This window comes from Melospiza melodia, unplaced genomic scaffold (assembly GCF_035770615.1).
Source record: "Melospiza melodia melodia isolate bMelMel2 unplaced genomic scaffold, bMelMel2.pri scaffold_261, whole genome shotgun sequence".
Lineage (NCBI taxonomy): Eukaryota > Metazoa > Chordata > Aves > Passeriformes > Passerellidae > Melospiza > Melospiza melodia.
In genome coordinates, this window is record NW_026948583.1 from 1 (window position 1) to 108,003 (window position 108,003).

The window sequence follows — 108,003 nt, forward strand, 5'->3', positions numbered from 1 at the left end:
TCCTTTGCAGGTACCCCGGTGGTGCTGAGGCGCTTTGAGCTCCGGGCGGGCTCGGGGAGATTTTGGGGTGATTTTGGGGTGATTTTGGGGTGGTTTTTGGGTGATTTTGGGGTGATTTTTGGGGGGTTTTACCCCGTTTTTTCCACCCCTTTGCAGGTACCCGGTGGTGCTGCGGCGCTTCGAGCTCCGGGCGGGCTTGGGGTGATTTTGGGGTAATTTTGGTGGTGATTTTTGGGGGGTTTTACCCCGTTTTTCCCATCCCTTTGCAGGTACCCGGTGGTGCTGCGGCGCTTCGAGCTCCGGGCGGGCTCGGGGTGATTTTCGGGTGATTTTGGGGTGATTTTCGGGTGGTTTTACCCCCTTTTTCTGTGTCCCTTTGCAGGTACCCGGTGGTGCTGCGGCGCTTCGAGCTCCGGGCGGGCTCGGGATGATTTTGGGGTGATTTTTGGGTGATTTTTGGGTGATTTGGGGTGATTTTTGGGGGGTTTTACCCCGTTTTTTCCATCCCTTTGCAGGTACCCGGTGGTGCTGCGGCGCTTTGAGCTCCGGGTGGGCTCGGGGTGATTTTGGGTGATTTTGGTGTGATTTTTGGTGGTTTTACCCGTTGTTTCCATCCCCCTGCAGGTACCCGGTGGTGCTGCGGCGCTTCGAGCTCCGGGTGGGCTCGGGGTGATTTTGGGGTGATTTTGGGGTGATTTTTGAGGGGTTTTACCCCGTTTTTCCCATCCCTTTGCAGGTACCCGGTGGTGCTGCGGCGCTTCGAGCTCCGGGCGGGCTCGGGGTGATTTTGGGGTGATTTTTGGGGTGATTTTGGGTGGTTTTACCCCGTTTTTCCCATTTCTCCCCAGGTACCCGGTGGTGCTGCGGCGCTTCGAGCTCCGGGCGGGCTCGGGGGGCGCGGGCCGGCACCGGGGCGGGGATGGGGTGGTCCGGGAGCTGCAGTTCCGGGCGCCCACCCAGCTCTCGGTGCTGAGCGAGCGCCGGGCCACCAGGCCCTATGGGATGGCAGGTGAGGGACCCCAAAAAAATACCCAAATTCACCCCAAAAATCCCCCCAAAATCCCCCGAAACACACCCCCAAAATCCCCTAAAATACCCCCAAATCCCCTGAGCCACCAGGCCCTACGGGATGGCAGGTGAGGGACCCCAAAAAATACCCAGATTCACCCCAAAAATCCCCCAAAATCTCCCAATTTCCCATAACTCAGGCTCGATGGCATGGCAGGCAAGAGACCCCAAAAAATACCCAAATTCACCCCAAAAATCCCCCCAAAATCTCCCAATTTCCATAACCCAGGCGCTACGGGATGGCGGGTGAGAGACCCCAAAAAATACCCCAAACCCCTTGCAAAATTGCCCCAAAATCCCCTAAAGCACCCCCGAATCCCCCCATAACCCAGACCTTGTGGAATGGCGGGTGAGGGACCCCAAAATCCCCCCGAAATCCTCCCCAACATCCCCCCCAAAATCCCACCCAAAATCCTCCCCAAAATCCCCCCAAAATCCCCCCAAAATCCCACCCAAAATCCTCCCCAAAATCCCCCCCAAAATCCCCCCAAATCCTCCCCAAAATCCCCCCCAAAATCCTCCAAACCCCACCCAAAATCCCCCACCCCTAACAGGCCCTACGGCGTGCCAGGTCAGGGGACCCCCGGGACACACCCCCAAATCCCCCAAATCCCCCCCAAAATCCCTGGGACCCCCCCCCCAAATCCTCCATAACCCCCCCAAAATCCCCCGGGACCCCCTCAATTACTCACACACCCCCCCAAGAACCCCAGAACCCCCCCCAGATCCCCCCCTCGGGGTCCCCCCAGACCCCCCCGGGACCCCCAAAATAACGCCCCCTGACCCCCAAATTCTCCCAGGGGGGCTCCCGGGGGCGCCGGGGCTGAACCTGCTGCTGCGGAGGGACGGGAGAGTGATCAACCTGGGCGGCAAGAGCTCGGTCTGCGTGGAGCCAGGGGTGAGCCAAAAACCCCTGAAACAACCCAAAAATATCCCAAAACTGCCCCAAAATCATCCCTAAAACCTGCCAAAAAACTGCCCCAAAATCACCCCAAAAACTGCCCCAAAATCCCCTCAAACCCCATCAACCTGGGCGGCAAGAGCTCGGTCTGCGTGGAGCCAGGGGTGAGCCAAAAACCCCTGAAACAACCCCAAAAATATCCCCAAAACCTGCCCAAAAACTGCCCCAAAATCACCCCAAAAACTGCCCCAAAATCAGCCCAAACCCCATCGACCTGGGCGGCAAGAGCTCGGTCTGCGTGGAGCCAGGGGTGAGCCAAAAACCCCTAAAATAACCCCAAAATCATCCCTAAAACCTGCCAAAAAACTGCTCCAAAATCACCCCAAAAAACTGCTCCAAAACTGCCCCAAAACTGCCCCAAAATCACCCCAAAAACTGCCCCAAAAACTGCCTCAAAATCACCCCAAAAATATCCCCAAAACTGCTCCAAAACTGCCCCAAAATCCCCTCAAACCCATCAACCTTGGGGGCAAGAGCTCGGTGTGCGTGGAGCCAGGGGTGAGCCAAAACTGCCCAAAATCACCCCAAAACCCGCCCCAAAACTGCTCCAAAATCACCCCAAAAACTGCCCCAAAACTGCCCCAAAAACTGCCCCAAAATCACCCCAAAAACTGCCCCAAAACTGCCCCAAAACTGCCCCAAAATCCCCTCAAACCCCATCAACCTGGGCGGCAAGAGCTCGGTCTGCGTGGAGCCGGGGGTGAGCCAAAACTGCCCTAAAATCACCCCAAATTCCCCCAAAATCACCCCAAAATCCCCAAACCCCAAATCCCAATCGCTGACCCCAAACCCCAAACCCCAAACCCCCCAACCCCAAACGCCCCCAAACCCCCCAAACCCAAACCCCAAATCCCCAAACCCCAAATCCCCCAGACCCCAAAGCCCCCAAACCCCCCAAATCCCCCAAACCCCCCAAATCCCCCCAGCCCCAAATACCCCAAATCGCAATTGCTGACCCCAAATCTGGACCCCAAACCCCAAACCCCAAACCCCAAATCCTGACCCCAAACCCGAAATCCCAAACGCCCCCAAACCCCACACCCTGACCCCAAACCCCACACCCTGACCCCCAAACTCTGACCCCAAATCCCCCAAAATCCCCCAAACCCCAAATCCCAATCGCTGACCCCAAAGCCCGAATCCCCCAAACCCCAAAGCCCCCGACCCCAAACCCCGAAACCCCCAAATTTCCCCCAAACCCACAAATCCCAATCGCTGACCCCAAACCCCAAACCCCAAACCCTGACCCCAAATACCCCAAACCCCAAATACCCCAAACCCCAAATACCCCACACCCCAAACCCCAAATACCCCACACCCCAAACCCCAAACCCCACACCCTGACCCCAAACTCTGACCCCAAACCCCAAATACCCCACACCCCAAACCCCACACCCTGACCCCAAACTCTGACCCCAAATCCCCCCAAAATCCCCCGAACCCCAAATCCCAATCGCTGACCCCAAAGCCCGAATCCCCCAAACCCAAAGCCCCTGACCCCACACCCCAAACCCCCCAAAAATCCCCCAAACCCACAAATCCCAAACCCCAAACCCCAAACCCCACACCCTGACCCCAAAACCCAAACCCCCCAAACCCCACACCCTGGCCCCAAAACTCAAACCCCAAACCCCAAACCCTGACCCCAAACCCCAAACCCCACACCCCAAACCCCAAATACCCCAAACCCCAAACCCCAAATACCCAAACCCCAAATACCCCACACCCTGACCCCAAACCCCAAACCCTGACCCCAAACCCCAAACCCCACACCCCAAACCCCAAATACCCCAAACCCCAAACCCCAAACCCCAAACCTTGACCCCAAACCCCACACCCTGACCCCAAACCCCAAACCCTCAATCCCTGACCCAAACCTCAATCCCTGACCCCCAACCCGCTCTCTCCCCACAGGACGTGTTCCGGCTGCTGACCCCGGGCGGGGGCGGGTTCGGCCCCCCCGAGGACGGGGCTGGGGGCGCCCCCCGGGACCCCCCGGACCCCCAGGACCTCTGGGCCCCCCGGGACCCCCAAAACAACGCCCCAAACGCCCCAAACGCCCCAAACGCCCCAACCCCACAGGCCCCACGGACCTTCCTGGAGCGCGGCAGCGTCTTCGAGTTCCGGCAGGCGCAGGAGGCCGTGTGAGACCCCAAAACGGCTATGGGGCACCCCAAAACGGTTATGGGGCACCCCAAACCTGCTATGGGGCACCCCAAACCTGCTGTGGGGCACCCCAAACCTGCTATGGGGCACCCCAAAATGGTTATGGGGCACCCCAAACCTGCTATGGGGCACCCCAAACCTGCTATGGGGCATCCCAAACCTGCTATGGGGCACCCCAAAACGGTTTATGGGGCACCCCAAACCTGCTATGCGGCACCCCAAACCTGCTATGGGCACCCCAAACCTGCTATGGGGCAGGCCAAAATGGTTATGGGGCACCCCAGACCTGCTATGGGGCACCCCAAAATGGTTATGGGGCACCCCAAACCTGCTATGGGCCACCCCAAACCTGCTATGGGGCAGGCCAAAATGGTTATGGGGCGCCCCAAACCTGCTATGGGGCACCCCAAACCTGCTATGGGCCACCCCAAACCTGCTATGGGGCACCCCAAAACAGTTATGGGGCACCCCAAACCTGCTATGGGGCAGGCCAAACCTGCTGTGGGGCACCCCAAAATGGCTATGGGGCACCCCAAAATGGTTATGGGGCACCCCAAACCTGCTGTGGGGCACCCCAAAACAGTTATTGGGCACCCCAAACCTGCTATGGGGCACCCCAAAACAGTCATGGGGCACCCCAAAACAGTTATGGGGCGCCCCAAACCTGCTGTGTGACCCCAAAACGGCTGTGGGGCGCCCCATAACCTCCTGTGGGGCACCCCATAACCTGCTATGGGGCACCCCATAACCTGCTTTGTGACCCCAAAACGGCTGTGGGGTGCCCCATAACCTCCTGTGGGGCACCCCATAACCTGCTGTGGGGCAGCCCCAAATCCGCTGTGGGGCGGCCCAAAACAGCTGTGGGGCAGCCCCAAATCCGCTGTGGGGCAGCCCCAGATCCCTCTGTGTGACCCCCAATCAGTTATGGGGCACCCCAAATCTTGCTTTTGGGCCCCCCCCAAAAAAAAGCCTCCTATGTGCCAGCCCCAAACCCTGCTATGGGGCAGCCCCCCAACGCTGCTGTGGGGCAGCCCCGCATTGATAGATAAGCACAGTCCCTAGGGCAGCCCTGGAGCCCGCTGTGGGGCAGCCCCTGACCCTGCTATGGGGCAGCCCCTGAGCCCTCTATGGGGCAGCCCCTGAGCCCGCTATGGGGCAGCCCTGGAGCCCTCTATGGGGCAGCCCCTGAGCCCTCTATGGGGCAGCCCCCTGACCCTGCTATGGGCAGCCCTGAGCCCTCTATGGGGCAGCCCCCTGACCCTGCTATGGGGCAGCCCCTGAGCCCGCTATGGGGCAGCCCCCTGACCCTGCTATGGGGCAGTCCCTGAGCCCGTTGTGGGGCAGCCCCCCACCCACTCCAGCTCTGCACCCCCTCTATGGGGCAGCCCCCTGACGCTGCTATGGGGCAGACCCCCTCCTTTAGATACGCACAGTCCATAGGGCAGCCCCCTAACTCCACTATGGGGCAGCCCCTATCCCATCTCTGCACTTGCTATGGGGCAGCCCCAAACCGGCTATGGGGCAGCCCCAAACCTTGCTATGGGCAGCCCCCCCCTTTAGATACACACCGCCTATAGGGCAGCCCCCAACTCCGCTATGGGGCAGCCCCCATCCCATCTATGCACTTGCTATGGGGCACCTGCTATGGGGCAGCCTCCCTTTAGGTACGCACAGTCTATGGGGCAGCCCCTCAACCCCCCTATGGGGCACCCCCTCCCAAACCCTGCTATGGGGCAGCCCCCCACCCACTCCAGCTATGCACAGCCTATAGGGCAGCCCCTAACTCCACTCTGGGGCAGCTCCCTGACCCCGCTATGGGGCAGCCCCCCTTTAGCTACACACAATCCATAGGGCACCCCCTAACTCCACTCTGGGGCAGCTCCCTGACCCCGCTATGGGGCAGGCCCCCTTTAGCTACACACAATCATAGGGCACCCCCTTACTCCACTCTGGGGCAGCTCCCTGACCCCGCTATGGGCAGCCCCCCTTTAGCTACACACAATCCATAGGGCACCCCCTAACTCCACTCTGGGGCAGCTCCCTGACCCCGCTATGGGGCAGCCTCCCCTTTAGATACGCACAGTCTATAGGTCACCCCTCTAGCTCCGCTATGGGGCAGCCCCGCACGCATTGCAGCTATGCACGGCCCATAGGGCACCCCCTAACTCCACTGTGGGCAGCTCCCTGACCCTGCTATGGGGCAGCCCCCACCCACTCCAGCTATGCACAGTCTATAGGTCACCCCTCTAGCTCCGCTATGGGGCAGCCCCCCACGCATTGCAGCTATGCACGGCCCATAGGGCAGCGCCCCATTGCTAGACAGGCACGGCCTATAGGGCAGCCCCCATCCCTGCTATGGGGCAGCCCCCCCTAGATACGCACAGCCTATAGGTCACCCTCCTACCTCCGCTATGGGGCAGCCCCCCATCCCATCTATGCACCTGCTATGGGGCAGCCCCCATCCCTGCTATGGGGCAGCCCCTGACCCCTCTATGGGGCATCCCCTCCCAAACCTTGCTATGGGGCAGCCCTGACCCTGCTATGGGGCAGCCTCCCACCCACTCCAGCTATGCACAGCCTATGGGGCAGCCCCTCCTCTAGATACACACAGTCCATAGGGCAGCCCCATAACTCCACTATGGGGCAGCCCCCTGACCCTGCTATGGGGCAGCGCCTTAACCCTGCTATAGGGCAGCCCCCAAGCCTGCTTTGGGGCAGCCGCCCCTCTAGATATGCACAATCTATAGGGCAGCCCCTCACCCAGCTATGGGGCAGCCCCCATCCCATCTATGCACCTGCTATAGGGCAGGCCCTGACCCAGTATGGGGCAGCCCCCAAGCCTGCTATGGGGCAGCCCCCTCCCTTTAGATACGCACAATCCATAGGGCAGCCCCTCACCCAGCTGTGGGGCAGCTCCCTAACCCTGCTATAGGGCAGCCCCCAAGCCTGCTATGGGGCAGCCCCTCATTTAGATACTCGCAATCTATAGGGCAGCCCCTCACCCAGCTATGGGGCAGCTCCCTAACCCTGCTATAGGGCAGCCCCCAAGCCTGCTATGGGGCAGCCCCTCATTTAGATGCTCACAATCTATAGGCAGCCCCTGACCCCACTATGGGGCAGCCCCCAAGCCCGCTATGGGGCAGCCCCCCCTAGATACGCACAGTCCATAGGGCAGCCTCTCACCCTGCTATGGGGCAGCCTCCTGCCAAACCCTGCTATGGGGCAGACCCCCCTAGATACGCACAGTCCATAGGGCACCCCCCTAACTCCACTATGGGGCAGCCCCCCGTCCCTATGCACCCCCTATGGGGCAGCCCCTGCCAAACCCTGCTATGGGGCAGCCCCCTGACCCTGCTATAGGACAGCCCCCTCACCCCGCTATGGGGCAGCCCCTAATTTAGACACTCACAATCTATAGGGCAGCCCCCCCTGCCCAGCTCAGCCCCTCCATTGGGGGGCCCAGCTCCCCCCTTTGGGGGTCTCCCCCCTGTTCCCCCCTCAGCCTCCAATAAAGCTTCTTGTGCCCCCCAACTCCTGTCTGGTGTCTTGGGGGGGACAGGGACCCCAGGGACCCCCCCCAGCCCCACAGAGCCCCCCAGAGCTCTGCCCCACAGATCTGGGGGGGAACGCCGACCCAGTGACCCCGAATCTGGGAATGTGGGGGGAACCCCCCTGTGCCATGGGGGCTGTGCCAGCCCCACTGGAGAGAGGCTGGATCGGTACTGGATTGAAGCCAGATCAATGCTGGATCAATGCTGGATCAATAACAAATAGATGCTGGATCGATGCTGGATTAATGCTGGATCAATGGTGGATCAATGCCAGATCAATGCTGGATCAATGGTGGATCAATGCCAGATCAATGCCGGATCAATACTGAGCAAATGCTGGATCAATGCCGAATCAGTGCTGGATCAATACTGGATCAATACCAGATCAATGCTGGGTCAGTGCCAGATCAATGCCGAATCAATGCCTGATCAATGCTGGATTAATGCCAGATCAATACCACATCAAAACTAAGCCAATGACAGATTAACACTGGTTTGATAGTGGATCAATACGAGATCAATGGCAGATCAATGCTTGTTCAATGCTGGATCAATACTGAGCCAATGATGGATCAGTGCCGGATCAGTGCTGGATCAATACCAGATCAATACTGGATCAATGCCAGCTCAATATTGACTCAAAAGTGAGCCAAGGCTAGATCAATGCTAAATCAATGCCGGATCAATGCTGGACCAATATCAGATCAATCCCAGATCAATGCTGGATCAATATGGAGAAAATGCTGGATCAGCACCGGATTCAGACCTGGGCGTTGAGGTGGAGCCAGAGCCGGACCCGTGCCCCCGATCCCCAATCCCAATCCCAATCCATTCCCAATCCATTCCCAATCCCAATCCATTCCCAATCCATTCCCATTCCCAATCCCAATCCATTCCCAATCCATTCCAATCCCAATCCATTCCAATCCCAATCCCAATCCATTCCCAATCCCAATCCATTCCCAATCCCAATCCATTCCCATTCCCAATCCCAATCCATTCCCAATCCATTCCCAATCCCAATCCATTCCCAATCCATTCCCAATCCAATCCATTCCCAATCCATTCCCATTCCCAATCCCAATCCATTCCCAATCCCAATCCATTCCCAATCCCAATCCATTCCCAATCCCAATCCATTCCCAATCCCAATCCATTCCCAATCCCAATCCATTCCCAATCCATTCCCAATCCCAATCCATTCCCAATCCCAATCCATTCCCAATCCCAATCCATTCCCAATCCCAATCCATTCCCAATCCATTCCAATCCCAATCCATTCCCAATCCATTCCCAATCCATTCCCAATCCCAATCCATTCCCAATCCATTCCCAATCCCAATCCATTCCCAATCCATTCCCAATCCATTCCCAATCCATCATTCCCATTCCCATTCCCAATCCATTCCCAATCCATTCCCAATCCATTCCCAATCCCAATCCATTCCCAATCCATTCCCAATCCATTCCCATTCCCAATCCATTCCCAATCCCAATCCCATTCCCAATCCCACTCTCATTCCCATTCCCATTCCCCATTCCCTGGGCATTCAAGTTCCAAACTCAATTAAGTTTTTGCAAAATTCCTTCATGAGCTTCATCCCGACAGCAGAGCACCAGAGCAAAGCCCGGCTGATGCCAGAGCAGTGCCCAATCAATGCCGGGCCGATCCCGGATCAATACAGACGATGCTGGATCAATGCCAGATTAATGCCCAATCTATGCTGCAATGATTCCCGATCCATGTCAGATCAATACCAGATCAATACTGCCCCAATACCGGATCAATGCTGAGTCCATCATTGACTGATTCCCAATCAATGTCAGATCAATAGCAGATCAATACTGCCCCAATACCCGATCAATGCTAGGTCCATCATGGACTGATTCCCCATCAATGTCAGATCAATAGCAGATCAATACTGCCTCAATACCGGATCAATGCTGAGTCCATCATTGACTGATTCCCAATCAATGTCAGATCAATAGCAGGCTGATCCTGTCCCAATACCAGATCAATGTCAGATCAATAGCAGGCTGATCCTGCCCCAATACCAGATCAATGTCAGATCAATAGCAGGCTGATGCTGCCCCAATACCAGATCAATGTCAGATCAATAGCAGGCTGATCCTGCCCCAATACCAGATCAATGTCAGATCAATAGCAGGCTGATCCTGCCCCAATACCAGATCAATGTCAGATCAATAGCAGGCTGATGCTGCCCCAATACCAGATCAATGTCAGATCAATGATGGATTAATGCCCAATCTATGCTGGATCAGTGCCGGACTGATACCCGATCAATGTCAGATCAATACTGCACCAATCCTGCCCCAATACCAGATCAATGCTGGGTCAATCCTGCACTGATACCCAATCAATGTCAGATCAATAGCAGGCTGATCCTGCCCTGATACTGGATCAATGTCAGATCAATACTGGACTGATACACGATCAATGTCAGATCAATAGCAGGCTGATCCTGCCCCAATACCATATCAATATCAGATCAATAGCAGGCTGATCCTGTGTCAATAAGGGATCAATGCTGGATCCATCCTGCACTGATATCAAATCAACGTCAGATCAATAGCAGGCTGATCCTGCCCCAATACCGGATCAATACCAGATCAATACTGCACCAATCCTGCACCAATACCGGATCAATCCTGCACCAATATGGGATCAATATTGCCCCGATCCTGCCCCTGCAGTGACCGCTGCTGTGGCCAGAGTTGTGTCCAGTGCAGTGTCCAGCGCAGTGTCCAGCGCAGTGTCCAGGGCTGTGTCCAGCGCTGTGTCCATCCCAGTGTCCATCCCAGTGTCCCCCTGCAGTGACCGCTGCTGTGGCCAGAGTTGTGTCCAGTGCAGTGTCCAGGGCTGTGTCCAGTGCATTGTCCAGCGCTGTGTCCAGCGCTGTGTCCACCCCAGTGTCCAGTGCAGTGACCAGTGCAGTGTCCAGCGCTGTGTCCAGCGCTGTGTCCATCCCAGTGTCCAGTGCAGTGTCCAGCGCTGTGTCCACCCCAGTGTCCCCTGCAGTGACCGCTGCTGTGGCCAGAGCCATGGTCACACTGGGGTCACACTGGGGTCACAGCTGTGGCCAGTGCCGTGTCCAGCCCCATGTCCAGAGTGTGGCCACTCTCAGGTCCGAGCTGTGTCCAGCCCCATGACCAGTGCTGTGTGTCCAGCTGTGTGTCCACCTGTGTGTCCAGCCCTGTGTCCAGCCCTGTGTCCAAAGCGTGGCCACTCTCAGGTCTGATCGGTGTCCAGCCCAGTGTCCATCCCGGTGTCCAGCTCAGTGTCCATCCCCGTGTCCATCCCAGTGTCCATCCCAGTGTCCATCCCCGTGTCCAGCCCAGTGTCCATCCCCATGTCCATCCCATGTCCATCCCCGTGTCCAGCCCTGTGTCCATCCCAGTGCCCATCCCAGTGTCCATCCCCGTGCCCATCCCAGTGTCCATCCCCATGCCCATCCCAGTGTCCAGCCAGGTGTCCATCCCCATGTCCATCCCCATGTCCATCCCCGTGTCCATCCCAGTTGCCCATCCCAGTGTCCATCCCCGTGCCCATCCCCGTGTCCATCCCCGTGTCCATCCCAGTGTCCATCCCAGTGTCCATCCCAGTGTCCAGAGCGTGGCCACACTCTCAGCTCTGAGCCGTGTCCATCCCGGTGTCCATTCCCGTGTCCATCCCAGTGTCCATCCCAGTGTCCAGCCTGGTGTCCAGCCTGGTGTCCAGAGCGTGGCCACACTCTCAGCTCTGAGCCGTGTCCATCCCGGTGTCCCTCCTGGTGTCCAGCGCCGTGTCCGTGCCGGGGTCAGAGGTCAGCGGGCCCCAGGCGCAGCCGCAGGGCCACGGGCAGGTGGTCAGACATTGTGGCCAGCTCGGTGATGACCGAGTAGCCCGTGACCTCCTGTGGGGACAGCGGGGTCAGGGCGGGGTCACGGGGACACCAGCGGTCACTGGGGTCATGAGGGTCACAGGGCGTTCCCAGTGGTCACTCACAGTGGTCAGTGTGGGGTCACTGGGGTGTTTACTGTGTGGGGTCACTGGGAGGTCCCAGCGGTCACTGAGGACACCGGGGGTCACTCACGGTGGCCAGCGTGGGGTCACAGGGGTCACTGGGGGGTCACTGGGGGTTCATTGGGGGCGTCCTTGGGGTCCCAGTGGTCACTCATGGTTGCCAGTGTGGGTTCCAGGGGTCACTGAGGTCCCAGTGGTCACTCATGGTGGCCAGTGCAGGTTCCAGGGGTCACTGAGGTCCCAGTGGTCACTCATGGTGGCCAGTGCAGGTTCCAGGGGTCACTGAGGTCCCAGTGGTCACTCATGGTGGCCAGTGCGGGTTCCAGGGGTCACTGAGGTCCCAGTGGTCACTCATGGTGGCCAGTGCGGGTTCCAGGGGTCACTCAGAGTGGCCAGAGTGGGGTCCCAGGGAGGTCAATGGGGGTTCAATGAGGGGTCACTGGGGTCGCAGTGGACCGCTCATGGTGGTCAGTGTGGAATCCCAGTGGTCACTGGGGGGGGTCACTGAGGGGTCACTGAGGGGTCACTGGGGGGTCATTGGGGGGGGTCACGGAGGGGGTCACGGAGGGCTCCCAGCGGTCACTCACAGTGGTCAGTGTGGAATCCCAGTGGTCACTGGGGGGGTTAACTGGGGGGTCACTGAGGGGTCACTGGGGGGGTCACGGAGGGCTCCCAGCGGTCACTCACAGTGGTCAGTGTGGAATCCCAGTGGTCACTGGGGGGGTCACTGGGGGGGGTCACTGAGGGGTCACTGGGGGGGTCACGGAGGGGGTCACGGAGGGCTCCCAGCGGTCACTCACAGTGGTCAGTGTGGAATCCCAGTGGTCACTGGGGGGGTTAACTGGGGGGTCACTGAGGGGTCACTGGGGGGTCACGGAGGGCTCCCAGCGGTCACTCACAGTGGTCAGCGTGGGCCCCCTCCTCAGCAGCGCTCTGTCCACTCTCCGGCCCTGCCACGGTCCGCGCGGCCATCGGGTCCAGGCTCCCGCAGGACAGGATGGGACCGGCCAGGAACCGCTCGCGTCCCCACGGCTCGGACAGGGTCCTGAGGGACATGGGGACATTGGGGACATGGGGACAGGGTCCTGAGGGACAGGGGGACATGGGACACAGTGGGACACAGTGACAGGGACATGGGGACATGGGGACCGGCCAGGAACCGCTCGCGTCCCCACGGCTCGGACAGGGTCCTGAGAGACAGGGGGACAGGGTCCTGAAGGACATGGGGACATTGGGGACATGGGGACAGGGTCCTGAGGGACAGGGGGACATGGGGACATGGGGACAGTGTCCTGAGGGACACGGGGGCAGGGGGACAGTGTCCTGAGGGACACGGGGACATTGGGGACATGGGGACAGTGTCCTGAGGGACATGGGGACATTGGGGACATGGGGACAGTGTCCTGAGGGACAGGGGGGACATGGGGACAGTGTCCTGAGGGACACGGGGACAGGGGGACAGTGTCCTGAGGGACACGGGGACATTGGGGACAGTGTCCTGAGGGACAGGGGGACATTGGGGACATGGGGACAGTGTCCTGAGGGACAGGGGGACATGGGGACAGTGTCCTGAGGGACATGGGGACAGTGTCCTGAGGGACAGGGGGACATGGGGACATGGGGACAGTGTCCTGAGGGACAGGGGGACAGACATGGGGACTTGGGGACACAGGACAGAGTGACAGGGACATGGGAACACGGGACATGGGGACAGAGTGACAGGCGGCCATGGGGACACGGGGACACAGAGGGACATGGGGACACGGGGACATGGTGGCAGAGGGGACACGGTGACACAGGCGTGGAGGACCCTCTCCTCCCCCCCCCCCCCCCCCAGTGTCCCCAGTGTCCCCATTGTCACCTCCTCATCTCCTCAGGGTGGACACGGGCTCCTCGTAGATCCTGAGGTAGTTGAGCAGCGTCCCTGGGGACAGCAGGCGACAGCAGGGGACAGGGACATGAGCGGGACCCCGGACATGGGGAGGGGACAGGGACATGAATGGGACCCCAGGGGACCGGGAGGGGACAGGAGGGGACGGGAGTGAGCAGGAGCCCAGGGGACAGGGAGGGGACAGTGCGCTCCCCCAGACACAGGTGACACTGGGGTCCCCGGGCAGAGGTGACACTGGGGTCCCCGGGCAGAGGTGACACCGGGGGTCCCCAGACACAGGTGACACTGGTGTCCCCGGGCAGAGGTGACACTGGGGTCCCCGGGCAGAGGTGACACCGGGGTCCCCGGGCAGAGGTGACACTGGGGTCCCCGGGGAGGTGACACTGGTGTCCCCACCGATGGCCCAGGGCTGCTCCTGGCCCGAGTCGCGGCACGCGGGGTCCCAGAACTCCTTGAACAGGGCGTGCCGCCGGTTCTGGCTGTCACCTGCCGGGGACACGGCGCTGCTGTCACCCCCGTGTGTCCCCCCCCGATGTCCCCCCCGTGATTCTGTGTCCCCCCGATGTCCCCCACTGTCCCCCCACCCATGACCCACCACGTCCCTCCCGCCCACCCGTGTCCCCCAATGTCCCTCCGTGTGTCCCCCACTCATGAGCCACCCGTCCCCCATCCTGTCCCTCCGTGTGTCCCCCGTGTCCCCCACCCGGCTCCTCTGTCCCTCTCCCGTGTCCCTTCGCGTCCCACACCTCTGCCCCTCTGTGTCCCCCATGTCCCTCTGTCCCCTGTCCCTCTCCCGTGTCCCTTCGCGTCCCACACCTCTGCCCTCTGTGTCCCCCTCCCGTGTCCCCCCGTGTCCCCCGTCCCCACCTCGGGAGCAGTTGTCGAAGTTGAGGTCCCCGCAGAGGACATCGAAGGCCACCAGGTCCCCCGGGCGGTGCTGCTCATCGCGGAACTCGCGGAGCCACCGGAGCACCCAGGAGAGCTGCTGGTCACGGATGGCGGCATCGGCTGGGACAGGGGGACATGGGGACATCGTGGGGACAGGGACAGACACAGGGACAGCTGCTGGTCACGGATGGTGGCATCGGCTGGGACAGGGACACCGGGACATCATGGGGACATCGTGGGGACATCATGGGAACAGGGACAGACACAGGGACACGGACAGACACAGGGACAGACACAGGGACAGCTGCTGGTCACGGATGGTGGCATCGGCTGGGACAGGGGGACATCATGGGGACACCATGGGGACAGGGACAGACACGGGGACAGCTGCTGGTCACGGATGGTGGCATCGGCTGGGACAGGGGGACATGGGGACATCGTGGGGACAGGGACAGACACGGGGACATGGACAGACACAGGGACAGCTGCTGGTCACGGATGGCGGCATCGGCTGGGACAGGGGGACATGGGGACATCGTGGGGACAGGGACAGACACAGGGACACAGGGACAGACACAGGGACAGCTGCTGGTCACGGATGGTGGCATCGGCTGGGACAGGGGGACATCATGGGGACAGGGACAGACACGGGGACATGGACAGACACAGGGACAGCTGCTGGTCACGGATGGTGGCATCGGCTGGGACAGGGGGACATGGGGACATCGTGGGGACATCATGGGGACATCATGGGGACATCATGGGGACATGGACATGGGGACAGGGACAGACACAGGGACAGCTGCTGGTCACGGATGGTGGCATCGGCTGGGACAGGGGGACATGGGGACATCATGGGGACATCATGGGGACAGGGACAGACACAGGGACAGACTCAGGGATGCAGGGACAGACACAGGGACAATTGCTTGTCACGGATGGTGGCATTGGCTGGGACAGGGACACAGGGACATCATGGGGACATCATAGGGACATGGACATGGGGACAGGGACAGACACAGGGACACTGGACATGGACATGGGAACATGGGGACATGGGGACAGGGACACAGGACATGGGGATATGGACATGGGGACATGGATATGGGGACATAGCCACACACCAGGACAGGGACACAGGACGTGGGGACATGGGACATGGACATGAGGATGTGGACATAAGGACACGTACAGACACAGGGACACGTGGACATGTGCAGACATAGGGATGGGGACATGGACATGGGGACATGGGGACATGGACATGGGGACACGTACAGACACGGTGAAGGTGACAGGGGACATGGGGAGATTGACATGAGGACATGTACGGACACAGGGACAGAGACATGGGACGTGGGGACACATACAGACATGGGGATGGGGACAGGGACATGGGGACATGGACATGTGGACATGTACAGATATGGGGATGGGGACACAGGACATGGGGACATGGACACATGGACACGTGGATATGGGGCATGGACGTGGGGACGTGGACATGGGGACATGAACATGGGGACAGGTACAGACACCGGGACAGGGACAGAGGACATGGGGACATGGACATGGTGACATGGAAATGGGAACATGAACAGACAGGGGGATGGGGACATGGGACATGGTGACATGGATATAGGGTATGGACATGAGGACATGGACATGGGGACATGGGGACAGACACTGGGACAGGGACACGGGACATGGGGATATGGACATGGGGACATGGACATGGGGACATGGACATGAGGACATGTACAGACACCGGGACAGGGACAAAGGACATGGGGACATGGACACATGGAACTGTACCGACACATGGATGTGGACAGGGGGACATGGGTACCAAGGGACATGGGGACCCAAGGACATGGGGACACAGGGACACAGGAACATGGGGATCACAGACACGTGGACCCGGGGACACGGGGACACAGACAGACCCAGAGTCACAGACACGGGCATGTGGACACACGCATGAGCAGATGGACACAAGTGGACACAGAACACCTGGACACAGCTGGACAACGCCACACAAACCCAACACCCCCAGACCCCCCCAGTGTCACCCGCCGGTGTCCCCCACGCCGTCGCCATGTCCCCACTCACCCGCGGGCGCCTGCAGGTGGGTGCAGCCCAGGTACCCCACGACGCGCCGGCCTCTCCCCATCCCCAACAGCACCTGGAGGGGACACCAACCACACGTCACACGTCACACGTCACACGTCACACGTCACACGTCACACGTCACCTCAGCCCCGCGCCGCCCCCACAGCCCTCAGGTGTCCCCCCAGGCGCCGTCCCCTCACCTGCGCCACCAGCAGCCCCTTGTTGGCCAGCGCGTCCTCGCGGGCGGCGTTGGGGAAGGGCAGGAAGCGGGCGGCCAGCGGCGGGAAGCGGCTGCCCAGGAGGAGCCCGCTGCCCAGCGCCCGCAGCCGCCCGCCGCGCAGCCCGCCCGGGCCCACGCCCCACAGCACGTGCGGGAAGCGCCGCCCCAGCTGCCGGCGCAGCGCGGCGGCCGCGGCGCCGTCAAACACCTCCTGCAGGCACACGAAGTCCACGTCGGGCGGGATGCGGGCGCTCAGCACCGGCGGCATGGGGTCAGCCAGCGGGATCGGCCGCTCCGGCCCCAGGCTGGACATTGGGCACGGAGCGGCTCCCAGGCTTGGGTTGGTCATCGGCGTTGGGTTGGTCATCGGAGTTGGGTTGGTCATCGGCGTTGGGTTGGCCATCCGTGTTGAGTCGGTCATTAGAGTTGAGTTGGTCATTGGAGTTGGGGTGGCCATCAGTCTTGAGTTGGTCATCCGTGTTGAGTTGGTCATTGGAGTTGGGTTGGTCGTCCATGTTGAGTTGGTCATTGGAGTTGAGTTATCCATAAATGTTGGGTTGGTCATCCATGTTGAGTTGGTCATTGAAGTTGGGTTGGTCACCCGTGTTGGGTTGGTCACCCATGTTGAGTTGGTCATTGGAGTTGAGTTATCCATAAATGTTGGGTTGGTCACCCATCTTGAGTCGGTCATCAGAGTTGGGTTGGTCACCCATGTTGAGTCAGTCATTGCAGTTGAGTTGGTCATCCACGTTGGGTTGTCCATCGGTGCTGGGTTGGTCATCCATGTTGAGTCAGTCATTGCAGTTGGGTTGGTCATCCACGTTGAGTTGGCCATCGGTGTTGGGTTGCCCATCGACATTGAGTTGCTCGTTGACATTGGGTTGCCCACCGCCATCTCCGCCCGTCCCACCGTGCCACCCACCGTCTCCGCCGGCCCGGCCACCCTCCCCGCGTCCCCCCCGGCGTCTCCACCCGGGCGCCCCCGCGCCGCGGTGCCCCCGTACCCGCGGCCCCTCCGCGGCCCCAGCAGCCCGCGCCGGTGCCCGGCAGGTTCCGCGGGCGCTCCGGCCGCCAGGGCCCGCCCGATGAGCGCCGCCCGGCGCCGCGTCTCGCCCAGGTTGCTGAAGCGCGCCAGCCCGCTGGGCAGCAGGCACACGTTGGCCGTCAGGAAGGTGAAGCCGCGCGCCCGCCGCGGGTCCCAGGGCGCGGCCGCCGCCGTGCCCGCCGTGTGCTGGTGGACGAACGGCCGGCGCTTGGCCTGCGCCGGGAGCCACAGCAGCAGCCCCAGCAGCGCCGGCGGCAGCGCCAGCGCCAGCGCCAGCGCCAGCGCCGGTGCCAGCAGCGCCCGGGCGCCCACGGCCACGCATTGCCCGGCCCGGCGCCGCCGCCAGCGCGCCCGCTGCGCCGTGGTGGGCACCAGCAGCGCCAGCAGCCGGTCCAGCGCCCAGTACGCGGGGGTCAGCAGCGCTTCGGCCACCGCGGCCACCGCGGCCAGCGTCCGGCTGGGGAAGGGGGCGTCCGGCAGAGTGGACGGGGGTGGCCACGGCATTGGGGCGTCCTCGGCGTCCCCCCGGAGGGGTTCGGAGGCTTGGAGGCAGATGGCACAGCCTGTGGGGAGAGGTCTCGGTGAGGGGGGGTGGATCCCTGTCACCGGGTGGAGCGGGACCCTCCGTGACCCGCGTGCCACCGTGGGAAAACGGGGTGTGACCCCCCAGTCCGGGAGTCCTGGTCAGTGTGGGACACCCCTGTGGCCGGAGTGTGACCCCTCCTCATCCAGGCCACCACCATGGGAAAACGGGGCTGACCCCCCAATCCGGGAGTTCTGGTCAGTGTGGGAAACCCCTGTGGCCGGAGTGTGACCCGTCCCCATCCCGGCCACCACCGTGGGAATGTCCCCAAGTCTCAATCCCCGTGGGAAATTCGGGTGGTCAGTTTGGGAAACTCCTGTGGCCGGAGTGAGACCCCTCCTCATCCCGGCCACCACCGTGGGAAAATGGGGCTGACCCCCCAATCCAGGAGTCCTGGTCAGTGTGGGAAACCCCTGTGGCCAGAGTGCGACCCGTCCCCATCCAGGCCACCACCGTGGGGACATCCCCGGACCCCCCCCCCAAAATCCAAAATCCCAAATCCCAAAATCCCAAAATCCCCGTGGGGAACTCACGCGGCCGCAGCGCGACCCCCCCGGCCCACCCCGGCCCCCGTGGGAAACTCCTGCGGCCACCGTGGGAGTGTCCGGTGGGTGGGAGTGTCCCCAGCGGTCACCGTGGGAGTGTCCGGTGGGTGGGAGTGTCCCCAGCGGTCACCGTGGGAGTGTCCGGTGAATGTCCGGTGGGAGGGAGTGTCCCCAGCGGTCACCGTGGGAGTGTCCGGTGAATGTCCGGAGGGTGGGAGTGTCCCCAGCGGTCACCGTGGGAATGTCCGGCGGCACTGTCCCCTGCCCGGGACCCTCCCCCGGGACCCCCGAGGCCTCCCCAGGTGGGCGGGGACGCTCCGGTCCCGGGTGGCCCCACCTGCGCCCTCAGCCCCGCCCCCTCGGCAGCCGCCACCTCACCTGTGCCCGCTGTGGGGGGGTCTGGAGGCACCGGGACCCCGCTCAGGGCGAGGCAGGACAGGTGAGGCCCGAACCCTGAGCCCGGCCAGGTGAGTGCCGAACCCTGAGCCCGGCCAGGTGAGTCCTGGCCCCTCCCCTTGTCCAGGTGAGTCCCCGTGGATGAGCCTGACCAGTGAGGCCCGGCCCCTCCCCTTGTCCAGGTGAGTCCCGGCCCCTCCCCTTGTCCAGGTGAGTCCTGGTGGATGAGTCTGGCCAGGTGAGTCCTGGCCCCTCCCCTTGTCCAGGTGAGTCCCGGTGGATGAGCCTGACCAGGTGAGGCCCGGCCCCTCCCCTTGTCCAGGTGAGTCCCGGCCCCTCCCTTGTCCAGGTGAGGCCCGGTGGATGAGCCCGGCCAGGTGAGTCCCGGTCCCTCCCCTTGTCCAGGTGAGTCCTGGTGGATGAGCCTGACCAGGTGAGTCCTGGCCCCTCCCCTTGTCCAGGTGAGTCCCCGTGGATGAGCCTGACCAGGTGAGGCCCGGCCCCTCCCCTTGTCCAGGTGAGTCCCGGTGGATGAGCCTGACCAGGTGAGTCCCGGCCCCTCCCCTTGTCCAGGTGAGTCCTGGCCCCTCCCCTTGTCCAGGTGAGTCCTGGTGGATGAGCCTGACCAGGTGAGTCCTGGCCCCTCCCCTTGTCCAGGTGAGTCCTGGCCCCTCCCCTTGTCCAGGTGAGTCCTGTCTGGCTGGGCTGGCCCAACAGGTTCCCAGCAGCTCCAAGCCCCCGGGGCCGGACACTGCATGTGGTCAGTGACGCCTCACCTGGGCAGGTAACAGCTCACCTGGGCAGATGAGACATCACCCGGGCCAATAAAAACTCACCTGGGCCAATAAAACCTCACCTGGGGAGGTGACACCTCACCTGGGCCAGTGACACCTCACCTGGGCCAATAAAACCTCACCTGGCCACCGACACCTCACCTGGGCCAGTGACACCTCACCTGGGCCAATAAAACCTCACCTGGCCACCGACACCTCACCTGGGCCACTGACACCTCACCTGGGCCAGTGACACCTCACCTGGGCCGGTGACACCTCACCTGGGCCAGTGACACCTCACCTGGGCCAATAAAACCTCACCTGGGCAGTGACACCTCACCTGGGGTGCTAACACCTCACCTGGGCCAATAAAACCTCACCTGGGCAGGTGACTCCTGCCCCGATTCTTCCCTGACTCTGCAGCTGCCCAACCCCAGCATGGGATGGAGCCGGACACTGGGAATACTGGGGACACTGGGAATACTGGGGACACTGGGGGACATTGGGGGACACTGGGGATACTGGGGATACTGGGGACAATGGGGACAATGGGGGCACTGGGGGACATTGGGGGACACTGGGGATACTGGGGATACTGGGGACAATGGGGACACTGGGGACACTGGGGGACATTGGGGGACACTGGGGACACTGGGGACACTGGGGGCACTGGGGACACTGGGGATACTGGGGACAATGGAGGCATTGGGGACACTGGGAATACTGGGGATACTGGGGACACTGGGGGCACTGGGGGACACTGGGGACATTGGGGGACACTGGAATACTGGGGACACTGGGGGACACTGGGGGACACTGGGGACATTGGGGACACTGGGGGCACTGGGGGACATTGGGGACACTGGGGACATTGGGGACACTGGGGGCACTGGGGACACTGGGGGGACACTGGGGGACATTGGGGACACTGGGGGACACTGGGAATGCTGGGGACACTGGGGGCACTGGGACACTGGGGGACATTGGGGACATTGGGGACACTGGGGGACACTGGGGATACTGGGGATACTGGGGACAATGGGGACACTGGGGGACACTGGGGACACTGGGGGATACTGGGGACACTGGGGGACACTGGGGGATACTGGGGATACTGGGGACAATGGGGACACTGGGGACATTGGGGACACTGGGGACATTGGGGGACACTGGGGGACATTGGGGGACACTGGGGACATTGGGGGACACTGGGGACACTGGGGACAATGGAGGCATTGGGGACACTGGGGACACTGGGGATACTGGGGACACTGGGGACACTGGGGGACACTGGGGATACTGGGGATACTGGGGACAATGGGGACACTGGGGGACATTGGGGACACTGGGGACATTGGGGGACACTGGGGGACATTGGGGGACACTGGGGACATTGGGGGACACTGGGGACACTGGGGACACTGGGGGTTACTGGGGACACTGGGGACACTGGGGGGACACTGGGGGACACTGGGGATACTGGGGGTTACTGGGGACATTGGGGACACTGGGGGACACTGGGACCCCCCTGAGGGTCCCCCCCCACTCCCGGCTCGTCCCTTGTCCCCTGGGTGCCGTGGGTGGCAGCGCTGGCAGTGCCACAGGTGACACGGGACAGGTGTGGCACCTCCGGCCACGGGACGGACCCGACACCCACGGGGCCCGAATCTGCGTCACCCGAGCCCGTGGGGACTGTCCCCAGTGTCCCCAGTGTCCAGGCAGAGGGGTCCCAGTGTCCCCCAGTGTCCCCCCAGTGTCCCCCCAGTGTCCCCATGTCCCCCCAGTGTCCCCATGTCCCCCAGAGGGTCCCAGTGTCCCCAGTGGTGGCTTGGTGACATGGTCAGTGTCCGCAGGGTACCGGCAGTGTCACCCCCATTGTCCCTGTGGTGTCAGAAGTGTCACCCCCATTGTCCCCACGGTCCTGTCCAGTGTCACCCTCACTGTCCCCGCGGGGCCCGGGTGTGGCCGCCGAGTCCTCCGTGCCGCGTCCCTTGCTGTGCCCGGGGGGCACAGGTGACACCACAGGTGACACCACAAGGTGAGAGACACCACAGGTGACACCACAGGTGGCACGGCGCCGCGGTGGCCCGAGGGCTGGGCAGGACCCGTGCCACCCGTGCCAGCTCCGAGCCCGTCCCCGTTCCCGGTTCCCGGTTCCCATTTCCCCGTTCCCGGTTCCCCGTTCCCTGTCCCCATTTCCCGGTGCTCTCCAGTGCCACTTGTCGCCGCCACCTCCCGGCCACCCGCTCACCTCCGCACGCCGCCATCGGGGCCACCAACACCGGGAGCCACCAACACCGGGGCCACCAACACCGGAGCCACCGCCGGGGCCACCAACACCGGGAGCCACCAACACCGGGAGCCACCAACACCGGGGCCACCAACACCGGGAGCCACCGCCGGGGCCACCTCTGGCCGCTGCCACCGCCGGCAGGTGACAAACAAAACATCCGCCGGCCGCGGGGTCACCGCGGCGCCGCCCGGTGTCGCGTTCCTGTCGCGCTGCGTGGCCGGACACGGGGCCACCCCCGGGACACGGACACGGGGCCACAGAATCCCCCGGGCCACCAGTGCCACCCCCGGGACACGGACACGGGGCCACAACGTCCCCCGGGACACGGACACGGGGCCACCCCCGGGACACGGGGCCACAGAGTCCCCCGGGACACCGGAGTCACCCCCGGGACACGGACCCGGTGCCAGCCCCCGGACAGGGACACGGTGCCAGCCCGGTGCCAGCCCCGGGACAGCCCCCCCCCCCGCCCCCCCGAGCCCCGCATGGCCGCCGCCGCCGCCAGGTGCGGCCGGACCGGTTCTCCCGGTAGCCCCAAGGGGCCGCGGTGGCACCTGCGCCACGCCGCACCCCCCTCACCTGCCCAGGTGACACTGTGTGTGTGTGTGTGTGTGGGGGGGGGGGGTGTCCCGAGCTGTCCCTGTCCCCTCCCCTGTCCCCTCCCCTGTCCCCTCCCTGTCCCCTCCATTTCCTTTTCCCGCCACCGCAGCGAACGGACACACGGCGGTGGGGGGGGGAGGGGGCGGGTCCGTGTCCCCCCCCTCTCTCTCCCGGACCCCCAAACCCCCCCAGAGCTCGGTCCGTGTCACCTCCTGTCACCCCGTGTCACCCTGTGTCACCCCCTGTCACCCCCAGCTCGCAGCCGGCGCCGGGGCAAGGGGTGACACGGGAGGGGACAGGGCAGGGGACACGGGAGGGGACACGGAGGGGACAGGAAAGGGGACCCCCCCCCAGCGCCCCCCGGGACCATCCGCGGTGACCTCGGTCCGCGGCTCCGCTGCTGCCGCCGCCAGAAGCGAAAGGAAAAGCGCGGCCAAAAGCGAAAGGGAAAACGCCGTGACCCCCCCGGAATGGCCGGGACACCCCCAGAATGGCCGGGACCCCCCCGGAATGGCCGCGACACCCCCGGAATGGCCGCGACACCCCCGGAACGGCCGGGACACCCCCGGAATGGCCGGGACCCCCCCGGAATGGCCGGGACACCCCCGTGAATGGCCGCGACACCCCCGGAATGGCCGTGACCCCCCCAGAATGGCCGGGACCCCCCCGGAACGGCCGGGACACCCCCGGAATGGCCGGGACACCCCCGGGATGGCCGGGACCCCCCCGGAATGGCCGTGACCCCCCCAGAATGGCCGGGACACCCCCGGAATGGCCGGGACCCCCCCGGAATGGCCGGGACACCCCCGGGATGGCCGGGACCCCCCCGGAATGGCCGTGACCCCCCCAGAATGGCCGGGACACCCCCGGAATGGCCGGGACCCCCCCGGAATGGCCGGGACACCCCCGGGATGGCCGGGACCCCCCCGGAATGGCCGTGACCCCCCCAGAATGGCCGGGACCACCCCCGGAATGGCCGGGATCCCCCCGGGATGGCCGGGACACCCCCCAGTACAGCCACGATCCCCCCCAGTGCAGACCCCCAGTATGGCCGTGACCCCCCCACAGTACAGCCCCCCAGTACGGCCGTGGTCGCCCAGTATAGCTGTGGCCCCCTCAGTACACCCCCCCAGTATGGCCGTGACCCCCAGTATGGTCCTGGTCCCCCCACCCAGTACGGCCATGATCTCCCCCAGTACAGCTGTGACCCACCCAGTACAGCCCCCCCAGTATGGCCGTGACCCCCCCAGTATGGCCATGACCCCTCCCAGTATGGCCGTGACCCCGCCCAGTATGGCCGTGACCCCCCCAGTATGACCGTGACCCTCCCAGTATGGCCGTGACCCCTCCCAGTATGGCCGTGACCCCTCCCAGTATGGCCGTGACCCCTCCCAGTATGGCCGTGACCCCGCCCAGTATGGCCGTGACCCCGCCCAGTATGGGCCATGACCCTCCCAGTACGGCCATGACCCCGCCCAGTATTGGCCGTGACCCCCCCAGTATGGCCGTGACCCCTCCCAGTACGGCCGTGACCCCCCCAGTATGGCCGTGACCCCCCCAGTATGGCCATGACCCCGCCCAGTATGGCCGTGACCCCGCCCAGTACGGCCGTGACCCCTCCCAGTACGGCCGTGACCCCCCAGTATGGCCGTGACCCCTCCCAGTATGGCCGTGACCCCGCCCAGTATGGCCGTGACCCCGCCCAGTATGGCCGTGACCCCGCCCAGTATGGATGGAACCCCGGGAGGGTCCTGTGCCAGGGACAGTGCCAGGTGTCACGCCAGGTGTCATGCCAGGTGCCATCCTGAGTTTTGTGCCAGGTGTCATGTCAAGATCATGCCAGGTGTCATGCCAGGTGCTGCGCCAGGTGCCATGTCAGGTGTCATGCAGGTGCTGTGCCAGGGACAGTGCCAGGTGCCGTGTCAGGATCATGCCAGGTGCTTTGCCAGGTGCCATCCTGAGTTTTATGCCAGGTGTCATGCCAGGTGCCATGTCAGGATCATGCCAGGTGCTTTGCCAGGTGCTGTGCCAGGTGTCATCCTGACTTTTGTGCCAGGTGCTATGCCAGGATCATGCCATGTGTCATGCCAAGTCCTGTGCCAGGTACTGTGCCAGGTGCTGTGCCAGGTGTCACACCAGGTGTCGTGTCAGGATCATGCAGGTATCATGCCAGGTGTCATGCCAGGTTCCAGGTGCTGCGCCAGGTGTCACGCCAGGTGCCATGTCAGGATCGTGCCAGGTATCATGCCAGGTGCTGTGCCAGGTGCCGTGTCAGGTGTCACGCCAGGTGTCACGCCAGGTGTCATGCCAGGATCATGCCAGGTCCTTTTCCAGGTGCTGTGCCAGATCCTGTGCCAGGTGCTGTGCCAGGTGTCATGCCAGGTGCCATCCTGAGCGTCATGCCAGGTACCGTGTCAGCATCATGCCAGGTGTCCTGCAAGGTTCCAGGTGCTGTGCCAGGTGCTGTGCCAGGTGCAATGCCAGGTGTCCTGCCAGGTGTCATGTCAAATACCATGTCAGGATTGGGCCAGGTGTCATGCCAAGTCCTGTGCCAGGTGCCATGCCAGGTGCCATGCCAGATGCTGTGCCAGGTCCTGTGCCAGGTGCCATGCCAGGTGCTGTGCCAGTTGTCACACCAGGTGTCACACCAGGTGCCATGCCAGGTGCCGTGCCAGGCGCCAGGTGCCAGGTTCTCCATGTCCCACCATCGCTCCTTGCATGCCCAGGGGGTCCCAGGTGTCCCGGTGGGGGTCCCCAGGTGTCCGGTGGAGTGTCCCAGGTGTCCAAGAGGGGTCCCAGGTGTCTGGGGAGGGGTCTGCAGGGGTCCCAGGTGTCCCGGGGGGGGTCCCCAGGTGTCCCAGGTGTCCAGAGGGGTCCCAGGTGTCTGGGGTGGGGTCCAGGTGTCCAGGGGGATCTCAGGTGTTTGGGAGGGGACACAGGTGTCTGGGGAGGGGTCTGCCGGGCTCTCAGGTGTGCCAGGGGGTTCCCAGGTGTCCCGCTGGGGGTCTCCAGGTTGTCCCAGGTGTCTGGGGGGGGTCTCAGGTGTTTGGGAGGGGGTCTCAGGTGTTTGGGAGGGGACACAGGTGTCTGGGAGGGTCTGCAGGGTTCCCAGGTGTGCCAGAGGGCTCCCAGGGGTCCCGCTGGGGGTCTCCAGGTTGTCCCAGGTGTCTGGGGGGGGTCTCAGGTGTTTGGGAGGGGACACAGGTGTCCCAGGGAGGGGTCTGCCGGGCTCCCAGGTGTGCCAGGGGGTTCCCAGGTGTGCCAGGGGGCTCCCAGGGGTCCCGCTGGGGGTCCCCAGGGTGTCCCAGGTGTCTGGGGGGGGGTCTCAGGTGTTTGGGAGGGGACACAGGTGTCCCGGGGAGGGGTCTGCAGGGCTCCCAGGTGTCCAGAGGGTCCCAGGTGTCCCAGGTGTCCCAGGGGTGACACAGGTGTCTGGGGTGGGGGTCCCCAGGGTGTCCCAGGTGTCCGGGGGTGACACAGGTGTCTGGGGTGGGGGTCCCCAGGGTGTCCCAGGTGTCCCAGGGGGGGTCCCAGGTGTCTGGGGGGGTGTCCCAGGTGTCCCAGGGGTGTCTCAGGTGTCTGGGTGGAGGCCGCAGCCGCCCCACTGTGGGCACCCGCTGGGTCCCTATGGGGCAGGGAGGGGGGGTCTCTATGGGGCCAGGCCCTTCTGTGGGCCAGGGGGGGTCCCTATGGGGCAGGGGTCTCTCTATGGGGCAGGGGGGTCTCTCTATGTCTCCAGCCCCCTCCATGGGGCAGAGGGGTTCTCTATGGGGCAGAGGGGTCTCTCTATGGGGCAGAGGGGTCTCTATGGGGCAGAGGGGTCTCTCTATGGGGCAGGGGTCTCTATGGGGCAGAGGGGTCTCTCTCTATGGGGCAGAGGGGTCTCTATGGGGCAAGGGTCTCTCTATGGGGCAGGGGGGTCTCTCTATGGGGCAGGGGGGTCTCTATGGGGCAGAGGGGTCTCTATGGGGCAGGGGTCTCTCTCTATGGGCAAGGGTCTCTATGGGGCAGGGGTCTCTATGGGGCAGGGGGGTCTCTCTATAGGGCAGGGGTCTCTCTATGGGGCAGGGGGATCCCTATGGGGCAGGGGTCTCTCTATGGGGCAGGGGGGGTCTCTCTATGGGGGTCTCTCTATGGGGCAGGGGTCTCTCTCTGGGGCAAGGGGGTCTCTCTATGTCTCCAGCCCCCTCTATGGGGCAGGGTCTCTCTATGGGGCAGGGGTCTCTCTATGGGGCAGAGGGGTCTCTATGGGGCAGAGGGGTCTCTATGGGGCAGAGGGGTCTCTCTATGGGGCAGGGGTCTCTCTATACGACAGATGGGTCTCTCTATGGGGCAGGGGTTTCTCTCTATAGGCAGGGGGATCTCTATGGGGGTCTGTCTATGGGTCAGGGGTCTCTCTCTATGGGGCAGGGGGTCTCTCTCTATGGGGCCGGGGTCTCTCTCTCTGTCCCCCCCCCGTGTCCCGCTGTCCCCCCCCGCAGGAATGTGTCGCCTCTCGGGGACACTTTGTCACCGGGGCCGGGGTCTCTCTATGGGGCAGGGGTCTCTCTATGGGGATCCCTATGGGGCAGAGGGGTCTCTCTATGGGGCAGGGCGGTCTCTCTATGGGGCAGGGTCTCTATGGGTCTCTCTCTATGGGGCAGGGGTCTCTCTCTCCATGTCCCCCCCCCCCCGTGTCCCTCTGTCCCCCCCCTCCGGAATGTGTCGCCTCTCGGGGACACTTTGTCACCGGCGCCGGGGTCTCTATGGGGCAGAGGGGTCTCTCTATGGGGCAGGGGTCTCTCTATGGGGCCGGGGTCTCTATGGGGATCCCTATGGGCAGAGGGGTCTCTCTATGGGGCAGGGGTCTCTCTATGGGGATCCCTATGGGGCAGAGGGGTCTCTCTATGGGGCAGGGGGGTCTCTCTATGGGGCAGGGCTCTCTCTATGGGGCCGGGGTCTCTCTCTCCATGTCCCCCCCCCCCCGTGTCCCTCTGTCCCCCCCCCCTCCGGAATGTGTCGCCTCTCGGGACACTTTGTCACCGGCGCCGGGGTCTCTATGGGGCAGAGGGGTCTCTCTATGGGCAGGGGTCTCTCTATGGGGCCGGGGTCCTCTATGGGGATCCCTATGGGGCAGAGGGGTCTCTCTATGGGGCAGGGGTCTCTCTATGGGGATCCCTATGGGGCAGAGGGGTCTCTCTATGGGCAGGGGGTCTCTCTCTATGGGCAGGGCTCTCTCTATGGGGCCGGGGTCTCTCTCTCCATGTCCCCCCCCCCCCGTGTCCCTCTGTCCCCCCCCTCCGGAATGTGTCGCCTCTCGGGGACACTTTGTCACCGGCGCCGGGGTCTCTATGGGGCAGGGGTCTCTCTATGGGGATCCCTATGGGGCAGGGGTCTCTCTATGGGGCAGGGGGGTTTCTATGGGGCCGGGGTCTCTCTCTGTCCAACCCCCCCGTGTCCCGCTGTGTCGCTGTCCCCCCCCCTCCGGAATGTGTCGCCTCTCGGGGACACTTTGTCACCGGGGCCGGGGTCTCTATGGGGCAGGGGTCTCTCTATGGGGCAGGGGTCTCTATGGGTCTCTCTCTATGGGGCAGGGGTCTCTCTCCATGTGCCCCCCCCCCCCGTGTCCCGCTGTCCCCCCCCCTCCGGAATGTGTCGCCTCTCGGGGACACTTTGTCACCGGGGCCGGGGTCTCTATGGGGCCGGGGTCTCTATGGGTCTCTCTCTATGGGGCAGGGCGGTCTCTCTATGGGGCAGGGTCTCTATGGGTCTCTCTCTATGGGGCAGGGGGGTCTCTCTATGGGGCAGGGGTCTCTCTCTATGGGGCCGGGGTCTCTCTCTCCATGTCCCCCCCCGTGTCCCTCTGTCCCCCCCGCCCTCCGGAATGTGTCGCCTCTCGGGGACACTTTGTCACGGGCGCCGGGGTCTCTATGGGGCAGGGGGGTCTATGGGGATCCCTATGGGGCAGAGGGGTCTCTCTATGGGTCTCTCTCTATGGGTCAGGGGTCTCTCTATGGGTCTCTCTCTATGGGTCTCTCTCTATGGGGCAGGGGTCTCTCTCTCCATGTCCCCCCCCGTGTCCCTCTGTCCCCCCCCCCCCCCCCCCTCCGGAATGTGTCGCCTCTCGGGGACACTTTGTCACCGGCGCCGGGACAAAGTGGAGCCGTGTCCGGGCCCGGAGCCAGCCCCGCCCGCCCCACGGCGGCCCCACGGCGGCCCCACCGGGCACCGATAAGGGCCCCCAGCCCCCCCGGCGTGTCCCGATATAGCCGCGATAGGCGCGGGGCTGTCAGCGCCCGCCCGCGCCGGGACACTGCGCAGGGACACGGGCCTGGAAGGGAGCCCTGCCCCATAGAATGCTCTAAGAGGGACCCCCTGCCCCATAGAGCGGCCTGAAATGGAGCCCTGCCCCATAGAATGCTCTGAAAGGGACCCCTGCCCCATAGAATGCTCTGAAATGGAGCCCTGCCCCATAGAATGGCCTGGAATGGGAGCCCTGCCCCATAGAATGCTCTGAAAGAGACCCCTGCCCCATAGAATGCTCTGAAAGGGAGCCCTGCCCCATAGAATATGCTAAAAGGGATCCCCTGCCCCATAGAATATGCTAAAAAGGATCCCCTGCCCCATAGAATGCTCTAACAGGGACCCCCTGCCCCATAGAATTCCCTAAAAGGGATCCCCTGCCCCATAGAGTGCTCTAAAAGGGATCCCCTGCCCCATAGAATATGCTAAAAGGGATCCCCTGCCCCATAGAATATGCTAAAAAGGATCCCCTGCCCCATAGAGCGGCCTGAAATGGGAGCCCTGCCCCATAGAATGCTCTGAAAGTGAGCCCTGCCCCATAGAGCGGCCTGAAATGGGAGCCCTGCCCCATAGAATATGCTAAAAGGGATCCCCTGCCCCATAGAATATGCTAAAAAGGATCCCCTGCCCCATAGAGCGGCCTGAAAGGGATCCCTGCCCCATAGAGTGGCCTGAAAGGGATCCCTGCCCCATAGAGTGGCCTGAAATGGGAGCCCTGCCCCATAGAGCGGCCTGAAAGGGATCCCCTGCCCCATAGAATCCCCTACAAAGGGATCCCCTGCCCCATAGAATTCCCTAAAAGGGATCCCCTGCCCCACAGAGTGCTCTAAAAGGGACCCCCTGCCCCATAGAATGCCCTAAAAGGGACCCTCTGTTCCTGCCCCATAGAATCCCCTACAAAGGGATCCCCTGCCCATAGAATGCCCCTAAAAGAGAGCCGCTGCCCCATAGAATACACTAAAAAGGATCCCCTGCCCCATAGAATGCCCTAAAAGGGAGCCACTGTTATTGCCCCATAGAATTCCCTAAAAAGGATCCCCTGCCCCCATAGAATACGCTAAAAGGGAGCCACTGTTCCTGCCCCACAGAATCCCCTACAAAGGGATCCCCTGCCCCATAGAATTCCCTAAAAGGGACCCCTGACCCATAGAATGCTCTGAAAGGGAGCCCTGCCCCATAGAATATGCTAAAAAGGATCCCTGCCCCATAGAATATGCTAAAAAGGATCCCCTGCCCCATAGAATGCTCTAACAGGGACCCCCTGCCCCATAGAATTCCCTAAAAGGGATCCCCTGCCCCATAGAGTGCTCTAAAAGGGATCCCCTGCCCCATAGAATATGCTAAAATGGATCCCCTGCCCCATAGAGCGGCCTGAAAGGGATCCCTGCCCCATAGAGCGGCCTGAAAGGGATCCCCTGCCCCATAGAATGCCCTAAAAGGGAGCCACTGTTATTGCCCCATAGAATTCCCTAAAAAGGGATCCCCTGCCCCATAGAATACGCTAAAAGGGATCCCTGACCCATAGAATGCCCTAAAAGGTACCCTCTGTTCCTGCCCCATAGAATCCCCTACAAAGGGATCCCCTGCCCCATAGAATGCCCTAAAAGAGAGCCGCTGCCCCATAGAATACACTAAAAAGGATCCCCTGCCCCATAGAATGCCCTCAAAGGGAGCCACTGTTATTGCCCCATAGAATTCCCTAAAAGGGACCCTCTGCCCCATAGAATACGCTAAAAGGGACCCTCTGTTCCTGCCCCACAGAATCCCCTACAAAGGGATCCCCTGCCCCATAGAATACGCTAAAAGGGACCCTCTGTTCCTGCCCCACAGAATCCCCTACAAAGGGATCCCTGCCCCATAGAATTCCCTAAAAGGGGATCCCCTGCCCCATAGAATACACTAAAAAGGATCCCCTGCCCCATAGAATGCCCTCAAAGGGAGCCACTGTTCCTGCCCCATAGAAACCCCTAAAAAGGGATCCCCTGCCCCATAGAATCCCCTAAATGAGCGACCTCCCTGTCCCTGCCCCATAGAATCCCCTGAGATGGGACCCCTCCGGCTCTGCCCTATAGCACCACCCCAAACCTGGATCTGCCCCACAGCTCGCCCCATGGGGCGGACACGGGGGGCTCGGACCCCCTGACCCCACAACTCGCGCTATGGGGCGGACACGGGGGGGCTCGGACCCCCTGACCCCACAACTCGCGCTATGGGGCGGACACGGGGGGCTCGGAGCCCCTGACCCCACAACTCGCGCTATGGGGCGGACACGGGGGGCTCGGACCCCCTGACCCCACAACTCGCGCTATGGGGCGGACAGGGGGGGCTCGGAGCCCCTGACCCCACAACTCGCGCTATGGGGCGGACACGGGGGGTTCGGACCCCCTGACCCCACAACTCGCGCTATGGGGCGGACGGGGGGGCTCGGACCCCCTGACCCCACAACTCGCGCTATGGGCGGACAGGGGGGGGGCTCGGAGCCCCCACGGGGGGGGGGGGCGGGGCAGTGTGGGGCCGCCCCCTCCCCTCCTTTCTCGGCCCCCGGGTGCCGCCCCACGGCTCCTCCTCCCCACAGCGCCCCATAAAATCTGTGGGGGCCGCGGGGCTGCCCCAGTGCTGCTGTGGGGCACGGACTGAGGGTGAGCGGCGTGTGGGGCGGGTGTGGGGCCTGTGGGGTGCACTGGGGTCTGTGGGGCGCACTGGGGCTCTGTGGGGTGCCAAAGGATCTGTGGGGGCCAGTGCAGGAATCTATGGGGCACAAGGGGGTGCATAAAGGATCTGTGGGGCACAGGGGGTCTGTGGGGTGCACAGGGCTCTGTGGGGTGCACAGTGGAATCTATGGGGCACAAAGGGGGTGCATAAGGGATCTGTGGGGCGCATGGGAAGCCTGTGGGATCTATGGGGCACAGGGGATCTGTGGGGGTGCGTAGGGGATCTATGGGGCACGGGGGATTTGTGGGGTGCATGAGGGGATCTATGGGGCACGGGGGATCTGTGGGGTGCAGGGGATCTGTGGGGTGCATAAAGGATCTATGGGGCACAGGGGATGTGAGGGGTGTATAAGGGATCTATGGGGCACAGGGGATCTGTGGGGTGCATAGGGGATCTGTGGGGCACGGGGGATCTGTGGGGTGCATAAAGGATCTGTGGGGCACAGGGGATGTGAGGGGTGTATAAGGGATCTATGGGGCACACAGGGATCTATGGGGCACAGGGGATCTGTGGGGCACAGGGGATCTGTGGGGTGTATAAGGGATCTATGGGGCACGGGGGATTTTTGGGGGGTATAAGGGATCTGTGGGGTGCACAAGGGGATCTGTGGGGTGCATAAGGGATCTGTGGGGCACAGGGGATCTCTGGGGTGTATAAGGGATCTATGGGGCACAGGGGATCTGTGGGGGTGCATAAGGGATCTGTGGGGCACAGGGGATCTGTGGGGCGCAGGGGATCTCTGGGGTGTATAAGGGATCTGTGGGGCGCAGGGGATCTGTGGGGTGCATAGGGGATCTGTGGGGCGTATAAGGGATCTATGGGGCACAGGGGATCTGTGGGGTGTATAAGGGATCTGTGGGGCACAGGGGATCTGTGGGGTGTATAAGGGATCTATGGGGCACGGGGGATCTGTGGGGTGTATAAGGGATCTGTGGGGCACGGGGGATCTGTGGGGTGTATAAGGGATCTATGGGGCGCACAAGGGGATCTATGGGGCGCACAAGGGGATCTATGGGGCACAGGGGATCTGTGGGGCACAGCGGATCTGTGGGGTGTATAAGGGATCTGTGGGGTGTGTAAGGGATCTATGGGGCGTGCATGGGGTCTATGGGGGTTCTCCGAGGGTCTTTGGGACGCATGGGGGGGGTCTCTATGGGGCGCAAGGGGGACTCTGTGGGGTTTGTGGGGTCACGGCGGTTCTGTGGGGCACATGGGGGTCCGTGGGGTGCATGGGGGTCTCTATGGGGTGCAAGGGGGACTCTGCGGGGTTTGTGGGGTCACGGCGGTTCTGTGGGGCACACATGGGGCGTGTGGGGCGCATGGGGGTCTGTGGGGTGCATGGGGGTCTCTATGGGGCGCATGGGGGTCTGTGGGGCGCGCATGGGGCGTGTGGGGCGCATGGGGGTCCGTGGGGTGCATGGGGGTCTCTATGGGGCGCAAGGGGGGGTCTGTGGGGTCTGTGGGGTCACGGCGGTTCTGTGGGGCACATGTGGGGTGTGTGGGGTGCATGGGGGTCTGTGGGGCACATGGGGGTCTCTATGGGGTGCAAGGGGGGGTCTGTGGGGTTTGTGGGGTCACGGCGATGCTGTGGGGCGCACATTCTATGGGGCGTGTGGGCTGCATGGGGGTCTCTATGGGGCGCATGGGGGTCTGTGGGGCGCGCGTGGGGCGCATGGGGATCCGTGGGGTGCAGCCCCTCACCCCCAGTGTCCCCCCAGATCTCTCCACCCAACCCACCGGACCCACGGACTCCAGGTGAGGGTGGGGGGCTTTGGGGGGGGGGGGGGGGGTCCGTCCCTGTCACCCCCCAGGTGACGCTGTGGGGTCAGCGATGGCCGTGGGGGTCAGTCAGTGACCTTGGGGGTCAGTCAGTGACCTTGGGGGTCAACCAATGGCCAGGGAGGTCAATCAATGGCTGTGGGGGTTAATCAGTGACCTTGGGGGTCAATCAATGACCGCAGGGGTCAATCAATGACTTGGGGGTCAATCAGTGACCACAGAGATTGATCAATGACCGTGGGAGCCAATCAATGACTCCAAGGGTCAATCAATGACCATGGGGGTCAATCAATGGCCACGAGGGTCAGTCAGTGACCATGGGGGTCAATCAATGACCATGAGGGTCAATCAATGGTCACAGAGGTCAATCACTGGCCAGGGGGATCAATCAGTGGCCAGGGGGGTCAATCAATGGCCAGGGGGGTCAATCAATGGTCACAGAGGTCAATCAATGGCCTTGAGGGTCAATCAACGGCTACGAGGGTCAATCAATGACCGCAGGGGTCAATCAATGACTGTGGGGGTCAATCAGTGACCACAGAGGTCAATCAATGACCGTGGGAACCAATCAATGACTCCGAGGGTCAATCACTGACCATGGGGGTCAATCAATGGCCACGAGGGTCAATCAATGGCTGCGAGGGTCAATCAATGGCCAGGGGTGTCAATCAATGGCCTGGAGTGTCAATCACTGACCATGGGGGTCAATCAATGGCCACGGGGGTCAATCAATGACTGCAGGGGTCAGTCAGTGACCTTGAGGGTCAACCAATGGCCACGGGGGTCAATCAATGGCCACAGGGTGTCAATCAATGGCCAGGGGTGCCAATCAATGGCCTTGAAGGTCAATCAATGGCCAGGGGTGTCAATCAATGGCCTGGAGTGTCAATCACTGACCATGGGGGTCAATCACTGGCCAGGGGGATCAATCAATGGCCACAGGTGTCAATCAATGGCCACGGGGGTCAATCAGTGACCTTGGGGGTCAATCAATGACCGCAGGGATCAATCAATGGCCACAGGGTGCCAATCAATGGCCATGAGGGTCAATCATGGGGGTCCATGGAGGGTCGGTGAGTGGGGGTCCATCCCCAGGTGTCACTGTCCCCCAGGAGCGATGGCGGACGCGGTGCTGGTGACAATCAGTGACCATGGAGGGTCTCTGGGTGGATGAGGGTCCATCCCTGTCCCCCACAGTGACATTGTCCCCTCAGATAGATGGCGGACGCGGTGCTGGTGACCATCAGTGACCATGGATGGTCGGTGGGTGGATGAGGGTCCATCCCCGTCCCCTCACAGTGTCACTGTCCCCCAGGAGCGATGGCGGACGCGGTGCTGGTGACCATCAGTGACCATGGACGGTCAGTGGGTGGATGAGGGTCCATCCCCGTCCCCTCACAGTGTCCCTGTCCCCCAGGAGCGATGGCGGACGCGGTGCTGGCGGCCCTGGGCGCGGCGGCGCCGTTCCTGCGGCCGGGCGAGCGCGAGCGCCTGGCGGCCACCACGCGCCCCTTCGACCCCCGCGCCGAGTGCTTCGTGCCCCACGCGGGACACGAGTTCGTCCGGGGACGCGTGCTGGAGAGGCACGGCGGCAGCGCCACCGTGGAGACCGAGCTGGGAGAGGTGACACCACGGGGGGCTTGGGGACACGGGGGGCTTGGGGACACGGGGGGCTTGGGGACACGGGGGTCTCGATGGGACACTGGGGAGATGCCACCATGGAGACCGAGCTCGGAGAGGTGACACCATGGGGGGCTTGGGGACACAGGGGTCTCAATGGGACACTGGGGAGATGTCAAAATGGAGACCGAGCTCGGAGAGGTGACACCGGGGGGACACGGGGGGCTTGGGGACACGGGGGTCTCAGTGGGACATTGCGGAGATGCCAAAATGGAGACCGAGCTCGGAGAGGGGACATGGGGGGCTTGGGGACATGGAGAGCATCACAGGGGGCTTGGAACATGTGAGTGGTGGTCACAGGGGTCTCAGTGGGACATTGGGGAGATGCCACCGTGGAGACCGAGCTCGGAGAGGTGACATTGGGGGACATGGGGGGCTTGGGGACATGGGAGGTCACAGGGCTCTCAATGGGACACAGGGGAGATGCCACCGTGGACACCAAGCTGGGAGAGGTGACACCAGGAGGGTCATGAGGGGCTTGGGGACATGTGGCAGTCACAGGGGTCTCAATGGGACATTGGGGAGATGCCACTGTGGAGATCAAGATGGGAGAGGTGACATGGAGGGGACACGGGGGGCTTGGGGACATGGGGGTCTCAATGGGACACTGGGGAGATGCCACCGTGGAGACCGAGCTCGGAGAGGTGACACCGGGGGCACACGGGGGGCTTGGGGACACGGGGGTCTCAGTGGGACATTGGGGAGATGTCAAAATGGAGACTGAGCTCAGAGAGGTGACACCATGGGGGGGACACGGGGGGCTTGGGGACACGGGGGTCTCAATGGGACATTGCGGAGATGCCAAAATGGAGACCGAGCTCGGAGAGGTGACACCATGAGGGGCTTGGGGACACGGGGGTCTCAATGGGACATTGGGGAGATGTCGCTGTGGAGACCGAGCTCGGAGAGGGGACATGGGGGGCTTGGGGACATGGAGAGCATCACAGGGGGCTTGGAACATGTGGGTGGTGGTCACAGGGGTCTCAGTGGGACATTGGGGAGATGCCATTGTGGAGACCGAGCTCGGAGAGGTGACACCATGGGGGGCTTGGGGACACGGGGGTCTCAATGGGACACTGGGGAGATGCCACTGTGGAGACCGAGCTCGGAGAGGTGACACTGGGGGGACATGGGGGCTTGGGGACACGGGGGTCTCAATGGGACACAGGGGAGATGCCACCATGGAGAAGAGCTGGAAGAGGTGACACCACGGGGGTCATGGAGACCTTGGGGACATGGGGACCTTGGGGACATGGGGGACTCAGGGACATGGGGAGGGTCACAGGGCTCTCAATGGGACGTTGATGGAGACGCCACCATGGACACCAGGCCGGCAGAGGTGACACCAGGGGGGTCATGAGGGGCTTGGGGACACGTGGCAGTCACAGGGGTCTCGATGGGACATTGATGGAGACGCCACCAAGGACACCAAGCCGGCAGAGGTGACACCAGGTGGGTCATGGTGACCTCAAGGAGACCCCAGATGGATCACGGTGGGGCTCGTGGTGGAGCTCCTAGAGGAGAGGGGACATCACCGTGGACACCAAGCCGGGCGAGGTGACACCGGTGACGCTGTGGGGTCACCACTGACCACCCTGGTGTCCCCCAGACGGTGACGGTCAAGGAGGGCGACGTCCACCAGCAGAACCCGCCCAAGTTCGACAAGATCGAGGACATGGCCATGCTGACGTTCCTGCACGAGCCCGCCGTGCTCTTCAACCTCAAGGAGCGCTACGCGGCCTGGATGATCTACGTGAGACCCCAGAAATGGGCAGGGGGACCCCGAAAATGGGGGGGAGGAACCTCAAAAATGGGGAGGGGGACCTCAAAAATGGGGGGGGAGAACCTCAAAAATGGGGAGGGGGACTCAAAAATGGGAGGGGAGAACATCAAAAATGGGGGGGGACAGCAAAAATGGGGGGAGAACCTCAAAAATGGGGAGAACCTCAAAAATGGGGTGGGGAACATCAAAAATGGGGTGGGGAACCTCAAAAATGGGGGAAGGATTTGAAAAATGGGGTGGAGAACGTTAAAAATGGGGTGGGGAACCTCAAAAATGGGGTGGGGAACCTCAAAAATGGGGTGGGGAACCTCAAAAATGGGAGAGGGAACGTCAAAAATGGAGAGGAACATCAAAAATGGGGCGAGAACCTCAAAAATGCGGGGAGAACCTCAAAAATGGGGTGGGGAACCACAAAAATGGGAGAGGGAACCTCAAAAATGGGAGAGGAAACATCAAAAATGGGGGAAAACATCAAAAATGGGGAAGGAACGCCAAAAATGGGTGAAGGAACAGGGGGGACCCTGCCCCAAAGCTTGGGAGGGGGCTGGAACCAGGTGGGAGCTCCTGGGGGTCCTTGAGGAACCTGGAATTGGGGTGGGGGAGGCATCTCCAGAGCCACCCAGATCCCAAATGTCCCATCCCTGTTTGCCCTGAACACCCCCAGACCCAAAATCTCCAAACCTTGGACCCCCAGACCCAAAATCTCCAAACCTTGGACCTCCAGGAGCCCCGAACCTCCCCCAGACCCAAAATGTCCAATCCTTGGACCCCCAGACCCAAAATCTCCAATCCTTGGACTCCCAGACCCAAAATCTCCAATCCTTGGACCCCCAGACCCAAAATCTCCAAACCTTGGAACCCCCAAACCCCCAGACCCAAAATCTCCAATTCCTGGACCCCCAGCACCCCTGAACCTCCACCAGACCCAAAATCTCCAATCCTTGGAACCCCAGACCCAAAATCTCCAGTTCTTGGACCCCCAGGACCCCCAGACCCAAAATCTCCAAACCTTGGACCCCCAGACCCAAAATCTCCAATCCTTGGACCCCCACACCCAAAATCTCCAATCCTTGGACCCCCAAAACCTTGAGCCCCCAGACCCAAAATCTCCAATCTTTGGACCCCCAGACCCAAAACCTCCAAACCTTGGACCTCCAGGACCCCCAGACCCGAAATCTCCAATCCTTGGACCCCCAGGAGCCCCGAACCTCCCCCAGACCCAAAATGTCCAATCCTTGGACCCCCAGGAGCCCTGAACCCCCTCCAGATCCTCCAGTGTCCCATCCTTGACCCCACCCAGCCACCTTAAACCTCCCCCAGACCCAAAATCTCCAATCCTTGGACCCCCAGGACCCCCAGACCCAAAATGTCCAATCCTTGGACCCCCAGGAGCCCTGAACCCCCTCCAGACCCTCCAGTGTCCCACCCTTGACCCCACCCAGCCACCTTAAACCTCCCCCAGACCCAAAATGTCCAATCCTTGGACCCCCAGGACCCCCAGACCCAAAATCTCCAATCCTTGGACCCCCAGGAGCCCCGAACCTCCCCCAGACCCTCCAGTGTCCCATCCTTGACCCCACCCAGCCACCTTAAACCTCCCCCAGACCCAAAATCTCCAATCTTTGGACCCCCAGACCCAAAATCTCCAAACCCTGGACCTTCAGCACCCCTGAAGCTCCACCAGACCCAAAATCTCCAATCCTTGGACCCCCACACCCAAAATCTCCAATCCTTGGACCCCCACACCCAAAATCTCCAATCCTTGGACCTCCAGAACCCCCAGACCCAAAATCTCCAAACCTTGGACCTCCAGACCCAAAATCTCCAAACCTTGGCCCCCCAGGAGCCCTGAACCCCCTCCAGACCCAAAACCTCCAAACCTTGGACCCCCAGGAGCCCCAGACCCAAAATCTCCAAACCTTGGCCCCCCAGGAGCCCTGAACCCCCTCCAGACCCTCCAGTGTCCCATCCTTGACCCCACCCAGCCACCTTAAACCTCCCCCAGACCCAAAATCTCCAATCCTTGGACCCCCAGGAGCCCTGAACCTCCCCCAGACCCAAAATCTCCAATCCTTGGACCCCCAGGAGCCCCGAACCTCCCCCAGACCCTCCAGTGTCCCATCCTTGATGCCCCCCAAACCCCCCTCCCCACCCATCCCCGCGCCCCGGTTGGGGTTGGTGTCCCCCCACCCCGAGCCCCCCGTTTGTGCCCCCAGACCTACTCGGGGCTGTTCTGCGTCACCGTCAACCCCTACAAGTGGCTGCCGGTCTATGACCCGCAAGTGGTGGCCGCCTACCGGGGCAAGAAGCGCAACGAGGTCCCCCCGCACATCTTCTCCATCTCCGACAACGCCTACCAGTACATGCTGACAGGTGGGACCCCCAGAACGGGCCCGGGGAGCACCTGGGGACACCTGGGGACACCTGGGCGCCAGGGCAGGTCCAAGGGTCCCCGTGGGTCCTCGCGGTTTTGAGATAGCTCAGGTGGGGAGGGTGGAGAACACCAAGATCTCCTGCACCTGGGAGGGTGGAGAGCGCCAACGTCTCCATAACCTTGGTGCCACCTCATCTTGGTCCCGCCTGGGAGGGTGGAGAACCCCAAGATCTCCCTCACCTTGGTCACACCTGGGACCCTAACATCTCCCTCACCTGGGAGGGTGGAGAGCCCCAAGACCCCCAGTATCTTCACAGTCTGGTCACACCTGACCTGGGACTCACCTGGCTGCGGGGAGACCCCCAAGACCCCCAATGGCTCCCCCCAGTTTCGACCCATCCCACCTGGAAGGGTGGAGAACCCCAAACACCAGACCCTCAACCTCTCATGAACTTTGTCCCACCTGACCTTCTCCTCACCTGGGGAGGATGGGGAACCCCAAACCCCAAACTTCTCCTGAACTTTGTCCCACCTGACCTTCTCCTCACCTTGGGTGGTTGGAGAACACCAAATTCCAAACTTATTCTGAATTTTGTCCCACCTGACCTGCTCCTCACCTGGAGGAGTTGGAGAACCCCAAACCCCTCAACATTTCCCCAGCCTCATTCCACCTCACCTGGGGAGGTTGGGGAACCCCAAACCCCAAACTTCTCCTGAACTTTGTCCCACCTGACCTTCTCCTCACCTTGGGTGGTTGGAGAACCCCAAATTCCAAACTTATTCTGAATTTTGTCCCACCTGACCTTCTCCTCACCTGGGGAGGTTGGGGAACCCCAAACCCCAAACCCCAAACTTCTCCTGAACTTTGTCCCACCTGACCTGCTCCTCACCTGGAGGAGATCTGAAGACCCCCCAGACCCCTCCTCACCCCCCGGCCCCTCTCTCTCCCCACAGACCGCGAGAACCAATCCATCCTCATCACGTGAGTGCCCACCCCCGACACCGCCCCGCAGGCGTGGGGTGACCCCAGGTGACCCCAGGTGACCCCCCGGTGACCCCCCGGTGACCCCGTTGCCCCCTCCCCAGCGGCGAATCGGGGGCGGGGAAAACGGTGAACACCAAGCGCGTCATCCAATACTTCGCCAGCATCGCCGCCATCGGCGACCGCAAGAAGGAGGCGGCCAATAGCAGCAAGGTAAAAAAAAGGGGCGGGGCCCGGCCACGCCCCCCCCCGCGGTGTCACCTCCCCCTGGCCGTGTCCCCGCCCACCCACCCGCGGTGTCGCCCCCCACCCCAGGGCACCCTGGAGGACCAAATCATCCAGGCCAACCCCGCGCTCGAGGCCTTCGGCAACGCCAAGACCGTGCGCAACGACAACTCCTCGCGATTCGTGAGTGGGGCGGGGCCTGGGGGCGGGGGCGGGGCCTGGGGGGCGGGGCCCGGGGGAGGAGTCAACAGGGCTTGGGGTGGGGCAGCACCTGTGGGGTGAGGGGTCTGTGGGGCACATCGATGGGGTGGGGTCCATGGGTGGGTTCTGTGAGGAGGAGATTGGATTTTGGGGTCTGTGGGGCGGGGCCTGGGGGAGGAGTCAATAGGGCTTTGGGCGGGGCAGCACCTGTGGGGTGAGGTGTCTGTGGGGCTCATCAGTGGGGTGGGTGGGGTCCATGGGTGGGTTCTGTGAGGTGGAGATTGGATTTTGGGGCCTGTGGGGCGGGGCTCAGGGGAGGAGTCAACAGGGCTTGGGGTGGGGCAGCACCTGTGGGGTGAGGTGTCTGTGGGGCTCATCAGTGGGGTGGGTTCTGTGAGGTGGAGATTGGATTTTGGGGTCTGTGGGGCGGGGCCCAGGGGAGGAGTCAACAGGGCTTTGGGTGGGGCAGCACCTGTGGGGTGAGGCGTCTGTGGGGCACATCGATGGGGTGGGTGGGGTCCGTGGGTGGATTCTGTGAGGTGGAGATTGGATTTTGGGGTCTGTGGGGTGGGGCTCGGGGGAGGAGTCAATAGGGCCTTAGGGTGGAGTCTGTGGGGCAGAACCTGTGGGTGTGGGGTGGGGCTGGTGTCTGTGGGGCACATCGATGGGGCAGAGTCCATAGGTGGATTCTGTGGGGTGGAGGTCGGATTTTGGGGTCTATGGGGTGGAGTCTATGGGTTGGGGCCGGTGTCTGTGGGGCACATCAGTGGGGTGGGGTCTATGGGGCGGAGCCTGTGTCTACAGGGGGCATCATGGACTCTATCAGGTGGGGCTGGTGTCTGTGGGGCACATCAGTGGGGTGGGGTCCGTGGGGTGAGGCCTGGGGGAGGAGTCTATGGGGCTTTGGGTGGTGCAGCACCTGTGGAATGGGGTCTATGGGGTTGGGCCAATGTCCGTGAGAACATCAGTGGGGCGGAGTCTGTGGGGTGGGGCGGAGTCTGTGGGGTGGGGCTGGTGTCTGTGGGGTGGGGTGGACAGGTTAGGGTCTGTGGGGCTGGGTCTATAGGGCTGGGTCTATGGGGTGGGGTGGACAGGTTAGGGGCTGTGGGGCAGAGTCTATGGGGCAGGGTCTCTAGGGTTAGTCTGGGTCTATGGGGTGGACAGGTTAGGGGCTGTGGGGCAGTGTCTATGGGGCAGGGTCTCTAGGGTTAGTCTGGGTCTATGGGGTGGGGTGGACAGGTTAGGGTCTGTGGGGCAGAGTCTATGGGGCTGGGTCTATAGGGTTAGTCTGGGTCTATAGGGCAGACAGGTTAGGGGCTGTGGGGCTGGGTCTATAGGGCTGGGTCTATGGGGTGGGGTGGACAGGTTAGGGGCTGTGGGGCAGAGTCCATAGGGCTGGGTCTGTGGGGTGGGGTCTGAAGATCACAGGGGTAAAGGGGACGGGGTCTATGGGACAGCACCTATGGGGCAGGGTCTTTGTGTGGGGCCTGTGGGGCAGGACCTATGGGACAGGATCTGTGGGGTGGCCTCTATGGGGCAGGGTCTCTGGGGTGGCCTCTGTGGGGCAGGGCCCATGGCTCCCCACCGCCCTTTCAGGGGAAGTTCATCCGGATCCACTTCGGGGCCACCGGGAAGTTGGCGTCGGCCGACATCGAGACCTGTGAGTGGCCAAGGGTGGTGGGAGCAGGGCTTGGCCAATGTCCGGCCGCTGTCCGTGTGTCCAGAGCCCTCCTCGTCCCTCTGTCCGCTTCCTCATCCTCCCATCTCCTCATGGCTCCGTCCATCCCTTCATCCATCCACATGTCCATCTGTCCTCCTGGTTGGGGGATCCATGAGTTGTGCTTCCCTCCATCCATCTCCTCATCCCTCCATCAGCCATCCATCCATCATCCATCCATCCATCCATCCATGCATCATCCATCCATCCATCATCCATCCGTCCATCCATCCATCCATCCATCCATCATCCATCCATCCATCATGCATCCATCCATCCATCCATCCATCATCCATCCATCCATCATCCATCCATCCATCCATCCATCCATCATCCATCCATCATCCATCATCCATCCATCATCTATCCATCCATCCATCATCCATCATCCATCCATCATCCATCCATCATCCATCCATCCATCCATCCGCCATCCATCCATCATCCATCCATCCATCCATCCATCCATCCATCCATCCATCCATCCATCCATCATCCATCATCCATCCATCCATCATCCATCCATCATCTATCCATCCATCCATCATCCATCCATCCATCATCAATCCATCCATCATCCATCATCCATCCATCCATCCATCCATCCATCCATCCATCCATCCATCCATCCATCCATCCATCCATCCATCATCCATCCATCCATCCATCCATCCATCCATCCATCCATCCATCCATCCCTCTCCATGGTTGGTAGATCCAATGAGCTGGTGTCCTGTCCTGTTGTCCATCCCTCCATCTCCTCATCCCACCATTCCCATCCATCTCTCCATCATCCATCCATCCATCCATCCATCCATCCATCCATCCATCCATCCATCCATCCATCCATCCATCCATCCCTCTCCATGGTTGGTAGATCCAATGAGCTGCTGTCCTGTCCTGTTGTCCATCATTCCATCCATCTCCTTCTCCCACTGGCCATCTGACCCTCCACCTCGTCATCTTTCCATCTCCTCACACCTCCATCCAACTTCTCATTTACCCACCCATCTCTTCACTCATCCACATGTCCATGCCTCCACCCATCTCTCCATGTCTCCGTTCCTCTCCTCACCCCACCATTCCCTCTGCATCCCTCTCCTCACCCACCTTCTCCCCATCCACCCTCACAGACCTCCTGGAGAAGTCCCGCGTCATCTTCCAGCTGAAGGCCGAGCGCAACTACCACATCTTCTACCAGATCCTCTCCAACAAGAAGCCGGAGCTTCTGGGTGAGCTGGGCCACCACCATGGCCTCGGGGCTTCTCCTTCCCCCCTTTCCCCGAAATTTGGGGTGGTTTGAGGAGATTGGGAGTGCTCAGAGGTGTCTCCATCTCACCCCAGAGATGCTGCTGGTCACCTCCAACCCCTACGACTACGGGTACGTGTCCCAGGGCGAGGTGACCGTGGCCTCCATCGACGACGCCGAGGAGCTGTTGGCAACCGATGTGAGCAGGGAGGGGTGGAGGCAGTGATGGGTCCATGGATGGATGGAGGGATGGATGGATGGATGGATGGACGGACGGACGGACGGACGGACGGACGGACGGATGGATGGATGGATGGATGGATGGATGGATGGATGGATGGAGATATGGAGAGATGTGTGCATGAGTGCATGGATGGATGGATGGAGGTATGGGGAGATGGGTGGGTGAGTCCATGGATGGATGGATGGAGGTATGGAGAGATGGAGGAATGAGTCCATGGATGGATGGATGGAGGTATGGAGAGATGAGTCCATGGATGCATGGATGGATGGATGGAGGTATGGAGAGATGAGTCCATGGATGGATGGATGGATGGATGGATGGAGGTATGGAGAGATGTGTACATGAGTGCATGGATGGATGGATGGAGGTATGGGGAGATGAGTCCATGGATGGATGGATGGATGGATGAGTCCATGGATGGATGGATGAATGGATGAGTCCATGGAGAGATGGAGAGATGGATGAATGAGTCCATGGATGGATCCGTGTATATAGAGGTCCTCAAATGGGTGGATGAGACCATGGATGGATGGATGGATGGAGGTATGGAGATGGATGGATGGATCTGTGGATATAGAGGTCCTCAAATGGCTGGATGAGTCCATGTATAGATGGACCCTTCCATGGATCAGTGAGTCCTTAGAAGGAGAGATGGAGGATGGATGGGTCCTCAGATGGATCCACGAGTATAAATGTCCTCTAATGGGTGGATGAGTCCATGGATTGATGGATTAAGTCCTCAAATGGATTGATGGAAGAATCCATGGACAGGTGAATCCTTGGATGGATGGATGGATGGATGGATGGATGGATGGATGGATGGATGGACATAGGTATGGAGATGGATGGATGGATGGATGGATGGATGGATGGATGGATGGATGGATGGATGGATGGATGAGTCCATGGATGGATGGATGAAGTTCTGAAATGGATGGATGGATCCTGAATAAATGAGTCCTGAGCTAGACAAATGAACCCATGGATGGATGGATGGATGAATGAATGAATGAATTAATTAATTAATTAATTAATTAATTAATGGACAAGTCCTTCAAGTGGACAAACCCATGGCTGGACGTGTCCCCATTGGCCAGCTGGGCCAACGAGCGGAGAGGACAGTGGGAGGTGCCCTCAGGTGGTGACCGTCGCAGGTGGTGACCATCACGGGTGGTGACCACCAGAAGCCATGCCCTCACCTGGCCCCTCCCCCACCTCCTCCACCCCTCCCAGAGCGCCTTTGACGTGCTGGGCTTCACGGCCGAGGAGAAGGCCGGCGTCTACAAGCTGACGGGGGCCATCATGCACTTCGGCAACATGAAGTTCAAGCAGAAGCAGCGGGAGGAGCAGGCGGAGCCGGACGGCACCGAAGGCGGGTCGGGGCGAGGGGGCGACGGGTCAGAGCGGGGTCGCCGGGTGAGGTGGCACCTGACCAGGTGTCTCCCGCTCCACAGACGCCGACAAGTCCGCCTACCTGATGGGGCTGAACTCGGCCGACCTGCTCAAGGGCTTGTGCCACCCGCGCGTCAAGGTGGGCAACGAGTACGTCACCAAGGGGCAGAGCGTCCAGCAGGTCTACTACTCCATCGGCGCCCTGGCCAAGGCCGTCTACGAGAAGATGTTCAACTGGATGGTGGTGAGGATCAACAACTCGCTGGACACCAAGCAGCCGCGGCAGTACTTCATCGGCGTCTTGGACATCGCTGGCTTCGAGATCTTTGACGTGAGGCTCGAGGCGGGGCAGTGGCGCTGGGCCTTGCAGGGGTGGCATTGAGCCAGCTGGGTGGTGAGGGGATCTCCTAGAGCTTCGTGGTGACCTTGGGTGGGAATTGGGTCTTTGTGTCGACGTCACTGAGTGTTGCGTTGACCTCATTGATCCCAGTGACTCCTTCAGGTGTTGAGTTGACCCTCTTGACCCCACTGGGTGTTGTTTTGAGCCCTTTGGGTCTCAGGTTGAGCCCACTGATCTCATTGGATGTTCTGCTGACCCCACTGGGTGTGGAGTTGTCCCCATTGACCCCCGCTGGGCATCACTTTGACCCTGTTGGATGTTGAGTTGACCCCATGGGTCCCATTCAATGTTGTCTTCACCCCACTGGGTGTCAGATTGACCCTGTTCCATCCCATTGGGTGTTGAGTTGACCCTGTTGACTCAGTCGGTCCCATTGGGTGGTGAGTTGACCCCATGGACTAAGTTGGCCCTATGGACTCAGTTGACCCGATTGGGTGTTGAGTTTGCCCTGTTGGTGTTGGGTTGACCCGATTGACTCAATCGGCCCCACTGGGTGTTGAGTTGGCCCCGTTGGATGTTGAGTTGACCCCATGGACTCAGTTGACCTGGTTGGGTGTTGAGTTGACCCTGTTGGGTGTTGAGTTGACCCCATTGACTCAGTCAGTCCTGTTGGGTGTTGAGTTGACTCCATTGGGTGTTGAGTTGACCCCATGGATTCAGTTAGCCCCATTGGGTGTTGAGTTGACCCCATGGACTCAGTTGGTCCCGTTGGGTGTTGAGTTGACCCTGTTGGGTGTTGAGTTGACCCCACTGACTCAGTCAGTCCTGTTGGGTGTTGAGTTGGCCCCATTGGGTGTTGAGTTGACCCCATGGACTCCTTCAGCTGTTTCTCCCTCTCCTCCCCCAGTTCAACAGCTTCGAGCAGCTCTGCATCAACTTCACCAACGAGAAGCTGCAGCAGTTCTTCAACCACCACATGTTCGTGCTGGAGCAGGAGGAGTACAAGAAGGAGGGCATCGAGTGGGAGTTCATCGACTTCGGCATGGACCTGCAGGCCTGCATCGACCTCATCGAGAAGGTGCCACCACCCCCAGGACCTCCAGGGCCTCCAGGGGCTGAGGGAGGAGGGTCCGTCCAGCTGGAGCCCCTCAGGTGCCCCAGGAGAGGCCTTTGGGTTGTCCCTGGTGTCCTTCCCGGCCAACAAGCTCTGCTTGTCCGCAGCCCATGGGGATCATGTCCATCCTGGAGGAGGAGTGCATGTTCCCCAAGGCCTCGGACATGACCTTCAAGTCCAAACTCTACGACAACCACCTGGGCAAGTCGGCCAACTTCGGGAAGCCGCGGAACGTCAAGGGCAAGTCCGAGGCGCACTTCTCGCTCACCCACTACGCCGGCACCGTGGACTACAACATCCTGGGCTGGCTGGAGAAGAACAAGGATCCCCTCAACGAGACGGTGGTGGGGCTCTACCAGAAATCCGCCCTCAAGCTCTTGGCCCACCTCTTCTCCAACTACGCCGGGGCAGACTCCGGTGGGTGTTGGCGGGGTGAAGAAGACAGTTCCCACAGGAGTTGTCCTCGTTCCCACCTCATCCCACCGCTCTCCTTGGCAGGCGGCGACAGCGGGAAGGGGAAAGGAGCCAAGAAGAAAGGTTCCTCCTTCCAGACGGTCTCAGCCCTGCACCGGGTGAGGAAACCGCTCTGGATCTGCTGCCCGGCGGGGGGAGAACAACGCCTGGTGTAGAGGGTGGTCCCACCACCCCCCAGCCCCTCCCCTGCTCTGCCATTGGTCACCCTCCCCTCTCCTCCCCAGGAGAACCTCAACAAGCTGATGGCCAACCTCAAGACCACCCACCCCCACTTCGTCCGCTGCCTCGTCCCGAACGAGCGGAAGGAGCCGGGTGAGCCGAGGGCGGCGATTGGAGCTCGGGGCGTGGGCGTGGCTCGCGGTTGACCCCTCACCTGCGTCCCCCTCCAGGTGTGATGGACAACGCCCTGGTCATGCACCAGCTCCGCTGCAACGGGGTCCTGGAGGGAATCCGCATCTGCCGCAAGGGCTTCCCCAACCGCATCCTCTACGGGGACTTCCGGCAGCGGTGGGGACACGGAGAGGGCTTGGGTGGGGGGGACAACCCCGTGGGGGCCAAGCTCGGGGTCACGTCCTCTGTGGCCCCCAGGTACCGCATCCTGAACCCCGCGGCCATCCCCGAGGGGCAGTTCATCGACAGCCGCAAGGGCGCCGAGAAGCTCCTGGGCTCCATCGACATCGACCACAACCAGTACAAGTTTGGGCACACCAAGGTGAGATCTCGTGGTGCCCGTTCCCTGTGGTGCCACCGTCCTTCGTGTGCTGTGAACCTCATGGTCCCCGTGATCCCCGTGCGCATCTAGGTGGACACCACCCCATAATTCCACCCACCACAACCAGTTTGATCCCACTGGTGAGATCTTATGGTCCCTGTTCCTTGTGGTCCCACCATGCAAAGTGAACATGGACCTCGTGGTGCCGTGATCCCCATGTCCATCTGTCCATCGACATGTCCATCTACCCAAACACCACCCCATTCTTCCATCCACCACAACCCTTTTGGACACACCATGAGAAGATCCCATGGTCTCTTTTCCCTGTGGTCCCACCATCCCTCAGGTGTAGTGGACCACATGTTCCCACCATTCGTGTGTCCATCTGTTCCTCCCTATGTCCATCTGTTCCTTCTGGACCCCTACCCCATCCTTCCACCCACCACAACCAGTTTGATCCTACTGGGTGAGATCTCGTGGTCCCTTTTTCCTGTGGTCCCACCATCCAAGGTGGACATGGACCTCGTGGTCCTGTGATCACCGTGTCCATCTGTCCATCTACCCAGATGCCATCTACCCCATCCTTTCACCCACCACAACCAGTTTGATCCCTCTGGGTCAGATCCCGTTGTCTCTGTTCCAAGTGGTTTCAACATCCAAGATGGACATGGACCTCATGGTCCTGTGATCACTGTGTCCATCTGTCCATCTAATTAGACTCCACCCCATCCTTCCACCCACCACAACCCCTTTGGACACACCAGGGGAACATTCCATGGTCTCTGTTCCCTGTGGTGCCACCATCCGAGGTGAACATGGACCTCACGGTCCCATGATCCCTGTGTCCATCTGTCCATCAACATGTCCATCTGTCCATCTATCTAAACACCACCCCATAATTCCACCCACCACAACTACTTTGGATGCACTGTGGGGAGGTCCTGTTGTCTCTGTTCCCTGTGGTGCCACCATCCAAGATGGACATGGACCTCATGGTCCCATGATCCCCGTGTCCGTCTGTCCATCCACCCAGACTGCCCCCCATCCTTCCACCCACCACAACCCCTGTGGACGCATTGTGGGGAGGTCCCGCGGTCTCTGTTCCCTCTGTTCCCACCACCCGAGGTGGACACAGACCTCGTGGTGCCACCACCTCCTCCCTCCCCTCAGGTGTTCTTCAAGGCAGGGCTCCTGGGCCAGCTGGAGGAGATGCGTGACGAGCGCCTGTCCCGCATCATCACGCGCATCCAGGCGCGGGCGCGGGGGCAGCTCATGCGCATCGAGTTCAAGAAGATCGTGGAGCGCCGGTGAGACGGGGCCGGGCCTTCTGCTCACCTGGCCACCTGGCTGGGCACGTGGTGGCACCTGCGTCCTTCTCCTCCTCCTCCTCCTCCTCCTCCTCGCAGGGACGCGCTGCTGGTGATCCAGTGGAACCTCCGGGCCTTCATGGGGGTGAAGAACTGGCCGTGGATGAAGCTCTACTTCAAGATCAAGCCCTTGCTGAAGAGCGCGGAGACGGAGAAGGAGATGCAGGTGGGTGGGACCACCACCACCAGGATGGTCTGAGGGGTGTTGGATGAGGGTCTTTGACCTTCTCGGGGTCTCCTGGAGCAGAACATGAAGGAGGAGTACGGGCGGCTGAAGGACGCCCTGGAGAAGTCGGAGTCGCGGCGGAAGGAGCTGGAGGAGAAGATGGTCTCCATGCTGCAGGAGAAGAACGACCTCCAGCTCCAAGTGCAGGCTGTGAGTCGGATCGGCCCAAAACCACATCACAGGTGTGACCACCACGCCCACCAGACCCTGGGGCAACCCTGCTTCACCTGCTGTCCCCCCTCAAAACAGGAGCAGGACAACCTGAACGACGCCGAGGAGCGCTGTGACCAGCTGATCAAGAACAAGATCCAGCTGGAGGCCAAGGTGAAGGAGCTGACGGAGCGGCTGGAGGACGAGGAGGAGATGAACGCCGAGCTGACAGCCAAGAAGAGGAAGCTGGAGGACGAATGCTCGGAGCTCAAGAAGGACATTGATGACCTGGAGCTGACCCTGGCCAAGGTGGAGAAGGAGAAACACGCGACTGAGAACAAGGTGAGGATTGGGAGAGGCCTTGGCCTCAAGGTGAGGGGACTTCAATCTGCTCAGCCTTGTTGGGTTGGGTTGAGGAGACTCCAGGCTGGTTGGGTTGCGTTGGGTTGGTGCGACATAAGACTGGTTGGGTTGGGTTGGGTTGGGTTGAGTTGAGTTAGGTTGGTGAGACATGAAACTGGTTGGGTTGGGCTGGGCTGGGTGAGATGATCAAGGGTGGTTGGGTTGGGTTGGTGAGACGTAAAACTGGTTGGGTTGGGTTGGGTTGGGTTGGTGAGACGTAAAACTGGTTGGGTTGGGTTGGGTTGGTGAGATGTAAAACTGGTTGGGTTGGGCTGGGCTGGGTTGAGATGATCAAGGATGGTTGGGTTGGGTTGGTGAGATGTAAAACGGGTTGGGTTGGGTTGGGTTGGGTTTGGAATGGGTTGAGATGATCAAGGATGGTTGGGTTGGGTTGGTGAGACGTAAAACGGGTTGGGTTGGGTTGGGTTGGTGAGACGTAAAACTGGTTGGGTTGGGTTGGGTTGGGTTGGTGAGACGTAAAACTGATTGGGTTGGGTTGGGTTTGGAATGGGTTGAGATTATCAAGGATGGCTGAGATGGGTCGAGAAGACATGAGGTATTGAGGACACCCAAGGCTGGGTGGGATCTGCTGGCTTGGGTTAAGGAACCCAAGGCAGGTTGAGAAGATCCAACGTTGGTTGGGTTGGGCTCATTGAGAAGACCCAAAGTCCTTTGGGTTCTCCTGCATTGAAACAACCTCTTCGGATGAGGTGAACATCAACCTCCCCCAGCTCTGCCCCACCCCGGCACTGAGCTGGAGGCCGGACACTTCTCCTGCAGGTCAAGAACCTCACAGAGGAGATGGCGGGGCTGGACGAGACCATCGCCAAGCTGGCCAAGGAGAAGAAGGCTCTGCAGGAGTCCCACCAGCAGACGCTGGACGACCTGCAGGCCGAGGAAGACAAGGTCAACACCTTGACTAAGGGCAAAGTCAAGCTGGAACAGCAAGTGGACGACGTGAGTGTGGCTGGTCCCACCCCAGGCCCTGCTGAGGAACGTCTGGGGCGAAGATGAGCAGAACTTGAGGTTTCTCCCCATTTCTGTGTTCCTGCACAGCTCGAAGGCTCCCTGGAGCAGGAGAAGAAGATCCGAATGGACCTGGAACGGGCCAAGAGGAAGCTGGAAGGTGACCTGAAGCTGACCCAGGAGAACATCATGGATCTGGAGAATGACAAGCAGCAGCTGGAGGAGAAGCTCAAGAAGTGAGGCTGGATGGATCTCCCTGCCATGTGAGGTCCAGTTGAGGGTCACGGGTGAGACCTCACTTGCCCCCACTTCTCCCACAGGAAGGAGTTTGAGATCCACCAGCAGAACAGCAGGATCGAGGACGAGCAGGCGCTGGCTCTGCAGCTCCAGAAGAAGCTGAAGGAGCTCCAGGTAAGGTGGGAAGATGGATCTGTGTCTGGTTGGGTTGGACTGGAGCATCTCCGGGTGGTTTGGTTGGGTTGAAGAGCAACCTGACGGTTGAGTTGGAGAGTCTCAAGGTGGATGGCTGAGTGGAAGAGGCTCCATTAGCTGGGTTGGTTTTGGTGGGGTTGAAGAGTCTCCAGCTGGTTGGGCTGGGTTGAGTCTCCAACTGGTTGGGTTGACCTGAATGGTCTCCAACTGCTTGGGGTGGGTTGAGTTGAGTTGGATTCAAGCGTCCCAAAGCTGCTTGAGTTGGGTTGAGTGGAGGGGTTGGGGGTTCACCCAAGTTGCTTTGAAGAACCTTCAGCTGGTTGGGCTGGAGAGTCTCCAACTGGTTGAGTTGGGTTGAGTGCCCACCTTGCTGGGTTGAGTTGCTTTGAAGAACTTTCAGCTGACTGGGCTGGAGATTCTCCAACTGGTTGAGTTGAGTTGAGTGTCCACCTTGCTAGGTTGGGTTGGGTTGTGTTGAAGAACCTTCAGCTGGTTGGGCTGAAGAGTCTCCAACCGGTTGGGTTGGGTTGAGTGCCCACCTTGCTGGGTTGAGTTGCTTTGAAGAACTTTCAGCTGATTGGGCTGGAGATTCTCCAACTGGTTGAGTTGGGTTGAGTGTCCACCTTGCTGGGTTGAATTGCTTTGAAGAACCTTCAGCTGGTTGGGTTGAGTTGCTTTGAAAAACCTTCAGCTGGTTGAGCTGAAGAGTCTCCAACCAGGTGGGTTGGGTTGGGTTGAGTGTCCACCTGGTTGGGCTGAGCACCCTCCTGGCGCGCAGGCGCGGATCGAGGAGCTGGAGGAGGAGCTGGAGGCGGAGCGGACGGGCCGGGCCAAGGTGGAGAAGCAGCGCTCGGAGCTGTCGCGGGAGCTGGAGGAGCTCAGCGAGCGGCTGGAGGAGGCCGGCGGCGCCACCTCGGCGCAGCTGGAGCTCAACAAGAAGAGGGAGGCCGAGTTCCAGAAGCTGCGGCGGGACCTGGAGGAGGCCACGCTGCAGCACGAGGCCACGGCGGCCGCGCTGAGGAAGAAGCACGCCGACAGCGTGGCCGAGCTGGGCGAGCAGCTGGACAACCTCCAGCGCGTCAAGCAGAAGCTGGAGAAGGAGAAGAGCGAGCTCAAGCTGGAGCTGGATGACCTCAGCGCCAACGTGGAGCAGCTGATCAAGGCTAAGGTAGGAGGAGGTTGAGATGGACAGCAGGGAATCGTGGGGTGGTTTGTGTGGGACAGGACTGCTGGGACCGTCCAGTTCATCAACCCTCGGGCAGGGACACCTTCCACCAGACCAGGCTGGCTTGGGTTAAGTTGGGCTGAAGAATCTTCAGCTTGTTGGGTTGGCTTGAGTGTCCACCTTATTGGGTTGAGTTGCTTTGAAGAACCTCCAGCTGGTTGGGCTGAAGAGTCTCCAACTGGTTGAGTTGGGTTGAGTTGCTTTGAAGAACCTTCAGGTTGTTGGGCTGAAAATCTCCAACTAGTTGAGTTGGGTTGAGCATCCACCTTGTTGGGTTGAGTTGCTTTGAAGAACCTTCAGCTGGTTGAGCTGAAGAGTCTCCAACTGGTCGAGTTAAACATCCACCTTGTTGGGTTGAGTTGTGTTGAAGAACTTCCAACTGGTTGAGCTGGAGAGCCTCCAACTGGTTGAGTTGGGTTGAGCATCCACCTTGTTGGGTTGAGTTGTGTTGAAGAACTTCCAACTGGTTGAGCTGGAGAGTCTTCAACTGATAGAGTTGGGTTGAGTGTCCACCTTGTTGGGTTGAACTGTGTTGAAGAACCTTCAGCTGGTTGGACTGGAGTCTCCAACTGGTTGAGTTGGGTTGAGTTGCTTTGCAGGACCTTCAGCATGTTGGGCTGGAGAGTCTCCAACTGGTTGAGTTGTGTTGAGTGTCCACCTTGTTGGGTTGGGTTGTGTTGAAGAACCTTCAACTCATTGAGTTGGGTTGAGTGCCCACCTTGTTGGGTTGAGTTGGGTTGAAGACCCTTCAGCTGGTTGGGCTGGAGAGTCTCCAGCTGGTTGACTTGGGTTGAGCGTCCACCTTGTTGGGTTGAGTTGCTTTGAAGAACCTTCAGTTTGTTGAGCTGAAGAGTCTCCACATGGCTGAGCTGACCCGAGTTGGGTTGAAATGAAGACTCTCCATGTGGCTGGGTTGTGTTGAGTGCAGGCTTGGGTGGATCCCACCCAGGGTTCCACCAGACCAGGTGGCTCCAAGCCCTGTCCAGCCTGGCCCTGGACACCTCCAGCCATGGGGCACGTCCACCCCACCATAGCCTCCATCCCCACCCCTCGTCCGGCCCATCCTCCGCAGGTGGCCATGGAGAAGATGTCGCGCTCCATGGAGGACCAGGCCGCCGAGCACTTGGCAAAGCTGGAGGAGACCCAACGCGTCCTCAACGACGCCAACACCCAGCGGGCCAAGCTGCAGACGGAGAACGGTGGGAGCTGACCCTGGGTGGTCCCCACCCCTGTCCCACACCTGCACCTCCATCCCCCACCCACCCCACCCGAGCCCCACCCCACACCTGAAGCCCCACCCGCCCGTCCAGGTGAGCTGTCGCGGCAGCTGGAGGAGAAGGAGGCGCTGGTGTCCCAGCTGACCCGCGGCAAGGTGTCCTACACCCAGCAGCTGGAGGACCTGCGGAGGCAGCTGGAGGAGGAGATGAAGGTGGGGTCTGGTGGGGGGTGAGAGGACCTGGGGGGGATCCAGGTGGGTCACAGGTGTCCCTCACCCTTGTGGTCGCTGGTTCAGGATGGTGGGGTTGGGTGGGTCCATCTGCAGGGGTTCCATCTACAGGGGGGTTCTGCTGTAGGAGGTCCAGGGAGGGTTGGGTTGGTCTATGGAAAGTCCAAATAAAGTTTGGGTTGGTCTGCAGAAGGTCTGGTTGGGTTGTGGTGATGAAGACCAGCTCTTGCTGAGCTGGAGACATTCAGAAGTTCAAGATAACCTGGATCCAATGGTGCCACCTTCTCCTGAAGGTGAAAGGAAGGTTGGGTTGATCTGGAAGAGCTTGGGTCGGTCTATGGAAGGTCCAAGGATGATTGGGTTGGTCTGGAGAAGGCTGGGTTGGTCTGCAGAAGGTCTGGTTGGGTTGTGGTGATGAAGACCAGTTCTTGATGAGTTGGAGACCCCAAGGAGTTCAAGCTGACCTGGATCCAAGTGTCCCACCTTCTCCTGAAGGTGTAAGGAAGGCTGGGTTGATCTGGAAGAAGATGGGTTGGTCTACAGAAGGTCTGAGGAAGGTTGGGTCGGTCTAAATAAGATCCAAGAAGAGTTGGGTTGGGTTGGGTTGGGTTGGTCTGGAGCAGATTGGCTTGGTCTGCAGAAGGTCTGGTTTGGTTGTGGTGATGAAGACCAGCTCCTGCTGAGCCAGAGGACTCCAGGTGACCTGGACCCCATGGTGCCACCTTCTCCTGGCCAGGCCAAGAACGCGCTGGCGCACGCGCTGCAGTCGGCCCGGCACGACGGGGACCTGCTGCGGGAGCAGTACGAGGAGGAGACCGAGGCCAAGGCCGAGCTCCAGCGCGCCCTCTCCAAGGCCAACTCCGAGGTGGCCCAGTGGAGGACCAAGTACGAGACAGACGCCATCCAACGCACCGAGGAGCTGGAGGAGGCCAAGTGAGTCATCGTGGGTGGAGCTTCTGGGGCGTCAGGGGTGGAGATCATCCACGGGAGAATGTTCTGGAGAAGGTTTTGGAGGAGCCATCTCCTCATGGGTGGAGCTTCTGTGGCGTCAGGGGTGGAGATCACCCACAGGAGAATGTTCTGGAGAGGGTTTTGGAGGAGCCATCTCCTCATGGGTGGAGCTTCTGGGGCATCAGGGGTGGAGATCACCCACGGGAGAATGTTCTGGAGAAGGTTTTGGAGGAGCCATCTCCTCACGGGTGGAGCTTCTGTGGGGTCAGGGGTGGAGACCATCCACTGGAGAAGGTTCTGGAGGAGGAGAAGTGAGTCTTGTCTCATAGATGGAGATTCTGTGGGGTTGGGGAGGTGGAAACCACTGGAAAATGTTCTGTAGAAGGTTTCAGAGGTTGAGTCACCTCCCTATGGATGTAGCTCCTGTGGGGTCGGGGTGGAGACCACGCACTGGAGAAGGTTCTGGAGGTTTTAGAGGTTGAGTCGTCTCCTCATGGGTGGAGCTCCTGTGGGGTCAGAGGGGTGGAGACCACGCACTGGAGAAAGTCCTGGAGAAGGTCCCGGAGGAGGTAGAGTGCCCTGGAGATGGTGGAGGACATGCAGAGAAGAACCTCAGCCGGTGGCCGGGTGGGAGAAGGTTCGAGCGGCCCCACCCGGCCCGCGGGTGACCGCAGGTGGTCCCTGGGGCAGGAAGAAGCTGGCGCAGCGGCTGCAGGAGGCCGAGGAGGCCGTGGAGGCCGTCAACGCCAAGTGCTCCTCGCTGGAGAAGACCAAGCACCGGCTGCAGAACGAGATCGAGGACCTGATGGCCGACGTGGAGCGGTCGAACGCGGCTGCCGCCGCCCTGGACAAGAAGCAGAGGAACTTCGACAAGGTGGGGCAGGGTGGGGTGGCTGGGCGGCGCCAGGTGGCCGTGGGGTGACACCTGGCCGTCCCCAGGTGTTGGCCGAGTGGAAGCAGAAGTTCGAGGAGTCTCAGACGGAGCTGGAGGCGTCCCAGAAGGAGGCCAGGGCCCTCAGCACCGACCTCTTCAAGCTGAGGAACATCTACGAGGAGTCCCTGGAGCACCTGGAGACCTTCAAGAGGGAGAACAAGAACCTCCAAGGTGACACCGCGGGTCCCCTCCGCCCGCCTGGGCGCTCCCCGCCCGTTCCCGCGGGCTCTGACGGGGTCTCGCCCGGGCAGAGGAGATCTCGGACCTCACGGAGCAGCTCGGCGCCGGCAACAAGTCCGTCCACGAGCTGGAGAAGGCCCGCAAGCAGCTGGACGCCGAGAAGCTGGAGCTCCAAGCCGCTCTGGAAGAGGCCGAGGTGGATCGAGCCCCGTCCCACCCCATCCCTATGTTCTCCTGGTGGGACGCCCACGCTCCTGTGGTCCTCAAGGTGCCGCGTGTCCTCCCCAGGCCTCCCTGGAGCACGAGGAGGGGAAGATCCTGAGGGCGCAGCTGGAGTTCAGCCAGGTGAAGGCCGAGTACGAGCGGAAGCTGGGCGAGAAGGAGGAGGAGATGGAGCAGGCGAAGCGCAACCACCTGCGCGTGGTGGAGTCGCTGCAGACCTCGCTGGACGCCGAGACGCGGAGCCGCAACGAGGCCCTCAGGCTCAAGAAGAAGATGGAGGGCGACCTCAACGAGATGGAGATCCAGCTCGGCCACGCCAACCGCGGCGCCAACGAGGCCCAGAAGCAGGTCAAGGCTCTGCAGGGCTACCTGAAGGTACCTGTCCATGAGGACACAGAGGGCTTGGAGGTGCCTGAAGGTACCTGTCCATGTGGTGTGGAGGGCTTGGAGGTGCCTGAAGGTAACTGTCCTGAAGGTACCTGTCCTGAAGGTACCTGTCCATGGGTAGGAGGTGCCTGAAGGTACCTGTCCATGTGGTGTGGAGGGCTAGGAGGTGCCTGAAGGTACCTGTCCATGTGGTGTGGAGGGGTTGGAGGTGCCTGAAGGTACCTGTCCCTGTGGTGTGGAGGGCTAGGAGGTGCCTGAAGGTGCCTGTCCATGAGGACATAGAGGGGTTGGAGGTGCCTGAAGGTCCCACAGGGAGATGGAAGTGTAGGAGGTACCTGAAGGTTCCATGAGGACATAGAGGGGTTGGAGGTGCCTGAAGGTCCCACAGGGAGATGGAAGTGTAGGAGGTACCTGAAGGTTCCATGAGGACATGAAGGTGTAGGAGGTGCCTGAAGGTCCCACAGGGACATGGAGGAGCAGGAGATACCTGGAGATCCCACTGGGACATGGAGGTGCAGGAGGTACCTGGAGGTTCCACAGGGACATGGAGGAGTAGGAGGTAGCCAAAAGTTCCTTTCTGTGGGGACATTGAGGTCCTGAAGGTCCCACGGGGACATGAAGGTGCAGGAGGTACCTGAAGGTCCCTGTCCGTGGAGACCTTGGGCTGTTGGAGGTCCCACCGCCTAATAGGGGTGGTTTGATGGACACACTACCCCATGTCTGGGTGGACCCACCACCCCATGGCTGGATGGACCCACCACCCCTTCCCACCACACCATGGATGGGTGAACCCACCACCCCTTCCCACCACCCCATGTCCGGGTGGACCCACCACCCCTTCCCACCACCCCATGTCCGGGTGGACCCACCACCCCATGGCCGGATGAACCCACCACGCCACGTCCGGGTGGACCCACCAGCCCTTCCCACCACCCCATGTCCGGGTGGACCCACCACGCCATGGCTGGGTGGACCCACCACCCCATGGCCAGGTGGACCCACCACGCCACGTCCAGGTGGACCCACCAGCCCTTCCCACCACCCCCAGGACACACAGCTGCAGCTGGACGACGCGGCGAGGGTCGGGGAGGACCTGAAGGAGAACGTGGCCATGGTGGAGCGCAGGAACGCCCTGCTGCAGTCCGAGCTGGAGGAGCTCCGCGCCGTGGTGGAACAGACCGAGAGGGGCCGGAAATTGGCCGAGCAGGAGCTGATCGAGGCCAGCGAGAGGGTCCAGCTCCTCCACTCGCAGGTGAGACCTCACCTGCCCACCAGGAGAGGGGCCACCTCCATCCAGGGCTGCTCCAGCCCAGGAGAAACAGCTCTGGTGGCTTGGCTGGGGAGATCAAGGTGGCTCAGGGTGGTGCAGACCCAACATCTCCTCCTTCTCCTCAAGGGTCGGTCCAGAGGAGGTTGGGTTGGTCTAAAGAAGGTCCAAGGAGGGTTGGGTTGGTCTGGAGAAGATCTGGTGGAGAAAGACCAACTCTTGCTGGAGACCCCCAAGATGTCTCCAGTTGACCTGGACCCAACAGTGCCACCTTCTCCTGAAGGCCTCAGGAGGGTTGGGTTGGTCTGGAGGAGGTTGGCTTGGTCTAAAGAAGGTCCAGGGAGGGTTGGGTTTGGTTGGAGGAGGTTGAGTTGGTCCATGGAAGGTCTGGTTGGATTGGGGTGATGAAGACCAACTCTCACTGAGCTGTAGACCCCCAAGATGCCTCCAGCTGACCCAGACCCAACAGTGCCACCTTCTCCTGAAGGTCTCAGGAGGATTGGGCTTGTCTGGAGAAGTTTGGGTGGGTCTAAAGAAGGTCCAAGGAGTGTTGAGTTGGTCTGGAGAAGATGTGGTGGAGAAAGACCAACTCTTGCTGAGCTGGAGACCCCCACGATGTCTCCATCTGACCCAGACCCAACAGTGCCACCTTCTCCTGAAGGCCTCAGGAGGGTTGGGTTGGTCTGGAGGAGGTTGGCTTGATCCATGGAAGATCCAAGGAACATTTGGTTGGTCTGCAGAAGGGCGGTGTCCATTTTTGTGCTGTGCTGCCAAGATCTCCAGAAGATCTTTCATCCCGTGGAGATACAGGGGAGTCTCCAAGGCCTGTGGGGACTGAGGGGTGGGACAGCAGCCCCTGGGCCACCTCCTGAGGTGTCTCCCCGTCCCCCCCCAGAACACCAGCCTCATCAACCAGAAGAAGAAGATGGAGGGTGACATCTCCCAGCTGCAGACAGAGGTGGAAGAGGCCGTCCAGGAGTGCCGGAATGCCGAGGAGAAGGCCAAGAAGGCCATCACCGATGTGAGTGTGGCTGTGGGACCATCACGGGGGCCACCACTGGGGCCACCGCCGGGGCCATCACTGGGGCCATCACTGGGGCCATGACCAGGGTCATCACCAGGGCCATGACCAGGGTCATCACCAGGGCCACCACTGATGCCATCACTGGGGACACCACCAGGGCCACCACTGATACCATCACTGGGGCCACCACCAGGGCCATCACTGGGGCCATGACCAGGGTCATCACCAGGGCCACCACTGAGGTCATCACCGGGGCCACCACCAGGGCTATCACCAGGGCCATCACCGAGGCCACCACTGGGGTCACCACCGGGGCCATGACCAGGGTCATTAGTGAGGCCATCACCATGGTCACCACCGAGGTCACCACCAAGGCCACCGGGGCCATCACTGGGGCCATGACCAGGACCATCACCAGGGCCATCACCAGGGTCATCAGTGGGGCCATCACCAGGGCCATCACCAGGGTCATCAGTGGGGCCACCACCGGGGCCACCACCGGGGCCACCACCGGGGCCACCACCAGGGTCATCACTGGGGCCACCACCGGGGCCACCACCGGGGCCACCACCGGGGCCACCAGGTAGAACGTGCCGTGGACCCCCTGCTTGTCCCTCCGCGGGCAGGCGGCCATGATGGCGGAGGAGCTGAAGAAGGAGCAGGACACGAGCGCGCACCTGGAGCGCATGAAGAAGAACATGGAGCAGACCATCAAGGACCTGCAGCTGCGGCTGGACGAGGCCGAGCAGCTGGCCCTCAAGGGCGGCAAGAAGCAGCTGCAGAAGCTCGAGGGGCGCGTGAGGGAGCTGGAGAACGAGCTGGAGGCCGAGCAGAAGCGCAACGCCGAGAGCGTCAAGGGGCTGCGCAAGTCCGAGCGGCGCGTCAAGGAGCTCAGCTACCAGGTGAGACCATGGAGGTGAGACTCAGGTACCAGGTGAGACCATGGGGGTGGGTCAAGGAGCTCAGCTGCCAGGTGAGACCATGGAGATACCAGGTGAGACCATGGGGGTGGGTCAAGGAGCTCAGGTACCAGGTGAGACCATGGAGATACCAGGTGAGACCATGGAGGTGGGTCAAGGAGCTCAGCTGCCAGGTGAGACCATGGAGGTACCAGGTGAGACCATGGAGGTGGGACCATGGAGGTGAGACCGTGGGGTGGGTCAAGGAGCTCAGCTACGAGGTGAGACCATGGAGATACCAGGTGAGACCACGGGGGTGGGTCAAGGAGCTCAGCTACCAGGTGAGACCATGGAGGTGAGACTCAGGTACCAGGTGAGACCATGGGGGTGGGTCAAGGAGCTCAGCTACGAGGTGAGACCATGGAGATACCAGGTGAGACCATGGAGGTGGGTCAAGGAGCTCAGCTACCAGGTGAGACCATGGAGGTGAGACTCAGGTACCAGGTGAGACCATGGGGGTGGGTCAAGGAGCTCAGGTACCAGGTGAGACCATGGAGGTGAGACTCAGGTACCAGGTGAGACCATGGAGGTGGGTCAAGGAGCTCAGGTATCAGGTGAGACCATTGCGGTGAGACCACGGGGGTGAGACCATGGGGGTGGGTCAAGGAGCTCAGCTACCAGGTGAGACCATGGAGGTGAGACTCAGGTACCAGGTGAGACCAGAGAGGTGGGACCATGGGAGTGAGACCAAAAAGGCGAGACCATGGGGGTGGGTCAAGGAGCTCAGGTATCAGGTGAGACCATGGGGGTGAGACCATGGGGATGAGAGGCAGGTACCAGGTGAGACCATGGAGGTGCGACCATGAGGGTGGGTCAAGGAGCTCAGCTACCAGGTGAGACCATGGGGGTGAGACTCAGGTACCAGGTGAGACCAGGGAGGTGGGACCATGGGAGTGAGACCACAGAGGCGAGACCATGGAGGTGGGTCAAGGAGCTCAGGTACCAGGAGAGGGTCAGGTGAAAACACCTGAGTGGATCATGGAGATCAGGTGCCAATGAGACCATTGAGGTGGGTCACGGAACTCAGCCACCAGGTGACACCACCAGATGGGTCAGGGAGCCCAGACACAGGTGAGATGGTTGAGTTAGGTCAAACTCAATCACAGGTGTGACCATTGAGGTGGGTCATGGAGCTCAGCCAGCAGGTGACACCACCAGGGTGGGTCATGGAGATCACATGAGACCATGGAGGTGGGTCATGGAGATCACATGAGACCATTGAGGTGGGTCATGGAGCTCAGCCAGCAGGTGACACCACCTGGCTGGGTCATGGAGATCACATGAGACCATGGAGGTGGCTCATGGAGATTAGATGCGACCATGGAGGTGGCTCATGGAGCTCAGCCAGCAGGTGACACCACCAGGGTGGGTCATGGAGATCACATGAGACCATTGAGGTGGGTCATGGAGCTCAGCAACCAGGTGACACCACCTGGGTTAGTCATGGAGATTAGATGAGACCATGGAGGTGGGTCATGGAGATAGATGAGACCATGGAGGTGGCTCATGGAGCTCAGCCAGCAGGTGGCACCACCTGGCTGGGTCATGGAGATCACATGAGACCATGGAGGTGGCTCATGGAGCTCAGCCAGCAGGTGGCACCACCAGGGTGGGTCATGGAGATCACATTAGACCATTGAGGTGGGTCATGGAGCTCAGCCAGCAGGTGACACCACCAGGGTGGGTCATGGAGATCACATGAGACCATGGAGGTGGGTCATGGAGATTAGATGAGACCATGGAGGTGGCTCATGGAGCTCAGCCAGCAGGTGACACCACCAGGGTGGGTCATGGAGATAGATGAGACCGTTGAGGTGGCTGATGGAGCTCAGCCAGCAGGTGGCACCACCTGGCTGGGTCAAACTCAGCTACCAGCTGAGGCCACCACAGCATGGCCTCTCTTCAGTCACACCTGTGGGGCATCAAAAATGGGCAGAGATGGTGGCCCCAGGGACGTGGTCAACTCAGAGTGTTGATGGGGTGACCACAAGGACACGGGTGACCCAACACATGGTGGCCACCAGAATAAAGATGACCCAGAACATTCACTGGGCGACCAAAGGGACATGGGTGACACAGGACCTGGTGGCCATGGGGACACAGGAAGTCTCTGGGAAGGGAAACTGAGGCACAGGAGTTGTGTCTGTGCTCTGGTCCAGTGTCCAACCCTGTCCCTGTTCCCCCAGACGGAGGAGGACAAGAAGAACCTGCTGCGGCTGCAGGACCTGGTGGACAAACTGCAGATGAAAGTCAAGGCCTACAAGAGACAGGCGGAGGAGGCGGTGGGTGAACGGGACAGACAGACGGACGGACGGATGGATGGATGGATGGATGGATGGATGGATGGATGGATGATGGATGGATGATGGATGGATGATGGATGGATGGATGATGGATGGATGGATGGATGATGGATGGATGGATGGATGATGGATGGATGGATGATGGATGGATGGATGGATGGATGGATGATGGATGGATGGATGGATGGATGGATGATGGATGGATGGATGGATGGATGGATGGATGGATGGATGGATGATGGATGGATGGATGGATGGATGGATGGATGGATGGATGATGGATGGATGGATGGATGGAGGATGGATGGATGGATGGATGGATGATGGATGGATGGATGATGGATGGATGGATGATGGATGGATGGAGGATGGATGGATGATGGATGGATGGATGATGGATGGATGGATGGATGGATGGATGGATGGATGGATGGATGGATGGATGGATGGCGGATGGATGGATGGATGGATGGATGGATGGATGGATGGATGATGGATGGATGGATGGATGGATGGATGGATGATGGATGGATGGATGATGGATGGATGGATGGATGGCGGATGGATGGATGGATGGATGGATGGATGATGGATGGATGGATGGATGGATGGATGGATGGATGGATGGCGGATGGATGGATGGATGGATGGATGGATGATGGATGGATGGATGATGGATGGATGATGGATGGATGATGGATGGATGGATGATGGATGGATGGATGATGGATGGATGGATGATGGATGGATGATGGATGGATGGATGGATGATGGATGGATGGATGATGGATGGATGGATGGATGGATGGATGGATGGATGGATGGATGATGGATGATGGATGGATGGATGGATGGATGGATGATGGATGGATGGATGATGGATGATGGATGATGGATGGATGGATGATGGATGGATGATGGATGGATGGATGATGGATGGATGGATGGATGGTTGGTAGATGGATGATGGATGGATGATGGATGGATGGATGGATGGATGATGGATGGATGGATGGATGGATGATGGAGCGATGGATGATGGATGGATGGATGGATGGATGGATGGATGGATGGATGGATGGATGGACGGATGGGTGGAAGAGAAGGATGGACAGCCAGACACTTGAAGCCATCTCAGCTGTGAGGTTGGCCAGGGGATGTCCTTCCCTGGCACCAAGCTCCCCGACTCCCGGTCCCTCCAGGAGGAGCAGGCCAACACCAACCTGGCCAAGTTCCGGAAGGCGCAGCACGAGCTGGACGAGGCTGAGGAACGCGCCGACATCGCCGAGTCCCAGGTCAACAAACTGCGGGCCAAGAGCCGCGACATCGGAGCCAAGGTGGGACCTCCTGCCACCTCCTGCCACCTCCTGTCACCTCCTGTCACCTCCTATCACCCCCCCACAGCTGCCCCACAGCCCCTCCTGGACCTTCTCTCTCCTCTCCCGTTTCAGAAGCTGCACGATGAGGAGTGACCCATCCCTATGAAGGACCCGCCATGAGTGACCCACCACCATGAGTGACACCACTGCCACCACGAGGGACACACCATGATGAGAGACGCACCGTGATGAAGGTTCCACCATGATGAAGGTTCCACCATGATGAAGGTTCCACCATGATGAAGGTTCCACCATGATGGAGGTTCCACCGTGATGAAGGTTCCACCATGATGAAGGTTCCACCATGATGAAGGCTCCACCATGATGGAGGTTCCACCGTGACGAAGGTTCCACCATGATGGAGGTCCCGTCATGACAATGACTGACCAACCACAATTATGAGGGTCCCACCACCACCATGAAAGGTCCATCACCCTACCTTGAGGGACTGACCACCATAATGGTCTCCCCATCATGATGAGACCCATGACCACCATGATGAGTGACCTGTGACCACCATGATGAGCGACCTGCCCCTGTGATGAGGGATCCACCATCACCGTGAGGGACCCACCATGTGGCACCATGAAGGACCCCCCCACACCTCAACAGGGGACCTCCCACCATGACGGACCCACAATGATGATGAGATGAACCCACCGCCACCATGATGGACCCACCAGGATGATGAGATGAACCCATCAACACCAAGATGGACCCACAATGATGATGAGATGAACCCACCACCACCATGATGGACCCACAATGATGATGAGATGAACCCACCATGATGGACCCACAATGATGATGAGATGAACCCATCCATGCCAAGATGGACCCACCAGGATGATGATGATAGACCCACCATGATGGACCCACCAGGATGATGAGATGAACCCACCATGATGGACCCACAATGATGATGATGATGGACCCACCACCACCATGATGGACCCACCAGGATGATGAGATGAACCCATCAGCATAAGATGGACCCACAATGATGATGAGATAAACCCACCATGATGAACCCACCACCACCATGATGGACCCACAATGATGATGAGATGAACCCACCATGATGGACCCACAATAATGATGAGATGAACTCACCACCACCATGATGGACCCACAATAATGATGAGATGAACCCACCACCACCATGATGGACCCACAATGATGATGAGATGAACCCACCGCCACCATGATGGACCCACCATGATGATGATGAGATGAACCCACCACCACCATGATGGACCCACCAGGATGATGAGATGAACCCACCATGATGGACCCACCAGGATGATGAGATGAACCCACCACCACCATGATGGACCCACAATGATGATGAGATGAACCCACCATGATGGACCCACCAGGATGATGAGATGAACCCACCATGATGGACCCACAATGATGATGATGATGATGGACCCATCATCACGAGTGACTCCCAACCCCACAGTGGACCTTCCCCCCACCAGTGACACCCCCTCGCCCCTGTCCAAGACAAGGGGACCCCGACGCCATAATTAATTAATTCATTAACGAGCCACAGAAGGGACACAATGTCCCCTCGGCCACCCCACCCCAAAAACACGACCCTGAGCAGCACCAGGTGTGGGACGAGGTTTAATTTGTGGGGCGGGGGGCAGGACCGGGTGGAGAGGGGACAGAGGGGGACAACGGGACAGTGGTGGGGGCGGTGGCCTTCAGCCACCCTCCATGTCGGGGTCTGCAGGAGAAAGAGTTGGAGATGGTGGAGGAGAACCCATCCCACCTAGAGGGGTCCCAGGTGTCCCAGGTGTCCCCAAGTCCACCCCAGGGTCCCCAGTCCCAGCCCAGGGTCCCTCAAGTGTCCCCAAGCCCACCCCAGGGTGTCCCAGGTGTCCTCAACCCCACCCATGGATATCCCAGGTGTCCCCAAGCCCATCCAAGCTTGTCCCCAATCCCATCCAAAGGTGTCCCAGGTGTCCCCACGGCTATCCCAGGTGTCCCCAATCCCACCCAAAGGTGTCCCAGGTGTCCCCAAGCCCATCCAAGCTTGTCCCCAACCCCACCCGAAGGTGTCCCAGGTGTCCCCACGGCTATCCCAGGTGTCCCCAAGCCCACCCCAGGGTGTCCCAGGTGTCCCCAATCCCACCCAAAGGTGTCCCAGGTGTCCCCAAGCCCACCCCAGGGTGTCCCAGGTGTCCCCAAGCCCATCCAAGCTTGTCCCCAATCCCACCCAAAGGTGTCCCAGGTGTCCCCAACCCCACCCCAGGGTGTCCCAGGTGTCCCCAGGCCCATCCAAGCTTGTCCCCAATCCCACCCAAAGGTGTCCCAGGTGTCCCCAAGTCCACCCCAGGGTCCCCAATCCCAGCCCAGGGTCCCTCAAGTGTCCCCAAGCCCACTCCAGGGTGTCCCAGATGTCCTCAACCCCACCCACGGACACCCCAGGTGTCCCCAGGCCCACCCCAGGGTGTCCCAGGTGTCCCCAAGCCCATCCAAGCTTGTCCCCAATCCCATCCAAAGGTGTCCCAGGTGTCCCCACGGCTATCCCAGGTGCCCCCAGTGCCACCCCAGGGTGTCCCAGGTGTCACCAAGCCCATCCAAGCTTGTCCCCAACCCCACCCAAAGGTGTCCCAGGTGTCCCCAACCCCATCCAAGCTTGTCCCCAATCCCATCCAAAGGTGTCCCAGGTGTCCCCACGGCTATCCCAGGTGTCCCCAAGCCCACCCCAAGGTGTCCCAGGTGTCCCCAAGCCCATCCAAGCTTGCCCCCAATCCCACCCAAAGGTGTTCCAGGTGTCCCCACGGCTATCCCAGGTGTCCCCAGTGCCACCCCAGGGTGTCCCAGGTGTCACCAAGCCCATCCAAGCTTGTCCCCAACCCCACCCGAAGGTGTCCCAGGTGTCCCCAGCGCCACCCCAGGGTCCCGCAGGTGTCCCCGGTGTCCCTCACCCTGTCCCGGTGCCACCCGCGTGCGGAAGGTGACGAAGGTGTCGAAGGCGAAGACCAAGGCCAGGAGGAGGCTGAAGGTCTGGGGGGAGGGGAAGGGGGCGTGGCCTGGTCAGAAGGGGGCGTGGCCCGGTCATTCGGGGGCGGGGCTCGGGGAGGGGGCGGGGCTCGGGGACACTCACGAAGGTGGTGGCAGCCAGGGCGTCGCGGGACGAGGCCAAGGCCACCAGGGCCGCCACGAGGAAGATGAGGGTGCCACTGATGGCCCTGAGAAGGTCCTGGGGGGACAGAGCGGGGGGGACACTGTGGGGACATGGGGGACACCAGGGGGACGGGGGGGGTGACAGTGGGGACACCATGGAGGGGACACCACGAGGATGACAAGGGACTTGAAAGGGCCACCATGGAGGACACCATGTGCACATGGCAAGGAGACATGGAGGGGACATCATGGACATGACAAGGGGACATGAAAGGGCCACCATGGATGACACCATGGGGGTGAGAGGGGGACATGGAGGACACCATGGAATGATGACAGGGGGACATGAAAGGGCCACCATGGAGGGGACACCAAGGACATGACAAGGGACATGAAAGGGCCACCATGGAGAACACCATGGGGTGATGAAAAGGGGACATGGAGGGGCCACCATGGAGGCCACCATTAGGATGACAAGGGGACATGGAGGGGACATCATGGACATGACAAGGGGACATGAAAGGGCCACCATGGAGGCCACCATGAGGATGACAACAGACGCGGAAGGGCCACCACGGGGACATGGAGGGGCCTCCGTGGACATGACAAGGGGACATGGAAGGACCATGAGGATGACATGGGAACACAGAGGGGCCACCATGGAGGACACCATGGCGTGATGACAAAGGGACGTGGAGGGGCCACCATGGGGATGACACGGAAACACCAGATGGGCCACCGTGGCAGACATCATGGGGACAGGGAGGGGCCACCATGGACATGACAGGGGACATGAAAGGGCCACCATGGAGGACACCATGGGGATGACAAGGGGACATGGAGGGGACATCATGGAGGCCACCATGAGGATGACAAGGGGACATGGAGGGGCCACCATGGACATGACAAGGGACACGAAAGGGCCACCATGGAGGACACCAGGAACATGGCAAGGGGACAGGGAGGGCCACCATGGACATGACAGGGGACATGGAAGGGCCACCATGGAGGACACCAGGAACATGGCAAGGGGACAGGGAGAGGCCCCCATGAGAATGATGACACGGGGACATGGAGGGGCCACCACTGTCCCCGTTTGTCCCCATCTGTCCCCGTCTGTCCCCGTCTGTCCCAGTTTGTCCCTGTTTGTCCCCGTCTGTCCCCGTCTGTCCCCGTCTGTCCCCATTTGCCTGGTTTGTCCCCGTCTGTCCCCATTTGTCCCCGTCTTTCCCCGTCTGTCCCCGTCTGTCCCCATTTGCCTGGTTTGTCCCCGTCTGTCCCCATTTCTCCCTGTCTGTCCCCGTCTGTCCCCGTTTGTCCCAGTTTGTCCCCATTTGTCCCCATTTGTCTCCATCTGTCCCCATTTGCCCCAGTTCATCCCCGTCTGTCCCCATCTGTCCCCATTTGTCCCCATTTGCCCCATCTCTCCCAGTTCATCCCCATCTGTCCCCATTTGCCCCAGTTTGTCCCAGTTTGTCCCCATTTGCCCCAGTTCGTCCCCGTGTGTCCCCGTCTGTCCCCATTTGTCCCAGTTCATCCCCATCTGTCCCCATCTGTCCCCATTTGCCCCAGTTCATCCCAGTCTGTCCCCATTTCTCCAGTTTGTCCCCATCTGTCCCCATTTGCCCCAGTTTGTCCCCATCTCTCCCCATCTGTCCCCATCTGTCCCCATTTGTCCCTGTCTGTCCCAGTTCATCCCCATCTGTCCCCATTTGCCCCAGTTTGTCCCCGTGTGTCACCGTTTGTCCCCGTGTGTCCCCGTCTGTCCCCATTTGTCCCAGTTCATCCCCGTGTGTCCCCGTCTGTCCCCATCTGTCCCAGTTCATCCCCATCTGTCCCCATCTGTCCCCATTTGCCCCAGTTCATCCCAGTCTGTCCCCATTTGCCCCAGTCTGTCCCCGTGTGTCCCCGTGTGTCCCCGTCTGTCCCAGTTCATCCCAGTCTGTCCCCATCTGTCCCCAGTTTGTCCCCGTGTGTCCCCGCGGGTACCAGGCAGGTGCCGTAGCCCGGGGGCAGCCGGGGGGGGTCCCTGAGCAGGAGCCCCCCCAGAGCCGCCGCCCCCGCCAGGGTCTGGAGCAGCGCCGGGGCCAGGCTGGGGGGCGCGGGGGGGCACAGCAGGGCCACCACCCCCACGGACAGCACCTGGGGACATAAAGGGGACACAGGGGTGACAACAGTGCCACCACCCCCACGGAGAGCGCCTGGGGACACAGGGGACACACAGAGGGTCATGGGGGTGACAGCAGCGCCGGGGCCAGGCTGGGGGGCGCGGGGGGGCACAGCAGGGCCACCACCCCCACGGAGAGCACCTGGGGGGACACAGGGGACACACAGAGGGTCACAGAGGGGACAGCAGGGCCACCACCCCCACGGACAGTGCCTGGGGACACAGGGGACATTCAGGGGTCACAGAGGGTCACACAGGGGACAGCAGGGCCACCACCCCCACGGAGAGCGCCTGGGGACAGAGGGGACACACAGAGGGTCATGGGGGTGACAGCAGCGCCGGGGCCAGGCTGGGGGGCGCGGGGGGGCACAGCAGGGCCACCACCCCCACGGAGAGCGCCTGGGGACACAGAGGGGACACACAGAGGGTCACAGAGGGGACAGCAGGGCCACCACCCCATGGATGGCACCTGGGGACAGAGGGACACACACAGGGTCATGGAGGGGACACAGAGGGGACAGCAGCGCCACCACCCCCACGGACAGCGCCTGGGGACACAGGGGACATTCAGGGGTGACAACAGTGCCACCAGCCCCCTGAACAGCACCTGGGGGGCACAGCAGGGCCACCACCCCCACGGACAGCGCCTGGGGACACAGAGGGGACATTCAGGGGTGACAACAGTGCCACCAGCCCCTGAACAGCGCCTGGGGGACAGCAGGGCCACCACCCCCACGGACAGCGCCTGGGGACAGAGGGGACATTCAGGGGTGACAACAGTGCCACCACCCCCTGAACAGCGCCTGGGGACACAGGGGACACACAGGGGTGACAGCAGGGCCACCACCCCCACGGACAGCACCTGGGGACAGAGGGACACACAGAGGGTCATGGGGGGGACACAGAGGGCACAGCAGCGCCACCACACCCACGGAGAGCGCCTGGGGACAGAGGGGACACACAGAGGGTCACAAAGGGGTCACAGAGGGGACAGCAGGGCCACCACCCCCTGAACAGCACCTGGGGGGACAGCAGGGCCACCACCCCCCGGAGAGCGCCTGGGGACAGAGGGGACACACAGAGGGTCACAGAGGGGACACAGAGGGGCCAGCAGGGCCACCACCCCCACGGACAGCACCTGGGGACATAAAGGGGACACACAGAGGGTCATGGAGGGGACAGCAGGGCCACCACCCCATGGATGGCACCTGGGGACATAAAGGGGACACACAGGGTAATGGAGGGGACACAGAGGGGACAGCAGGGCCACCACCCCCACGGAGAGCGCCTGGGGACACAGAGGGGACATTCAGGGGTGACAGAGGGGTGACAACAGTGCCACCACCCCACGGAGAGCGCCTGGGGACAGAGGGGACACATGGGGGTCACAGAGGGGACAGCAGGGCCACCACCCCCATGGACAGCGCCTGGGGACATTCAGGGGTCACAAGGGTGACAGCAGGGCCACCACCCCCCCAGACAGCGCCTGGGGACAGAGAGGGGACACAGGGGTGACACAGGGGACACAGAGGGGACACAGAGGGGACAGCAGCGCCACCACCCCCCCGGACAGCGCCTGGGGGGACAGAGGGGACACACAGAGGGTCATGGAGGGGGACACAGGGGTGACAGCAGTGCCACCACCCCTGGATGGCACCCGGGGACACAGAGGGGACACAGAGGGGTCACAGAGGGGTCACAGGGGTGACAGCAGTGCCACCACCCCTGGATGGCACCTGGGGGGACACACGGGGTCACAGAGGGGACACAGAGGGGACAGCAGCGCCACCACCCCGTGGATGGCACCTGGGGACAGAGGGGGCACAGGGAGGACAGGAGTGCCACCACCCCCTGCATGGCACCAGTGCTCCCAGTTTGCCATCCCAGTGCTCCCAGTATCCCCAGTATCCCATCCCAGTATCCCCAGTTTGCCCAGTTTGTCGTACCAGCTCCCCCAGTATTCCCAGTATCCCCAGTTTGCCGTACCAGTATCCCATCCCAGTTTGCCGTACCAGTTCCCCCAGTATCCCCAGTTTGCCATCCCAGTATCCCCAGTATCCCCAATTCTCCCAGTTTGCCCAGTTTGCCGTACCAGCTCCCCCAGTATCCCATCCCAGTATCCCCAGTATGCCCTCCCAGTTCTCCCAGTTTGCCCAGTTTGCCGTACCAGTTCCCCAGTATGCCCAGTTTACCATCCCAGTATCCCAGTATCCCCAGTATCCCATCCCAGTATCCCCAGTATCCCATCCCAGTATCCCCAGTATCCCCAGTATCCCATCCCAGTTCCCCCAGTATGCCCAGTTTGCCATCCCAGTTCTCCCAGTTCTCCCAGTTTGCCCAGTTTGCCGTACCAGCTCCCCCAGTATCCCCAGTTCTCCCAGTATCCCCTCCAGTTCTCCCAGTATCCCCAGTATCCCCAGTTTGCCGTACCAGCTCTCCCAGTACCCCCTCCCAGTTCTCCCAGTATTCCCAGTTTGCCCAGTTTGCCGTACCAGCTCCCCCAGTTCTCCCAGTATTCCCAGTTTGCCCAGTTTGCCGTACCAGCTCCCCCAGTTCTCCCAGTATTCCCAGTTTGCCCAGTTTGCCGTACCAGCTCCCCCAGTTCTCCCAGTATTCCCAGTTTGCCCAGTTTGCCGTACCAGCTCCCCCAGTTCTCCCAGTATTCCCAGTTTGCCCAGTTTGCCGTACCAGTTCCCCCAGTATCCCATCCCAGTATCCCCAGTATCCCCAGTTTGCCGTACCAGTATCCCCAGTATCCCCAGTATGCCCAGTTTGCCGTACCAGTTCTCCCAGTATGCCCAGTTTGCCATCCCAGTATCCCCAGTATGCCCAGTTTGCCATCCCAGTATCCCCAGTATGCCCAGTTTGCCGTACCAGTATCCCCAGTATCCCCAGTATGCCCAGTTTGCCGTACCAGCTCCCCCAGTATCCCATCCCAGCATCCCCAGTATCCCCAGTATCCCATCCCAGTATCCCCAGTATCCCATCCCAGTATTCCCAGTATTCCCAGTCTGCCGTACCAGTTCCCCCAGTATCCCATCCCAGTATCCCCAGTTTGCCCAGTTTGCCGTACCAGTATGCCCAGTTTGCCCAGTTTGCCATCCCAGTTCCCCCAGTATGCCCAGTATCCCCAGTTTGCCGTACCAGTATGCCATCCCACTATCCCCAGTATGCCCAGTTTGCCGTACCAGTTCCCCCAGTATCCCATCCCAGTATTCCCAGTATCCCCTCCCCGTTCTCCCAGTATCCCCAGTATGCCCAGTTTGCCATCCCAGTATCCCCTCCCAGTTCTCCCAGTATCCCCAGTATGCCATCCCAGTATCCCCTCCCAGTATCCCCAGTATCCCCAGTTTGCCGTACCAGTTCCCCCAGTATGCCCAGTTTACCATCCCAGTATCCCCAGTATTCCCAGTTCTCCCAGTTTGCCGTACCAGCTCCCCCAGTTCTCCCAGTTCCCCCAGTTTGCCCAGTTTGCCATAGCAGCTCCCCCAGTTCTCCCAGTATTCCCAGTTTGCCCAGTTTGCCGTACCAGCTCCCCCAGTTCTCCCAGTATTCCCAGTATGCCCAGTTTACCATCCCAGCTCCCCCAGTTCTCCCAGTATCCCCAGTATCCCCAGTATCCCCAGTTTGCCGTACCAGTTCCCCCAGTATGCCCAGTTTACCATCCCAGTATCCCCCAGTATCCCATCCCAGTATCCCCCAGTATCCCATCCCAGTATCCCCAGTATCCCCAGTATCCCCAGTATCCCCAGTATCCCCAGTTTGCCGTACCAGCTCCCCGGCCAGCAGCAGCCCCCGGGGCGTTCTCAGCGCCCCCGGCTCCCAGAGCCCCGGCGGCTCCGCCTGCCCCATCGGGGGGGGGTCCCGGGGGTCCCGGGGGTCTGAGAGGGGGTCCCGGGGGGTCTGAGGGGTGTCCTGGGGGGTCCTCAGGGGGGTCCCGGGGGGTCTGAGGGGGGTCTGGGGGGGTCCTGGGGGTCCTCAGGGGGGCTCAGGGGGTCCGGGGAGGTCTCAGGGGGGTCCCGGGGGGTCTGAGGGGGGTCCCGGGGGTCCTGGGGGTCCTCAGGGGGCTCGGGGTCCTCAGGGGGGCTCGGGGGATCTGAGGGGGTTCGGGGGGTCTGAGGGGGTCCTGGGGATCTGAGGGGGCTTGGGGGGTCCTGGGGGTCCTCAAGGGGGCTCGGGGGGTCCTGGGGGTCTGAGGGGGGTCCCGGGGATCCTCAGGGGGGCTCGGGGGGTCTGAGAGGGGCCTGGGGGTGTCCCGGGGGTCCTGGGGGTCCTCAGGGGGTCCCAGGGGGTCCAGGGGGGGGTTCTGGGGGGTCCCGGGGGGGTTCTGGGGGGTCCCGGGGGGGTCTCGACGGGGGTCCCGAGGGGGGTCCCGGGGGGGTCCCGGGGCGTTCTGGGGGTCCCGGGGGGGTCCCGGGGGGGGTTCTGGGGGTCTTGGGGATGTTCGGGGGGTCCCGGGGGGTTCTGGGGGTCCCGGGGGGTTCTGGGGTCCCGGGGGGCTCTGGGGATGTTCTGGGGGTCCCGGGTGGGTCCCGAGGGGGGTCCCGGGGGGTTCTGGGGGTCCCGGGGATGTTCGGGGGGTCCCGGGGGGTTCTGGGGGTCCCGGGGGGTTCTGGGGGTCCCGGGGATGTTCGGGGGGTCCCGGGGGGCTCTGGGGGTCCCGGGGGGTTCTGGGGGTCCCGGGGGGGTCCCGGGGGGTTCTGGGGATGTTCGGGGGGTCCCGGGGGGTTTCTGGGGGTCCCGGGGGGCTCTCTGGGGATCCCTGCGGGGCTGGGGGAGGGGCAGAGATTGGGGGGGGGGGGGGGAGGGGACACACACGTGGGTGCCCCCCCCCCCCCCTCCCGCCCCTCCCCCCCCCCCCCGTGGTGACAGGCACGGGCGGGACCGAAGGGACAAAGGGACACAGGGACACAGGGACAAAGGGACACAGGGACACAGGGACAAAGGGACAAAGGGAGCCTGTTGGGGACACTGGGAGGGACTGGGGGGGACTGGGAGGGAACTGGGATGGACTGGGAGGGGACTGGGATGGACTGGGAGGGACTGGGATGGACTGGGATGGACTGGGGGGGACTGGGAGGGACTGGGAGGGACTGGATGGACTGGGATGGACTGGGGGGGACTGGGAGGGACTGGGAGGGACTGGGATGGGACTGGATGGGACTGGGATGGACTGGGAGGGACTGGGAGGGAACTGGGAGGAACTGGGATGGGACTGGGGGACACTGGGGGGGACTGGGAGGGACTGGGAGGGAACTGGGAGGGACTGGGAGGGACTGGGGGGCACTGGGAGGGACTGGGAGGGACTGGGAGGGACTGGGAGGGACTGGGATGGACTGGGATGGGACTGGGGGGGACTGGGATGGGACTGGGAGGGAACTGGGAGGGACTGGGAGGGACTGGGATGGGACTGGGATGGGACTGGGGGGGACTGGGAGGGACTGGGAGGGAACTGGGAGGGACTGGGAATGGACTGGGAGGGACTGGGAGGGACTGGGAATGGACTGGGAGGGACTGGGAGGGACTGGGATGGGACTGGGAGGGACTGGGATGGACTGGGAGGAGCTGGGAGGGAACTGGGAGGGAACTGGGAGGGACTGGGAGGGACTGGGAGGGACTGGGAGGGACTGGGATGGACTGGGATGGGACTGGGGGGGACTGGGATGGGACTGGGAGGGAACTGGGAGGGACTGGGAGGGACTGGGATGGACTGGGATGGGACTGGGATGGGACTGGGGGGGACTGGGAGGGACTGGAGGGAACTGGGAGGGATGGGAATGGACTGGGAGGGACTGGGAGGGACTGGGAATGGACTGGGAGGGACTGGGAGGGACTGGGATGGGACTGGGAGGGACTGGGATGGACTGGGAGGAGCTGGGAGGGAACTGGGAGGGAACTGGGAGGGACTGGGAGGGACTGGGAGGGACTGGGAGGGAACTGGGAGGGACTGGGAGGGACTGGGATGGGGACTGGGAGGAACTGGGGGGGACTGGGATGGGACTGGGATGGGACTGGGAGGGACTGGGAGGGAACTGGGATGGACTGGGAGGGACTGGGGGGGGGTCTGGGAACTGGGGGAGCTTCTGGGTGGGCCCTGGGCGCATACTGGGATTGACTGGGAGGCAGCTGGGACGCACTGGGGGCGGGACTGGGAACTGCTGGAAGGGCTTAAGGCGCAAACTGGGATTGACTGGGAGGGACTGGGAGAGACTGGGGGACAACTGGGACAGGCTGGGGAGGGACTGGGAGTGACTGGGAGGATGTACTGGGATCGACTGGGAGCTGAGAGGATGTGCTGGGATACACTGGGAGTGACTGGGAGGCTATACTGGGATATACTGGGAGTGACTGGGAGGCTATACTGGTATGTACTGGGGGTGACTGGGAGCAGTCGGGGAGTGGCTGACAGGAAACTGGAGGGTACTGGGAGGTACTGGGAGCCTGCAAGGAGTGAGAGGAGTGTGAGTAACTGGGAAGCACTGGGGAGCAACTGGGAGCACTGGGGAGCAACTGGGAGCACTGGGAGCAGAGCCCCTCCAGACACTCCCAACACTCCCAGTGCTCCCAGTGCCTCCCAGTTCCCTCCCAGTGCCTCCCAGTTCCCTCCCAGTCCCCCCCAGTCCCCTCCCAGTCCCCTCCCAGTCCATTCCAGTTTGGTCTCAGTCCATTCCAGTGCCTCCCAGTCCCTCCCAGTATATCCTCTCAGCTCCCAGTATATCCCAGTATAGCCTACTATATCCCAGTATAGCCTACTATATCCCAGTATATGCCAGTATATGCCAGTATATGCCAGTATATCCCAGTATAGCCTCTCAGCTCCCAGTATAGCCCAGTATATCCCAGTAAATCCCAGTATATCCTCTCAGCTCCCAGTCCCATCCCAGTCCCTCCCAGTCCATCCCAGTCCATTCCCAGTCCATTCCCAGTCTCTCTCAGTCGGTCCCAGTCCATCCCAGTCCATCCCAGTCAGTCCCAGTTTGGTCCCAGTCCCTCCCAGTCGGTCCCAGTTTGGTCCCAGTTCATCCCAGTCCCCCTCCAGTCCCTCCCAGTCGGTCCCAGTTTGGTCCCAGTTCATCCCAGTCCCCCTCCAGTCCCTCCCAGTCGGTCCCAGTTTGGTCCCAGTCCCTCCCAGTCCCTCCCAGTCCATCCCAGTCCCTCCCAGTCCATTCCCAGTCCATTCCCAGTCCCTCCCAGTCCCTCCCAGTCCATTCCCAGTCCCTCCCAGTCCCTCCCAGTCCCTCCCAGTCCCTCCCAGTCCCTCCCAGTCCCTCCCAGTTTGGTCCCAGTCGGTCCCAGTCGGTCCCAGTTTGGTCCCAGTCCCTCCCAGTCCCTCCCAGTTTGGTCCCAGTCCCTCCCAGTCGGTCCCAGTTTGGTCCCAGTCCCTCCCAGTCCATCCCAGTCGGTCCCAGTCGGTCCCAGTTTGGTCCCAGTTCCTCCCAGTTTATCCCAGTTTGGTCCCAGTTTGGTCCCAGTTTGGTCCCAGTTTGGTCCCAGTCCCTCCCAGTCCATCCCAGTCCCTCCCAGTCCATCCCAGTCCCTCCCAGTCCCTCCCAGTCCATCCCAGTCGGTCCCAGTCGGTCCCAGTTTGGTCCCAGTCCCTCCCAGTTTATCCCAGTTTGGTCCCAGTTTGGTCCCAGTTTGGTCCCAGTCCCTCCCAGTTTGGTCCCAGTCCATCGCAGTCGGTCCCAGTCGCTCCCAGTTTGGTCCCAGTCCCTCCCAGTTTATCCCAGTTTGTCCCTGGGTCCCTGCTGGGGGTGGGGGAGGGGCGGGGACGCCCTAAATAACCCGGGGGGGGGAGGGGGAGGGGCTGGCCCGGGGCCCGAGAGCGGCTAAAAATAGCCCGGGGGGGGTCACGTGACCCCGGGAGGGGAAGGGGGGGGACACACCGGGGGGGGGGGGGGGAGGGGAGGGGAGCGGCACCGGGACCCCGCAGGTAACGGGGGAGGGGACATTGGGGGGGGGGGACACGGGATTGGGGACACCTGGGGGACACCAGGGGACACCTGGGGGCTCACAGGGCTGGGATTGGGGACACGGGGGACACCAGGGAGGGGGACACGGGACTGGGGACACCTGGGGGACACCTGGGGGGACACGGGGAGGGGACACCTGGGGGGACACCTGGGGACACGGGATTGGGGACACCTGGGGGGACATGGGGAGGGGACACGGGATTGGGGACACGGGATTAGGGACACGTGGGGGGACACGGGGAGGGGACACCTGGGGGGACACCTGGGCACACGGGATTGGGGACCTGGGGGACACCTGGGGACACCTGGGGGCTCACAGGGCTGGGATTGGGGACCCGGGGGACGCCAGGGAAGGGGACACGGGATTGGGGACACGGGGAGGGGACACCTGGGGGGACACGGGATTGGGGACCTGGGCGACACCTGGGGACACGGGGATTGGGGACACGCGGATTGGGGACACCTGGGAGGACACCTGGGGACACTTGGGGGGGGGACAATTGGGGACACCTGGGGACACGGGATTGGGGACACCTGGGGGACACCTGGGGACACTTGGGGGGGGACAACTGGGGACACCTGGGGACACGGGGCTGGGACTGGGGACACCAGGAGGGGACCTGGAACTGGGGACACTTGGCGGCTTTGGGGGGACATGGGGACGGGACACGGGATTGGGGACACCCGTAGGGGACACGGGGTTGGGGACATTGGGGGGACACTGGGTTGGGATTGGGGACAGCTGGGGACATGGGGGGGGGGGGGACGACACGGGCCTGGGGACACGGGGCTGGGATCGGGGACACCTGGAGGGGACACGGGGTTGGGGACACCTGGGGGGACACGGGGCTGGGACTGGGGACACCTGGGTTTGGGGACACGAGATTGGGGACACCTTGGTTTGGGGACACCTGGAGGGGACGTGGAACTGGGGACACTGGGCTGGGGCTGGGGACAACAGCGGGGACACACACGGCTGGGGACACCTGGGGACACGAGGGGGGGATTGGGGGCACCTGGAGGGGACATGGGGAGGGGACCTGGGGGACACTGGGGGGGTACCTGACACTCCCCGTGTCCCCCCCACAGTGTCCCATGGTGTCCCCAGTCCCACTGGGGTTGGGGACACCATGGGACACTGCAGGGGGACACAGAATTGGGGACACTGGGCCGGGATTGGGGACACCTGTGGGGGACACGGGGCTGGCATTGGGGACACGGGGTTGGGGACACCTGGAGGGACACGGGGCTGGGACTGGGGACAGCTGGAGGGGACACAGAGTTGGGGACCTGGGGGACACACGGGGCTGGGATTGGGGACATTGGGGACCTGGCGGGCAGCGGGGGGGGACACGGGGTTGGGGACACCTGGAGGGGACACCTGGGGACACGGGACTGGGGACACTGAGCTGGGATAGGAGACACCAGGGGACACGGGGCTGGGACGCCTGGAGGGGACACAGAGCTGGGGACACCTGGGGACACTGGGCTGGGATTGGGGACATTGGCGGGACACAGGATTGGGATTGGGGACACCTGGGGTTGGGGACACGGGGCTGGGATTTGGCAAAATGGGGGGGACACTGGGGGGACACGGGACCGGGATTGGGGACACCTGGGGACAAGGCGGCAGGGACACAGGGTTGGGGACACCTGGGGACACTGGGCTGGGACTGGGGACACCTGGGCGGGACTTGGAACTGGGAACACGGGGCTGGGGACACTGGGGGGACACGGGATTGGGGACACTGGGCTGGGATTGGCGACACTGGGCTGGGATTGGGGACACTGGGAGGGGACACCTGGGGGGACACGGGGCTGGGGACACCTGGGGCTGGGATTGGGGACACTGGGAGGGGACACCTGGGGGACACTGGACTGGGGACACCTGGGGCTGGGATTGGGGACACCTGGGGACACAGGGCCAGGATTGGGGACAATTGGGTGGACACCTGGAGGGGACACGGGGTTGGGGACACCAGGAGGGGACCTGGAACTGGGGACACCTGGGGACACTTGGGCGCATGGGGGGGAAATGGGATTGGGATTGGGGACACCTGGGGACATGGGGAGGGGACGCCTGGGGTTGGGGACACCCGGGGATACTGGAGGGACAATTGGGGACATGGGACTGGGGACACTGGGGGGACACAGGGAGGGGACACCTGGGGACACAGAGCTGGGATTGGGGACAGCTGGGGACATGGGAAGGAACACGGAGTTGAGGACACCTGGGGGGACACAGGACTGGGACTGGGGACACCTGGGGGGACACCCGGGGACATCTGGGGACACAGGAGGGGGACACGGGGTTGGGGACACTGGGGACACAGGATTGGGGTCTTGGGGACACTGGAATGGGGACACCTGGGATTGGGGAGACCTGGGGACACGGGGCTGGGACTGGGGACAGCTGAGAGGGACACAGGGCTGGGACTGGGGACAGCTGGGGCTGGGGACACCTGTGGGGGAAACGGGACTGGAGTCTTGGGGACACCAGGGAGGACACACAGGATTGGGGACACCTGGGGACACCTGGGGGGGGACAATTGGGGACATGGGACTGGGGACACTGGGGGACTGCGGTGACAGTGGGGGGACACACGGGATTGGAGACACTGAGAGGGGAACACCTGGGGACACTGGGCTGGGATTGGGAGCACCTGGAGGGGACACGGGGTGTGGCCAGAGCGTCTGGAGTGATCGGGACAGGATCGGGGTCACGGGGTGTGGCCAGAGGGTCCGGAGTGACCCCAGGGTGGGCTCAGGGTCACGGGGTGTGGCCAGAGGGTCCAGAGTGACCCCAGGACCAGGAGTGGGGACCCAGGACACGTCCGGGGTGTCCTGGGTGGGGCTGACCCCACTGCCCCTCCCCAGAACCTCACCAAAGAACCTTTCCTGTGTCCCCCAGTGTCCCCCAGTGTCCCCCAGTGTCCGCAGGGTCCCCCAGTGTCCCTAGTGTCCCCAGTGTCCCCAGTGTCCCCCAGTGTCCCCCAGTGTCCCCCAGTATCCCAGTATCCCCCAGTATCCCCAGTGTCCCCCAGTGTCCCCCAGTGTCCCCGTGTCCCCCAGTGTCCCCGTGTCCCCCAGTGTCCCCAGTGTCCCCCAGAGTCCCCCAGTGTCCCCCAGTGTCCCCAGTGTCCCCAGTGTCCCCTGTGTGTCTCTGCTGTCCCCCAGTGTCCCCCAGTGTCCCCATTGTCCCCCAGTGTCCCCAGTGTCTCCCAGTATCCCCAGTGTCCCCAGTGTCTCCCAGTATCCCCAGTGTCCCCAGTGTCCCCCAGTGTCCCCCAGTGTCCGCAGTGTCCCCCAGTGTCCCCCAGTGTCCCCCAGTGTCCCCGTGTCCCCAGTGTCCCCAGTGTCTCCCAGTATCCCCAGTGTCCCCAGTGTCCCCCAGTGTCCCCCAGTGTCCCCAGTGTCCCCCAGTGTCCCCCATTGTCCCCCAGTGTCCCCAGTGTCCCCCAGTGTCCCCCATTGTCCCCCAGTGACCCCCATTGTCCTCCAGTGTCCCCAGTGTCCCCAGTGTCCCCTGTGTGTCCCTGCTGTCCCCCAGTGTCCCCCAGTGTCCCCCATTGTCCCCCATTGTCCCCCAGTGTCCCCAGTGTCCCCTGTGTGTCCCTGCTGTCCCCCAGTGTCCCCCCAGTGTCCCCCATTGTCCCCCAGTGTCCCCCAGTGTCCCCTGTGTGTCCCTGCTGTCCCCCAGTGTCCCCCAGTGTCCCCCATTGTCCCCCAGTGTCCCCCATTGTCCCCCAGTGTCCCCAGTGTCCCCTGTGTGTCCCTGCTGTCCCCCAGTGTCCCCCAGTGTCCCCCAGTGTCCGCAGTGTCCCCCAGTGTCCCCCAGTGTCCCCCAGTGTCCCCGTGTCCCCAGTGTCCCCCAGTGTCCCCCAGTGTCCCCCAGTGTCCCCCCATTGTCCCCCAGTGTCCCCAGTATCCTCAGTGTCCCCAGTGTCCCCCAGTGTCCCCCAGTATCCCCAGTGTCCCCCAGTGTCCCCCATTGTCCCCCAGTGACCCCCATTGTCCTCCAGTGTCCCCAGTGTCCCCAGTGTCCCCTGTGTGTCCCTGCTGTCCCCCAGTGTCCCCCAGTGTCCCCCATTGTCCCCCAGTGTCCCCCAGTGTCCCCTGTGTGTCCCTGCTGTCCCCCAGTGTCCCCCAGTGTCCCCCATTGTCCCCCAGTGTCCCCCATTGTCCCCCAGTGTCCCCAGTGTCCCCAGTGTCCCCTGTGTGTCCCTGCTGTCCCCCATTGTCCCCCAGTGTCCCCCATTGTCCCCCATTGTCCCCCATTGTCCCCCATTGTCCCCCAGTGTCCCTCACCGCTGCCACCATGGCCCCACTGACCCTGACCCTGCTGGCGATGACCGCAGTGACCGCAGCGGCCACGGCCACCGGCGTCCCCTCCGGTGCCACCGCTGCCACCCCCCGTGCTGGCGGTGCCCCTGGATACATGGCCCCGGCCTCCTTCGACGACCAGTACCGGGGCTGCGGCCGCGCCATGGCCGCCGAGCTGCCGGCGCTCAACCGCTCCGAGCTGCGGCGCGGCGCCCGCTTCGCCGAGGCCTGGGCTCTGGCCGCGGCCCAGTGGCGTCTGCGGCCGCCCCCTCGGTCCCCCCGGTCCCCTCTGTCCCCGGCCCAGGCCGTCGCCCTCATGGCCTACACGGCGCCGGTGCCGCTGCACCGCGAGTTCAACGAGGCCGTGCGCGCGGCCGGGCGCTCCCGCCGCGAGTACCGCGACAACTTCCACTTCAAAACGCTGCACTTCCTGCTGACCCAGGTGGGGAAAACGCCAAAAATCGCTCGGTTCAAAAGATTAATAACAGCAGTTAAATGGTGGTAAAAATAGGGGTGTAACTAAAGTGATAAAAATTGGGATAATTGGGGACAATACGGGACAATAAAAACGAAGAGTTGAGGATGGTCTGCTTAGGGTTTGGGTTGGGGTTAGAGTTAGGGTTTGGGTTAGGGTTAGGGTCAGGGTCAGGGTCCAAAAAAGAACCCAAGTCAACAGAACATTAACCCTTAAAAATAATAATTTTGCGTATTCACGCACCTCAATCATGATGCGCTAATCCCATTCAAACACAGCGTTCTGTCTGGTCACACAGCATCAATTTCTACCATAACACGTATAATATATAATATTAATTTGAATGCTTGCCAAAAGCCAATAATAAAACACTCAATTTTCACGCCCGCAGGCCGTGGTGGCGCTGAGGGACGCTCAGGGCCCGCGGTGTCACCGCGCGTTCTGCGGCGTGCGCGGGGTCAGGGTTCGGTTTAGGGTTAGGGTGCAAAAAAGGTCATTTGATATTTAATATTCACTTCAATATACACCAAAAGCCAATAGTAAAATACTCAATTTTCACACCCGCAGGCCGTGGTGGCGCTGAGGGATGCTCATTTCTCGCGGTGTCACCGCGATTTCCGCGGCGTGCGCGGGGTCAGGGTCAGGGTCAGGTTTAGGTTTAGGGTTAGGGTGCAAAAAAGGTCATCTAATATTTAATATTCACTTCAAAAGCCACTAATAAAATACTCAATTTTCACACCCGCAGGCCGTGGTGGCGCTGCGGGACGCTCAGGGCCCGCGGTGTCACCGCGCGTTCCGCGGCATGCGTGGGGTCAGGGTTCGGTTTAGGGTTAGGTTTAGGGTTAGGGTGCAAAAATGGTCATCAAATATTTAATATTCACTTCAATATACACCAAAAGCCACTAATAAAATACTCAATTTTCACGCCCGCAGGCCGTGGTGGCGCTGCGGGACGCTCAGGGCCCGCGGTGTCACCGCGCGTTCCGCGGCGTGCGCGGGGTGCGGTTCTCGGCGCGGCGCCGGGGACACCGTGCGCTTCGGCCACTTCGCGTCGGCGTCGCTGCGCAACGAGAGCTCCTGGGGCTTCGGCACGGACGCGGCCTTCCAGGTGCTCACCTGCCACGGCGCGGCCATCCGCGAGTTCTCCTTCTTCCCGCACGAGGAGGAGGTGCTGATCCCGCCCTTCGAGACCTTCGAGGTCACCGATGTCACCAACGTCGCCGAGGGCGGGGACAAGGCGCGGATCCATCTGCGCTCCACCGGGACCTTCAGCAACTACAACTGCGAGTGGCTGCGAGGTGACAGCGCGGGGGGACGGCGCCCGGGGGGACGGGGACACTCGGTGAGGGGACAGGGACACGGTGCTGGGGACAAGGACAGGGACACATGGTGACGGGGACGCTCGGTGAGGGGACAGGGACATCCCGTGCTGGGGACAAGGACAGGGACACATGGTGATGGGGACAAGGACAGGGACACATGGTGATGGGGACGCTCGGTGAGGGGACAGGGACACGGTGCTGGGGACAAGGACAGGGACACATGGTGATGGGGACACTCGGTGAGGGGACAGGGACACGGTGCTGGGGACAGGGACAGGGACACATGGTGATGGGGACACTCGGTGAGGGGACAGGGACACAGTGCTGGGGACAAGGAAAGGGACACATGGTGATGGGGACAAGGACAGGGACACATGGTGACGGGGACACTCGGTGAGGGGACAGGGACATCCCGTGCTGGGGACATCCGCTGTGGGCTTGGGGACAAGGACCCTCAGAGAGGGTGAGGGACAGGGACATCCCATGCTGGGGACAGGGACGCACAATGTCGGGGACATCCCCAATGGGGACAGGGACAAGGACACTCCCTGTGGGCATGGGGACAAGGGACATTCAGGGTGTGGGGATGGGGACACACAATGCTGAGGACAAGGACACACTGTTTTGGGGACAAGGACAGGGACACAAAATGCTGGGGACACTCAGAGAGGGTGTGGGGACCGTGCTGGGGACATCCACCGTGGGGACAGGGACGCTCAGTTAGGGTGAAGGGACAGGGACACACAGTGCTGGGGACAGGGACAGGGACACACGGTACTGGGGACAGGGCCACCGTGCTGGGGACATCCACCATGGGGACAGGGACAAGGACAGTCCCCTTGGGCATGGGGACAGGGACAGGGACCGGGATGGGGACAGGGACAGGGACAGAGATGGGACAGGGACATCAATGGGGACAGGAACAGGGATGGGGACAGGGATGGGACAGGGACAGGGATGGGACAGGGATGGGACAGGGACAGGGACAGGGACGGGGACAGGGACAGGGACAGGGATGGGACAGGGACATCAATGGGGACAGGAACAGGGATGGGGACAGGGATGGGACAGGGATGGGACAGGGACAGGGACAGGGACAGGGATGGGACAGGGACAGGGACAGGGACAGGGACAGGGATAGGGACAGGGATGGGACAGGGACGGGGACAGGGACATCAATGGGGACAGGAACAGGGATGGGGACAAGGCCACCCCAGCACTGACACTGTCCCTCCCCTCACAGAGCAGCGCTGTGGGGACGGACCCTGCGTGTTCGACACGGGTGAGCTGGGACCCCCCCTTGTCACCTCCTGTCACCGTCTGTCCCCTCCTGTCACCCCCATGGCACTGCCATCCCCTCTGTCACCTCCTGTCACCGTCTGTCACCTCCTGTCACCCCCATGGCACTGCCATCCCTCTGTCACCTCCTGTCACCTCCTGTCACCCCCCCATGGCACTGCCGTCCCCTCTGTCCCCTCCTGTCACCCCTGTCACCTCCCTGTCCCTTTGTCCCCCAGGCTGGAGCGTCCCCAGGTCCCCTCCCCACCTCGGGGGGCTCCTCGTGGCCACCACAGCCCTGGCAGTGGCCACCGGAACCTTCTGAGCTGCGAGGCCACCAAGGCCACCAAGTTCAACGTGGTCACCATGGCCACCAAGGACACCAGGACCTCCTGAACAACAAAGCCACTGGGGTCACCAAGGTCCTCGTGGCCACCAAGGTCACCATGGACACCGAGGTCATCAAGGACCCCAAGGTCACCAAGGTCAACAAAGACACCAAGGACACCAAGGTCACCAACGCCACTGAGGTCACCATGGCCACCATGGTCACCAAGGCCACCATGGCCATCAAGGCCACGAAGGTCCCTGTGGTCGCCATGGTCACCAAGGCCACCAGGATCACCAAGGACATCAGGCACACCAGGATGTCCTGAGCCACGAGGCCACCAAGGTCACCGTGGTCACCATGGCCACCAAGGTCACCAAGGACACCGAGGCCACCATGGTAACAATGGCCACCAAGGTCACCGATGCCACCATGGCCACTATGGTCACCAAGGCCACCAAGGTCACTGTGGTCATGATGGCCACCAAAGCCACCAAGGCCACCATGGTCACAATGGTCACTATGGCCACCAAGGTCACTGTGGTCAAAATGGCCACCAACGATGCCAGGACCTTCTGAGCAACAAGGTGACCAAGGCCACCATGGTCACCATGGCCACCAAGGCCACCAAGGTCACCATGGCCACTGTAGCCACCAAGGCCACCATGGTCACCATGGCCGCCAAGATCACCAAAGTCACCATGGCCACTGAGGTCACCATGGCCACCATGGTCACCAAGGCCACCAGGACCTCCTGTGCAACAAGGCCACCAAGGTGACCAAGGCCACCATGGTCACCATGGCCACCAAGGCCACCACAGCCACCATGGCCGGGATAAGGGGACAATGGCAGGGCCACTGCTGCCACCAGGACAGGGGGACCTTGGCCATGTCACGGCCTCCATCTTTGGCTTTTTGGGGAGTTTTCTGTCCCTTTCCAGAAATTTCCGTTTTCCTGACGGATTTTATTAAACTGGGTCTGCCTCAGTCCACAGAATGTCTCAGACTGTAACCCAGATTGAGGGGGTTAGGCCCGGCTTAGGGGATTTACACCCAAATTTAGGGGTTTAGGCCCAGTTTAGGGGATTTAGACCCAAATTTAGGGATTTAGGCCCAGGTTTAGGGGATTTAGACCCAAATTTAGGGATTTAGGCCCAGGTTTAGGGGATTTAGATCTGAATTAAAGGATTTAGGCCTGGTTTAGGGGATTTAGGCCCAAATTAAGAGATTTAGGCCCAGGTTTAGGGGATTTAGATTTTAATTAAAGGATTTAGGCCCAGTTTAGGACATTTCAATCCAAATTAAAGGATTTAGCCCCCATTTAGGGAATTTAGATCTGAATTAAGGGATTTAGGCCCAGTTTAGGGGATTTAGGCCCAAATAAACGGAGTTAGGCCTGTCTTAGGGGATCTCAACCAGAATTAAGTGATTTAAACCCAAATTAAGGGATTTCAACCAGAATTAACGGGGTTGGGCCTGGTTTAAGGGATTTCAGCCAGAATTAACGGGGTTGGGCCTGGTTTAAGGGATTTCAACCAGAATTAACGGGGTTGGGCCTGGTTTAAGGGATTTCAGCCAGAATCAGGGGATTTCAGCCCAAACCCAGGGATATAAACTGAAGGCCAGGGGCAGATCCCACCCCCCCAAATGTCCCCTCTGTCCCCTTGTCACCAGATGTCCCCTTGTCACCGCGTCACCGGCAGGTTCAGGGCCAATTAGCAGGGTTAATTACCCCTAATTAGGCTGGAGGTGACGTTGGGCGGGCGTGACAAGGTCGCGGTGCTGGTGGCACTTCCCGGTGCCACCTCGGCGTGTCGGGGGACAAAGTCCCGTCCCCCCGTCCCCGTGGCACCGGCTGGGCTGGGCTGGGGCCGGACGGACTTTGGGCACCGGGAGGGGACGTGGGGACAGGGGGGTGGATGGACAGAGGGACACGGGGACGTGGGGATGGACGTGGGGACAGGGGGGTGGATGGACACGAGGACATGGGGACATGGGGACATGGGGACAATGGGATGGACGTGGGGGCAGTGGGATGGATGGACATGGGGACAGTGGGATGGACATGGGGACGTGGGGACAATGGGATGGACATGGGGACAGTGGGATGGATGGACATGGGGACATGGGGACATGGGGACAATGGGGACAATGGGATGGACATGGGGACAGTGGAGTGGATGGACAGACAGACATGGGGACAATGGGAAGGACATGGAGACATGGAGATGGAGGGACATGGGGACATGGGGACGCTGGAATGGACAGACAGAGGGACATGGGGACAGGGGGACATGGGGACACTGGGACAGACGGACACTGGGATATGGGGGCAGTGGGATGGACGGACACAGGGACATGGGGACATGGGGACGCTGGGATGGACATGGGAACGCTGGGATGGATGGACACGGGGACATGGGGATGTAGGGACAATGGGATGGATGGACATGGGGACATGGGGACATTGGGATGGACATGGGGGCAGTGGGATGGATGGACAGACGGACATGTGGGTGTGGTGACAGTGGGATGGATAGACACGGGGGCAGTGGGATGGACGGACAGAGGGACATGGGGACACTGGCATGGACAGACATGAGGACATGGGAATATGGGGACACTGGGATGGACATGGGGACTGACAGACACAGGGACAGTGGGGACAGTGGGATGGATGGACAGAGGGACATGGGGACAGTGGGATGGACATGGGGACAGTGGGATGGATGGACAGAGGGACATGGGGACATGAGGACATGGGGACAGTGGGATGGACATGGGGACAGTGGGACAGATGGACACAGGGACACAGGGACAGACAGACACAGGGACACAGGGACAGACAGACACAGGGACACGGGGACACTGAGATGGACATGGGGACAGTGGGGTGGATGGACACGGGGGCAGTGGGATGGACAGACAGAGGGACATGGGGACATGGGGATATGGGGACACTGGGATGGACATGGGGACACGGGGACAGACTGACACAGGGACATGGGGACACTGGGATGGATGGACATGGGGTCATGGGGACATACACAGGGACATGGGGATGGACAGACACAGGGACACTGGGACAGACGGACACAGGGACGTGGGGGCACTGGGACACTGGGATGGACAGACGTGGGGATGTCACGGGTGTCACAGGTGTCACAGGTGTCACAGCGTGTCCTGGCTCAGGGTGACACAGCCGAGCCCGACCATGGCCTCACCACTCACTGTGTCCCAGGGCCACCGTGTCCCCATGTCCCCGTGTCTCTGTGTCTGTCTGTCCCCGTGTCCCCATGTCCCTGTCCATCAGTGTTCCCATGTCACTCTATCCCCATGTCCCTGTCCCCGTGTCCCCATGTCCATCCCTGTGTCCCCATGTCCCACTGTGTCCCTGTGTCCCCATGTCCCCGTGTCTGTCTGTCCCCGTGTCCCCCAGCACTCACAGGTGCCACCAAAGGTGTCCCCAGCACCCCCAGGTGACACCAGCACCCCGGGGTGCAGCCACCTGTCCCTGCCGGAGCCGAGGGAGTGGCCCTGGGTGACACAGGTGGCACAGGTGACACAGGTGACACCGCCCCGGGCCGTGTGGAGAGAGGGGGCGGCCCTGGGGACAAACTCCAGCCTGGCAGCGCGGCACGGAGTGGCACAGGTGACACAGGTGACACAGGTGACATGGAGTGGCACAGGTGACACAGGTGACACAGGTGACATGGAGTGGCACAGGTGGCACAGGTGACACAGGTGGCACAGGTAGCACAGGTGACAGGTGCCAGGACACCGCCTGGGGGGACACAGGGGTCCCTGATGCCACCGAGGGTCCCCAGAAAAATGCCACAGGTGCCACCAGTGTTGTGTCGCCAGTGCCACTTGTGATGTCCTGCGTGTGCCACGCGTGTGCCACAATGTCACACCTGTGTCACCTGTGCCACCTGTGCTGTGGCCTTGTCCTGGGGAGGCTGTGGGGACAGCCCAATACCCAAAGGTGACATTGGGGTCCCAAAGGTGACAACACCAGGGTCCCACAGTAGGTGACATCAGCACCCAGAGGTGGCCACAGGGCCCAGAGGTGACATCAGGGTGTCCCCAGTTCCCCCAGCACCTGTCCCTGTCCCTGTCCCTGTCCCCTACCCAGGGAGGTCCCTGTGCCTCTGGGGATGTCCCAGGTGTGTCCCAGGTGTGTCCCAGGAATGTCCCAGGGGTGTCCAAGATGTCCCAGAGGTGTCCCAGGTGTCCCAAGAGTGATCCAGGTGCGTCCCAAGGGTGTCCCAGGTGTCCCAAGAATGACCCAGGTGTGTTCCAGTTGTCCCAGGTGTGTCCCAAGGGTGTCCCAAGTGTCCTGGATGAGTCCCAGGTGTGTCCCAGGTGTCCCGGTGTGTCCTGGGGTGTATCAGGTGGCCCAGCTGTGTCCTGGAGCTGTCCCAGGAATGTCCCAGGAATGTCCCAGGGGTGTCCCCAGTGTGTCTCAGGTGTCTCCCACGTGTGTCCCAGGTGCCCCAGGTGTCTTGGGGGTGTCCCAGGTGTGCCCCAGCTGTCCCAGGTGTGCACCAGGGGTGTCCCAGGTGTGTCCCAGGGGTGTCCCAGTTGTCTCAGGGATGTCCCTGGGGTGTGTCCCAGGTGTCCTGGGATATCCCAGATGTGTCTTGGGTGTCCCAGGTGTGTCCCAGGAATGTCCCAGATGTGTCTTGGGTGTCCCAGGTGTGCCCCAGGTGTCCTGGGGGTGTCCCAGGTGTCTCAGGGCTATCCCAGGGGTGTCCCAGGTGTGTCCCAGTTGTCTCAGGGGTGTTCCAGGTGTGTCCCAGGTGTCCCAGGTGTGTCCCAGGTGTTCCAGGGGTGCCCCAGGTGTATCCCAGATGTCTCCCAGGTGTCTCAGGGCTATCCCAGGTGTGTCCCAGGTGTCCCATGTGTGTCCCAGGGGTGTCCCAGGTGTGTCCCAGGTGTTCCAGGGGTGCCCCAGGTGTATCCCAGATGTCTCCCAGGTGTCTCAGGGCTATCCCAGGTGTGTCCCAGGTGTCCCATGTGTGTCCCGGGGGTGTCCCGGGTGTGTCCCGGTTGTCCCGGGGGGTGTCCCAGCCCTGTCCCCCCGGTTGTCTCTCGGCGGTGGCGGGCGCGGGCCGGGCCCCGCGGGTCTGAATGAATCGTTAACCCGGGCCAATCTCAGCCCGGGCCAATCAGGGCCGCGGCCCCGGGCGGGTTTTACAGCGCCGCTGTCCCCACGGTGTCCCCACGGCCACCGGCGCCGTCACCCCAGTGCCACCCCCGCCACCAGCGCGGCCGCGGCCCCTCGCCGCCATGCGCTGTCCCCGGCTGTGGCAGTGTCTGTGGCAGTGGCTGTGGCTGTGGCTGTGGCTGTGGCTGTGGCTGTCGCTGTCGCTGTCGCTGTCGCTGCCCGCGGCGGCCCCGGCCCAGGGCGGCCCCGGCGCGGCGCTGGCGGCGCTGGTGGCGTCGGGCGAGGGCCGATTGTCCCGCGGGCAGCTGGGGGCCCTCGTGGCGCGGGCGGGCGGCCGTGCGCAGTGCCGGGCCGAGCCGTGCGGAGAGGTGAGACCGCGCCCGCCGCGGCGACAGCGACGGCAGCGACAAAGGGACAGAGGGGACAAAGGGCGGCTGGCACCGCGCGGGGGGGGTGGGGAAATGGGGAAACGGGGAAATGGGGGGACACCTGGGCGCTGCGGGGGGGTCGTGTGGGATGTGAGTGTGTGCTACCTGTGCCACCTGTGCCACCTGTGCCACCTGTGCCACCTGGGCTGTGTGTGCTGGGCTGTGTCACCTGTGCCATGCATGCCAGGTCATGGGCGCCAAGTGTTCCGAGTGTGCCGTGTGCACCGTGCGTGTCACCTGTGTCACCTGGTCTGTGTGTGCCACCTGGTCTGTGTGTGTCACCTGTGCTGTGTGTGTCACCTGTGCCACCTGTGCTGTGTGTGCCACCTGGTCTGTGTGTGTCACCTGTGCTGTGTGTGTCACCTGTGCCACCTGTGCCGTGTGTGTCACCTGGGCCGTGTGTGTCACCTGTGCCACCTGTGCCGTGTGTGTCACCTGGGCCGTGTGTGCCAGGTCATGGGCGCCAAGTGTTCTGAGTGTGCCGTGTGCACCGTGCGTGTCACCTGTGTCACCTGGTCTGTGTGTGCCACCTGGTCTGTGTGTGTCACTTGTGTCACCTGTGCCGTGTGTGCCAGGCCATGGGGGCCATGTGTTCTGAGTGTGCCGTGTGCACCGTGTGTGCCACCTGTGCCACCTGTGCTGTCTGTGCCATGTGTGCCATCTCTCCTCTGTGTGTCACCTGTGCTGTGTGTGCAACCTGTGTCACCTGTGTCACCTGGTCTGTGTGTGTCACCTGTGTCACCTGTGCTGTGCTACCTGTGCTGTGTGTGCAACCTGTGTCACCTGTGTCACCTGTGCCACCTGTGCCACCTGGGCTGTGTGTGCTGGGCTGTGTCACCTGTGCCATGTGTGGCAGGTCATGGGCGCCAAGTGTTCCGAGTGTGCAATGTGTGTCACCTGTGCTGTGCTACCTGTGCTCTGTATGTGTCACCTGTGTCACCTGTGCCATGTGTGGCAGGTAATGGGCGCCACGTGTTCTGAGTGTGCCATGTGCACCGTGTGTGCCACCTGTGCCACCTGTGCCACCTGTGCCGTGTGTTCTGTGTGCCACTGTGCCACCTGTGCCATGTGTGTGTCACCTGTGCTGTGTCACCTGTGCCATGTGTGGCAGATCACGGGCACCGCATGTTCTGAGCGTGCCGTGTGCACCATGGGCGCCACCTGTGCCACCTGTGCCACCTGTGCTGTGCGTGTGTCACCTGTGATCCGTGTGCCGCCTGTGCCGCGTGTGCCAGGCCGTTTGTGCCATGTCACAGTGTGCCACCTGTGCCGTGCCACCCGTGCCGTGTGTGCCACGTGTGCCGCGTCTCCCTGTGCCCTTTGTCCTTCCCTGTCCCCTCTGTTCCCTGTCCCTGTCCCCTGTCCCCTTGTGCCACCCTGTCCTTCCTGTCCCCCCCATCTCCTGTCCCCCTGACACCATCCCCATGTCTCCCTGTGCCACCCTGTCCCCTCGTCCCCCTGTCCCCACATCCCCCTGCCCCCCTGTCCCCTGTCCCTCCCTGTCCCCATGTCCTTTGTGCCACCCTGTGCCACCTTGTCCCCCCGTCCCCTTGTCCCCCCGTCCCCTGTCCCCCGATGCTGTGCCCATGTCCCCACATCCCCCTGTCCCCCCCGTGCCCTCTCCCTTGTCCCCCCTGTGCCCCCTGTGCCACCCTGTCCCCTTTTCCCCCCTTGTCCCCCCTGTCCCCCTGACACTGTCCCCTGTCCCTCCATGTCCCCTGTCCCTTTGTCCCTCCCTGTCCCCTGTCCCCATGTCCCCCTGTGTCCTGTCCCCCTATGCCACCCTGTCCCTTGTGCCACCCTGTCCGCCCTCACCCCCTGTCCCCTGTTCCCATGTCCCCCTGTGCCACCCTGTCCCTCCTGTCCCCCCTGACACCGTCCCCACGTCCCCATGTCCTCCCTGTCCTCCCTGGTGCTGTCCCTCTGTCCCCCTGTGCCACTCTGTCCCCTGTCCCTCCCTGTCCCCCCTGTCCCCCCTGTCCCCCCTGACGCCATCCCCGTGTCTCCCTGTGCCACCCTGTCCCCCCCGTCCCATGTCCCCCTTGTCCCTCCCTGTCCCCTTGTCCCCTCTGTTCCCTGTCCCCCCGACGCTGTCCCCATGTCCCCACGTCCCCCTGTCCCCTTGTCCGCCCTGTCCCCTGTCCCCCGTCCCCCCTGTCCCCTGTCCCTGTGTGTCCCCTGTCCCCCCTGACGCTGTCCCTGTCCCCTGTCCCCTGTCCCCCCTGATGCTGTCCCCTGTCCCCTGTCCCCTGTCCCTGTCTGTCCCCTGTCCCCCTGTCCCCCTGTCTGTCCCCTGTCCCCCTGTCCCCCCTGTCCCTGTGTGTCCCCTGTCCCCCTGTCCCTGTCTGTCCCCTGTCCCCTGTCCCCCTGTCCCCCCTGACGCTGTCCCTGTCCCCTGTCCCTGTGTGTCCCCTGTCCCCCTGACGCTGTCCCCATCCCCTGTCCCTGTCTGTCCCCTGTCCCTGTGTGTCCCCCGTCCCCCCTGACGCTGTCCCCGTCCCCGCAGTGTCCCTGTCCCCTGTCGCTGTCTGTCCCCCTGTCCCTGTCTGTCCCCTGTCCCCCTGACGCTGTCCCTGTCCCCGCAGTGTCCCTGTCTGTCCCCTGTCCCTGTCTGTCCCCTGTCCCCCTGACGCTGTCCCTGTCCCCGCAGTGTCCCTGTCTGTCCCCTATCCCCTGTCCCCCCGTCCCCTGTCCCTGTCTGTCCCCTGTCCCCCCTGACGCTGTCCCCGTCCCCGCAGTGTCCCTGTCCCCTGTCCCTGTCTGTCCCCTGTCCCTGTGTGTCCCCTGTCCCCCTGACGCTGTCCCTGTCCCCTGTCCCCCTGACGCTGTCCCTGTCCCCGCAGTGTCCCTCGGTGCCAGCGCTGCTGGCCCTGGCCGGGAAGGGCCCGGGTGGCACCGCCGGGCTCGAGGCCACCGAGCTGTCCTGGCTGGGGGCGGCCGTGGTGGCCACGCTCAGGGACCCCCCGGCCACCTGCGGGGACATCGGCGGGGACACCCATGGGGACACCCATGGGGACACTGAAGAGGACACCAATGGGGACATCCATGGGGACATCCACGGGGACACCAATGGTGACACCGAAGGTGACACCAAGGCCACCACAGGGTCCTGGGCCAGCCGTGTCCGAGCCCTGCATCACCAGTTTGTCACCGATGTCACCGGCGATGTCACCGGTAATGTCACCGGCGATGTCACCGTCACTGTCACCGGCCGTGGTGGCCCCGGGCTGCGGGAGGTGGCCGAGCTGCTGGCGGCCATCGAGCCCAACTACCGTGGGGACAACGGGCACCAGGTGAGGGGACACGGGGACACGGGGACATTGGGACATGGGGACATGGGGACACAGGGACACAGGGACACAGGGACACGGGGACATTGGGACACGGGGACATGGGGACATGGGGACATGGGGAGGGACAGGGGACATGTGAGGGTCAGGGGGGACGTGGGGACATGGGGACACGGGGGGACAGTGGGACATGGGCACATGGGGGCATGGGGACATCAGGGGACACTTGGGGACATGGGGACACGAGGGTGGCATGGGAAACAAGGGGACACAAGGACACGGGGACACGGGGACAGGAGGGGACACATGGGGGGACATGGGGACACAAGGGTGGCATGGGGACATGAGGGTGGCATGGGGAACAAGGGGACACAGGTGGGACACGGGGACATGGGGACACAAGGGTGGCATGGGGACATGGGGGGACATGGGGGGACATGGGGACACAAGAGGACATGGGGGGACACAGGGTGTGGCCTGGGGAGGGGACAGGTGGCCTTGGGGCACAGAGAGGTGACACAGCGCGGCCACCTGTCCGTGGGGACACTGTGCCCTGGGGAGGTGACACCCCTGGTGCCACGGTGGCAGTGTCCGGGTGACATTTGGGTGACATTAGGGTGACCTGAGGGTGACACGGTGACATTTGGGTGCCGCAGGCCTGCGTGGATGCCCGGGGGGGTGCTGGCAGCTGCCACCAGGATGTCCCCAAGGCTGGGGACAGGCCGGGTGCTGGTGGCACTCGGGGTCCTGGTGCTGCGCGGCCACCGCCTCTGCCCTGGGGACAGCGGGGACACGGCCAGCCCCCGGTGCGGGGACAGCAGCTGGCACCTTGGGGACACCGGTGACATGGACACGGCCCATGGGGACACGGACGCCTGGCACTGCGGGGACACCAGTGACATCAACGCCTCCGTGGGGACACGGACAGCAAGCACGGTGACATTGACAGCCGCCTTGGGGACACGGACACCTGGCACGGTGACATTGACAGCCGCCTTGGGGACACCTGGCACGGTGACAGCCATGCCGGGGACATCGAGAGCCACCACGGCCCCCGGCACCCAGCTCTGGGGACAGCGGTGACAATGTCACTGTCCCCACGGCCACCAACAGCACCGAGCCTGAGGAGCAGCTGGGTGTCACCGAGAGTGAGTGGGGACAGGGACAGGAGACAGGGACAGGGATGGGGACAGGGACGGGAACAGGGATGGGGACAGGGACAGGGGACAGGGATGGGGACAGGGACGGGAATGGGGACAGGGATGGGGACAGGGATGGGGACAGGGGACAGGGATGGGGACGGGAATGGGGACAGGGATGGGGACGGGAATGGGGACAGGGACAGGGGACAGGGATGGGGACAGGGACGGGAATGGGGACAGGGATGGGGACAGGGATGGGAACAGGGGACAGGGATGGGGACACTGACACTGTGTCCCCTGTCCCATGTCCCGTGTCCCCTGTCCCTGTCGCAGGGTACCTGCTGGGGACACTGACGGCGCTGTCCCTGTGTCCCTGTCCCTGTCGCAGGGTACCTGCTGGGGACACTGACGGCGCTGGCGCTGGCGCTGGTGCCGCTGGTGGCGCTGGCCCTGGTGCTGTGTCCCCGCTGTCCCCTGTGCTCGCGCTGTCCCCACGGTGCCGGATGTCGCCGGTGTCGCCGGTGTCGCCTGTGTCCCCCGCGCTGGTGGCGCCCCCTGCTGGACGGGCTGGCGGCCGGGGCGCTCAGCGGGGACGCGCTGCTGCACGTGCTGCCCGAGGTGGGGACATCGAGGGGACATCGAGGGGACAGCCGGGACATTGGGGACATTGGGGACAGCGGGGACACTGGGGACATTGGGGACATCGAGGTTATTGGGGACATTGGGGACAGCGGGGGGACACTGGGGTCATTGGGGACATCGAGGTTATTGGAGACATTGGGGACATTGGGGACATTGGGGGCTTTGGGGACGTTGAGGACATTAGGGAGACCATAGGGACATTGGGGACATTGGGGACATCAGGGACAGCCTGGGGAAAAGGGGACATTGGGAAAGTGGGGACATTGGGGACACTGGGGACCTTGGGGGGACAGCGGGGCCATTGGGGACACTGGGGACATTGGGGACAGTGGGGACGCTGGGGGGATTGGGGACAGTGGGCAAATTGGGGACATTGGGAACATCAAGGGGACACTGGGGACATTGGGGACGTTGGGAGGATTGGAGACATTGGGGACATTGGGGACACTGAGGGCATTTGGGACATTGGAGACTGTTGGGGACATCAGGGGCACTGGGGACATTGGGGACAGTGGGGGACATTTGGGGACATGGAGGGACACTGAGGTGACAGGGGATGGGGGACATGGGGGACACGGGAGGATTTGAGGGGACACAGGGACAGGGGGACATTGGGGGGGGACATTGGGGGGGACATTGGGGACACACTGGGGCATGGAGGGACAGGGGATTGGGGACATCGGGGGGACATAAGGGGCACAAGGGGTGGCACTGGGGACATGGTGGGGACACATGGTGGGAGGGGGACATCGATGCCACCACGTGTCACTCGTGTCCCCAACAGACTCTGGGGGTGCACAGCCACTCCGAGCGGGGACACGGGGAGGTGACACCGATGTCACCAATGTCACCTGGTGTCCCCGCAGGCTCTGGGGGTGCACAGCCACTCCGAGGGGGGACACCGATGTCGCTGATGTCACTGATGTCACTGATGTCACCGATGTCCCCAACAGGCCCTGGGGGTGCACAGCCACTCCGAGGGGGGACACTCGGAGCACGGGGGGGACACGGGGACGGTGACACCGATGTCACCACGTGTCACCGATGTCCCCGCAGGCCCTGGGGGTGCACAGCCACGTGGACGGGGGACACTCGGAGCAGGGGGTGACACTGATGACACTGATGTCACTGATGTCACCATGTGTCACTGATGTCCCCTCGTGTCCCTGCAGGCCCTGGGGGTGCACAGCCACTCGGAGCACGGGGGTGACACTGATGTCACTGATGTCACTGATGTCACTGATGTCACCATGTGTCCCCTCGTGTCCCTGCAGGCCCTGGGGGTGCACAGCCACTCGGAGCACGGGGGTGACACTGATGTCACTGATGTCACTGATGTCACCGATGTCCCCTCGTGTCCCCGCAGGCCCTGGGGGTGTTGGGGGTCACTGATGTCACTGATGTCACCGATGTCACCACGTGTCACTGATGTCACTGATGTCCCCCGCAGGCCCTGGGGGTGCACAGCCACGCGGACGGGGGACACTCGGAGCACGGGGGTGACACCCACAGCCCCCCCTGGGAGCTGCTGGCCGTGCTGGGGGGGCTCTACGGGGGCTTCGTCCTGGAGCGGCTGCTGGGGGGGCTGGGAGCGCCCCCCGAGGAGGTGGGGACACCTCGGGGACACCTCGGGGACACTGGGGTCACTGGGGTGACATTTGGGACATTGGGGACACTGGGGGGATTTGGGACACTGGGGGGTCACTGGGGTGACATTTGGGACATTGGGGAAACTGGGGGGACATTGGGGGGACATTGGGGACACTGGGGGGACATTGGGGACACTGGGGGGATTTGGGACACTGGGGGGTCACTGGGGTGACATTTGGGACATTGGGGACACTGGGGGGATTTGGGACATTGGGGCCATTGGGATGACATTTGGGACATTGGGGACACTGGGATGACATTTGGGACATTGGGGACACTGGGGGGACATTGGGGGGACATTTGGGACATTGGGGACACTGGGGGGACATTGGGGACACTGGGGGATTTGGGACATTGGGGACACTGGGGGGACATTGGGGGGACATTTGGGACATTGGGGACACTGGGGGGACATTGGGGACACTGGGGGGATTTGGGACATTGGGGTCACTGGGGTGACATTTGGGACATTGGGGAAACTGGGGGGACATTGGGGGACATTTGGGACATTGGGGACACTGGGGGGACATTGGGGACACTGGGGGATTTGGGACATTGGGGCCATTGGGGTGACATTTGGGACATTGGGGACATTGGGGGGACATTGGGGTACTGGGAGCGCCCCCCCAAGGCGGTGGGGACACCCAAGGGACACTGGGGACACTGGGGGGACATTGGAGACACCGAGGGGGCGTTGGGGGGACACTGGGAGGACATTGGGGACGTTGGGGGGGATTGGGGACATTGGGGACATTGGGGACACTGGGAGGATTGGGAAGATTGAGGACATGGGTGTAATTTGGGACATTGTGGAAATTGGGGGGATTGGGGACATTGGGGGGGACATTGAGGACGTTGGGGACATTGGTGGATTAGGGGACACTGAGGGGACATTGGGGACACTGCGGGAATTTGGGACACTGGAGGAATTGGGGACATTTTGGGCATTTTTGGGGTGGGGGGCTCCAAGGCAGGTTGGGCTGGGGAGGGGATTTGGGGTTCAATGAGTCTGGGGGCGTCACCTGCTGATGGGGGGGGCGGTTTTGGGGTACAGAACCCCCTCCCCCGCAGGAGAAGGACGGAGACCCCGCCCCTGACCCCGCCCAGAGCACGCAGGAACTGACCAATCAGGGTACGGCACCAAATCCCCCCAAAACTCCCCAAATTCTGCCCTAAACACCCACAAATCCCCCCAAAATTCCCCCGAATTCTGCCTTAAAACCCCCAACCTCGCCCAAAAAACTCCCCAAATTCTGCCCTAAAATCACCGAAATTCTGCCCCAAAAATCCCCCCAAACCCCCCCAAATTCTGCACTAAAACTCTCCAAATCCACCCCAAAAAATTCCTCCAAATTCTGCCCCAAATCCCCCAAAACTCCTCAAATATCCCCAAAACCCCCCCAAAACTCCTCAATCCCCCCAAAATTCCTCAAATCTCCGCAAATCCCCCGCAAAACTCCTCAAATGCCCCCAATCTTCCCTCAAATCCCCCGAAAAATCTCCCCAATTTCCCCCCCAAAACTCCTCAAATTACCCCCAAAATTCCCTCTGAAATCTCTCAAATCCCCATAAAATACCCCAAATCCCCCCAAAACCCTCCAAATTCCCTCCCAAACCTCCTCAAAGCCCCCCTAAAATTCCCCAAATCCTCCCAACCCCCCAAAACTCCCCAAACCCCCCAAAAGCCCCCAAGTTCCCCAAATTCTGCCACAAAACTCCTCAAATCTCCCCAATCTTCCCTCCCAAAACTCCTCAAATCTCCCCAATCTTCCCCCAAATCTCCCCAATTTTCCCCCCAAAACTCTCCAAATTTCTCCTAAACCCCCCCAAAATTCCCCATGAAACTCCTCAAATCCCCACAAAATTTCCCAAATCCCCCCAAAACTCCCCAAATTCCCTCCCAAAACTCCTCAAATCTCCCCAAATTTTCCCCCAAAACTCCTCGAATTTCCTCCGAAACTTCCCACGAAACTACTCAAATTCCCCCATAAATCCTCAGATTCCCCAAATTCTGCCGTAAAACTCCTGAAACCTCCCCAAAACCCCTTAAATCTCCCCAAAAGCCCCCCAAAAATCCCCGACACCCCTCAAATCCCCACGAGATTCCCCAAGCCGCCCCAAAACCGCTCCCAAAACCCCTCGAATCTCCCCCAAACCCCTCCAAATTCCCTCCCAAAATTCCTCAAATTCCCCACAAAATTCCCCAAATCCCACAAAATTCCCCAAATCCCCTCAAAATTCCGCGTATCCCCTCAAAACTCCCTCGGTAAAAGGGGGGGCGATGCCGACCCAGGTGGGACTCGAACCCACAATCCCCAGCTCCGGAGGCTGATGCCTTGTCCATTAGGCCACTGGGCCGGGCGCGGGCCGGCGGCGCCGGGCGCCAGCTGGGGGCGCTCCGGGGGACAGTGGGGACATTGGGGGGGACACGGGGGGGACATTGGGGGGAAATTGGGGACATTGGGGGGATATTGGGGACATTGGAGACATTTGGGGGGATATTGGGGACATTGGGGGGAAATTGGGGAAATTGGGGGGATATTGGGGACATTGGGGGGACATTGGGGGGATATTGCGGGACGTTGGAGACATTTGGGGGGACATTGGGGGGACATTGGGGGGATATTGGGGGACATTGGAGACATTGGGGGGATATTGGGGGGATATTGAAGATATTGGGGGGATATTGGGGACATTTGGGGGGATATTAGGGGGACATTGGGGGGGACACGGGGGGACATTGGGGGGAAATTGGGATATTGGGGGGATATTGGGGACATTGGAGACATTTGGGGGATATTGGGGACATTGGGGGGATATTGCGGGACGTTGGAGACATTTGGGGGGACATTGGGGGATATTGGGGGGATATTGGGGATATATGGGGGACATTGGGGGGATATTGGGGATATTTGGGGGGATGCTGAGGGATAGTGAGGGGATATTGAGGATATTGGGGGGATATTGGGGACATTTGGGGGATATTGGGGAGACATTGGGAATATTTGGGGGCGTATTGAGGACATTGGAGACATTTGGGGGGACATTGGGGGGAAATTGGGGAAATTGGGGGATATTGGGGACATTGGGGACATTTGGGGGGACATTGGGACATTGGGGGGATATTGCGGGACGTTGGAGACATTTGGGGGGACATTGGGGGGATATTGGGGACATTGGAGACATTGGGGGGATATTGGGGGGATATTGAAGATATTGGGGGGATATTGGGGACATTTGGGCGGCTATTAGGGGGACATTGGGGGGACATTGGGGGGACATTGGGGGGAAATTGGGGACATTGGGGGGATATTGGGGACATTGGAGACATTTGGGGGGACATTGGGGGGACATTGGGGGGATATTGCGGGACGTTGGAGACATTTGGGGGACATTGGGGGGACATTGGGGGGATATTGCGGGACGTTGGAGACATTTGGGGGGACATTATTGGGGGATATTGGGGGACATTGGAGACATTGGGGGGATATTGGGGGATATTGAAGATATTGGGGGGATATTGGGGACATTTGGGGGGATATTAGGGGGACATTGGGGGACATTGGGGGACATTGGGGGAAATTGGGGACATTGGGGGGATATTGGGGACATTGGAGACATTTGGGGGGATGTTGGGGACATTGGGGGGATATTGCGGGACGTTGGAGACATTTGGGGGACATTGGGGGATATTGGGGGGATATTGGGGATATATGGGGGGACATTGGGGGGATATTGAGGATATTTGGGGGGATGCTGAGGGATAGTGAGGGGATATTGAGGATATTGGGGGGACATTGGGGACATTTGGGGGATATTGGGGAGACATTGGGAATATTTGGGGGCGTATTGAGGACATTGGAGACATTTGGGGGGACATTGGGGGGAAATTGGGGAAATTGGGGGGATATTGGGGACATTGGGGACATTTGGGGGGACATTGGGGACATTGGGGGATATTGCGGGACGTTGGAGACATTTGGGGGGACATTGGGGGGACATTGGGGGGATATTGGGGACATTGGAGACATTGGGGGATATTGGGGGGATATTGAAGATATTGGGGGGATATTGGGGACCTTTGGGCGGCTATTAGGGGGACATTGGGGGGATATTGGGGGGACATTGAGGATATTGGGGGATATTGGGGAGATGTTGAGGGGATATTGGGGGGATATTGGGGGGACATTGGGAATATTTGGGGGCGTATTGAGGACATTGGAGACATTTGGGGGGACATTGGGGACATTTGGGGGGATATTGCGGGACGTTGGGGGATATTGGGGGGATATTGGGGGATATTGGGGGGATATTGGGGACATTGGAGACATTTGGGGGATATTGAGGGGATATTGGGGGGATATTGAGGGGATATTGGGGATATTGGGGGATATTGGGGATATTGGGGGGATATTGGGGATATTGGGGGATATTGGGGGGATATTGGGGACATTTGGGGGCTTATTGAGGACATTGGGGGACATTGGGGGGGTATCGGGGACATTGGGGGGCACAGGGGGACACGGTGGGGGACATTGGGGACATTGGGGACATTGAGGACAGAGGGGACACGGAGAGGACATTGGGGGGGACATGGGGGGGATATTGGGGGGACATTGGGGATAATGGGGACCCTTGGGACACTTGGGGACATCGGGGGGGCATTGGGCGGATATTGGGGGATATTGGGGGGACATTTGGGGGGATGTTGGGGACATTGAGGATGTTGGGGGACTTGGGGGGGACACGGGGGTGTCCAGAGGTTCCTGGGGTGGCCCCAGTGACCTCAGGTGTCCCCGTGAGTGACCTGGGGGGTCCCCAGGTGTCCCCGGGTGACACAGGACTGTCCCCAGGTGTCCCCAGGTGTCCCCAGGTGTCACTGGGTGACCCGCGGGTGCCCTGTGCTGACCCCTGGCTCTCTCTCCCTCTCTCTCTGTGTCTGTCTGTCCCATGTCTGTCTGTCCCGTGTCTGTCTCATGTCTGTCTGTCTGTCCCGTGTCTGTCTGTCCTGTGTCTGTGCCGTGTCTGTCCCTCTGTCTATCCCGTGTGTCCCATGTCCCTCTGTCTGTCCCCCATGTTCTTGTATCCCCATGTCTCTCTCATCTGTCCCGTGCCTGTCCCGGTGTATCCTGCGTCTGTCTGTCTGTCTGTCCCGGTCTATCCCGTGTCTGTCTGTCTGTCTGTCTGTGTGTCTGTCTGTCTGTCTGTCCCGGTCTATCCCCTGTCTGTCTCGTGTCTGTCTCGTGTCTGTCTGTCCCGGTGTATCCCGTGTCTATTCCGTGTCCGTGCGTCCCGTGTCTGTCTGTCTGTCTGTCCCTATCTATCCCGTGTCTGTCCCACGTCTGCCTGTCTGTCTGTCCCGGTGTATCCCATGTCTGTCGGTTTGTCTATCCCGTGTCTGTCTGTCTGTCTGTGTGTCTGTCCCGTGTCTATCCCGTGTCTATTCCGGTCTGTCCGGTGTATCCTGTGTCTGTCTGTCTATCCGTGTCTGTCTGTCTGTGTGTGTGTCCGTCTGTCCTGTGTCTGTCTGTCTGTGCTGGTGTATCCTGTGTCCATCTATCCTGTGCCTGTCTGTGTATCTGTGTATCTGTGTGTGTCTGTCTGTCCCATGTCTGTCTGTCCCGTGTCGGTCTGTCTGCGTGTGTGTCCGCCTGTCCCGTGTCTGTCTGTCTGTACTGGTGTATCCTGTGTCTGTCCTGGTCTATCCCGTGTCCGTCTATCCCGTGTCTGTCTGTCTGTCTGTCTGTCTATCCCGTGTCTGTCCCGGTCTATCCCGTATCTGTCTGTCTGTCCCGGTCTGTCCTGTGTCTGTCCCTGTGTCCATCTGTCTGTCCTGTGTTTGTCTGTCCCTGTCTATCCCGTGTCTATCCCGTGTCTGTCCGTGTATCTGTCTGTGTGTCTGTCTATCCCGTGTCTATCCCGTGTCTGTCCCGTGTCCGTGTGTCTGTGTGTCTGTCTGTCTGTCCCGTGTCTGTCCCGCGTCCGTCTGCCTGTCCTGTGTCTGTCCGTGTGTCTGTCTATCCCGTGTCTATGCTGTGTCCGTCCCGTGTCTGTCCGTGTGTCTGTCTATCTATCCCGTGTCTGTCCCGTGTCCGTCCCGTGTCCGTGTGTCTGTCTGTCTGTCCCGTGTCTGTCCCGTGTCTGTCCCGTGTCCATCCCGTGTCCGTCCCGTGTCCGTCCCGTGTCCGTGTGTCTGTCTGTCTGTCCCGTGTCTGTCCCGTGTCCGTCCCGTGTCCGTCCCGTGTCCATCCCGTGTCCGTCCCGTGTCCGTCCCGTGTCCGTCCCGTGTCCGTGTCCGTGTGTCCGTGTGTCTGTCTGTCTATGCTGTGTCTGTCCCGTGTCCGTCCGTGTGTCCGTGTGTCCGTCCAGGCTCGGGCCGCGCGCAGGCGCTGTTGCTGTCGGCAGGGGGCGCCGTTCACCGCCTGGCGGACGGGCTCGCGCTCGGCGCCGCCTTCGCCGCTTCCGGCAGCGCCGGGGCCGCCGCGGGGGCGGGGCTGGCCCTGCACGAGCTGCCGCGCGCCTTCAGTAAGGGGCGGGGCCTCGGCAAGGGGGCGGGGCTATGGGAACGGGGGCGGGGCTGGGCCTGCGCGACCTGCCGCGCGCCTTCAGTAAGGGGCGGGGCCTCGTGAAGGGGGCGGGGTTATTGAGATGGAGGCGGGGCTGGCCCTGCACGAGCTGCCGCGCGCCTTCAGTGAGGGGCGGGGCCTAGGGGGAAAGGGGGCGGGGGCTCGGGAAGGGGGCGGGGCTATTGGGATGGGGGCGGGGCTGGCCCTGCACGAGCTGCCGCGCGCCTTCAGTAAGGGGCGGGGCCTAGGGGAAAGGGGGCGGGGCTATGGGGACGGAGGCGGGGCTGGCCCTGCGCAGGCTTGCCGCAGGCTCTCTGGGAAAGGAGCGGGGCTAAGGGGAGGAGGCGGGGCCTCTGAATGGGGCGGGGCCTCTGCATTGGGGCGGGGCTTTGTGCCGAGGGGCGGGGCCTGTGCGGAGGGGGTGGAGCCTGGGAGTGCTCAGGGGCTCTCAGCGTCGCTGTCCCCACGGGTGACACCTGACCGTGTTTGGGGACAGAGCTCTGAGTGCGGCTGTCCCTGCGGGTGACACCTGGCGCTGTCCCGGGTTTGGGGACATTTCTGAGTGCGGCTCTCCCTGTGTTCCGGGACATTTCTCAGCGGCTGTCCAGAGTTTGGGGACATTTCTGAGTGTCGCTGTCCCGCATGTGACACCTGGCGCTGTCCCGCGTTTGGGGTCATTTCTCAGCGTCACTGTCCCGAGTTTGGGGACATTTATCTCACTGTCATTGTCCCCGCGGGTGGCACCTGGCACTGTCCCGTGTTGGGGACATTTCTGTCAGTGTCATTGTCCCCGCAGGTGACGCGCTGGCGCTGTCCCGAGTTTGGGGACATCTCTCAGTGCAGCTCTCTCTGTGTCTGGGGACATTTCTCAGTGTCACTGTCCCGAGTCTGGGGACATTTCTCTCACCGTCGCTGTCCTCGCAGGTGACGCGCTGGCGCTGTCCCGAGTTTGGGGACATCTCTCAGTGTAGCTGTCCCGTGTTGGGGACACTTCTGTCAGTGTTATTGTCCCCGCAGGTGACGCGCTGGCGCTGTATTTGGGGACAGCTCTGGGTGTGGCTCTCCCTGTGTTTGGGGACATTTCTCAGTGTCTCTGTCCCGAGCCAGGGGACATTTCTGTCAGTGTCGTTGTCCCCGCAGGTGACGCGCTGGTGCTGTCCCTGTTTGGGGACATCTCTCACTGTCGCCGTCCCGCAGGTGACGCGCTGGCGCTGTATTTGGGGACAGCTCTGGGTGTGGCTCTCCCTGTGTTTGGGGACATTTCTCAGTGTCACTGTCCCGTGTTGGGGACATCTCTCACTGTCGCTGTCCCGCAGGTGACGCGCTGGTGCTGTCCCTGTTTGGGGACATCTCTCACTGTCGCTGTCCCGCAGGTGACGCGCTGGTGCTGTCGCAGGCCGGGCTGGGCACCCGCCGCACGGTGGCGCTGGCCGCGGCCGGGGCGCTGCCGGTGCTGCCGGGGGTGGTGGCCGGGCTGGCCCTGGGGGCCGCTCCCGCCGCCCGCACCTGGCTGGCGGCCCTGGGCGGGGGCTTCCTGCTGCACCTGGCGCTGTGCCACATGGTGAGGGACATGGGGACACCGGGGGGATTGGGGACACTGGGGACATCGGGGGGATTGGGGACATTGGGGGCATTGGGGATTCCTGCTGCACCTGGCGCTGTGCCACATGGTGAGGGACATGGGGACACCGGGGGGATTGGGGACACTGGGGACATCGGGGGGATTGGGGACATCGGGGACATTGGGGGCATTGGGGATTCCTGCTGCACCTGGCGCTGTGCCACATGGTGAGGGACATGGGGACACCGGGGGGATTGGGGACACTGGGGACATCGGGGGGATTGGGGACATCGGGGGGATTGGGGGCATTGGGCTTCCTGCTGCACCTGGCACTGTGCCACATGGTGAGGGACATGGGGACACCGGGGGGATTGGGGACACTGGGGGCATTGGGGGGATTGGGGACATTGGGGCATTGGGGCTTCCTGCTGCACCTGGCGCTGTGCCACATGGTGAGGGACATGGGGACACTGGGGGATTGGGGACACTGGGGGGATTGGGGACATCGGGGACATTGGGGACATCGGGGGGATTGGGGACACTGGGGGCATTGGGGACATCGGGGACATCATGGGGATTGGGGACACTGGGGGGATTGGGGACATTGGGGGGATTGGGGACTCCTGTTGCACCTGGCGCTGTGCCACATGGTGAGGGACATGGGGACATCGGGGACATTGGGGACATCGGGGACACTGGGGGGATTGGGGACATCAGGGGCATTGGGGACATCGGGACATCGGGGGCATTGGGGACACTGGGGACATTGGAGGGATTGGGACACTGGGGCATTGGGGACATTGGGGACATCGGGGACACTGGGGGGATTGGGGACGTTGGGGACATTGGGGACATTGGGGGAATTGGGGACATCGGGGACACTGGGGGGATTGGGGACATTGGGGACACTGGGGACATTGGGGCTTCCTGCTGCACCTGGCGCTGTGCCACATGGTGAGGGACATGGGGACACTGGGGGGATTGGGGACACTGGGGACACAGTGGCATCAAGGGAACTCTGGGGACACTGGGGTGACCCTCAGGTGTCCCACAGGTGCTTGTGGGTACCTGCAGCTGTCACATGGGTACTCGCAAGTGACCCCAGGTGACTCTCAGGTGTCCCCAGGTGACACTGAGATGACTCTCAGGTGACACTCAGGTATCCCAGGTAACTCCTAGGTGACTCTCGGGTGTCCCCAGGTGACTCTCAGGTGACACTCAGGTATCCCAGGTAACTCCTAGGTGACTCTCAGGTGTCCCCAGGTGACACTCAGGTGTCCCCTAGGTGACTCTCAGGTGACACTCAGGTATCCCAGGTGACATTCAGGTATCTCAGGTGACACTCAGATGACACTCAGGTGCCCCAGGTGACTCTCAGGTGACACTCAGGTATCTCAGGTGACACTCAGGTATCCCAGGTGACTCTCAGGTGACACTCAGGTGCCCCAGGTGACTCTCAGGTGTCCCCAGGTGCCGGCCATGCTGTCCGTGCGCTCCCCCAGCCCCTGGGTGCTGCTGGCGCTGCAGAGCGCGGGGCTGCAGGTGACACTCAGGTGACACTCAGGTATCTCAGGTGACACTCAGGTGACACTCAGGTATCTCAGGTGACTCTCAGGTGACTCTCAGGTGACCCTGACCTGTCCCCAGGTGCCGGCCATGCTGTCCGTGCGCTCCCCCAGCCCCTGGGCGCTGCTGGCGCTGCAGAGCGCGGGGCTGCTCGGGGGGTGGGCGCTGCTGCTGCTGCTGGCCCTCAACGAGCAGGGCGACGAGCACTGACACACCTGGGCACACCTGGAGCACACCTGGGCACAGCTGGGACACACCTGGAACACACCTCGATGGAGCTGGAACACGCTTGGAGACATCTGCAACATTCCTGGATACACCTGGGCACACCAGGACAAAAATGGACACAATTGTAACACACCTGGATGCACCTGGATACACCTGGATGCACCTGGACACACGTGGACACACCTGGAACACACCTGGACACGCCTGGAGATACCTGAATGCGCTTGGAACAGCACCAGAACACATCCGCGCACACCTGGACACACCTGGACACACCTGGGGACACGCCCCAAGACCTTCCCCGGCACTGGGATCAGCACCAGGAACAGCACCTGGATGGACCTGAAGACATCTGGGCACACCTGGGGACACACCTGGATGCACCTGGACACAATTGGAGCACACCTGGATACACCTGGACATACCTAAACACACCTGGGCACACCTGGGGACACACCTGGATGCACCTGGACACAACTGGAGCACACCTGGATACACCTGGACATACCTAAACACACCTGGGCACACCTGGGATGCCCCCCGAGACCCTGCCCAA

General features: G+C 61.8%; 4 protein-coding genes, 1 long non-coding RNA gene and 1 other non-coding gene across 6 annotated transcripts; 4 read left to right on the forward strand and 2 right to left on the reverse strand.

The window, feature by feature from the left end:
• Nucleotides 1-156: 156 nt before the first annotated feature.
• Nucleotides 157-4,702, forward strand: OPLAH (5-oxoprolinase, ATP-hydrolysing; the record flags this gene model as incomplete). Its single annotated transcript, XM_063182491.1, has 8 exons — nucleotides 157-201; nucleotides 270-314; nucleotides 516-560; nucleotides 625-669; nucleotides 737-781; nucleotides 849-1,009; nucleotides 1,869-1,966; nucleotides 3,944-4,702. Coding segments are annotated over 8 exons (718 nt in total), but the record flags the coding sequence as incomplete, so codon positions are not given.
• Nucleotides 4,703-5,470: 768 nt separating this feature from the next.
• Nucleotides 5,471-7,726, forward strand: LOC134433781 (uncharacterized). Its single transcript, XR_010031718.1, has 2 exons — nucleotides 5,471-6,285; nucleotides 6,433-7,726. It is a non-coding gene; the product is annotated as an uncharacterized LOC134433781 (long non-coding RNA).
• Nucleotides 7,727-11,514: 3,788 nt separating this feature from the next.
• On the reverse strand, nucleotides 11,515-22,490 carry LOC134433782 (sphingomyelin phosphodiesterase 5-like). The gene is given in 11 exon segments (XM_063182492.1): nucleotides 11,515-11,660; nucleotides 12,670-12,729; nucleotides 12,731-12,815; nucleotides 13,632-13,650; nucleotides 13,653-13,694; nucleotides 14,058-14,147; nucleotides 14,529-14,669; nucleotides 16,662-16,734; nucleotides 16,862-17,285; nucleotides 17,772-18,489; nucleotides 22,475-22,490. Coding segments are annotated over 11 exon segments (1,764 nt in total). The 3' UTR covers nucleotides 11,515-11,564.
• Nucleotides 22,491-35,311: 12,821 nt separating this feature from the next.
• On the forward strand, nucleotides 35,312-64,465 carry LOC134433779 (myosin-6-like). The gene is made up of 38 exons (XM_063182490.1): nucleotides 35,312-35,512; nucleotides 37,179-37,322; nucleotides 39,569-39,725; nucleotides 40,681-40,708; nucleotides 40,813-40,921; nucleotides 41,024-41,116; nucleotides 42,731-42,794; nucleotides 43,985-44,083; nucleotides 44,196-44,299; nucleotides 45,578-45,716; nucleotides 45,799-46,067; nucleotides 46,984-47,154; nucleotides 47,298-47,611; nucleotides 47,699-47,762; nucleotides 47,889-47,976; nucleotides 48,054-48,171; nucleotides 48,253-48,376; nucleotides 49,547-49,683; nucleotides 49,783-49,909; nucleotides 49,991-50,119; nucleotides 50,219-50,461; nucleotides 51,302-51,478; nucleotides 51,578-51,723; nucleotides 51,808-51,898; nucleotides 52,698-53,087; nucleotides 54,217-54,343; nucleotides 54,455-54,573; nucleotides 55,328-55,524; nucleotides 56,233-56,416; nucleotides 56,482-56,647; nucleotides 56,728-56,852; nucleotides 56,945-57,253; nucleotides 58,314-58,517; nucleotides 59,428-59,553; nucleotides 60,183-60,458; nucleotides 62,702-62,797; nucleotides 64,021-64,155; nucleotides 64,270-64,465. The coding sequence occupies exons 1-38, from the start codon at nucleotides 35,312-35,314 to the stop codon at nucleotides 64,288-64,290; spliced, it is 5,811 nt and encodes a 1,936-aa protein (XP_063038560.1). The 3' UTR covers nucleotides 64,291-64,465.
• Nucleotides 64,466-81,796: 17,331 nt separating this feature from the next.
• Nucleotides 81,797-85,339, forward strand: LOC134433783 (GPI-linked NAD(P)(+)--arginine ADP-ribosyltransferase 1-like). The gene is given in 5 exon segments (XM_063182493.1): nucleotides 81,797-82,243; nucleotides 83,210-83,293; nucleotides 83,295-83,574; nucleotides 84,842-84,880; nucleotides 85,116-85,339. Coding segments are annotated over 5 exon segments (936 nt in total). The 3' UTR covers nucleotides 85,202-85,339.
• A 14,472-nt stretch (nucleotides 85,340-99,811) lies between these two features.
• Nucleotides 99,812-99,884, reverse strand: TRNAR-CCG (transfer RNA arginine (anticodon CCG)). Its single transcript has one exon. It is a non-coding gene; the product is annotated as a tRNA-Arg (tRNA).
• Between the last annotated feature and the right edge of the window lie 8,119 nt (nucleotides 99,885-108,003).

Excerpts from the sequence above, each read along its gene's own strand:
- LOC134433779 (XM_063182490.1), top strand. The coding sequence starts at position 35,312 with ATGGCGGACGCGGTGCTGGCGGCCCTGGGCGCGGCGGCGCCGTTCCTG. Across the intron at positions 48,172-48,252 it reads TACGGGGACTTCCGGCAGCG|GTACCGCATCCTGAACCCCG; the intron begins GTGGGGACACGG and ends TGTGGCCCCCAG. Across the intron at positions 51,899-52,697 it reads AGAAGCTGAAGGAGCTCCAG|GCGCGGATCGAGGAGCTGGA; the intron begins GTAAGGTGGGAA and ends CCTGGCGCGCAG.